The following is a 115,530-nucleotide window of genomic DNA, read 5'->3' on the forward strand; positions in this document are numbered from 1 at the left end:
CCCTGGGGTCCTGCTGTGAAGCTGCCAGTCCTCTTGGGGGGATCAGCACCGCCTGGAGCCCAGCACCAAATGACACACGCACCCAGGGCCAACCTGAAGTGGGGGTCCTTGGGGGACATGTGGGCCCTACGGGGTAGATGTCAGCCCTGCCTGGCTGTGTCTGCTGGATCTCAGCCTCATGCTGCTGCCTGCAGGCTGGGCCTGGCCGTGTCTGGCAGAACGTGCCTGAGCTCCCCGTGATAGATGGCGGGGGGAACTGACTGCCCGAACGGGGAATAAATCTGACGGGCTGGGTGATATAACACAGCACTTGACCTTTGCCCTGGTGGTTTATTTTGTAATCAGTGCCCGGCCATTGATTTATGGGATAATCAATCTCTCCCTTTCTCCCTTCCTCTGGCCTCAGCTCTCCCTACGCTGCGGTCCCTACTTCTGAGTGATTGCTCCGGGTTACAAATGGCACCAGGGATGCCTGCCTGCTCTGCCCCTTCCCTCCATCACAACCAGGAGGGGCCATTGCCTCCTCTGCCCGACAGACCTCTGTCAAGGAGCTCTCCTCCCTCTCGTGCAGGCAGGCAGCTCTCCTCCTCGCCAATCCTGCCTGCCTCTTGGCTCCCAGCACTTCGGGTTATAAGTCCTGCAGCAAATTGCCCTGGATGAAAGGCTTTCATGCCTCGTGATGGATTTCCCTCCCATAAATTGAGGCTGTGAGCATGTCGCTCCCAGGGCTGCTCCGCAGTGGGAAGCTGCAGCTGTGCTGGGGCACAGCTCATGCACAGGAACACAGACGTGGTCGGTTCCGGGGGTCCTTCCCAGGGAGAGTGCTTCAGATCCCTTTCTTCCTTGTGAGAAGTCTTTCCTTCTATCTATTCCAAACTTGCCCTTCTCTTAAGGCCGTTCCTTCTTGTAATACATCATCCTCGGTCAGCCTTAAAGGTTGGCGAACCCTCAGGGAAGGAAGGAAAGAGTTATAATGTCTGAGGGACTAAAGGTTTGATTTGGATGCAACCACATTTATTCAGCAGCAAATTACATCTTCAATCAAACTAATGCAAATCAGGCTCCCACTCCAGTCTATTTGTTTGGACTTAGTGAGTGCTGGGGGATTCATTATTTCTTGCTCTTCCTTCCACCCTGCACAGTTTCTGTACACATGTATGGAGTTGCACACCATCTGTAACAACCCTTTCCCCAAGGTGTTGTGCTATAGGGAATTGGTATGGGATGGTGTCTGGGTGTGGGCAGCCCCTTCCCTCAAGAAAGCAATAGGAAAGCAGCAATGGCTGCTTTCCCATGCGAGGGAAAGAAGAGATACCTGCAAGTTGCAATTAGGGCTTGGTGTAATTGAGTTTTTCAATGGGGTGCATGAAGTAGAACAGCTAAAAAATATCTCTGGGAGTCTGACAGTGATCCCTTTCCCCTCACACACACCCTGAGGAAGAAACAAACCGTGAAAATCTATTTCATTTGGTTGGGGTCAATTCATTTTGCTTCTTGTTTGTGCATGCCTGCTCACTTCCTGAGTGAAAAGAAGGGGGAAAAAAAACACAGGTCAGAAATACTCATTTTCACTTTTTTTTTTTTTTTCTCCTCCCTGAAATTAATCTGACTTTGACCTGCGTGTCTCTGAGTTGATATGAAACCTGCACTGGGAGGGGAGGGGGGTTGGAAGTCTCTTGTATGAGCAATTTCTCTCACCTTAGTCCTGCTCTGCCCTGGACATCTGGCTGCCTGTCTGTGCTGGAGCTGCTGGGAAGCCCTGGGGGCCCTTCTGCACATCCCAGCCCTGTAGCATGCGGGTAGCATGCAGCCCAAACACACAGCAACAGCCTGATGTTCAGGGACAGAAGCTTCTTCCTTTGTCCTCATCCTCTGATTCAGGTATAGCCATCATGGTACCTGTGAGGAGATCCTGCCTGTGGGGTTTTGCATCATGCTGGTTCTGTTCCAATGGGGCAAAGCTCTGGGGAGGTGAGTGAGTTCACACTGGGTCCTCGTGCTGCCCTTTGCACAGAGCCCTCCTCCTGCATGGCTCACATGTGGGCTCAATTTCACATGCTGCCAAGTTCAATAGGGCTCCACCAGTAAAGCTCACGAGACCTTCGCAAGGTCTGGACTTCAGGCTGTGAGCTCTTTGAGGCTGGAGGGGCCATGTGTGTTGTGTGCAGTTTGTTCCTGCTTGCAATCTTCTGCTCCCCATGCTTACCACATTCAATCTGGATTCACTGCTCTGGGCTGAAAGCAGCTCAAAGCACCTCCTGAAAATGGCAGATGACATTTCAGTGCTGAGATCGATGGGCAGTGAGAGAAGTGAGGGGAAGGTGTGAGAAGTCCTCTCTCGTAGAAACTTGCTCTGAGCCTGAAAAAAAAAACTGCAAAAGCCTTGGAGATTTGGTGCCCAGGTCTGGGTTTGTTGGTTCCTTTTACTCCCGAATTAGGTCAAAAAGCTGTCTTTTGTATGGATTCAGTACTGTGCACCGTCTTATTTGGTAGGAGCACATGGCACATGGTGTCAGCTGCTTACCCCGCTCCCTGGACCCATCCCTCTTTGAATCATAGCATCTTGAAGGTTGAAAAAGCCCTCTAAGATCATCTAGTGCAACCCGTCCCACCGTGCCCACTGCCCTCGTCCCTCAGTGCCACATCTCCACGGTTCTTCAGCACCTCCAGGGATGGTGATTCCAGCACCTCTGTGGGCAGACGTGCCACTGCATCACCTCTCTGTCTGAAAAGTTTCCTAATTTCCCACCTGAAACTCCCCATCACAGCTTGAGGCCACTGCCTCTCACCCTAGGCGTTGCTCACCTCAGGCTCAAATTTATCCCTGCCTCAAACAGCTGTTTCCCTTCACTTACAAATCTGCTGCCCCATAAACATTTGGGCTCCATCACATGCGAATGCTGCCGTCCCTGTGTGCCAGGTTGCTAAGGGACTGCTCAGACTCCTCTGGAGTGTCATCGTCTCACGGCTCAGTTCCTGTAACATCCTTTTCTTTGGCTTTGACAAATGCAATCTTCTCCCACTTCTGCTTGTTCCGAGCTCTGCTGCGAGGCTCATTTTCCTTGCCTGTCATTTCTCCCGTGTCCCCCGTGCTTTCCTTGCTGCTGCTGGTTCCTGCTGGCAAACAGCAGTTACCTGTCTCACTCTAAGGCCCTTCACAGCTTCCCCTCCTGTTAACCTCGCCATCCCTCCACGCGCGGTTCCTCGCTGTCAGTCACCCACTGGAGCATGCAGCTCTGCTTCTGCCCCAGGGCCTCACGCTAGGGGAGGAGCTCCTAGAAACGCCCTGTGAGAAGTTCTGTCCTCCTTCACACCTTGCTAGCAGTGTCTGTCCTGTTCACACCCTGCCCTCCTCCTTCGCTGCTGACACCTGTCCGGTTGGTGATGATGGCTCAAACGCAGCGGTGTGAACCGCCTGTCTGCCAGGCATCCCTGCTTCCTCCTCCTGCTCCTTCCCAGCTTCTGCTAAGCCTGGAGTTCTTCATAGAATCATAGAATGGCCTGGATTGAAAATGACCATGATGCTCATCTATTTTCAACCCCCTGCTGTGTGCAGGTCGCCAACCAGCAGACCAGGCTGCCCAGAGCCACATCCAGCCTGGCCTTGAATGCCTGCAGGGATGGGGCATCCACAGCCTCCTTGGGTTGTGTCTGGTTGTGGCAGGGCTTTCTAGCAGCAGTTGCCTAATGCTGGTGATGCCTGCCAGCTCTAGGCATGTGTGGCCATCCCACAGTCCTGTTTCATGGGAGCAGGTGTGAATTGGAGCTGAATTTGGCACTCCGTGTGTGGATGTGTCTGGGTACCAGAAAGCATCCTTCTCACACAGCTGTGCACAGGCTTTGTACAACATGGTGCCAGTGAGCACCTCTGCCCTTGCACGTGCGCTCCAGCATACCTGGAGCTGAGGGTGAAGGCAGCCTTTCCACCTGGGCCTGTTCTGCTCGGGCAGCCCTGAGCCTTGCTGGGGTCTGAGGGACACAGCAGGACATCTCTTGCCATTGCAGACCTGCTGTGCCACCTGGGCTAAGCTGGAGAATGGCCAGGGCCCTGCGGCCCTGGGGAAGCACGTGGACCCTGGACCCTACTGCAGGTGCAGGAGGGAGATAAAAACGCATCAGTGCCTTCATCTGCCCTTATGGATTTTTCCACCATATTTTATCAGCATTCATTTTTATTTATGTGAGGTTAAAGTCAGTCCAATTTGGAAATCAGCTTGTCTGAGGAGCTCCCCTCAGATCTTATTAGCCTCATGCAGTATTTCTATTCATTTTTGCTAATTCACCAGGCTGGCTGCGGTGGCGGCTCCAGGAGATGGTAACCCTCTCTCTGCCAGCCCGTGGTGGTTGTGAGCTTGCTGGGAGCTGCAGGACCTGCTGGGCAGCATGGAGCTGGAGCTTTCCCACTGCTGCCAGCAGCACGGGGCACTCACTGGCTGCCCTGTGTTCCCAGCTCTGCCTGCAGGCACTGAGGGCATTGGTACTGCTGTGCTGGAAGTCAGGGCATAGAACAGTTAAGAGGCAATGGGGCTATCCTTGTAATTGGAGAAAATCCTGGAAGAAGAAAAAAGAAAAATCCATAGAGGGCTTTTAAACGATAGATAGGATGCCTGAATCAGGAAGTCCTTCAGTCACAGAGTGCAGAGCTCTCAGCACACGCTTGCCCTGCCCTGCCATGGGGCTCAGGCTCTTGCTGCTGGCCTTGCCACTAAGGATGCTGCAGGGTGGGCCTTGGTGGGAGCCAGCTCCCCTTCTGCAGGCATCTTGTGGCCCATGATGACCAAAGGAGCTGATTGCAGAGGGAAACAAGTGTATGTGCAGGCTGGGTGTCAACCTGGTGCCTCTGTGCATCAATGTGACCTGCAGCAGCACGGCCGGCCGTCTGCCCTCATCATCGGGTGTTATGGAAGTGTTTGGTGCCGGGTGACTGTAATTAAAAGAAGGAAAACACAGACAATGAAATGATTTCTAAAATGGCAATGCGCTGGATGCAGTGAAGCAAGGAATGTATGAAATATTTATTGCCACTGGTCTGCTGGGGGGAAAAAAATTGGAATTATTTAGAAGGGGAAAAACATTTTAATTATTTAATTTGAGAGAAAACCTCCCCCACAGCTCTCCTTAGAGCTGAGCCCCAGACACATGGCAGCACAAGGCAAGGTTGGATAACATCTTCATGGGACTACAGCCTGGAGATGGGAACGGGGGCTGGGAGCTCTGCTGTGCCCAGCCACTGCACGGTTGTTCTAGCAGGCCCACGTGGGGTCTGCTGTGCATGGCTAGGTCTGAACACCAGCATCTTGCAGCACACACGCCCTGCAGGCATCAGCCTTCCCCTGAGAGCCTCTGTGCTCTGCAGAAGAGGTGCTGGGGCAGACATCCTGCTGGCACGTCCACTCGAGATGGAGCTGAGGACCTCCAGGACGCACATCAGAGATTAAGACGGACGAAGCGTGAGGTCTGGCAGCAGCTGATTTTTTGCCACGAGAGGAGATGCTGCGATTTTTCCCCTTGTGTCTCCAGATTGACAGTCTCTCATTATTAGCCCCCTGGAAACAGACGCTTTGACTGAAAGAGCCATCCCAGCCTTCGCTGTAACAATCAAAGCGGCTCAAGAATAAACATGGCTTGGCAAAAATAAACACAAATTGCAATGCTTGCTGTGAACAGCAATATCCAAGGGAGCCAACATCAAATGAAGGATTATCCCTGTTTGCAAGGAAGCTCTTCTAGCAAGAGATTGAATAAGGACCATCTGCAGCCCAGAGCAAAGGGGCTGCGAGAAGAACCTGCTCATGCCATCAGGAGCTCTCCTCTTTGAAGCCCACATGTAGGCACTGTCTGGTTTGCTTTATGTGCTCTGATGCCTGCTCCAGCCCCTCAGCTCTTTATGGCTCCCTGCAGCTTGCAGGCAGAAAACCTAAGGAGGGGCACGAGGAGGGCTTGGTGTGGAGAGAGCCTTCCCTGAGGCTGGGGTGGCTGGAGGAAGGCAGCATCAGCCCAGTGCTGCAGGAAGGCTGAGGGCACAGCCCTAAGGCAGCTCTTAGCCAGCAGCTGTCCCTGCACCCGTGGGAGTGAGCAGGAGCAAGCCCTCCTCCCGAACCCTCACAGGGAGCCCGCGCAGCATAAATCAGTTTTGGAGGCACAGAGGTTCCATAAACAAGCTTATTTTCTGAAGCCAGCTCCCATTATGTTATCTGTCACTTTATTGGGGTTTCTGAGCCATTTATTTTTATGTATATACATCGGAGCTGGTGAGCCGGCGTTGGCCTGAGCGTATAAAGCTGACAAGACACGGTAGCGGCGTGCGAAACCTGTCAGCGGAGCAGCCGCCTGTGAAATGAACACAAGAGCCCGCTGCGAGGCTTTTATTTATGGGATCTGGTGCTGGGGGTGCTGGCAGCCCTGCGACCCAGAACAGGCATGGGCACAGGCTGCTGGAAGCACCCGTCCTTCCTAAGGAGCACCTGAAGGTCCGGAGATCACTTTTGGCCAAGAGAATCCTTCTGGAAGGGCTCATCTTCCTGCGGTGGGTGCAGCACTTTGCTTCCCAGTGTGGACCTTCTTGGTAGATGCTCCCTTCCTTCTTTAGTTCTGTTTGTGTTTACGGTATAAGAATTTGTTCTGACATGGGAAAATCAGCGTTTCCCTTTCTGAAAACTGCAGGGCTTTCAAATGGTTTGGAAACATTTTTTTTTTCCCCCAGTTATTTTACCCCTGAAACAACATTTTGCCAAACTCGATAGTCTTTACAAAAGCCTAAATGAATAATAGTTTCTGTCATACTCCAGGAGAAAAGTGTTTTGATCAGCATTTTTTCCTCCTAGTTGCAGCAGACATTTAGGATGCTAGATAGTTTGATGGGTCATTGAAAACCCTAATGAACATTGTTACCAGAGTGATGGAACAAGCACAGACCCTATTTTTACCCTGTTTTGCTCTCTGTTTTCACACCCTGTGGATGTTGTGGTCCTGGTCTGGTCCTTCAGCAGGAGCAGTGTACCTCTGGTGCTTTGGAAAGGCAGCAGGTGGCCACGCTATATGCAGAGGTTGGTGCTCCCTGAATGCTGATGGCAAATTCTGGTCTAATTTTTGGTTGGTCTCGATGGCCCTTATGAGTCCCTTCTAACTCAGGGTATTCCATGCCTCTATGAAGTGTTGAGCCCATACGAATGCATCTGGGTGCTCTGTATGCATCCTCTCCCTTTCATTCACACCCTGGCCAAACTTGGCCCATGGCACTTTCATGGTAGACAGCAGCGTGGCTGTGTGCCACCCAGCTCAGGCTGTGTTTCAACAACCAGAGATGAATGTTATGCCTTGTACTTGGCAGTGGAAGGGGTCAGCAGAAAGCACCGTGCTGCGTGCCAGCTCTTCTGCTGCGAGGAAAGCGGGGCCACACAGGGCTGCTCCTGCACAGGGATGTCTCTGATGCACAAACCTCTGCATGGAGTGGCACCAGAGCTGCTTTCCCTTAGCACCACAACGGTGTCACAGCACCCTTTCTGCTGAGGCTGCTGCCAAAGGGCTGTTCTGCCCACGTCCAAAGTCACGCAGCCTTGTGCCTTTTGGTTAGACTTGGGAAGAGCACAGGAGATGGAGAGCAAGCTGGAAGCAGCTATTCTGGGCTGTGTGTGTGTAGGGGGATGTTGTGTTTGACAGGAATAATAACACACAGTTGAATCTAGACTCCCACCCTGCCTTCGTGCTTCCTGAGCGGCAGCAATGTGTCATCTTCCCAGAGCCATTCAGGAAAATACACCTGGAGCAGCTGTGTGTCTTGGCAAGCTGGAGGCTGTGGATGAGATGGTGGCATTTGTCCTCACAGCAGCAAGCCCTGACCGTCTACAGGAAGTATTCCAATGCTGCTTGAAAGTGAGTGACATTGTTTTAATCCTCATCTTTCTTTCTGCTGGATGAGGAGCACATTTCCTTCCCAGACTGTCTCTCTCCTCAGCACGCCCCATGTACACCCGCTGCAGGAAGGGCCTCATCTCCTCCTCTCCCTGGAGAGTGAGCTGGCAGCTCTGCCTGGTTATCTGCTGTCCTCAGCCTGGATCATCCCTCTGCAGCTCTGTCTCTCACCTGCCTGGGCACTGCTAAATCTTCCCTGAAAGGAACAGCAATTTGTCAAGGAAAACAGGAAGGTCTGAGCCTCACGCGCCCCAAGGCCACTTAGCAGGGCTCTGGCTGCCTCTGGACACCTGCTTTGTGCGGCGGAGTGACAAGCAAGGCTGCAAAGCTTTTCTGGAAAGAGCTTCCTTCATCCTGCTCAGTGTTGGTGCCACTGCTGTGAGCCCTTCTGGGGGAGCACTGAATGTGTTTTGCCCCCCCAGTCCTGGAGAGGTGTCATGTGCCCCACGTGGAGTGATGTCTGCTCCGTGTGCTGTCACCGCCTTCCTTTGTACTTCTCTGCACCAAGCCACTTATTGACTGGGAGTGTAATTGTGCTGCATCATGGCTAATTGGTTTGCTCTGTCGCTCTCCATTTGCTTTCTTGCTGCACTCTCCCCCCTCCCCGTTCCCCTGCTCGAATGCACTGAGCTGTGAGCGTGACTGGGGCACAAGGCCACCATCCTGATTGCTGGAGAAAAAAAGGCACCCACCTTCCTTCTTTCTTCTCCTAAATTCAAATGACAGGAAACAGAGGAAAACAATTTTGCGAACCCTTGGCGAAGGGGCAGCTCTGATAAAGAGCCGTAATTAATCTCCCCAGCTTTATTAGAATATCATTACAATTAACTCAGCAATCTTCTGTTGATCAAAGCCATTGTTCCCCTCCAGAGCAGAGGAAGGCAGCGTGCGTTTGTGAGCCTGGATCATGCAGGAGCTGAAGGCACCCAGAGCCGAAGCTCTCCTGCAGGCTGAGCAGCCAGCCTTTGGGTCCAGCCTATTCAGCAATGGGTTTTTTCCTTTGTGTGTGCTGATGCAGCTCTTTGCCTGCCCGCTTCCCACTCTGGGCTGGAGATACAGCGACTGCTGCAGTAATACAGCCAACAGAAGCACAGTGGGTAAAGGAACCGGGGAAACATTGGTGGAAGCCACATTGTGAAGAAAGGAGAGTTGTCAAAATGAAGCTTACTGAGCTCTACGGTTAAATAGCCCGAGATGTGTGCTATAGAAAAGCAAGGAAAATGAGCATGGTTAAACTACCCCTTTCCTCCTTCTCAGACTGTTCTCTTAATATCGGGTATTTATCTGTAATTTAAGCCTGTGATTAGTTTTATCAAAAAGATAGTTCTGAAGCAGAGATCTTCAAAATGATTAGGTGTGTGTTTGAAGAAAAGAAAGCCGTGCTTGTGCTGCAGGATAAAGCTGTATCTGCTTGCTTCCTGGAGCATCCATCTGTGAGGGCCTCGTGCCAGGAGGAATCTCCTGGTTGTGCACAGATCTACACCCCCTCTGTTCTTTCAGAACAGCCATCTGTCCCCTTCGAAGGCACCAGTGCCAGATCCTCCTAGGTGCAGGTCACCAGGCAGGGCAGTTTGTTCATCTGAGATGACCTCACGTGTCTCTTCTTCCTCACCACACTCCTGCTCCTTAGGAGATGCTTTGGTGGCTATTGCCCAGGTTCTGACAGCGTGGGCTCTCTGACAGCTCTGGGTGCATGGACCTGGAGACACGCTGCTCTCCAGCTCTCCCTGCAGCACCAAGAAGGAGAACGGCCCCATTGCTGGACAGGGTGTGGGGCTGAGCTGCTCGCAAAGCCCTCCATGGGGCTCTGGTGCAGCCACGCAGGGGTGAATCTGAGAAACGGGGCTGGGTGGCTGATATAAAGCAAACACTGTGCAGACGTTGAGGGTGGCACGCACTGCTACTGCTGCTGCTGCAGGCCAGGGGCGTAAGTAGATTAAAAAATGCAATCAAATGACTTCAAGGAAGAAAGGTTTGTTAAGGACTAATCAGAAAATGCTGCAGAGACAGCGTGGCTCAGAAACTCTCTCACCTCCGTTTGCCTGAGGCTGGTAGGATGGTGCAGGAGGGCTATTAGAGTTATGCAGTACTTGCCTCAGCCTTCCCTCTGCTGGGGCCATGCCCGGGTGACTCAGTGTGGCCCTTCCAGGATGCAGACCTACCCCAGCCTGAAACCCAGATGCAAGGAAGGGTGGAGTTCTTCGTCTTCCCCAAGCTTATGTCCTTGGATAAAGTAAGGGAACCTCCTGTGGGTGCTGGGCACACGATCTCTCACCACTTTGGGCTAGCGAGAAGAAGCTGAGCCTGGATGTGGAGTTGTTAGTGCCAGACTAGGAAAAACCCCGTGAGGGCAGGGGTTACAGTGTCATGGTCAGTGTCCCTGAGGGCCTTTGCTGTCTGTGCCCGTGCTGAGAACATGTTCTTCCACACTTTGTCTGACAGTGCTCTCAGCAAAGCAATGACAGGAGGAGTGGGCTGAGGGGAGGAGGGTGCTCTGCTTCCATGTTGGGCTCAGCAAAATACCAGTGCTGAGTCCAAGAGATGTGCTGCATGCCAGGCCAGGCTCGGAGGGAGCAGGAGCCAGGGAGGCTTTTCTGCAGGGCTCCTCCACAAATGGCTGGGGACATGAGGCACTGTCACAGGGCTGAGTGAAATGCAGGGCTGAGTGTCAGGTTGTTATTAAATACCATTAATAAGTGACAAAACTTCAGGCGCAGACAACGGCTGGAGGAGGATTGTTGCTGCAGCAGGGAGATGGGGCACAGGGAATGTCAGAGGCTCTGCTCTGTGCTCCCTCTCCTGCAGGAAAAAAATGGGATGGGATGGGGTGAGTGGGGTGGGGTGTGATGGGATGGGATGGGAGGTGGTGGGATGGGATGGGATGGGATGGGATGGGATGGGATGGGATGGGATGGGATGGGATGGGATGGGATGGGATGGGGTGAGTGGGGTGGGGTGTGATGGGATGGGATGGGATGCTATAGGATGCTATAGGATGCTATAGGGTGGGGTGGGATAGGGTGGGATGGGATGAGATGGGATGGGAGGGGATGAGATGGGATGGGATGGGATGCTATGGGATATTATGGGATGCTATCGGATGCTATAGGGTGGGGTGGGATAGGGTGGGATGGGATGGGATGGGATGGGATGGGATGGGATGGGATGGGATGGGATGGGATGGGATGGAATGGGAGGTGGTGGGGTGGGATGTGATGGGATGCTATGGGATGCTATAGGATGCTATAGGGTGGGGTGGGATAGGGTGGGATGGGATGAGATGGGATGGGTGCAGTAGTGCTGCATAGGGAAACAACTTCTGTAATATCCTGGAGGCAAGTGGATAAGAAATGTTGCACACAACTGTTTTTCTTCCAAAATATTTACTGTGCTCAGTGCTTGCTTCCCTGCTGCCCCCCCAGGGAAAACCTGAGCTGGAGGACCACTGAATGGCAGCGCTCAAACCAGCAGTGCCCATGTCTGCATGGGGCTGCCTGCCTGCTTCAGTGCCTGGGAGCAGCAGAGCACATGCACCTGTGGGAGGGATGAGCTGGAGACCGAGACACCTTCAGTGATTATGGCTGGGCTGGGAGCTGAGGGACAGCAAGCGGGCTGATCAGCTGCTTGAGGCAATTGCAGGGTATCGTCAGCGCAGAGAGAGACTTCCTGGCAGTTATTTAAGGCGAGATGCCCTAGTTTTGTGCTTTCGTTGGAGTCCCTAATTATTTCCCAGCCTTTGTAGTGAGCTAATTGGTTTTGCAGCTCTCAGGGCTGGGGAGCACTGATAGGCTCAGGAAGCACGAGCTGGAGGGACAAGGAGGGGAGGGGGAACTGCTGGGGGACATCGGCATGGCTGGGTGTGGGGAGTGGTGGTAAAGCAGCGTAGGGTTATTGGGGGGATGGTGAGGTGGGAGGGCAGGGAGAAGGGAGGTGTCTTGTCTGATCTGAGCTGCTGCTTTTGAACGTCATTGGAACGTGTGGCCACCACACGCAGTGTGTGACAGCTCCAAAGTGCCCAGGTGGCATTGGATTTATTAGGGCATTATCCTGCTAGTGCTGCAAATGGTGTCATCTGTCTTCTAAACTTTGCACTTTATTTCAGGGAGAGAATTTAGAATATCCAGGTGATATGCTGAAGCTTTAGCATATGAAAAAGCCCTGCTGGGAAGTGTAGTTTTATTGATTTTGTTATTAAAGTGCCACTGGAATAAATTAGCTCATTTGACCGAAATGTCTCATTACCTGGATTGTAACAGGCACATGATGAAGTCTGCCGAGCTGCTTGCTGATGGGACCCACTGCCACCATCCTGCACCCTGCTCTGGGCACACAGGGACCCCCAGCACTGCCTGAGTCCACCAGGAAACAGCCCGGAAACCTCAGGTGCAGTGGGGGGGAACGCTGTACTTTGTTGAGGTTCACACTGCTCCTCTGATCCTTGGCTCAGCTGAGTGCATTGTTTTAAAGGGAAAGAGGAAAAATCCCCTTCACGGGGCAATATTTCTTTAGTAGCTCAGTAATGAAGGTGGATTGGGAAATGAACCGTTCCCCATTACAGTGGGACCTAACTGCACAGCCCATGCTTTCCAGTTAAAATTTGATTGCCTTGAATCCTGAAGATTATGGAAAATAAGAAAAAGGCCCAGTAAAATTTATGGCTTTTAATCATAAAGCAGTAGAATTGCAGTAAATCTATCATAAGCAAGCAGATAGGGACCCAGAAAAAAGAGAGGGAAGCTATAGGCCTGGTGCTGGGGTCTGGAGGAGCAGGGCTTCAGGGTGGAGCAGCGCTGCAGCCCCCACCTCCTCCAAGGTGCTCACCCACATGTGCAGGGCCCTTCTGTGCCATCCTGCAGAGTCGGGTGCCACAGGCTACAGAGCATGGTCTGGCAGATAGCTGGGCAGGGCTAGGGGGCATGTAGATAGTGAGGAGTGGTGAGGTGGGAGCAGGGGATGGGGCAGGATAGGGGAGACCTTCATTCCCATTGTTAAGAAAGGGAGACCTGAATAACTACAGACTGGGAGGATCATGGAGAAGATCCTCCTGAAAGAGATGTTAAGGCACATGAAGGATGAGGAGGTGATCTGAGGCATCTAGTGTGGCTTAACCAAGGGCAGATTGTGCCCGACCCATCTTTCTATGATGGAATGATGGCATTGGTGTACAAAAACTGAACATGATCCAGCAGTGTGCTGGGTCTGGAAGGCCCAGGGCATCCTGGGCTGCATCAACAGAGCAGTGGCAGTGGGCAGGGAGGGGATTGTCCCCCTCTATTCTGTCCTTGTGAGGCTCCATCTGGAGTACTGCATCCAGGCCTGGGGCCCCCAGTACAAGAGGGACATGGAGCATCCTCTCCATGCACAGGGTGCAGGATGGGACCCACTGAGGGGAGCAGAGGGGGAGGTGTGTGATGAGAGGAGACCATGGAGAGCAAGGAGAGCATGGATAGAAGAATGGCAGCAGGGAGAGAGGTGCACAGAATGATAAGGAGGAAAAGGGGAAAAAGTCAACGATTGACTGAAGGAGAGAGAAGAGAGGAAGGCAGTTAGTGGGAACAGAGCGAAAAAATGGGGTAGTGATAAAGCCTGATAGAAATGGGAAGGCCGTGAGGAGCTGGGCAGCTCCTCCATGCCCTAAGCACACCTCTTCCTGTTTTTTTTACGCTGTTTTATAAAGCTTTCTATTTATCCTTATAAAAAAAAAATAAAGTGAAAAGCATCTATCTGTGCTGCACAGCCCATGCTTACCTGATGAGCAGTGCTGGCAGACAGCCCCTGCTCTCAACTGGTTAAACTGCAATAGAAACACACTGTAAATTTCAGCAAAGCAGAGAGAGAAAGAGTTTATTCTATTTTTTTTTTCCTCCCCATCTTTATGGCCATGAAAATTGCTGATCTGAGATGCTGGCCCTTCTAAAATGCTTTTCTCCTGCTCCATCCATCTGCTTTAATCACCCGGTGACTGAGAAAAAGAAATGATCCAGCTCACAGAGCATCAAAGATAAAAAAGTGCATGGTGCACTGATAGGGGGGCAGCTAATGAGGACGGGGGTGGCTCTCCTGGGGACACCCCCAGCTGTGTGCTCAGGGTGTTTGGGTGCCTGGGAAGGGGCAGAGGGCTGCAGGACCTTGTACAGAGCAGAAGTCATATTCTCTCTTCTTTCCTAAAGCTCCCTTTTAAGACCTGATTCCTTCCCTTTGATTGCTAGGATACTGCTGTGCGCTGCAAATACCTTGCTGGACTTGCTTGTTAGCATTATTATTATTATTATTATTATTTTTTAAATCTCTGTGTGTTGAATTAGCTCTTTTAATTATGGCATTAAAAAGGGATAACGAGTCAATTAAAAAGCTCTTTCAAACTGGCAGTGTTAATAGCTGCCCAGGAACATGGAAACCCCTCCATTCTTCTGGTGTTTGTTGAACTGCCAATTGAGTTGTCACCATCATCCTGGCACAGCTTGGGCAGAGGAATGTGCACACCCTGTGTGGGGCAGAGCACTGTCCACATTGGTGCTGGGCACAGCTCCTCATCTCCAGGGAGCACCGCTGGGTCCATCCATTGGCCACTGCAGCACATGGAGCTGCAGGCACTTCTGGTTTGTTACCTTGGGTTCACTCCTGGATCAATGCAAATGGTGGCAAGCGCTGGTGGGAGGGAGAGCCTGCAAAAAGCCATTGTGTTTTGACTCTCTCAAAAAGCAAAACACAAAGCAAACGGCTTTAAAAATAGTTGGGTTTCAGAACTGAAAAGGGAGGATGGGTTAGAGATGATGAGAAGCTAAAACATGAAGCTCCTGAAGCCTGCTGTGGAGAAAGAAATGCAAAATGTTTTGTTTCAAGGTGAATGGAAAGCTGAAACCAGCAAAAAAAATCCCTCTTCCCATGAGCACAGATGTTTCAGGTTGTTTTTCCTAGATTAGCACATCGCTGGAAGAAAAGAAAATCCATTCTTTTCTCTGTCGGCACTCCAGGTTCCTTTTGCTTATTTTTTATCATGTTGTAGTGACTTTGATCCCCGAAGACTCCTTAAGTGCTTTACAAGCCAAGCATGCAAATCTGGGCTCATCCCCTGAGGTGCCACTGACACTATAGAAGAATCATAGAATCATTACGGTTGGAAAAGACCTCTAAGATCCCCCCGTCCCACTCCAACCCACCCCACCATGCCCAATGACCACATCCCTCAGTGCCACATCTCCACGGTTCTGGAGCACCTCCAGGGTGACCCCACCACCTCAGCCTGTTTCAGTACATCACCAACTCTTTCTGAGAAGAAATTCTGCCTGACACACCGTGGTGATAGGCGACCCACAGCAGCATCAGGGCAGTCTGCCCCACCTCCATGCTGTTCCCCCCTGGCTCAGGCAGCGTGTCCGTGTCCGTGTTTATTTATATATGTGTGTAATTTCATATTTCCAGACGAGCCTGGAAGCCAAATTCCCTCGGACGTGCCTGAGGGTGCTTGCAAGTCTGACTGCCAGCTGTCATGCGCCCAAATCCTCTGTGAGAGTCACTGCAGGAAGGAAACCTCAGTGGACCCATCACTGCTTGTGCTGCTGGGTGCTGCAAGACTGGGTTCCAGCAGGGCACTGCCTGCCCTGTGCTATAGCACTGCAGCATCCCTCCCTATGGGGTACGATGTCCATTGGAGAGGAGAGACAACTGTGCTGCTGGCAACGGCGGGCAGACAATCCTCTCCCACGGACCCCCAGGCATCCCCATCTGCACTGGGGCTTTCAGTCTTTGCACGCAGAGGGCAGGCAGACAGCCCTGCTGTGTGCTCCTTACGCACATCAGAGACTCGGCCCTGCTCCCCTGGGCTTTGAGGGCTGCGCTCACCACTCTGATGGGCATTTGGGAATTGGCTGTAAAAATACAACCGGTCCTTGGCAAAGAAGCTGAATTCCTCCGGGTGCGCTGCGCAGGGCCCAGGGCACCAGGAAAGTGTCTTTTGTGGGCAGCATGAGCCCTCGATGTCAGCAGGAGAGTCACTGCCTGGGGCTGTTCTGTGCAAGATGGCTGGAAAGTGCCTCCGAGACCACAGCTCCAGAGGGGAGAAACCGAGCAGTCGCCAGAGATACAGAAGTCAAGATTTTGCATTCCAACTATCTATAGGAAATAGGGTTTTTTATTATTTCAAGTTTTCATAAAAATTCATAATTATTGAAATCAAAGTTACAGAAGAAAGTTTGTAACTTTTTATTGATTTTATTTCTTTTTTTTTTCTTTTTTTTTTCTTTTTTTTTTTTTTTAGTTTATTTCCCCCCCCCCTTGTTGTTTTTCCCTCTCAGAATTATATCTGACACCAGAGTCCATCAGACAAAGTCCTTACAAACACAGGAGTCCTGAAGACATCGGCTGAATGTTTTCCTGGTATAAAGAAGAAGAGGAGGAGAAAGAGGTGGTGACGGTGCGGGTGCAGAGAGTTTGGACTGGGACGGAGGGCGTGGTGGAAGGAGAGAGGTCGGTATGTTTGTACCAATGTTTTTAAATTATTTTTTTATTTGTTCATATGTTCTCTTTTTTTTTTAAAAAAAAAAAAAAAAGGAAACAAAACAAAAAACAACAACCAAAAAAAAAAAACCCAACCAAAACTATTTGCAAATTGTTGCCTGGTTAAATCATTTTCATATTGAATTTGCGCGGTGCGTCGGCAGAGCTGATGCCTGCGTCAGACTTGCGTGGCACATACTCGATTTCAATGTTGTGCTTGGTGTTGCCTTTCCCCCGGCTCCACAGGAAGAGGAGCACCAGACAGAAGAGCACGACGCCCAGGAAAGAAATGAAGCCCATGGTGGTGGCGATGATGAGAGTCTTGATGTCAAAGGGAAAAGGCACGGTGGCACGTGTGCTGTTGGCATCGCTCTCGTTGGGCTGGTTGGAGATGAACGCGAAGGTCTTGTTGGGCTGGTGGGGCCAGTCTGGGGAGTAGCTGCGCACGTGCAGGTGGGCCAGCATGGTGTCGTTGCCACCCGCGTTGCTGGCAATGCATAGGTAGGTGCCGTTGTCCTGGATCTGAGCGTAGCGCACCTCCAGCGTGCCGTCAGGGAAGACAGTGAGCCGCCCGTTGGTTTTGGTTGAGATGAGGTGCTTCCGGGGAGAAAGCCACATGATGGCGGGTGGCGGATCCCCGTCTGCCCGACAGACAAAATGCACCGTGTGGCCTTCGTCCACAAAGATCTGCTGAGGTTTGCGGTCCCGTATCCGAGCCCGGCGGCAGGTGAAGTAGTTGGGCAGGAGGACGTCAGGGAAGTCTTTGAACTCCTTGCCCTGGACGAACTCGGGGGTAGAGCAGGTGGGCTGCTGCTTATTGAAGTTCAACCTCCATCGCCGTCGGAAAACCCACAGCAGCCGACAGTCGCAGGCTAAGGGGTTGTTGTCGAGGATGAGCGTCTCCAGGTTGCCCACCGAGTGGAAGGCCGACTCTTCCAGAGTGGTCAGCAAGTTTCCTGACACGTTCAGGATGCGCAGGTAATTGAGGCCACGGAAGGCAAAGGGCTCGACCGTGGTGAGCTGCCCTCCCACCAGCTGGATCTCCTGCAGCCTGAGCAGGTCATGGAGCATGGAGCCCTCGATGGTGACAATGGGGTTGTAGGACAGGTTCAGGAAGCGGAGGTAAACCAAGTGCCTCACCGACACGTACGGGATGGACGTCAGGTTGCAGTGGGTGATGGACAAGGAGGTCAGGTTCAACCCGTACAGGCAGTTGGATGTCATGGTATCCAAGTAGGGCCAGTGTGAGATCTCGAGGACCTTAAGCCTGTACAGCCTCTTGAATGAGTAATCCCGGATGGCGTTGATGTTCAGGTGGCGCAGCCGCAGCACAATCAGGCCGTGCAGGTGAGACAGGGCCTCCGTGGGGATGGAGGTCAGGTTGCATTTCTCCAGGGTCAGCTGCTCCAGGCTGTTGAGGCCGCTGAAGGCCCGGTGGGAAATGTAGACAAGGTCGTTGTCCCCTACCTCCAAAGACTTCAGGTTGTACAAGTCCTGGAACATGTAGTCTAGGAGGATCACAATTTTGTTCTCACTAATGTCTAGCTTGGTAAGATTGCTGAGTCCAGTAAACACCCCCAAGGGGATCAGCTTGAGTCTGTTACTCCTGAGCCCCAGCGTCCTGAGGTTGAAGAGGTTGTTGAAAGCCCCAGGTTCAATGGCACTGATAATGTTCTCGTTTAGCTCCAGCTCTTCAAGGTGAGGGTAGTTGGCAAATTCATCCTGGTTGAGCGTCTTGATGCGGTTCTTACCCAAGTCTAGCTGCCTGGTCTCCGTCGGGATCCCCTCCGGGACGACCATGAATCGCTTCCGATGGCACAGCACAGCACGCTCCTGGGCAGAGCACTCGCAGCGCGGAGGGCAGCCCGTGGCAGAGCCGGACAGGATGGATCCCAGCATCAGGAGGAGAATTGGCTGCCAGCAGGCCAGGATTGGGCTGCGCATACTCGCCTCCCCAGCTAACATCCTATCTCTCACCTGCAAAACACAGGGCAGAGAAAGAGAAAAGGTGGAGGTGAGCAAACACTGCGCAGAAACGAGGAAGGTGGTTTACCGTCCCGGGAGAGGTGACATTATCTGCCACCTAACAAGGTGAGAACTCTGTTGGCACTTTGATTTCAGAATCCTCAAAAAGTACCAGATGAGACACTGGTCAGTGGCCGGTGTGAGGCTGGAACACAGCAGGGAGAGGGATCACCACACACTAAGACAACGGGAAGGCTTCTCACACACGGGCAAGAGATGGCACACCATGTCAGGGAGCTGTTGTGAGTGCACAGCTAACACACTGGGTGTGCTCTGCATGCTCCTATATAGAGGTGCATGCCCCTACACATTGTTTGTGCACCTCTAAGACATCAGGAGCACTGAGCTGTTACACACGTGCCTCTGACACTGAGTGTGCTTTGTGTGCCTCTATATAGGGACTGCTCTGTGTGTGTCTCTAAGATACTGGGCACACTCACTGCCGCTGTTAGAGACCATAGAGCTCTTGCCTCTAACACACTGGGTATCCTTTGCACCCCCCTGGATAGGGACTCCTCTGAGGCACTTTGTGCAGCCTGATAGAGGGGCTCCTACACCCCCCCCCTAAGACACTGGGTGTGTTTTGTGTGCCCCTATATAGGGGCTATCGAGCTCTTGTCTCTAAGACACTGAGTGCACTTTGCACGCAGCTACATAGGGGCCATCATATCTATCTCTAAGACAGAAGGTGTGCTTTGAGTGTCCCTACATGGGGCCATTGTGCAAGTGCATCTAAGACACTGGGGGTCTTGTAAGAGGCCAGCTCCCCTTATGCACTGGGACTCTGCAGATTGTGGCTGCATAGGAAATTTGGGCTTCATCGGGTACAGCATCCCTCAGTGATGATCTCAAAACACAGCTTGTGGTCAGCCAACTTCAGGGCTGCATTCCTTCCACGCTCACCATTTCCTGGTTCCAGGCCTTCTGTGAGGCCCTCTGCTGCCTGTCCTGGGAGCACTGGTGGCCTTCCCTGGGCACTGTATGGGCAGCTCCTCCTGTCCAGGATTGGGACAGAAAGGAGTTCTCCCTCACTGCCTCCATGGCATTCCTTCCCTTATTGTGTAAGCTGCTATGAGGAATCAAATCATATTAATGTTACAAATGAGATGAGCAGCTACTCTGGACTTTGTTTATATCTATTGTTATGTGTAGGCTCTGCATCGCTTCTACCAACGCTATTTATGTCTATCGCTGCATTGCTTTATATCCCTCATTACATGCACTGTCCATTACTTTCCCTACTGCAGCACTATTTATGGGCCTGGTATACATTCTGTGCGTTACTTTAATTGTGTCTGTTTATATGCATCATTTCATAGAGCTAGATGGCATAAGTATAACTTTTGATGCAGAAAAATAAATTCAGCATTTCTTTGCAAGGTTAAGGTTTCGGGATGAGCGATCCTGGACGGGCATAAAACCATCCACCAGCACCATCTTGGAGCCCAGCAGGCTTTGGCATGGCAGGCTGAGCTCCGGCTGGGCTGTGTGCTGTGGAATCCTCCATGGCTCCATTGGGCCATGCAGTAGGTGAAGCCCTTCCAGGCATGCCACAAGGCAGACCCTGAACCCTGCCTGACCCTGCAGCACCTGAACCCCCACCCCAAGTGCTCAGCTGGGATCGGGGCTGATGGCTACGATGCACGAGCTGGTACCAGCTGGGGAGCACTGCAGCCCTCTGGCACCAACATAGACAGTGAATCGATAAGAAGGGAGCAGCTGCCGGAATCACTAGCATCACACAAATATCAAATCAGTGCAAACCAAAGGAAAAAATAGTGCCCAGAGACATGGCATCCAGCACCCACCCTCGCCACCCGCTGCCTGGGGACGGGGAGCTCGGAGGCACAGCCCCATCTGGGGGAGAGCTGCCGAGGGGCACAGATGGCCCATGGGCACGGTGCTAAATGCGGCAGTACCCGCTGAGCTGGGAGGAAAGATGCTATTCTGGGGCCAGGCTGCTGACGTGAGCGGAGCGTGCTGCTGTGACGGACACAGGAGGAACATCCCCAGAGAAACCAACCCTGGGATGTCACCGAGGAGCCCCACCGTGCGCCTGGGCTCAACCCCAGGGTGCTGCTCCCTCCCCGCCCCAGCCGTGCTGTGCTTGCTGCCCGCAGGGTGCCCAGCATTGGGACTGGAGCTGCACCATGCAATCTGCTGCGCCGACAGCAAACGAGCAGCAAAACCCCCGCGTCAGCGCTAAGCCCACCTGGCATTCATAAATTACAGCGCGTGAGACGTTCACCCTTGAACCAGATGCTTTCGAGAGCATCAAGCGACGCAGGCAATCAAGGACGGAGCGAGCCAAATCCCTGGGGCCCCACGGTGCGCGGGGCCAAAGCAGGGCTGGGGGGCACGGCTGAGGGCACGGCTGAGGGTGGGGCTGTGGCTATAGGTGTGGGCAGGGGGTCAGCCCCCAGCTCAACCCCTCCTCTGTACCACCGCCTTTGCACAGAGCTTCTGGGATGCAGCTCCCAGAGTCGGCGCTGTCCTCGAAGCTGCTCCGGCTAAATCAAGTTTTATTGAACTTGACTACATTTTAGAGATAAAGACTCCAGGTTTACAAATAAATATTTAACAACCTTTCCCGCTGCTAGAAGAGTTGCTTAGCCAGACCCTGGGCTCTGAGCTAAGTGTTCCTGTAGCTATCTGCAAAGCAGCAAAACAAAGGGAGAAGCTTTAATTTGCCAAACACGTTCGTGCCCATTTCCGCCTCTCTCCATCACTCCCTCTGCGCCCAGTGCACATTCACGGCCTCTTTCCTCCATCTCCCCGCTCCCACCCCAGGTGGGGTGGCACCATCTCCCCGCTTGGGAATGCGCAGCACTCCGGGAGGTTGCACAGAAGGATCTCTGAGCTGCAGGATCTGCTTTCAGCTGCTCCGAGATGGAGCCTGGAATAGGTGCGCCGCAACCTGATCTGCCGTGGCAGTTGCTCCGGGGCTGTAAAAGAGCACGAAGAAGTATCAAGATGTAAATCCCCTTCCGGCACCGACATGGCCTGGCTGGCACCAGGTGCCCACAGCTCCCGACCCATGGGACTGCTGCGCAAAGGGCTTCCCCATGGCTATGGCTCTTCCTCCCAAAGTGCAGCAGTCCCATTGCCCCGGGGAGGTAAGTCAGCAGGGTGCTGGCAAGGAGATCCCATCAGCTCCATGGTTCTGCTGAAGCCCTCTCGCTCAGATCACAGCTGTGCAGAGCTGCTCACCCTCCTTACACCTTTGCTCCCTCGTTTTTCAAGGTTTTTTTCTCTCTTTGGCTGCACATGCTTCAGTGACCCATCAGCAAAGAAAACATCCTGACAAGTGATCAATAAGTAATTGCAAAGGCAGCTGTGGATGCCTCGGGTGCAGAGCCCTGAGCTAGCAGGAGATAAATGAGCATGGGAAGGTGCAGCATACCGTGGAGCTCAGGCTGAGAGCCAGCCTTGCTCCATGCACACCAAACTGCTGCAGCCAAGGGCTGCCCGCAGCTGAGCAGTGCCTGTAGGGCTGTGTCTGCTGGGGGATGTCCCCTGAGGGTCTGCCCTGGGAGCAAGTGCCCTGGAGATGTTTCAAGCTTGGGTCATCAGGAGAGCAGGAGGTGGACTGTGAAGGATCACAGAATTAGGATCACAGGATTAGGGTTGGCAAAGGCCTTCAAGATCATCTTGTCCAACCCCAACTCATCCCACCATGCACACTGCCCACATCCCTCAGTGCCACATCTCCATGAACCTGGGACACCTCCAGGAACTGTGACTGCACCACCTCCATGGACAGCCTGCGCCACTGTTTCACAACTCTTTCAGAGAAGTTCCTCCTGATAATCCAACCTGTCCGTCCCCTGGCACAGCTCGAGGCCATCACCTCTCATCCTATCGCCGTTACCTGGAGCAGAGGCCGACCCCCACCTCACCACAACCTCCTGTCAGGGAGTTGGAGAGGGCAGTCAGGTTTGCCCTGAGCCTCCTCTTCTCCACACTGACCCATCCCAGCTCCCTCAGCAGCTCCCCATAACAATTGTGCTCCAGACCCCCCACAGCTCTGCTGCCCATCTCTGGACACGCTGCAGGGCCCCAATGTCTTTCTGGCAGTGAGGGGCCCAACACAGCACTCAACGTGCAGCGTCACCAGAGCCCACTACAGAGGGACGATCACTTCCCCAGTCCAAGGACATGCACCAGCTGTCCAAATGGGGCTTCTCATTTTATTTATGGCAGCAAGCCTCCCCTCTGAGAGACCCACCTCTGGGGACATGGGCTGCTGGAGGCGCTCAGCACGAGGCACCCAGCTCAGTGAGCACCAAGAACTGAAGGGCTGTGCAGAGCTTTGTGCTTCCCTTCATGTAGCTGTGGAAAGGGGATGGAAAAAGCCTCCTCGACTACGGAAACATTTGCACCGGAACGACAAAGGAGCATCTCCTGGGAGAGGCGCCAGGGTCACGCTGACATTGGGAAGGCAGTGCTCACCTCGCCGTGCCCTTATGGGACAGAGGCAGCTGCTGCAGCCCATCCACAATCCCCTCTGTGCTGTGGGCTCAGGGCAGCATGCCCTCCCATGCAGCCTGGGGTGTGACTTGCTGTGCAGAGTCTGGGTCCCCCACCCCTGCATCCCAGCCCTGCTCTGAGGTGAAGCCCTGGATGGAGGCACCGATGCTGCGCAGCCGCAGCAGGTGGGGACCAGGCTCATCCCAGCCTCACGGAGCGATGCTGCTGCTGGAGACTGTGGGCACATCCATTACGTTACATTTAAGGTCAGCCCGTACTCACAGCACCGCTTCTGTTCCCACGCTTTATCCTAAAATACACCCACAACCAGCGCAATGCCCTAAAAAAAGGCTGATCCGGAGCACTGCGTCGTTCCCCGGAAACCTTTAGGATAACAGCAAGAGGACTTCAGAGGACACAGCTCCAGGGAAGCTGCCGATTTACCTCTGGCTGGGATCGGCCCTGGTATAATCACACTGCTGCCCCAAATGAGTGGCCTCACAGCCCTTTGGAAGGGGCTGACCACAGAGCAGGGGAGCATCGCTGTGCCCTCTGTCCGCCTCCTGCCCAGAGCCTTCCTGTGAGCCACATCTCCACCTGTCCCAATTATTGCTTCCTTCACACAATAATGAATACAGCGCTGCAGGAATGTCCAGAAAGAGAGAAACGGAGAAAAAAAGGCAGCGAAGGAAAGCACGAGTGATGGTGAACACAGAGAAGATTTCTCTTCCCAGCCCAGCTTTCTTTGTGATGATTTCACACGTAGTATTCCTTTTTCTTTCCCCTTTCTTGCTTGTTTGATTTCTGCATTATTTATGGCTTGTCTTCAGGGCCTCTATTTGTTGTTATTGTTTCATCCAACAATAAAACACATTAGATACAAACAAAGAGCACAGAGCCACAGCGGAGCCCTGTCCTACACTGCTGGATGGGGCTGGTCTGTGCACCCCCAGCCTGACCTAACGGCTGCAGGGTGCCATGGGATGGGATGGCAGGAGCAGGGCTGTCCCCACGGCACAGAGCTCCCTTCGGCACGGTGCTGCACGGTGCTTTGGTTTTGTTCCGCCTGAGCTGAAAGCGATGCTTTCCACCCTTTCCTCCTCCTCCCCAGCGGTGGTGATAATAACACAGAGGCTGCACTCCGGGCTGTATGTGAGAACAAAAGTAATCACGTGGAAACGCAGCGCATGGAAATTAAATCGGAAATGCAAGGCCTGGGTTTCCATTTCGGTTCGGCTTCTGTATCGTTTCCCATTGAAAAGGATAAACAGAGCGAGAGCCAATCAGCCTAATGGCAGCACCTAATGGCAGCACAATTCCATGTTTCCCGAAGCAAATTGCAGCTCCGGCCCAGGGCCCAGCGCCAGCTCTGTGGGACGGCCATGGCACGGCACGGCCCATAGGCAGGGAGGGGTTCCTGCAGCACCCAGCGTGCCCATGTGGGAGGACCCAGCACCCAGCAGCTGTGCACGTGCCCAGGCTCTGCCCCTCACCCCCCGGGTGCCTCTGGCTCCACATGGGTTGTTATCCATTTCACACTCGACATCTCCAATCTCAACAATGAGCTGGAAGAATGGATTGCGCCAAAATATTTCTGCTTCTCTCTCCGGCGAGAATTCCCCATCGGAGACCAATCCAATTAAGGTGCTGGTTATGAAATTAACCGTAATTACAAGAGCGATATTTAACGTTTTGCATTCTGATGAAGAAACGGAACGGAAATGATAAAAAAAAAGAAGAAAACAAGAAACCAATCCATTATAATTGTGGGTCCTAGCAAGATAAGTCAGAGCAGCGTGGGGCAGTGGGAGGGCTGGGGCTGGGCTGTAGTGTGGGGGGGGACAGTGCCTGCCTGTCCCCAAAGCATGGCACCGACCCCACTGGACAGCATAACCCGGACCCCATCAGGCTGCTGGAAACGTGGGCAGAGAAAGCAGGGCGGCCCCAAGGCAGGATGAGGGTGCAGCCCCAGCAGCATGCAGAGCAGGGGCACGTGGCAGTGGCACGCAATGCTCTGCGTGCGGCCGTTCCCCTCCACAGCTCCAATTTCTGCTCCCCCAGGTGGGGAGAGAGAGAGGGCGCGGGGAAAAATGGGCTTGGAAGGAAATTGAGGGCACGGCCTTTGGTTGGCTTCTCCCTTTATTTTTCTTGGGTTGTTTGATTTGAGTTAAGCGTCCCCAGCTCGCTGCTCTCCGCCCACTGGAGCCACGACAGCCCTCTGCCCACCCAAAGCCATTCCTGCTCTGCCAGGACAGACCCCACCAGCACCACTGCGGTGCAGGGCACCACGCCTGCATCCTGTGCCACCAGGAGGGGTGCCATACAAACCAGCAGCACACCCTGCCCAACGCCAGTGTCTGGGGGCAGCACCCCATGCATCCATCAGTCCTCGCTGGGCAACGATGGGCTCCGTTTGCTTGGGAATCCAGCGACTGTAATTACGCTGCAATTACAGTGTGATTGTGGCGATATTATAAAGTGATTTATCAAGCCCTGAAATGAAAGCTCACGTCAGTGGGTTTTACACTTGTTACGTGCAGCGAGTGGCACAAACTTTGGCATCCTTATGGCAACTGTCTTAAGCGGGAAAGCAGAGGCACAGTAAGTCATTCCATCGTGCCGTTCACCTTCCGGTGACATGAAGCAGTGGTAATTAGCGGTATCACGGAGTAATTGCGTTACAGGTGTGCAATAGCAGCTATGTTAAGGAGGTGTAACCACCTGCTTTGTAATGAATCCCCCCAGCCAAGTGCCCGGGCAGCGCAGCCCTTCCCACAACTCCTGCTGCACTGCCCTCCGCCCGCCCGAGCCCCGTGCGAGCCCCCGAGCGGTGCCACAGCCCCGGGCACCTCACCGGGACGGGAACCCCACGGTGCTCTGCACGGGGCCTCTGCGGCTGCCGGGGGAGCTGCAGGGAGGGCCGTGTGCTGGGGAAGGGATGCGTGGACACCGCTGGGTTGGGGGCACGCGGGGGGTGCCGCTGAGCCCGCAGCGAGGAAAGCCGCTCGCACGGAGCCCGCAGGCGTTTGCCGCACGTCCCTCCCTCCCGGCAGAAACCCTTCAGCGGCATCAGCGCTCCCACCTCAGTCCGGAGGTGGCACCTCCGCCGCACGGCTGCCTCGCACTCCGGGCTATCCGCGCTCGGCGAGGCGCAAGGTGAAAAATCCGATCATCCGCGGACAGCAGCGGAGCAACAAGCGGCGGCCGGGGGGGGTCGGGGCAGCCCTCGTGCCCTCCTGCCCCGAGAGCCCCTTCACCATTAACCCCTTCTCCTCCTGCCGGGCGCAAACCGAGGGCGAAGCGCTGTCAGAATTCCCCTCCCGCCGCCGCCTCTCCCTCTCCAATTAGGAGCCCGGGCACGGGGACCCTTCAGCGCCCCGGATTCCCCTGAAGCCCTCAGACCTCCCACCCGCCGGCACCTCCCCGCGGCCCCACTGGCCGTCCCTGAGCCCAATGGTGACGAAGGGCTCAGCGATACCCCCTGGCCCCCGCCCGCGGGCCGCTCCCCGGGGCCGGGCGGCGCGTCCCTGCCTGTCTCCGCCCGGGGCCGGGCGCAGCCGTGGGGCGATTTTCCTCGGCCCCGGCCCCGGATGGCAACGCTGGGGCCGCCGCCGCTCTCCGGCTCCGTAGCCCTCCCTGGCTGGGAGCGCTGTCCCGGCCGTACCCCACCTGCATGTGTAATCCGCTGCCCGGCGGCTCGGCTCCTCCATCCGGGGAGCGGGAGGGCTGCCCCTCGAGATGCGGCTGCGGGCAGGGCGGGGCGGGGGCCGGGGGAGCAGCGAGGAGGGCTGCCGGCAGGAGAGGGGCGGCGGGGGCGGCCACCGGCGGGTCCCGGGGTTCGCGTCCACCCCCCTCCATCCTCCCCCCTCCCGGCCCGACAGCCCCGCTCCCCGCTCGTCCCGCGCCCGCTCCCTCCCGGCATCGCCTCCGCGCTTACCTGCATCTCATCCTCGCCGGCGATCTCCTTCGGTCAGAAATGGCATCTCCCCCGGCCCCCACCCCCTCCGCCAAAATCTCCACCTGCAGTAACGCAGCTCCCCCTCTCCGCAGCGGCCGCACGGGAAGGCGGCGGCTCTCCCGGCTCGCGGGTCCGCCCGGCTTCGGCCGCCCCCGGCTCCGCTCCGGCACGGGGAGCTGCGGGGCCGCCCTAGGGACGTACCGCGGCCGGCGGCCTCTCCTCCGCGCCCGGCGCCGTGCTGCGGGGCGGCGGCATGGCCCCGCCGGAGGCTGCCACGGCCCGGGCTCCGGCTCTGCTTCGGCGCGGCCGGGCTGGGGCTGGGGCTGCAGCCGGAGCCGGAGCAGCCGCCGCCGCCGCGCCGGCCCCCGCCTCCCCTCCGGGAGGAGCCGCCGGCGGGCGCGGGGCGGTGCGCGGAGCCGAGCGGGTCGGTGCGGAGCCGCCGCCAGTCCCCTCCTCCCGCCGCCTCCCCCGCGCCGAGGGGCGGTGGGTTCGGGGCTGCGGGAGCGCCGTGCGGGGAGCGGCGCCCCCAGGGGCCGGGGCCGCGCGTCGCCTCTGCCCGGCGCCCCGCTCCTCTCTCCTCGCCGCAGCCCGGCGCCGGAGCGGGAGGACGGGGCAATGGGCCGGGGGAGCTGCGCGGGCGCGGGGCTGAGCGCTGCCGATCCCCACGGGCCGGCGCCGAGTTCAAGCTGAGCCCTCAGCGCTGCGGGCAGCGGGCAGCACCCGGCGCTCTGCGCTGTGCCCGCCGCGTTAACTCTGCCCCGGTGGGTGCCGATTTATCGAGCGGCATCGGCCCCTCTTCTATCGAAGATATCCCTGGTGATAGTGAGCACCGACTTTGCTCCCGATGTGCTCCTTCCCCTCCCGCCTCCTGTCAGCTGGGCTGCCTGCTAGGTCCCGCATGGCCAAGCTGGGTGAGAGGTGGCTGTTCCAGGAGCCCAGAGCCGGTCCTTCGGCGTGGGTCTGGGCATCCCGCACTGAGCCCGGGGAGCCTTCCCTCGGGCGGCCCTAAAGCCCGTGGGAGCTTTTGAGGAAGAGGAAGTCTTGGCCTTCCTCCACGAGCCATTAACTGAGCGCAGGGGTGGGGATTCCCATGCGCCCTCCGTGGGCCGCGTGCCCGGCAGCCATCCATCCCTTGGGGACGGCGTTGGGGCAAACCCCGTGCTGCTGCTCCCCCTGGGCCTGCAGAGCAGCAGCGATCCTCCCGCTCCGAGCAGCACGGGAACAAACAAGGGGTGGGCACCGCCAGCTCGCCCGCTGCAGCTGAATCAGCCGGCAGTGCCGCTGCCCACCCGCCGGCTGCCGGCTCCTGGCACACGAGGAGCGCAGCGCAGCGCAGCCCCTCAGTGCAGCTCAGGCCTTCCCTCGCGCAGATCGAAGCCTCCTATTATGACGGCTATTTCAGCGATGCCATCGATGTTAATAGCACTTCACCAACACAGACAAAGCCGGCGAGCTGAATGCATCCAGGAAGAAAAAACAGAGGACAAAAGACGGGCTAAGAGCGCCGAATGCTGTTTTCAGTTCTTTTCCCCCTCCTCCCCACACACACATCGTTAAAGCCCCACTAAAGTGCAGGGCGCTGCGCGTTCGCTAACAGCACTCCAGAATAATTCCTGGCATTGCCTGGTGCGTGAGAGGGGGACTTTGCCTTGGCCGTGCCGCACAGCCGCGGTGCTATGCGCTGCCGGGAAGCAGGGGGCCTCCCAACACCGCCTTTCCAACAGCCGTCCCCACCCCGTGGCACGCAAGGGACGAGGATGGAGCTTGGCGTGAGGGCATGGACAGCCCAGGGCCCTGGAGCCCGGTGTGTCCCCCCAGCACGGCACCGGGGCCGAGCAGGCAGGAGGGGGACGGGTTGTCATCCCTCCCGTTATTATTATAGTTCCTTCTCTTTTCAGATTTTCACACTTTCTGCCGTAACGAGCTGAGCTGAGAAAATCCATGCAAATGCCAGGCGGAGATAAGATGCACCGCGCCTTGAAGCACTGCCAGCGTCGGCTCTGGGAGCACCACATCCACTGCCTGCCTCTCTGCACCGCTCCCACGGGGTGGGGGCTGCAATCCCCTGCTCCACGCCGTGCCCAGCACTATGCACACCATGGGGCTGCTTGGGCAGAAGCGTGCCCTGCCCACAGGTGCTCCCTTCCTTGGAGGTGGTGGCATTTTGGGATGTGTGTGGGGAGCGGGATGAGGAGCAAGGCGGGGATATTCCTCTCCCCCATCCCCGCGGCCATCTGGCCGTGTGCTGGTGCCTCCTCGCAGCAGGCTGAATCAGTCCAGTGGCTTCTCATTACCAGCTGGAGGGTGTCCAAATTCTGCACGGTACGCCTGCACCCGAGCGAAACTGAGGGTGGTTATCAAATGTTATCATAATGGTTTCTCTCCGTGTGCCTCTCCATGGCCTGCTGATGGACATGGAGCCAGAAGCTGCCCCAATCCCTTGCACCCCAAATCCTCCAACCTTCAGTCAGAGCTGGAGCCTGACTCAAGGCCCAGCAGCTCTGCTGTGCGACAGGCTGTGGAAGGGCTCCATTCAGCTCTGGAGCTCATTGACACATATGCAGAAGGTATTAATAATATCGAGCATCTCCGCGCCTATTGTAGCCCTCATCCAGGAGATGAAAGATAATTTCTGGGACAAGGAAGTTATGACAGTGACAGCTTTTTAACAGCTTGGCACAAGAATAGGAGCAGCACAATGGGACAAAGCAATGATTAAAGCTCTCAGCACAAAGTAGAGAGGGCCAGGAGAGCACAGTGAGCACGGGGGACGGGGGGGGGGAGAGGAGGAGACAGAGGAGTCGTGTCAAGAGCCAGCAGTGAAGGAAAGCTGAGGGGGGAGCGGTGCAAGGGAAGGGACAAAGCCGGGGTCAGGGAGGTGGGGGAAGGAGCCCCTCAGCCCACGCTGGGATGGCGCTGGGCCCTGTGGCTGTGCCAGGCACACGGTGGCATTTCTGACAACCCTGCGGAGTCACCATTACCGATATTCGGTGTTCCTTTGCACATGCACGCTCTCCCCTCCTGTACACCGCGCATGTAAACAGCCGCCTAGTGACATTTGCACGCCCAATTACACCTGTGTATCATTGATTTACATGCACAGTTGGAGAGCAATTAAAACACCGGAGCCTGCTTTGCACTTTCCCACGGCCACCACAGGGGTGAGTTTTGGCCCCATCCCTTGGGCTCACACCTCTGCTGCTCCCCCCGGGCGAGCACAGAGCTCAGCACTGCTGTGTGCCCACGGTGTGCTGGGCAGTGCAGAGCTGTGCCCATGCCAGCACACCAGGCCTGGCCATCACCCTCGCAGCACATGGATGCTCAGCCCCGGGCAGCATTGCCTGGCGCCTTCCCAAAAGGGATTAAAGGCAGGGAGTGAGAAACATAAACGCTCGTGTAATTATGTGCAAAAAGGCCCTTAATAATTTATAGAGGGAGAGGGTAAATATCTCCATGTGTTATCCGAGTGTGGCTCCTTGTCCCGTTGGCTAATACCCAGCGTGCACGCATGGCAGCCTTTATCCGGGAGGCTGCTCTGCCCTTAATACCTGCCATAAATTATTGAATTTATAAAGAGGAAAGCAGGTGTCATGTCATTCCTACACACCGCTCATTCGTTACAGCTAACGAAGGTGGGGAGCAACGCTTTCCACTCGCCTCGTCTCTCCCTTGTGGCTGCTGGCAGAGATGTGGCACAGTATGGGTATGGCAGCACCCCTGCCCTGGACAGATGGATGGACGGATGGACAGATGGACGGATGGACAGATGGATGGATGGATGGATGGATGGATGGATGGATGGATGGATGGATGGGTGGATGGATGGACAGATGGCACTGCAAACACAGGGGGTGTGGACATGGAGCACCTTCCCGCGGGCGCACAGCTGAGTCAGGCAGCACATGGTTGGGTGCAGGAAGGCAGTGAGCATCCAGCATCCCCCACACAGCCCCCGTGCAGCTCTGCCCCAGCCCCATGCCGTGGGCCAGGAGCCGTGCTGCAAGCAGCTGGCTCGGGGGCTCCGGGGGACGAGGCGCTTCGGAGCTGGGCCCCCACGTACACCTCTCCAAATATAGCACGTGTGCATTGGAAAACAGACACGGCACTGGGGGGATGCGGGGAGCTACCACAGCACCAGGCTGCTGGCTGCAGGGAGCTGTGTGATGGATGGGGGATCCCAAAGAACGGCTGCGGGGCCTCACAGGCACGGGAAGAGGGAGCTGAAACTATTGATAATCAATTAACTCCTTCAATTACAGGAGCCTAATGAGGTAGCACAAAGTCAGCTCTCATGAACATCAGTTTAATAGAGGCGGTTCCTCGGGGCGCTCCGTTTTGACTCAATCTTTACAGGGTAGGAAACACGGTGAAAGTAGCAAGCAATTAGTGCCACATAACGAGCACCCGCTGCCGGCTCTGGGAGCAGTGTGGGCCATCTCCATTAGGGACAACAGTGCAGGGGGACGCAGTGCAGGGACTGGGGGCTGACAGCAGCTGCTGTGGTGGCAGAGCGGAGCTCTGAGCTCACGGTGCCGGGATGCTGCTGGATGCATCGCTTGCTGTTAGATGAAGTGAATGTCACAGGGCCCAGCTCTCCCCTACAGGCAGCTGTTTTTTCCTTTTTCGGTGATGGCAGCACAAGTGACAAAACGAATGTTACTGCCTGCCGGCCCTGGTGCCTCATCGGAAACCTGCTGGGGCACCGGGAAAGGGGAGGTGCTGGCGGAATGCTGCTCCTCGTGCTTAGCGCCAGCCCTGTGCCCAGCATGGAGACAAAACCACGGCGGGTGAGAGCGTGGGGACCCATTCTGTGCCCTGAGCTACTCCTCCAGCAGCCTGGCCAGAGGTGTGTGCTGGGGAAGGGCGGTGAAGGAGCACGGCGCTCTCCCTGCTGCTCTCCCTGCTGGGTAGCACGCTGCTGAGCACCCTGAGCCGGGATGTCGGCGGTGCCGGCCCTCTGCAGACACAGCTCTGCACTGGCCGTGCTCAGGAGGGATTTGCATACTAAGGAGCCTCCAGCAGAGCGGAGGCAACCTAACATCTATTTCGGGTCTCAAAGCCAAAGACTGTATTTCAAATCCACTAATCAGGTGAGAACACGGCAAACTCACGCAGCGAGGAGCTGGGGCTCATGGCAGCACCCCCTGCTCCACAGCCACATCCCCACAGGGACTCAGCCCAGCAGCAGTCAGCATCCACCAGGATTCAGCTGCCAGGGGACTCCACACACTTGTGGGGGCCAAACCCCACATTCCCACCCTGGGTCCATCTGCAGAGGCTCTCCCAGCAGTCATCCTCTGTGCTGCTCCCCAAAGGGGATGGGCAGAGGCAGAGGCTTCCTTCCTGAGCCCAGGTGCACCCTGCAGGCTGCCATGCCGCCAGCTGCTGAGGCCTCAGCCTTCCTGCTCTGAGGGTGGGTAGGGGTGTGGGCTGGGAGCAGGCAGAGGGGTGGGAGAGCCCCAGTGCCTGCAGATGGGTAAGTGAGAGGTACAATGTACATGTACCCCCAGGGCAGATGGCCCCTATGGCTTGGTGACAGCATGGAGTCATACAGTCAGAGTCATAGAATCATATGCCAAACTGGGGACACAGGTGACCAAGGGCTTGGATTGGAAGGGACCCCAAGGATCATCAAGTTCCAATCTCCCCACCACAGGCAGAGCCACCAGCCTCCAGATCTGGTACTACACCAGGCTGCTCAGGGCTCCATCCAACCTGGCCTTGAACACCTCTGGGGATAGGGCACCCACAGCCTCTCTGGGCAGCTGTTCCAACACCTCACCACTCTCTCTGTGAAGAACTTCCCCAATATCCAATCTAAACCTTCCTTCCTTGAGCTTAAAACCTTTCCCCCTTTTCCTATCGTTATCCACCCAGCAAAAAATTGATTGCCCTCTTGTTCATACAAGCCATCAGGAATGTGCAAGGCATTGGGTGAGAGCAAGGAGATATGGGTAGCTATAGAGTGGGACTCCACTGTGAGATGCCCAGGGAGGTGGGTGCAGGCTGTGCTGCATGGGGATGTTCAAAGGACTGCTGCCATTAGCAGCCACACAGCTCTGGGCACTGAGATGATTCTGCCCCTTTCCTTGTTCAGTGAGCTTATTATAAGACCATTAGTGGATTAACCAAAATTCTTATGGTCCTGGAGCAGCACCTTTGTGGAGGCTCTGGGGCTGCAGAGGGGTTGTTCCATGTTCCCAGAGCATGCCTGCAGCTGGGCAGGCTGTGGGGGGCACACGGGAGGTGCAGAGCCCTGGCAGCAGCCGCTCCCATCTGCCAAACTGGGGACACAGGTGACCAAACCTGGCACTGTGGCTGTCCCTTCCCAGCTGGGAGTGCTGCTCCAGCAAGCCCTGCCTTCCCCACAGCCCCCAGTCCCACAGCAGCCCACACTGCAGGGCTGCACCGGTGCATTCAGCAGATCCTTCCCTCCTCACCCTGCAGCCTGACAGAACCCTGGTAGGTTCCCCCGAGAGCATGCGGTGAGACCCAGCGTGAAACAACGGCAGATAATTAAGGGATTTGAGCGGGGTATGGAGAAGAGCAGGGAGATTGCAACAGCCATAAATAGCTCGCCTTGCCGAACTGCTTAACTCCTTGCTTGTTCTTGCCAAAGAGCGGACCCCAAAGGGATGGTGCCTGTGCGTGAGCAGGGGTGGAAAGTTCACCAGCGTATTTTTAAACCATTCAAGCTTTACTCAGGCTGGGTGATACGTTATTGTGTGCGTGTCACTTGAAGTCTCCAATGAATGAAGAAAAAAAAAGAAAGCACCATTTTGTCTCTCTAAACTCCCACCCCTCTGCTCCTACCCAAATAGCATCAGGCTGGATCTGACAGGCGAACGGAACGCACCACACTCCTTCAAAGCCATGTGCAATGCTCTCAGCTGCAGGAGGAGCCCAAGGGCAGCAGTGTGTCAGCTCTGAAAAGCACTGGGAGCCCAGGCAGGGCAGCACAGATGTGTGCCCCGTGGAGATGGTGGCCTTCACATCATGGAATTATGGAATCCTTTGAGTTGGAAGAGATCATTAAAGGCTATCTGGTCCACTTCCCACGGACACCCTCAGCACATCAGCTGCTCAGAGCCCTCCAGCCTGACCTTGGTGGCTGCAGCCACGGGGCACCATCACCTCTCTCGGTGTCCTGTGCCAGTGCTCAGGTGCCTCATGAAGTGTTGGACCTCACAAGGTTCTCCCACTGCTCATCCTGTCTGGATCCCTCTGGATGGCATCCCATCCCTTGGGCATGTCACCACACCACACAGCTTGGTGTCATCTGCAAACTGCTGAGGGTGCCCTCCATGCCACTGCCAGTGTCACTGATGAAGAAATTAAAGAGCACCGGTGCCAGAGGGACACCACTCATCACTGCTCTCCACCCGGACACCGAGCCATTGACCACCACCCTCTGGGTACAATCTCACAGCCAGTTCTTCATCCACCCATCCATCCATCCATCCATCCATCCATCCATCCATCCATCCATCCATCCATCCATCCATCCATCCATCCATCCATCCATCCACCCATCCATCCATCCATCCATCCATCCATCCATCCATCCATCCATCCATCCATCCATTCATCCACCCATCCATCCATCCACCCATCCATCCATCCATCCATCCATCCATCCATCCATCCATCCATCCATCCATCCATCCATCCATCCACCCGTCCGTCCGTCCGTCCGTCCGTCCGTCCGTCCATCCATCCATCCATCCATCCATCCATCCATCCACCCATCAAGTCCATCTTTCCAATTCAGACACGGATGCTGTGGGGAACTGTGTCAAAGGCCTTACTGAAGTCTGGGTAGATGAAACCAGCTCTTCCCTTGCCCACTGATGCAGTTACACTATTGTAGAAGGCCACATCACAGCGACACATCTTCCCCAGACCACAGGAATGCTGAAAATGGGTTTTGTGGCCCCAGATAAGATTTCTGGCTCCTGCAGCCTCACACAGCAGGCCTAGATGCCTGCACGACACAGAGCCTGCAAGTCCCTGAGGCCATCACTGTGCACACATGGGCCAGCCAGTAGCCAGGCAAGGTCTTAGGGGACCCCCTCACCACGAAACCTGGGCACGGGGAGGAGGTGTGTTTCACAATTGAACTCCCTGCTTTGACACCCCCAGCAGATCTGGGTGATGCTCGTGTTGGTACAGTTGGGTTCCTTTGCTCGCAGACCATTCGGCCACTCCTGCCATGAACGCTCACCATGAAGGATTAGAGAGGCCCGAGCGAGAACGAAGGGCTTTGTGCTAGAAATTGAAAGTTGATGGAGTGTATCATAGGAAAATGACAACAACCTACTGTACCTCGAAAGACAATTATTTTTCCCTCATTGAAAGTGATTGAATTTCTCCACACTACTGATGTCAACGCCAACAGCTCTCTTAAGGAAAGGCTCTTCCCCAGCTGCACACCTGGGTGATCCTGACACCTGCCCTCCCTCTCTGCTCTGTTCCTTGCTCTTTGCAGGACACAGCCACCAGGAGAACTGCATAAACACGTGCTCTTCCCTGCCCCATAGCTCCTGCAAGCTCAAGTCTGTCCCACTTGCTCCTGCAGACCATTCCTGAATATGCCTCAAGTGGAAATGACAGATTTGAATCATCCATCAGGGTTCCTGCGGTCCCTGCAGACCCCACCAGCCCTGTGGTGCCATGCCCATGCCCATGCCTGTGCCCATGCCCATGTGATGCTGCAGGCAGGTGCATCCCAGCACTGCCCCAGTGGGGAAATGCGCCTGCGCCGGCTGTTTTCTGCCGCATATGTTGTGGGGGCTGAGAGCACATATGTCAGCTACACACACATCGACGCGTGTGTGCGTATATATATACACAGACATACATGAGGGAGACAATTATAGATACAGATTTACATATATAATCAACACCAGAAATTACTGCAGGGCTTGAAGGCAGCAGAACCAGCACAGGCAGCAGGAGATGGCTGCCTTCGTCCCTGCCCTTCCAGCTTGGTCCCATGGCTATGCCTGCTTTCCCAGCCCAGCTGGGAGGTGTTAGCTGCCCATTTCTGCACCCAGGGACCAAGGAGCCATCTGCCTGCACGCAGCCTGCGTGCCGCACAGCAATGGAAGCAAGGGCTGCTCCGGGCAGCATTAATCTCTTCTGAAGGTGGCTGCCTAAAAAAGGTCAGATGAGTTTTGCCTGGTCGTGCCATTTCCCTCCTGCTGACTGCAAATGTCATCCAGCCAGCAGGCATGGGGCAGGCACCCACAGCAGGGACACGTGCAGAAGCATGGGGAGGTGGGGGCTGGGAGGCACCTCTGGGGGTCATCCAGCCCTGCAACCTCTAAAGCAGGTTCAGATGGAGCTTCCTATCAAGTTACAGGTTCACAGGATGGCTTGAGTTGGAAGGGAACTTCAGAGCTCATCTGGTTTCAGCCCCCTGCCATGAGCTGGCTGCCACCCACCAGACAAGGCTGCCTAGGGCCCCCTCTTGGGCACCTCCAGGGATGGGGCACCCACAGCTTCTCAGGGAGATGATCCAGGTCCCCAGTCAGCTTTACGGCCCTCCGTTGGACCCTCTCCAGCAGTTCCCTGTCTTCCTTCAGCTGGGGAGCCCAGAACTGGTCACAGTGCTCCAGATGAGACCTCACAGGGACAGAGTAAAGGGGAGGATCACCTCCCTTGACCTGCTGGCTATGCTCTTTTTAATGCACCCCAGGATTACCACTGGCCTTCTTGGCCACGAGGACACACTGCTGGCTCACAGCCGATCTGTTGGCCAACCAGGACACTCAGGTCCTACTCTGAAGATCTCCTTTCCAGCAAGTCAGCCCCTAACCTGTACTGATGTATGCACGTATTTCTCCCCTGGTGCAGAACCCTACACTTGCCCTCGTTGAACCTCATTGCATTCTTCTCTGCCCGATTCTACAGCCTGCCCAGGTCTCACTGAACAGCAGCACGGCCTTCTATGTCTCAGCTCTGTACCAGGTGTGTGAGCCCACTGCTGCCTGCTGGCTCACCCTGGTGCCAGGCACACCCACAGCAGGCAGCAGCGTGGGGCTGCAGGCACACACACACTGGCTCAGGGCTCGAAAGCATGGGGTGTTGGTTCCAGCCACATGCAGGAACAAAATTTCCTCTCTTAGGCTGAATTTTGGGCTGGATAAAAACAGAAAGTGCTTATCCAACAGTGTGCAGCATTAGCTAATTGGCAACGAGTTGGCGGGTCTGTGCCAGAGTGGGATTGAACCTGAGCCTTCACAGCACAGGACAGAGCTCTGTGTCTGCAGACCAGGGCCAGGGGCACCCTGCTGGTGTCAGGCTGCACCGTGTCCATCAGTGCCCTGCACAGCCTTCAGCAGCTCTGGGCTTCCCACAGAGCCACAGCCAAGTGTGGTGTGAGGGCACACGGCTCGGGTGCTGGGAGTCAGCAACGCTCTGGCTGGGTAAAGGAAACTTTCATTCATTATATCAGATAGCCCCGAGCAGCAGCAGCGAGCTGTAAAGCACTTCAGAGTTGACTCAATGTCACATTTAAGTGCTGGCTGCATCAGAATTCAGGATGCTTCAGAAAGGTTATGTAAACCATTACATCAAATCCTGGGAGAGTTATTAAGGTGAGCGGCAGAGCATGGGAGAATGGGTGATTATCTCACAGCAGCAATGTGGAGCCATGCGAGCAGTGTCCAGCTTAAGGATGTAACTCATTCTCCTTACAAGACTAATTTTGTTTCTCCTTAGTGCTTCGTAACAAAAAAAATAACAAAAATTATCTATTCTGGGAAAAAAGAAATGGTTACGGGGAGCCTCCAATTAATCAGGTGAAGTTCTGGGGAGATAAGGTTGAGAAAGAGAAGGATTCTCACTTTTGGAAGTTTTCAGCCCTCCCCCTTTTTGGAAGGTCATATTTAAAACTCTGTGCGCTCTGTTAACTCCCAGTTAGTTTTATCCATCTGAACTCGTGCCTTAGGGAAGGGTTTGTTTTGGAGTTATTTGCTGTGAACTCTCGAGACTCTCCAAAAGGCACGGCATCCCCGCAGAGCCCCAAGGACACGGGGCACCCGCAGGGCCAGCTGTGTTTCAGAGCCTGGAAGCGCCCCAGCTGGGTGGGCTGATGGACGAAGCCGGCAGCAGCGGAACATAAGCGCTGGGCTCGGCCCTCCAGCAGTGCTGCTGTCACCCCCTCTGGTGGGTTACGGATGCAGTACACACTGCTGGCATTTCAGCACCGATTGTCACAGCGCTGCTCATACTGCGGTCTGCAGTCACACCGGTGTCGAACACGGGGGCACTGACTCGTGCGGGTTCCAGCAGCGCCCGGTCACCATCTGCATGACAGCCCTGGGGAGATGAGGCTTTCCCACGCCACAGTGCTGCTCCATCAATCCAACCAGCCAGTGGCCATGCCCTGTGAGCTCACTGAGGGGCAGAGGGGTCCCAGCCTTACGGCACTGGTGCTGGGACACCCCTGTGCTCCCGAGGCTGCAGGGGATCTGTGTGTGAGATGGGCACACAGGTCTTCTGTCCCCTTTCACTGACGGTAACGTTCCTTAAAGAAAAACTACAAAACAACCCCAACATGGGCTAATTAGCTAATGACATTATTTTGGCCTGATGTGCCATATAATTAAACAACTAATAAATGGCAAGAGCCCTGTGCTGCTGAGGCTCCTGAGTCAATACCGTGCTATTACCGCGGTGTAATTGAGTTTACAGAGAACCTCAGCGCAGGCGTCCCAGAGCCCATGCGAGGAGCAGCATTGAAATAGCCACCAGAGACCCACCTGCTGGATCAAGGAGAAAGACAGATCTTTTAATCTACAGAACCGCCTGAAGTCACACGCAGGGAAGAGAAGTTTGTGCTCTGCGCTGCGGTAAACGCGTTTGCTGGAGGAGGGTTCACACGGCCCTGGGGAGGCTGCGCGTGCCAGAGCTTCTCCTCTGGCAGAAATGGGGTTAGGGAGGAGGGGACAGGATGGGACGTGGCCGCCCTCGCTGCTGCAGCAGTGCTTCCAGAAGGCAGTGCCGTGGTATGGTGTGCATTCCTCCACCCAAACGGAGCATTTGGGCCCTAAAGGGTTCAGACTTTGAAGACGCTGCACTGAAGCTGGATGCATCCCAGCGCTGACCCCAGCCCCATGCAGTGCGAGCGGGGGGCAACCGGCAAGCAGCAGGGCTGCGTTGAAACGGCAGCAAATCCACATGGAGAGGGCAGAGCACGGTGCAGGAGGACACGTGAGCGGAGCGGCACAGAGGTCGGGGAGGAGGAGGAGGAGGCTGTGCAAAGGCTGCGCGGCGGCGGAGCTGCGCTGACAGTGAGAGGCAGCGGCTGTCGTGAGTGTGAGCCAGGCTCTGCCAACCCAAATAGCGAGCTGGCTGAAAACAAGATGTGCGGCCATGCGTCTTTGCTGTCAATCAGCAGCGTAGAGGGAGCGTGCCGTCACAGCTCCATCTCCATCTGAGACCTGCCGTGGTGCGCCTTGCTGGCACAGGGAGGGGGCACGTGGTGGCCTGACCATGGACGGGAGGACAGGAACGTGCTCCATCCTTACAGCCAACCGGGGAAGTTCTCCCCCTGCCTCACCTCAGCTCACCCGCAGTCCCCTGTGCTGGGGCCGAGGAGCACCATCTGACATCCGCTGCCGCTGTGTGAGCTGTGGAGAGGTGCTTGTGTGGAGAGCAATTGCTGCACTCGAGAGTTACTCACCGCACTCTCCAGAGCCCTGCTGAGAGCACGGGGCGCACAGTGGGAGCCTGAGTCTCCTGGCTCAGCCCTAGCATGCCACCACTCACGGGAGGTGCAGCCATGGAAGGGCAGTGCCAAGGGGTACCCACACCCCGTAACGCAGTATCGGCACCCCACAGCACCAGCACCCATCCCAAGAACCCAGCCCCATGTGAGCCATGAGTTCTGTCCTCCTGGCCGAGCTTTGCCACGCGTGCAGGGTTTAAGCAGCCCCATGTCTCCCCTTTTATTTCTCATTTCTATGCTGACATTTTAAAGGAAATTTGCTCTCCTCCTTGAAGTAGGGAAATCTGCGTTCAGAGAGTGCTCAGGCCCCAAACGCCAGGAAGATAAACATATTTGGACGTGTGATTTCACAGTTGCTATGCTGATAGCTTTCAGAGGCCGGGTCCTGTCCATCAATTACCCACAATGTGCATTCAGACGTGAGATGGGAGAACAACACCCGGCTCATTAGAAAGGAGGAGGTGAGCGCAGCAGGGCTGCTTCAGCACGGCAGCTCGTGCTCTAGGGGCAGCTGGAAGTTGTTCCCCCCACCGCATCCCAGCCTACAGCACACAGATGTGCCCCAAATGTAGTGCTTGGCTGTGCTGGCAGCGACTGATGCTTGGGCACAGAGGCAGCCCACAGAGCAGGCTTTGCTCTGGAGACATTTAGAAGGGGATTTTTAGAGATACTCGGGCCCCTCTCTCCCCTCTGGCCTGCAGGTACTTGGGAGTGCTTTGCACACAAATAAGTATTTGTCTAATAGATCATGTTGGAATGTGAGATGACATATCCAGGGCAGACTTTTGTATAAAGCAGAGTTTTAAAAGCAGAATTTTAACAGTCCTGGGGGGACCGGAGCATGCAGAAGATGCAGCAGAACAGTGATGGTTTGTGTTCAGCCTGGGCAAGTGTTTTTGCCTCAATTCCCTGTTCCTAAGAAAGGCAATCACCATTTTCTGGGCTCCCTCTGGCACTGCTCAGCCTGACTAAGCAGTGCTCCAGACCCCTCACAGCTCTGCTGCCCATCTCTGGACACAGCACTCCAGGTGCAGCCTCACCAGAGCTGAGCACAGAGGGATGATCGCTTCCCTGCTCCTGCTGGCTGCACCACTGCTGACACAAGCCAGGATGCCACTGGCCTTCTTGGCCACCTGGGCACACTGCTGGCTCATGTTCAGCTGAGCATTAACCAATATGCCCAGGTCCATTTCCTCTATACAGTCTTCCAGCCACTTTGCCCCAAGCCTGTAGCTCTGCCTGGGGTTGCTGTGGCCAAAATGCAGGACCTGGCCCTTGGTCCTGTTCAACTTCATCCCACTGGCCTCATCCCAGCAATCAGCCTGTCCAGATCCTTCTGCAGGGCCTTCCTACCCCCAGGCAGATCGACACTCCCTCCCAGCTTGGAGTCAAACTTACCAAGGGTGCACTCAATCCCCTCACCCAATAACGATAACAAACATGACAAGCCCCAGTACTGATCCCTGGGGATCACCACTTATGACTGGTTGCCAGCTGGTTGTAACTCCATTCACGACCACTCTCTGGGTCTGGCCATCCAGCCAGTCCCTTACCCAGCAAAGAGCACACCTATCCAAGCCATGGGCTGCCAGCTCAGTGGTGGCAGAGCCTACAGACGAGCGTCTACACAGCTCTGCAGGTGATGGCTTAAGGTATTGAGCCACTCAGGTAGAGGATCACATTACTCTGGAAATGGAGGATCAAAATATTCCATTATTCCCCAGGGAGGGGATTAAATTACCCTGGAAATAGAGGATTAAATTACTCACCAAGGGAGAGGATTGAATTACTTTGTGAGATGTGGGATTAAAACGCTTTGCAGGTGGCGGACTCAAAATAGACCTTCACACAGAAGGCAGGATTAAATTATTCTATGGCTGACCAGAAGAAAAAAAAACAAACAACCCAAACCACCGTACTCTGGAGGAAGCCATATTAAATTATTTCTGGAGATTAAATTGCTCCACAGGCTTGCTGGATCCCGGTGCTCAGAGCAGACCATCTGCTCAGTGCAAGGTGTGCGGACACCCATGTGCTGGTACCCAACCCGGCACCTGGAGCTGGGCTCTGCTCCTCTGCAAAGGGAATTCCTGTAGGGAAGACCAGGCCACCCGTGGACCCCAGGGCAGCCCCACGTCACTGAGCTGGGTTGTCATTCACTCTCTCTAGGGAGGTTTTGCCTTATTTTCATGCTTGCATCTATGCCTACAGCACTGCTGGGGCTCCATTGGGCGGTGGCACTGCTGCCCTCCCGCTGTCCTCGCTTCCCACCACGGGGACAAATTGCTATTTGCAACGTGCATCGGTATTTTTTTACGCTGATTTCTTTTGGAGGTGCCACTGCTGAGATTTTGAGAGAGGGAAAGAGAAGGAGAGTTTTTAGGATAATCTTAAAAGCAGAAAAAATTATTACATGTCAAACACCGAAGGGGGAGTTTAAAAGGCTCCCAGGTGGGCTGCAGAATTAAATGTTTGGAGGCTTTTTTTCCCCTGGAGAGGTAGGGAATGGCAACATCACCATAGCAACGGTGGGGCAGATGCAGGGATGGCGTGGGGCATGATGCTGCAGGCAGAGATCCCATGTCAGCGTGGGGCTGGAATGGGGACTTCCTCAGGGCGATGGGGGGGGGGTAAATGCTGGGGATGCTACCTGGCACCCAGCCCTGCTGAATCCCACTGCTGCCATCTGCCCAGGAAGCTGGGAATCAGCACAGGCATCCAGGGTTTAATGGGGCTTTAGATGTGAGAGGGGATCCTGCCCCTCTGCTCTGCACTCTGAGGCATTAGCTGGAGCACTGTGTCCAGATGTGAGGTCCTCAGCACAGGAGAGACGTGGAGCTGCTGGAGCGTTTCCAGAGGAGGGCCACAAAAATGCTCCAAGGATGGAACGCTTCTTTATGAGGACAGGCTGAGAATGGAGGCTGTGCAGCCCCAAGAGGAGAAGGCTGTGGAGAGAGCTGAGAGTGGCCTTCAGTACCTAAAGGGGCTGGAAGGCAGGAAGGCAGGAAGACAGGAAGGCAGGAAGGCAGGAAGGCAGGAAGGAAGGAAGGCAGGAAGGAAGGAAGGAAGGAAGGAAGGGAGGAAGGAAGGAAAGGAAGGAAGGATGCTGCTGTTGCGAGGCAGCAGGAAGGCTCCCCTTGGCCCAGGATTTTCAGCAAAGCTGCAGAGAAATTGCCAGCAGCCACCAACCTTGAACACGGTGGTGCAGAGGGCTGTGGAGCAGCACCAGCCAGGTGCCACAAAGTGCTGGCAGGATCTCACTGTCCTGTTTGGCAGCACTGTGTAAGCAGAAGATTGGAGGGGCCGGCAGGGACACCCTCCCACCACCCCCAGCATGCCAAGAGGAGGGGGACTTGCTGCCCTGATGCCCACTCAGCCACTTGCCCACGTCATGGCCTCAGTTCAGAGGGCTTTTTTTTATCGTGGGCAAACAAAGTGGAAAATGAATTCCTTTAGATAGCAAATGAGTTTAATAGAAATGGTGATGGAGTGGCTCTGTGCTGGGAATGTTAATCCAGCACCGATGCAGCCGGACTCTCAAGCAGGGCAGAGCAGGAGGGGAGAGGCTGCACATGTGAGCCGGGACATCGGGTCGGTGCCAGGCAGGGCACACCTTAGCAGGGGGCACCGAGAGGGATGGGGCCCTCCTGCATGGCCATGGGCACCGAGCAGGGGCTCGAGGGGCTGAGAGGAGCAAAGCACGGTGGGCAGGGACTGGGCTGAAGCAGGCTGTGGCTGGATGCTGGCGTGCAGTAGGGCAGCACACAACACAAGCTGCTGCTGTTCCCATTGCTTTCCTCTCCACTCAGAGTCACCAGGAGAAGCCCACGCTTCTGCTGCCAGAGCATATTTGATTCTTCTGCTAACCTGACCTTATTTAGTTCATTATAAGCCCCCAGGACATTGCAACTGTAACTTAAAAGGAGAAAGGGAAAAAAAAAATCCTAACAGAAACACAAACCTTTTCTCTGATCAATAGTGCAGGGAACTGGAAAAGGTATAATTCAATTTGTCAGCACGGAGTTATTAGTTACCGTGATGGAGCCCTTCCTCTCAGCCCTGCTGCCCTCACCCTCCTGGTGCCGTGTCCCTGCAGTGGGGCAGCAGCTGTGGTGGGAGACAGCCACCAAATGCAAGCCAACAGGGTGGCTGTGGGAGAGGGCAGAATGAGGAGACAGGCAGGGAAGGGCGTTTGACGAAGGTTCTTGCAGTGGAGCCATGGTGACATTTTCTATTCCTCCCACTGGCCTTGCAAGCACCATTCCTGGCACAAGCATGGCATTCAGGGGTTGATGCACTGTGCCCTCTCCTTGAAGTGCCAATGCCATCGCTCTGCCCAAGCATGCCAGTCCTGTGCCACTCACTGCTGGTAAAGCCATGTCCATCCTCATCAAGGACTCTCTGGGCACTGTCCTCGGGCCTGCAGACAGAGCTGCCCTCCGCCCATCCACAGGGGACAGCCCAGGGCTCTGCATGGAGCAGCTTGTGGCCGGGGGGGATGGCAATGCGCTGGGCCACGCACAGCCTCCAGCCTTGTTGAAAATCAATTACCATGCCAAACAAGTGGCTGGGAGGCTTTGGGGAGCCTTATCACATGCCTTTGATTGTAACCTAGCCTGAAATTACCTCCCAGTGCTCCTAAGGCTCAGGGAAAGCAGTGGGGGGGAGAGGTGTGACGATGTGCAGCCATGAATATCAAATGGCTCCTGCACGCACCCATCCCTGGGCAAGGTGTCCCCTGGAGTGCCTGCTGTCCAGCCCCAGAGCCCACCAGGAGGGCACAGAACCCCCATTGCATTGCAACGTGCTGAGCCATGCCGTGCTGCCTGGAACCACGCAAAGGGAGGCACTCCCTGCTCCTTCCCTACTCTCCTCCCCCAACTTCCTCACGGGGGAAGCCTCCAGATCGGCACCCAGAGACGTCTCTTTCCATTTGTTGATGTCGACAGGCGTATCACGCACAACACACACACACATTCATTATTTAATCTACCTTTGAATCAAGCTAAATAGTTCTAACGATAATTACAGAGCGTTCGTATTTATAGCAAACCGTCGTGCACAATCTGCATCCACACGGGTAATGCCGCCGCGATCTATAAATACGGCCAGGGATGGTGTGGGAAGGCAGGCAACGCTCTGCTGGCATGCACTGCTATGCAAGGATGTCACTGGCAGCATGGAGGCCTCCGTCCCAAGCAGCATGGGGTGCTGGTGAGGCTGGGTGGGCACAGGGAGGGAGTGCAGAACGCATCCCCACCGTGTGCTGGGGAGCGCAGGGCTGCGTGTGGTGCTGCTCTGGGCACTGCCTGTCCCACACATGCACACACGCAAATTAAGAGTGTTTCTATTGCATTACTGCCTGGAAATCTCATTGCAGTCATATCCCATTCAGCAAGATGCTGCACAGATACAGGACAAGAAGCTTTTTTTTTTTTTTTTCCTAGAGAGAAAAGCAGTGTTTCTCTGCATATTGGTTTAATGCAAACACAGCCAGCGGCGGAGCACGCTTGAGTAATGGCCCGTGACTGTGCCACTGAGTAGGGAGAGCTGGCAGCACCGTGCCCGTGCTCATTGCTTTTGAGGTCTCCTTGTGCCGCTGCAGTAATGGGTTTGCCCATCCCTGCTCTGCAGAGACCGACTGCAGGAGGAAGAGTCCAATCCCAGCCCTGCGTTACTACCAGTTAGGGTTGCATGTCTCACGTTTCCCATTGCTAATTTACAAGCAAATATTTGGCCATCTGGCAGCTCCATCCATAGGGCGAGGTGCTGGTTGTGCTGCTGGGAGGGCGAGGGCAGTGCTCGCTCCCATCCCCGCGCACCGGGCAGCCCTTCTCAGCAGCACGGCATCCCCCTCCCGGCACAATGCTCCCCACCATCTCCAAGGAGAGCTCTGTGAAGGGCACAGGGCTGCTAAATATAGCAGGGCAGCTCACAGACACGTAGCTGGGCTGGGAAGGCTTCTCCCAAAGCTACAGCTTTTGGGGCCACCTCCATGCGTGTGACGTCTCCTACATCCTCCACCACACCTGCGTTTTTCAGCCCCATTTCCTCCCCCTTTCCCTCTGTTCCCCATTCCCTCCTCACCACCACTCTTCATCTCCCCTTTTGTATGCAGCAGAGAAGAGCTCTGGCTGGTGCCAAGGCTCACCCCATAGCCCACGGGTGCACAAGGGGACATCACACCAGCTGAGGTTGGGCTGGCCAGCACAGACTCCCCTTTGTGTGCTGCCCTACCAGCCTTTGGCTGAACCACTCTTCTGCCAGGTTGATCCCAACATACCTCTGCTTCCTGTGGGAGAAAGAGCCATCCAGTTGTATCTTACCACAGCAAACAAACTAAGCAACGGGGAAGGAAAACAAGCACCCAGACACCTGGCCATGGACAGGCTTGGCACAGAGACAGCCCTGCTGCTGCCCGGGCGTGAATTGTTAATAGAGCTGCTCCTGCAGCCTCCTCGTTGGGAGAACACAGAAAGGGAAAACGCAACAACACAAAACACCTTTAACAATGAACTCTGGTGTTCAGCCAGACGTGAAAGACAGGAGAAGGGGGGAGAAATAGAGAGAGGAAACGAAGAGGGACAATAGGAGACAGAGTACTATTTCCTCTTCAAATATTTATTTTCAGGTCTGCCTTAGAGCACTGCTTATTGAGATATAGAGCCTTGCTGCATGGCAGCTCAGAAGCTGCTCTGCCCATGGGCATAGCCCTGCCTTGTCTTGGGGGGGTCAGAATGGCTGGGAGCTGTGAGCAGCCCAGGACCAGGCCTGTGGGGCAGCCCCACTCCTCTGTATCACCTCCATCCATGCCCAGCACTGGGCATCTGAGGTACCCATCTCCTCCAGGTGCTGTGTGGGAGCCCAGGGAACATGGCCCATCTCCATCCCTTTGGACAAGGAACAACGTCCAGTTGGAGCAGGATCCTGGAGCTCAGCATCCCAAACACCCTTGGGACTGCGATGATCCCCCTGGGCAGCAGCAACAGCCCTGGCGGTGAGAGCTGCCCTGGGCAGCAGGGCTGAATGCAGCATGCAAGCAAGGCAGTGGAGAGCCCCCGGCTGCTGGAAGTGACACGGCTTGGAGGAGAGCCAGGGCTGCCATCCTGATCGCAGACAGCAATTAAGAAATTAAGCTATCAGAGAGGCTTTTTGGGAGGAGTGAGTGTCCGTGGCTTGGGCGGATGCCAGAGTGGGTCAATAACATTTGTCCTTCCCCTCTCCGCTGCAGATGGAGATCTTTGTTCGTGCTCCCAGGGCGGGCGTGCTGCTGCTCCCTCCTCCCAGCGCCACGGAGGGCACGGAGAGGGGAGTGCCAGGACTGCAGGGCCGTGATGGAGGGGCAGAAATCCCCTGGAGAGGTCAGACCCAGCTAAACAGCTTCACCTCCCCTGGGCCGGGTGTCACTACCCAGCCTTGTTCCGAGTCCGGAACCACACACTCTGCTCAGTGGGCATGCACCCAAATCTCTCCTCCAGCAGCTCCTAGCACCATATGTGTGTGCATGCTCCTACCTTGAAGCCTGCACATCTGCACCTGCACCATGCCTGTGGCCGTGTGCATGGCTCCCTCCCTGTGCTGGGCCTGAGAAATATTGATTTCCTTCCCCCCTGCAATATTTCGCTTGGTTGAGCAGATTTAGAATTGAAGAGTCAGGCTCTGCCTAGAGACCGGAACCATATTTAATTCCACGCTTTAAGAAGCCCTGGAGCAGGTTATTCTTATTTTAAACCACCAGTGCACTTAAAAGCCAGTGACATTCGGGGAGACGGGTCGGGAGCGGCTGCTGGGTCCTACCGTGGCTGGAGCCGTTCTGCAGCCCCGTTGCATCCCCTCAGGCCCGGCAGCTGCGGTTTGCAGCCCAGAGCTGGGCAGGAGCCGTGAATCACAGCGGGGCACTGCGGGCGCAGGGCTGGGGGAAGCAGCCCCAGCGGCTGCGGTGAGGCTGAGGACAGCTGCGGTACGGGGAGATGGAGCGCCTGCCGCAGCAGCCCGTGCATTAGCCGGTGTGGTTGGGCTGACACACGGCACCGCTGGCTGCGGAGCAGTATTTTGACTGAAGCAGACAGGCAGGAGAATTAAAATGGATCCCTTTATCTCAGCCCGCTCACATGCCATAACCGCTCTTGACATCTCTCCCCAGCTCCGCTCTTCGGTGCCCAGCGTGAGCTTGGATGGCAGTGGGAAGGGATGGGTGGGCTGGAGGCTGGCTCTGCCCAAAGCCACGCTCAACCACCTGGCTAACCCTCACCTGGCAGCACCAGCAGTGCTCAGCCAGCCATGCCACAGCAAGACCCCCTGTTCCCAACATGAGGCTAAGTGCGGAGCAGGGAGTGGAGCTGCAGAGCAGAGGGAGTGCAATTAGTGGTGGTGAAAGCCAGGGCCGGGAAAACGCATCCCTGTTAGTGTAATTGTTATGATTGGCATTATTTTTTTTCCTTATTTTTGATAATTTGGTATGAGTTAGAATCATAGAATCACAGAATGGCCTGGGTTGAAAAGGACCACGATGCTCATCTGGTTCCAACCCCCTGCTATGTGCAGGGTCACCAACCAGCAGCCCAGGCTGCCCAGAGCCACATCCAGCCTGGCCTTGAATGCCTCCAGGGATGGGGCATCCACAGCCTCCTTGGGCAACCTGAAGGTTGTGGATGCCCTAGCCATCTTTATAGCAGGGGAGTTGAAACTAGATGATCATTGTGGTCCTTTAATTAGCTTAACTAAAATGTCTTCTGCTACATGCCACTGAATCAGAGGCAGAGGACGCACCCATTTCTCCAAGGTAACAGTCAAGGAACTTTCCAACCAAAATTGCTCTTTCTTAAGGAAAACAGCAGTTACATCCTCAGGAAAACAGCTGTGTGATGCTATCGGACACATTCCAGCTTTCCATTTTTGGCCCCAAACAAACAGTTCGTCTGCCACCAACAAGACACCGCATCCTGTCCCCCTGAGACCACTGGGCATCCCCTGTCAGCCCCATGGGGACCCCGGGCTGAGGACACTGTGCACATTGCAAGGTCACGATGGGAGACGGCTCCCGGTGGGGATGGCAGCACGCACAGACACACATACATGCGTGTCTCTTGTGCTCTGTATATACATAGCCCAGGAGCTTAACCAGCGCGCTACCAACAACGCATCAAATGAAGCAATTTGTCTCAGACAATTGTCGGAGCTGCCTCTGATGTCGCTGTCTCGCCACCGACGATAAGAGGCTCTTAAGTGTCCTGAAATTGTACTGCGAGTTCCCATCGCGCTCACCCCCGCCTCTGCCGCCTCTCCCTCGAGCTCCTGCCCGTGTTTCTCCAGCAAAACACCCTCTTACGCAAATAAACATGCGGGGAAGCACAAAAGGCATTTTGTCTGGGCTTTCAATAGAGCCGTGCATTTCTCATTCAAATATGCGGCTATACCCTTCAGAGATCAAAGCCGTCAGCAGCCCGAGCCCCCATCGCTCCCACCGCCTTTGGGTTGGAGCGGGGGAACTCTCCCCCCCCATCACAGCAGCCTTGGACCCGGGGTGCCCACATCTCTGTTGTGCAAGGTGCCCGGTTGAAGCCACGGGTTTGCTGTGTTTTCCATGTGATGTATGAACCCGTGCAGGTTTTATAAGCTCCTCCTGGCTCCAATCGTATTGTAATTCTAACCAGCCCTAAACTCATTTAAATCCTAATAAAAACACTGCCCGGCATTTGCATTCGCCACTCGCCGGGCCCTGCGGCTGCTGTGGCAGTGGTTGCGCAGAATGGAAAACGCTCGGGATGCTGCACACAGGAGAGCATCGCTCAGGGCAGGAATGCTGCAGGAAACAGCCCTGCAGGGAGCACAGCGCAGGGCCAGGGCTGCCACGGCGCTGTGGGAGATCCTGACCTCGGAGTCTCACCAGCCTGCATTTGTCCCACAGCAGAGAGGGCTCCAAAAGCACGAGGTACTAACAGCCTGAGAGGGCTGGGAAAGGAGGGCGGGCGGGACTGCTAAGGCAGTGGAAGGGCTGTGTCTGCACGGAACCCATCGTGGGGGTGGGCCAGGACAGACGCACATTCACACCCTGGTTCCCACCAAGCCTGGCATCCGCTGACAGAGGGCTGCTGTCACCACTTGGAGCTGCGTCACGCACCAGGAAGATGCTGCGATGGCATCCCCTGTCCCCAGGCTGTGCCCTGCAGCCCCTCCTGCCCAACCCTGCCCAGCACTTCATGCCTGGCTGCTCTCGGGGATGCCATGAACATGCTCCCCTGAAACAGGGAGATGATGAGCCATACTCTCACAGCAATAGAATTACTAATTATTCCGGAGATAAATGGGAATATCAATGATGAATATCAATATTATTGCCTCCTTTGTTCCCATTAGTTTTATCTGCAGATGAGGAGCCGTTCGGCCCAGGATGAGGCTGGAGCTGTAGCTGCAGCTCCTGGCGGAGCCACGCTAAGGACTCACGCTGCACACCCGCCTGCGAAAGGTTCTCCAAATCAGCTGCTCTCAGAGCTTGCATTGTCTTTGATTAATTCACAAAACCGGAGCTGCCTCCGCTCCCCCAGCGAGGAGGGGCTCAGGGAGGGGAAGGTGCGGTGTGGGTGGAGGCAATGAGTGGCGCAGCACGGCTCGTTTGGCTGAGCGCGATGCTCGCACCCTCCCCAGCCACACCATCCCCACTAGGGCATGAAGCCACGGGAGCTGTAACCCCACACTGGAGCTGCTATCAGGGAGACCCAGCCAGGCGAGCCCCACGGCAGCAGGGCTGCCTCACTCAGCACGTCTGCTCCCCTGCGTTCTCTGAGTCAGAGCTGCTGATCTCAGTGGCAGGAGACTCTTTTTAAAGCGCGAGCTCGCACAGCAAGGAGCGGTGAATGGGCTGCTAATTCTGGAGCTCGCTGGGAGCACCTCCCGCAGCAGGAGGAGCGGTGACATCGGGCAGTGCAACCCGGAGCACACGCAGAGCACGAGGGATGTGCTTCTTGCTCCTGATAATGCCACTAAAACCAATGCCACCTCTGCTTCCCTTCCAAGCTCCCATTCATTCCATCATGGCAAACTCCCACGGAACAAGCCAAACACAGAGCCCAACCCCTTCATCCCTAAACACCTGAACGTGACCATAACCTCCCCGTGATTGCAGCAGCCAGCCCAGCCCCAATCCGTGCTGCTGCCTCCCTTCACGTGCAATGACACTGACCTACCCTGGGCTCGCAGCCAGGCTCCATCCCTGGCTTATTTACACAAATATTAGTGGTGCAAGATGCTAACATGTTACTAAAAGAAAATAAACAGCAAAAATGTGAATGGCTTTGTCAGCCTTCAGAGCAGGATGCTTGGAGAGAGATCTGGCTGAATTTGAGAGCTGGGTAGGGAGGTCTGGAAAAGAAATTCAGGTGTGGGTTTTCTCATCCTTGCTGGGTGAAGGGGCAGAGACGACTGGTGGAGGTTGGAGGCAGGAGGTGTTCACACCTATAGGCTTTTCCCATAACCTCGATGCTGGAAATTTGCTTTAAAAATGCAAATCTGTGACACAGTGGCTTAATGGAAAACCTGAGCTATTGCGAGTTTGTTCCTGTATCACCAGAGCAGGAGGAGAGGGAGGGTTTTTTGAAGCAATTACAGCACACATTCAGAGAGGAAGAGAAACATCCCTCTGAAACCACACAGGTTCAAAGATTTGTTCCATTTAAACACTAAAAATTCATGCATTAAAAATCCACTCAGGCTCAGCCTTGCCTCAGAGCCAAATAAAACCTGTGACTGCACCATCCGGCCCCATGGCATCAACCAACCCCATGGCATCAACCAACCTCATGACATCAACCGGTCCCATGGCATCAACCAACCCCATGGCATCAACCAACCTCATGACATCAACCGGTCCCATGGCATCAACCAACCCCATGACATCAGCCAACCCCACGGCATCAACCAGTCCCATGGCATCAACCAGTCCCATGGCATCAACCAACCCCATGGCATCAACCAACCCCATGGCATCAACCAGTCCTATGGCATGATCCAGCATCATGGCATCATTCAGCCCCATGGAATCAACCAACCCCATGGCATCATCCAGCCCCATGACATCAACCAGTCCCATAACATCATCCAGCCCCCATGGCATCATCCAGCCCCAATGACACCATCTAGCCCCCATGGCATAATCCAGCCCCCATGACACCATCCAGCCCCCATGGCATCATCCAGCCCCCATGACACCATCCAGCCCCCATGGCATCATCCAGCCCCCATGACACCATCCAGCCTCATGGCATCATCCAGCCCCCATGACACCATCCAGCCTCATGGCATCAACTAACCTAATGGCATCAGCTCACCCCATGGCATCAGTCGACCCCATGGCATCAACCAGTCCCAGGGCATCATCTGGCCCCATGGCACCATCCAGCCCTGCAGATGATGGGTGCAGAAGATGCTCAGTGGGGAGCCCCAGCACCAGGAGCCCTGTGCTGGCTGTGGGATGGGGCTGGGTGGGGGGATGTGCCCACCCAACTTTTGGCAACAAGAATCTGGAATGACCGCTCTGCAGAGCCAGGAAGAGCCATCTGCAGGCCCCTCTTGCATGGGAACGAGGCAAGGTGAGGACATGGAACCCTTTTTGCATGCACCAGGTTGATCCTATGCAGCCCGCTCTCTGCTTTGAGCAAAGAACATGAAGTAGAGGGGAAATTACACACCAGTGGGCATGTGTTTGAGTAGGGCAGCGGGCTCTGCCTTGCTTCTTTGATCCCTTTCTCTCCAAACCTGATGTGGGTGCAGCCCCAGGTGACCCTACGCTGTGTCCCAGGCAGGCACAGCCCTACTGGTGGTCCCTATGGGACAGAGAGCAGAGCACACTCCACCATCACGTTGTTTGGACAAAACCCGATGCGAACACCACCCCCTCCCCAGCTCCGCTATATAAAAGCTGCTTGAATCATCCTAATTTTCTCTTGTTTGTTTCATTAGGAAGCCGAGTTCTGCTCTTCACTGCTCTCTCTTTGTTCTCTCCCGAGGACTGACATCCTGGGAAATTGCCCGCGCCCAGCCAGCTCTGATGTTTGCCGTCTCACGCGGCGCTCGCATCAAGCTGACAGCTCACAGACTTCAGCTGAGGATGGGGATGTACTGTACGAGCCGAAACCTGCTCCCGTCCCTCCTGACCATCCCAGTGAGAAAGCTGGGAGGAGGCCTTGTGGTCCCGATGGAGACACACCGGGGCTGTACTTCAGAGCACCCATGGGCCACCTACCCGGGTCAGATGAAGGCAGGGCGTTGCGGGACGGCTGCCAGGGCCACTCCTCAGCTTTGCACTCATGCACTGTGGGGAAACGGTGCTGCAATTAGGGCTGTAAGCTGGCATTTAGAGGAGGCAAGCGGGAGGGAAATTAAAAAGCTGCGAACGTTTCGCCCCTCTCCCTCCCGAAACGGAGCTTAATCTTCATCTGAGATGATATTTAAAAAGCTATAAATCAGGATGTAAGGGAGAGGAAAACAGGGCTGCCCAAATTTAGGGACCTGCTGCTGGAAGAGCCAGGATGAACCGCTCGAGAGAAGCCATTTTCCCGTGGAAATGAAGCAGACCTGTGCTTAGCAGCGCATCGATCTGCTGACAGCTACCAGGACAGATTTGGGCCAGAGCACTGGGGAATCATTTGCAGCCATCTCTCAAGAAACACATGCATGCAAAAGCTCTCTTATTAGCCCTGCTGTCATGCTACCTCAGGTTGCACTGCACCCCGCAGCCTCACTGGGTGCCCTGGGAACTCACTGCCTGCCCACACTGCTCCCAGCCCTTGGTTGGTGCTCTCCATGGCACCGTCCCCATGAGGGCAGTGGGTGAGCTGGGAGCCCTACATGCCCCATAGCAGTGGAGTCTATCCTGCATCTGTCTGTTGAGGAACCAATGGTTCACTGCTTGCTGTCCTTATGCTCTACATCTCCTTATGAGCTCTCACAGTGAAGATCTTACACCAAAAGCTGCTTCAGTGTAAGAAAAGCAGGAGTGAACCAGTGGGAATGTCACCTGTCCATCTGCGCCCTGAGGAACAAGAGCTTCCCATGTCCCTGAAGAGCTGCAGGAAGAGCTGAGATCTGGGAAACAACCAATATTCCACGTTTCCCCCCCACACCTCTGCTATCACACACGACTTGCTTAAAAAAAAAAAAAAAAAGTAAAAACATGCTTATGAATTTAATGTATTTAAATAGCTCAAAATCTGTTTCTCTAGGAAGGAAAACAGCTCTCCCACCCCAAGCTTCCCGTGGGCTGGGACACGCTCCTCAAGCTCACACCCACGGGCAGCACTCGGCCCCTCTGCAGCTGAAAGGGGAAGGAAGGGGGACATGAGAGGGGGGAGAGGGGCTACTGGGCCCCCCAGCACATCCCTGAGCAACTTGGGGGTCAGCTGGGGGAGAGAGATGCACCTGTGTGTGGGGAAAGCATTGGGGGTGGGCTGGGAAGGGAGGATGGGGGGAAGTGGGAAAAGCCTTCCTCCTCCTCCTCCTCCTCCTCCTCCCTGTCCATGGGCAGCTTTCCACGAGGAGGATCAATGCAGCCCCACTGTAACCGTGCTTCTGTTCCATTTTTAATTAATGAAAGAAAAAAAAAAACTAATCATTGAATTAAACTTCTCATTACTCCAGCTGAATACTCGCTAAGTAAATTTAATTACTGTACGAATTGGGTTTCTTCCTGCCTGTTTCATTAGCTACTGATAAAGATGAAGGGGTGGGGGGCTGGGGGGGAGAAGAAGGAGAAAGGAAAAAGAATGGGAGATGGGAACAACAAACACCAAAGCAGAGGGGCTGAGCAGGGAAGGCAGAGGAGCATCAGCACGCAGCTCTTGCTCAGAAAACCCAAAGCACTGCATGGTACCCCAGTGCAGGAACCCCACTGCAAACCTCCTCCATCAACCTCCCCCAGGGACAACAGAGCATTTATTTTGTTTTTTTTTTCCTCCTCCAATCCATTTCAGTGGCCAAAGCTGAGGAAAGGAATAATTCCAGGTGACGGAAAGCATTTCTTTTTCCTTTGGACAAACCCCAGCAATGATCCAGTGCTGTAGGGAATGCGTTGTTTGGTCTGAAACGAAGCTCTCTCGTTTTGTTTTGTAGGTGGCTCCCCCCCACGCTGGGGAAAAAAAAAAAAAGGGGAAAAAAAAAGAAAAAAACCCAGAAAAAATTTCAAAATGAAATGTCATCTCCAAACAGATGGCTGAAAGGTTTCATTTTGAAAATGTCAAAATGAAACTTTTCAGCGTTTCACTTTTTTTTTTTTTTTCTTTCTTTTTTTTTTTTCCCCCAGCCAAAACCGCTTGCTAAATACAACCTGGATTCGTGAGCAGTTGCTGTTGACTGCAACCTGAATTATGGGGAGTGCAAACTCTGTGCTCTTGGTGGGATCTCCCACGAGCCACAGCGCTGTGCATGCTGCAGTGGGGATGCATGTGGAGCAAACTGGAGAGGGAACCCTATGGCACAGGGCAGTATAGGGCAACATAGGGCAGTACAGGGCTGTAAGAATCATAGAATCATAGATTCCTAGAGTCACTGAGGTTGGAAAAGAGCTCCAGTATCATCCAATCCAACCATTCCTCTATCACCAATATTTCCCCACTGTAGGGCAGTATAGGGCAGTACAGGTCAGCACAGTGCAGTACAGAATCACAGAATCATAGATTTATAGAGTCATCAAGGTTGGAAAGGAGCTCCAAGATCATCCAGTCCAACCATCCACCTACCATCAAGATCTCTATAGGGCAGTATAGGGCTGTATAGGGCTGTACAGGGCAGTGTAGGACAGGCAGTCTGGGCACCTGCTGTGGTAGCAGAGTGCAGCAGCTTCATGTTGGGCACTGGAGGGGGGTTCTGTGCATCTCAGCAAGAGTGGGGAGCCACAGCCCTGGCTGCAAAGGGCAATGCAAGCCTTCCTGGCTCATGGGACCAGCCCTGGAACAGAGCTCTGTGGGACTGGAGGAGAGGGAGGTTGGCAGAAAGGCATAGCAGGGAGGTGTTGTGTAGAGCAAGGTGAGCACGGTGTTTTTCCTCCTCTCACAGTTCACCCACGCTGATACAAGACCCCACACTCCCCTGAGCTGCACAGAGACCCTTAACAATCCTTGGAGAGCCATGGGACTCCCAAGTGCATCAGCAAGAAGCAAGGAGATAAGACTCAGAAAACACAGAGCTTTCGATCCAACCTGGCTGATGTTCCGCAAGAGGCCAAGAGAGGAAATGGCGTGCCGTAAAACGTTGCAGAAACAAGAACTGGCACCTCAGCTGCCAGCCAGCAGCCACATGAAGGGCTCATTCCCTCCACCCTGCCCCAGGCTCAGCACCCAGCTGCACAAGGCAGCGTCACCCTCCAGCATGCACATCACAGGGCTGTGCCACCGAGCTGCTCCGGTGGGATCGCTGCCCCAAGCGCCGGAGGAAAGAGGATTAGCTGGAGCTTAGCCTAAGCGTCTCAGCAGCATCAGCCTGCGATGCTCAGCCATTGCTCAGCCTAGGTGACACAGAGACAGGTTTATCCGAGCGGCAGCCAGGCTTCAGAGCCCCCCGGCATGAAGAGGGCTGTGTGGGGTCCTGGTGTGAAGCTCTGGGCTGGGCAGGAGCCTGAGACTGTCACGTGGAGTAGGAGCAGACGTGCTCCAAGCTCGAGCCTCCCGCAAAGCGCAGGGGCGGCAGGCGGAAATTAAACCCATCTGTTCCCGAAGCAGTGCATGGAGAGGTGAGCAGGCTGGGAATGAAGAGCTGGAGAGCAGGAGTGCTGCCCACAGGGAGGGATGTGGCAAACTTGAGCTGCCTAGTGAAATCTCCCTAGCCCAGGAGCTACGGCATGCTTGTAACCCACCCAGCAGCGATGGGACAAGGCAGGAGGTCCCATGTGGGGGGGTGCAGGCCAGAAGGAGATACTGAGTTGAGGGCACAAAGGGGCTGGGAGCAGACTGGGGGGCTGACCAAACCATGAAGCGATGCCCATCCTGCCAAACGCTCCCCATTGCACAGAACGGCGCTCCAGGAAAGAATATCATGTCATTCATCAGCAGCATTAAAACCGGCTGGCTTTGACATGTTTAAAAGAAACCGTCTCCCTCTTTCCCTCCCCCTGAGCCCACCTTTCAATCCGAGAATCTCTTTTTTTAACCCCAGCTCCACACGCTGCCATCAAGCCTTAGAACTCGCTTTGCATTTCTGATGCACTCATTCCAATGAATCACTCCGATCCCAAAGTGAGCCTTTGCGTTGCCCTCCTCCCTCACAGTGCTGAGTTCCCAGCTGACCTGGAAGAGCACCCTGCTCATCTCCTGCCCAAAGCAGGCAGCAGGCGCTGGGCTGAGCGTGGGAGGCAGCAGCCAGGTGGGATGGGACGTGCTGCCCACAGAGCAGCTCCGGTGCCAAGGACATGGACAAAAGAGATTTGTGCACAGCTTTTCATCCCCAGGAGGAGGAAATGGTGAGGGAGCAGAGCTGGGCCAGGCAGGGAGGCATGGTGAGTGGGCATGGGGCCACAGCCCTGTGCTGTCCTGCCTGCCGGAACGGAGTTGTACTTAGCACGGTGTATTTATGAGTATGGAAAGAAATGCCGTGCCACAGGGAATAGAGCAGCTTTCTTGTGGCTGGCAGCTGAATGAAATAAATCCATCCACTGGGCATAAATTGTTTAAGCAGAAATCCCTCTCAACTTGAATATTTTGTGAGGAAAATAGCAACAAAAAGAGGGAAAGAGAACTCAGAGCACTCATTGTTTCTCTCCTCAAGGTCAGGGCTGTTATTCTCTCCTGCGTAGCAAAAAACCCACACCTTTTGCTACAGCATTTGTCCAGAAGAAATGTTTGGGAAGCAAGCATGTTACTGCTGGCCTTGGTTTGCCCACCTGGATTCAGTTAGCATCACTGCTGGACCAGGACTTGCTTCTCAAAAGCAAACCCTGGGCAGCTCAGCACTGGGACGGTGTGGCAGCGGCACCAGCCCCTCCTGTCACTTTCTGTCACCTGGCTATGGCATCCACTGGGACGGAGCAAGGGCTTCACACACCGAGGCTGCAACAGTCATGTGGAGCTGCCACGTGCCACTAAAGGATCCCCAGCCTCTGTGGTTGTTATGCAGAGGCTGTGCTAAGGTTGCTGCTTTAGTGCAGGCACTAAATTAAGGGGACGTTTACAGCCCAGAATGCAGAGAAGCAGCTGCTAGGGGTAGCCACGGTCAGTGCATTCCCCGCTGGATGCAAGGTTCCGTGAACCCCATCTGGGAGGGATGGGTGTGAGATCAACTCTGCCTTCCTCCTGCTGCCCTACAGGCAGTGCAGCGCAGGGGGGTCCTGTCCTGGGATCAGCCACGCAGGGGGACAAGGGACAGTGCTGGCACAGCAGCCGTCACCTCCTGGAGGTGGTGGAGGGGAAGAGGAGCAGGAGGGAGCAGGGATGGGCGGGTGCATGAGTGAGAGCAGTCAGAAGGGATTAGCTCAGCTCTAGGCAGCACAAGGCAGAGGTGCACCCAGAAGGAAGCCCAAAGTTGCAGCTGACCAGAGCACACATAGGCTTTCATCAATAATTCAGCACGGCCAGGCATGTGGTCTAACCCATCTGCTTTGGGAACGGAGGGGCTGGGTGCCAAGAAGGGGTGGCAGCCACCAACCCTACAGCCTGCTGTGCCATGGGTTGAAAAGGCTGTCCCCAAAACACCCAGCAGAGCAGAGATCCCTGCTGCAAAGGGAGGCCAAGGCTAAGGGTTGTGCTGGCTGACAGGGTGGTGGCTGCAACTCCTTGGCTGCAGAAAAGCCACAAACTGCACAGTCGTGAGCCCAGAGACACCTGTAAGCTTGCAGCACAGGCCGGCAGCATGTCCTCAAGTGCAGCCTCAGGGACAGCCTCCTCCACGGGTGCTGAAAATGAGAGCTTGGGCCACCATGCTCCTCCCCTGCATAACACTACTACAGCTGGGCAGCTGAGAACGTGCCCGTGCCCAGCGAAGGGTCCCAGACAGGGTACCAACCACATCTAATTCCTATTACCCAAACATCTCCCCATCTGTCCGCCTCCCACACACTGCGGTGTGCCAGGGCTGCCTGATATCAATGGCACTTTAATTTCATCATTCCCAACTTATTTAGAGCAATTAGGAGGCAATGAGCGCACGCCGGGGGCCACGATGCACTTGAACAGCATCCAAGGGCTACTGCAGCGTCGCGGGAGACCTTCTGATGGAATTATCGGCCTGCAGAACCAACCCAAACAAGGAGCAAGGCAGCCCCCGAAGGGAGGATGAGGTTCTTTCTGATCCTACAGGTCCCTTTTTAATTTGAATCAGCTGACAAATTTAAAGAGATGATATTACTCATGGAATTAGCAAAAAGGTGGCATCTCCAGCTGGAAGACACCAACAGATCACTGCCTGCAGTGAGGGTTTACCGCCGGGTGTAGAGGTAAAATTGAGCAGCTTTGGAAATCCTACTAGCAAAGGGCAAGCAAAAAGGAGAGCCACACATCCAGCTTGCAGCTCTAGCAACCCCATTGCTGCTGAGGAGTGCAGGAGGGGACGTCCTCACTGCCCACCCTGCTGTGTGCCCACACTCCTCGCGCAGCCTCACTCAGCGCTGCCTGCGTGAGAAAAGCAGTGGCCTATTTTTCCCCAGCACATCCTCCAGCCCAGAGCACAGTGCACGCAGGTCTGATGTAGGATGCTTCCGACACATCCGGAGGGACTGCAGGAACCAGCTGGGGAAGAGCAGACTGAGTGGGCAACCTGAGTCACTTCACTGCTTACGGAAGTGTGCATAAGCATCTTCCATTTGAGCACAGCTCAGCACCGCTCCCGATGACTCTGGGGACCTGGGGAAAGTGCATCTTCTCCAGCACACTCCACTGATGCAGAACAGCTGTGCAGCACCGTTCCTGGCTGGGCTGACTGCCTTTTCCACCAGATAAGAGCCACAAAGCGTGGTCCCAAGCAGTCGACACGGTCTCACAGATGCCATCAGCACCACGTGCACAGCTGCTCCCGGATAGCAGGGAGTGGGTAACAGCAATGTGTGGAAAGCGCCAAAATATGAACTGCTAACAAGATGCATTTTCAAACACCATCCAGCTATGATCTATTGATCCCGCACCAGAGGCTTGACTTTTCCTCTGCAATACTAATCTATGTCACTCACACGTTCCGGGAACTGCAGATTGAATGAGTGCCATTACGCTAAAATTAGATATTGCAATTAAGTGCAACGGGCCTGACCCTGCAAGGTGCTCAAAAGCCAGTGCAGGGAAACAGCGACTTACAGCACAGGAAGCACACGAGCTCAGGCACTGGGCACTCCTGCCCAGGATGAACTCACCTGGGTCCGTCTGGGAACATGAGTGAAGTCCTGCCCACAACCAGGAAATCCCAAAGAGGACGATGTTCCCAACTCCACCCAACGCAGCATGAAGGCAGCAGCCTGCTCACCCCACCAGCTGCTGGGAGCTTCTCCTGACGTTCCCCCAGCTCCTGCAGTGCCCCAGTGAGGTGCTCCTCCTGCAGAACCACAATTCCTCCTGCCCCACAGCAGCTAGGCAGGAACACAGGCATGGCAGGGAACTGCTGGCCCCTCCTGCACTGTGTGCCCACACTGAGGTTAGCACAAACCTCAGAGCATGGCTCTGGTAGGGGCTCTGTGTACAGGGTAGCCAAGCTGTCTAGTAGAAGGCTTTCCAATAGCTGAAAATGCTCCAACAGGGTTTTGGCCAAATATTTTTGATCCCTTTTGAAAACAAGGCCAATCCATAGTTGCTTCTAACGATCCAATTGACTGTTCCGCACTGAGTGCTAATAGAGACAAGTTGTCTCCTTTAGACCACTATATCACAGCTGAGAGCATCAGGAGGGGAAGATGATGGGCGCGGAGAGGAAGAGCATCCTTCCTCTGCTCCTCTCCAGCTGCTAATAGGAGTGCCAGAGCTCCCCAAATGCCATTACATCAGCGCTGCACAACGGCAATAAAGCCCTGAAACAACACATTATGCACTCGCTGAACTACACGCCACACAAAACACCATCCCCAGGACACACATGAGCACTCAGAACAGCAAAGCTGAGGGCTGGACAAAGCCCCAGTTTGGGCTGGCATGCACAGTACCCTCAGTTGGGCTGGGTGCATGAGAGCTGGCACACAGGGAGCTGGCAAGTGACCTGGGGATGGCATCCTCATCCTCTCTGCCAGCACACAGGCAAGCCCCAGCCACAGCAAGGCCAGCACAGCAGTCAGCATCATGGGGAACACCGAGACCAAAGAGAGCCACCCTTAGCCATGTGCTCCCCTATGCCGCAGTGTTCACTTCCAGAACTTACACCTTTGTACTCTACATGCCCTATGGCTTGCCATTTCCATATGCCTCCTGCCCACAGGAAGGGGAATTGCACAAAGTGCTGCTTGATACTTTCAATACCTGTCCCTACAGCATGGGCCCACAGCACGTTCCCATAGCCAGGCAGGCAGCGAGGACACCGGGCTCTGCCACACCGAGGGCACCGGGTGCATCCTGGTGAGAAGGGCCCCACTGCCCAATGATGCCAGGCAGAGGGCGAGCAGACACCTCTTGGGCAGCCACACCAAGCAGTGGGATGCACAGTGGCACTGGGATGCAGCACAGCACTGGGATGCACTGCAGCCCCATGCCTGGCCAGCACCCAGGGACCGGCGGCGAGCGGAAGCGCAGCGCCTCACAGTTTTGGTTCCTTATTGTGTCACACTGAACAGCTCTGACCTTTTCAACGTTCTGTATGTTCATTGGCTGCCACTTCCCCTCGGTCCCCACAGGCTCATTAGGCAGCACTTGCAGCCAAGAGTGGCTCTGGCAGCCAACGTCACTACACTGCACCGAAAGGTTGGGCATGGGACTGAGCGATGCTGCTCTGCAGCTGAGCAGGATGGGGAGCTGCAGCCCAGGGGTGCCCAGCTCCACAAGTGGCATGGCACGGAGCCACAGTGCTCCCATGGTACTGGCAGCAGGGAGAGAGCCAAGGACATCCCCTAGAGCTGCTGGGGCACAGCACCAGCTGCTGGCTGCTCCCTGTGCCCAGCAGTTGCAAGGATGGCAGGAGAGCACCAAGCACAGCGACAGCGACGTTCTGAGATTGGGAAAATATCACAGATCTGGAAACAAGTACTCAGATTTTTCTAAAAGAATGCTGGATTTTAGAGTTATTTAAATAGAAAAAATGGATCTGGGCAAAGAAGTGCATTGACATTAGTGACAGATGGGATGGAAAAATTTTGTTTGGAAAAAATATCGTCTTTTGAGTCACATGCATGCAGCAAGGAAAACAACTTAACCCCTCTGTGACGAGCTGTGGCACAGCAGCAGAGCAAAGTCCTGGTGGTGTATAACCAGGCCCACACCTGTTGGATCAGCAGTGGCCAAGGTGAAACGAGCAGAGGGAAGTGGAAATGCCTACAAAGAACTGCTTCTTCCATCCCTGGGGCTGGACAGGAGCATGCTGGCTTTCAGCTCGTCAGATCCCAACGGCCAATGGGTTTTACCCCAAACCAATGGGTTTTACCATCCTACGGTGATGGGGCTGTGCCACGCCAAGCCCTGGGAATGATAACATCCTTCCTTCCAACCTCACACACCACTTGGCCAAGCCCATCCGCAGAGCAAGGACCGATCCATCACCTGCACTTTGGAGCAGGGATGGGCTCTGTGAGAGCTTAGCGGAGATGAAGAGCGTTCAGGACAGCAGACCTGCAAGCAGCAGGCTTTCTCCTGGGAAGCAGAGGCCAAGCAAGGAGCTGTATTTGCCCACAGAAGGCGGGCAGAGGGGAGGGAGCTACAAAGCGTTTGCCCTTGCGGTGCCACCGACTGGAGACGAACTCCCACCGCTGCTGTTCTGACAGCCCAAACGCGCTCGCTCGCACAATATCTCTGTCTTGTTAAAGGTAATTACAGTTCTTCCTGTGTAATGAGATGGTTTTTAAAGGCCATTCAAAAGAAATTTTCTATAATGAGGTTAAGGGTTTTATGGTGTTATACATCAAGGGAGCTGGTAATTGGTGGGATCCAGGCAGCATCCTGAAGCAGGGAGATAGGAGGTTTTGTGAATAATAGGCTAGCACACAGTGCAGAGTCTCCAAAAATGTTTTGGTTCTGTAGGAGAGCGAGCATAAAAGTGGAGGGAGAGGAAGAAAGGAGCAGGCAGAGAGCTGGAAGCTGATAGCTTCTGCAGGACCGAGGTGGCACCTTGCATGCTACCTTGAATGATGGGCTCATTATCCCTGGGCACTCCATGGCAGCTCCATGCACTGTTGCAGGCCTGCAGCCTGTCTCCATATTTAGGCAGAGCTGGTGGTGGTTCAGACACTGCTGCAGGCGAGCGCCGGGGAGCTGAGCGCAGGCAGCAGCTGTTTCCTTGCCACCAGCAGCTCCCTCGCACAGCGCGTTCTCTCGGGATCTCCAGCCCACTTGTTTGTGCTGAAGAGGCAGGTGTAGCATGGAGAGACAAGTATCTGAACTCTGGGAGCCTCAAGTGCTCGTCTGATTGAGAAATCAGCCTGGAGGTGCAGGAAGGCTCACCCAGCACTTGTGCAGCAGAGCAGACAAGTGCGCAGGGGGTGGCAGCACGGATGCTCGTTGCCTTACTCCCACCTGCATTGTGAGGATTGCTGGCGAGTGCTGGGGGAGCGGCTGCCCTGCTGAAAAACCTAGATTTTCCCTCAACACATCAGCTGAACCTTCTGTAAACTTCAGAAGGTATTTTAATTGAGGTTTTTCCTTGGTTTGCTTCAGTCTTTCCTGTGTTATCTCCCCACCCATAGCATCAACCAGCCCCAAGCACTGGCTTACAGCATCACAGAATCACAGAACCCTGAATATTGGAAAATACCTCTAAGATCATCTAGTCCAACCCGACTCCACCATGCCCACTGACCACATCCCTCAGAGCCACATCTCTGCAGTTCCTGAACACCTCCAGGGACGGTGACTCCACCACCTCCCTGGGCAACCTGTGCCAGTGCATCACTGCTCTTTCGGAGAAGAAATTTTTCCTAATATCCAACCTGATTGCCCCCTGGTACAACTTACAGCCATCATCTCTCATCCTATCGCTGTTACCCGGAGCAGAGGCCCCACCTTGCCACAACCTCCCTTCAGGGAGTCGTAAAGGGCAACAAGGTCTCCCCTGATGCTCATGTCTCACTGGGGCGATGAAGCTAGCTGCCTGAGGGATGGATGTGAGCAAAGACATGCAGTGCAGCACCTCTCCATCACCACGAAATGGGGCATGGCATGGGCTGGAAGGAAGCGGACTGCTCAGGGTGTTCCCAGCTTCCTGCTCCCACCAGCATACAAAGGATAAGGAAATACATCCCCAGCCCTTAATTCCAAACCACACTGAGTGCATCACGCAAGACGCTGCCGGTTGCTGCGTACCACACTCATCTCACTCTGCCTGAGGAGTTGCATTTAATAGCCTGCCTATTTATGTTTTTTAAAGACCAATTAAATATTAAAGGCATTTATCAAGGTTTAACGCTGCCAATGGCCGCCCACGATGGTGGTGCACGTGGTCGTGGTGGAGCTGCAAGGGAAGAGGGGCATCCAGGGGTACCCAGCGCTCCCACCGGGGCACCGCAGCCCTGAAATCACAGCCACGGCCTGCACAGAACCTGCTGGGGAATTTGCTGCCTGAATATGTTCTCATCAGTAAATATCAGTTTGTAGCAATTCAAAGCCTTCCAAATAAAAGGGATCAATTGTGACAAATTACCCATTTCGTAAAAAAAAATTCTGGAGAAAGGCTCGGAGGGGTCAGAATGTCCCATTTTTGACACATTCAAAATGAAAGAAAATCAATTTTTTTTTAGGTTAATAAATCCAAGGTAATATATAGTTTTGCAGAAAGAACTAGGAATGAAAAGCAACTATCAAAACGTTTTGAAATTATTTAAAGAACCCTATTCAGTGCAATCAAAAGGGTTTTCTTTTTCAAGACAACTTTTTTTTTTGCATTCGAATTTTACATCTCTGTTGCTGTCACTGGTGGAAATTCCTCCCTGTTACATCTCCAGAACCGTAGAGCTGGGCAGAACCTTCCTCAGTGGGCTCTGGCTGTGCTTGCACAACCTCACATTGATTATCGTGGCTGCAGACATCACAACAGGAGCCAGAGGGTTCCTCTAGGCTCTGCTTTCTGGGGGAGTCCAGGGAGCATCACCCTTCTCCCTTTGGCCCCAGTGCTTTGGGCATGGGGACAAGACATGGCGGCTGGCACACAGGTGAGCAGCGCTTGGCAAGGGGCACCTGTGTGAAGATACAGGCAGTAGAAGGGGGAAAATACGTCGATGGAAATAAACGAGGCTGAGATAATGAAGCAACATCCAGCACAGAGGAGCAGGCAGGCAGATCAAACAGCAGCCGGGCATGGCAGCAGCCATGGGAGAGCTGCTCCCCTCCTTTCCCACATTTCTCCCCCTCCTCTCGTGCCCTGCTCCCCCTGCATGAATCTTTCATCCCGACTAACGTCTCTCTTCATAAGGAGTGAAAGAATTAAATATTTCACGAGACTGCAGTCAATCTTGCAGGGCCTTTCTGTTGACATTTCCAACATATCTTTGACATTGCTTTCTCATTCCCTCCTGGTGGAGCAGGGAGCTCTGCACAAAGCCCATTACACTCTGCACAGAGGGGACGCCAGAGCCAATTCCAGCTGCCCTAATGGGAAGCGAGATGGAGGCAGCAGCCCTTCACCTCCCTCCATTCCCATCCTTTTCTCCCCCTCCCCAGCTCCCACATGCAGACAATGCTGTCCCTTCACTCTGTCTTTCCTTTCAGCACAAGAAACACTGATGGACCTTTCTTCCCCAGCGCCAAGTTATCCGAGGGCCTCTCAAACACTTTAAGCCATCTTCAATGGTTTCTCCAAGGTGCAGCCAAAGCCACAGCATCTCTCTTGCATCCCAGTAGGCCATAATCCACCGTGCACAGAACATCTGCAGCAGGGCTGGGTTGCGTGGGGTGTGCATCCACCACCACGGTGTGCCCTGGCTGCAGGGGGTGACCTCTCTTCCTACGATGCATGGCTTATAGATCATAGGATCATGGGTTCATAGGTTCACTGAACCATAGAATCATGGAACGGTTGGGTTGGAAAGGAACTCAAAGCCCTCCCCAGCCCCATACCCAGCTGTGGGCTGGTTGCCCCCACCAGATCAGGCTTCCCAGGATACCTCCAATCCTAGTCCCAAGAGAGCAGCATGCTATGGGGTGGCAGGAAGACCCCATCCCATCCTTGCAGCCCCCCAGGCCTGCAAGCAGTGCGGGCTGGAGCAAGAAGTGGGCTCAGAGCTCTTTGCCAAGGCTGAAGAGCTTCACAGAACCATCTCCTTTTTAATGAGGCTCTACAAATTGTTCTCCAGTTCCTCTGGTGTGTTGGTTGAACAAATCCCATCCTTCTTTTTAAGTTCTGTATTTAAAGATACATTTAATCCCCCTGTTAAAACATTTCCCAATTCCTAATAAAATTACGGAACTAAGATTTCTGCTTAGTTCTACCTATCTGACTCATATTCTTACAGCTACCTTTGGGTCTCCTTTAGATAGGCACAGATTGATGCCTGTAGATCAAAAGGAAAGATTCATGATCACTGGTGTTTCCCCTGCAAACACCCACGACCCACGCGAGCTCAGGTGGCTCCAAGTAAAGCCAAGAAAAAGCGCACGTTGGAAAGGAGCTGCCACTGTGCACGAGCAAAAGGAAGGGAGAAGCAGCCCAACCACGTGTTGCTCTGCCTGGTGGCATCACACAACCCAGAGCAGGGCTTCCCAAGGCAGAGCTGTGCCCCAGAGATGCCCATTGCACAGCATTGGGAGCCCCTGCCCACTCACCCATCCCCTAACCCCAGTGGGGACAGCACAGGGACTGTCCCCACGCCCTGGATGGGAGCTGCAGGGTAGGGAGCTTGCTGGAAGGTTGGGTGAGATGATCCCATTGATTTCCTCGGGTGTTAAATCTCCAGGAATAGAAAAACGGCTTGCCTTGCAAGGAAGTATTTTGCAGTTTATGTGGCAGTTCTCTTCCCTGCTAATTTCTGCTTTGTCAAAGATACTGGAAAGTATTTCTTCTGACTGACAAAGCAGTGGGATTTATGAATAGGGAAATTAAGAATAAAGAGGGAAGAAATAAGTCTGTTGATAAAAAAGCTGAATAATTCAGCTGAGGATCAGTTCCTTTAGTCGATTTCCCCGGAATTTGAATGAAATCATTTTTACTTAAAGTAAGTTTGTCTTTTGGGTTGGAAACCTGCGAGCCGGAAAGCAACATATTTGCATTTTGCTTTCCAATACATAAACCGAGACTTCATTTTGTAGGCTTTCTTGTTGAATAATCTGCTCTAATTTAATTGGAATCTGAATCCTATAAAAAGCATTTTCTACTTAGGTTTCTACTGATCTTCAGCACTGAGATTTTGTGATCTGAAAAAGCAATATGTCTGTGTTTGCTTATTATCATACTCAGAGGAGCCTCATTGTTTTCGCTTTTTCTGCTGAATAATCTGTTGAATCTAAAATGCGGTTTTCACTTCGCTCCTTATTGATATTTTTATTTTAAAATGTTATGATACGAAGAGCAATTTGTTTGTATTTTCTGCTGGGAAGTGCGTTCTGTCGAGTAACAGGGGGCTGGTTCTGTCAATGTTTACAGGAGAATCTAAGTCAACAGCATTACTCATGCAATTAATCTTACCTGGCCCTAATCACTGCCTACAAGTCCCTGACAGGAGGTTGTGGTGAGGTGGGGGTCAGCCTCTGCTCCAGGTAACGGCGATAGGATGAGAGGTGATGGCCTCAAGCTGTGCCACGGGACAGATGGATTGGGCAAGACTTCTCAGAAGGAGCAGAAATGCATTGGAACGGGCTGCCCAGGGAGGCGGTGGAATCACCATCTCTGGAGGCGTTGAAGCAACGCATGGATGTGGTACTGAGGAGCATGGTTCATTGGGCAGTGTTGGTTGGTGGATGCACTAGGTGATCTTAGACGTCTTGCCCAACATTAACCATTGTACGATTCTGTGTCCCTTTGCAATGGGAAATGCAGGTGAGCATCCACTGGGCAAAACCATTGTGACTCTGGCCCTGAGCTTGCATGGATGTATAGAAAATAGATTCCTGCTGGCCTGCAGTCCCACGTGGATAAACCAGCCCTGTCTCATTTACCAGCCTCATTACACCAGGCCTGTGTGCAGACTGCTGGCTTGTAGCGGCGGATTGCTGCCAGGGCAAGCACAGCCTGGCACGTAATGTAATCACAGCTGCAATCACAAGGAATTAAAGTGAATTTATACATGCAACAGTCACCCGGCTCTGGGATATCAATAATACAGCAGCAGAGGAGCGAGTCGGTGGCCTGATCCTGTTCTGTGTGCTCAGACCATAACTCAGCAGCAGGCAGCACACAGCCCATGGGCGGTGGCAGCTTGCTGCTCACAAGCAAAATGGACTGCAGGAGTGCTAGGGGGAACAGAGCATTTTATTCGGTGCATCAACAGAAAGGGATTAATAGAAGACAGTGATCCTTCCAGCAATGTCTGGGTAAAATATCACCAAGGGGATGGGAAAGCTACATTGACTGTGAAATAATTCCAAAGGGCAGCACCATAATTTTGGTATCATTTCTGTCCCATGGGTGCTATTTCTCTACTGCTGCACTCCAAACAAAGGCACGCAGCACTGCTGATGAGGCTCCTTTTGCTGCAGCTTGCCTCTTGGTCTGAGCACAGCCTGGCCATGCCACGGCAAAGGGTGCCTTACAACACATTGCTTGTTAGCTTCTCCATCACCCTGCTTGGAAAACTAAGCATGGGGGTGAGGAGAGAGAGCTGTGGGGCCTTCCTGCCAGCAATCAAAACTCATGTGAATGCTGAATGTGCTCACAGGGCACAAGTGAAGGTGCAGCGAGCCATGCCATGGGCTGGGCTCAGGCCGTGTCCCTGCACACACGCATGCACACATATCCATGCAATGTGCTGGAGCACAAAGCCCCTGCTCCAGACTTGAGGCAACAAGCAGATGGCTCCCCAGCACTCACATTTTACAGCATTACAGCTCCTGCTCTGCTTGTGCAGTAAACATTTTCTGGTTTATTGCATGAGAAAAGGTGGATAACGCAGCTTTGCACAATTACAAATTTCCTATGTTGTCTGTTTGTTGAATACTTTCTTGGGGGAGGGGAGGGCATTTCTGTTTTTGATTGCCATCCTGCAGGACTCCCATTTTCCCCTGCATCCCAGTAGGCTTGTGCCTCTGCTTGCCTCTCTCCAGATTGCTATAGCTCTGTCACTCTTTGTGGGTAAGCGGGAGATGGAACGCTGTTATGCAGACATCAAGGGCTGCGTTTGCATGCTGGTAAACATGAGAGCAAGAGGGATTTCTGATGGTATTAGAAACCACAAGATCTCTGCAGACATGAGGATGTAAGCATTCCTGGAGGCACGGGTCTGGCTGTCAACAAGGCAATTAGACCTGGTGCTACTGCCAGTGCTGGAGGCACCTCAGAGGAGATCCCTGTGTAACCCTAAACCTAAACCTAAGCTTAACCCTAACCATAACCCAAAAGCGAGACAATGGAATGGAATGGGATGGCATGGCATGGAATGCAATGCAATGCAATGCCATGCAGTGTACTCAATGTCTAACCCAAACTCTAACCCTAACCTTGGGCCACATCCAGCAGTGGCATTCCCACACCTTGGGCATTCTCATAGGGACAGGTCTGGTTTGTCCCACCTGTCACCAGGGCACTTCTCATCCCAATGGGGCCTCAGCAACTTGGCAACAGGGGAAGGAGATGATCTGAAGGAGATAGCACCGTGCCTTGCTTTACATGTACTGCAATTACCGCCCTGGCATTTTCCCTGTGTTGAGAAGAAAAATGTCAATAAGGAACAAGCTATTAAGCCAGCAAGAGAGTGGAAATGGCAAGGGTTCCCTGAGGCTTGAGGTTGAGCGTTATGGCAAACGCTCCTGGGGTCCCTGGGCTCTGCTCCTCCTGCTCCCATCCCTCTCCCCAGCACTGTGGGGTGCAGAAACAGCCCAGTGTGGGCACTGTGGTGCTTTGTCAGCCTGCTGAGGGGCTGCTGAGGACCAGAGCAAGCGGCGTGTGCCACCTCGGGTTGCCAGCCTCCAAGCGAGGCCCTCCCCGCTCCTCGCCATCCTGAGCGATTGCATTTTTCTCTTTTAATGAGGCTTTTCTGTCTCGAGTGAAAAACCTTGCCTTTTCCTTTCCAAGGCTCTCATTGCTGCCCCGCTGAGCTTTCTGCCTCCACCAGCAGAGCCAGGAAAACCCCAGGGAACAACGTTTTGAAAGAAACCGAGCGGTTCCCTACCATCACTCAGCTTGGCGGCTTCTGCATTGAGCAGGGCTCTCTGCAGGGCACGCTTAGGGACCCCAGTGCCAGCACAGACCCCGCAGTGCCAGGCAGTGTGAGCAGGGTGCCCACAGCACCATCCTGCTGCGGTGAGGCAGCCCCTAAAAGCACCCCTGCTCTCCTGCCCCCCCCTTGAGTGCCTCCCCTCCCCCTGTTTTTAATTATCAATGCAAAAAAAAAAAAAAAAAAAAATCATCACCCTCCAGGAATTAATTAGTGATTCATGTTGGAGCCTTGGCAAATCTCCCTGTGCAGAAGTTCAGAGTAGGAACAATAAGTATTTGGCAAGGAGAAGGCGAGCGGCTCGTGCTTGAGGCGTATGGCGTGTGTGGTACGGAGCGGTGGCATGGGCACAGGGGGTCCCTGCCCTCAATGTGGGCATCCCACAGCCAGCAATGCCATGCACACCCATCCTCCCCAAAAGCTGAGCCTGGGTAAAGAATGAGAGCAAAGTGAGGCTTGAAATGCCATTAATAGATGTCATGGGACATGCTCTTGCAAGCCCAGCACAAATGGGGCTTGGATAATTGGCACTGAGACGCATCTATCAGGGAGACGGTGCGTCCTCTCCAAGCAGAGGTCAGGGGAGCTCACCATGCACCTTCCCAGCCAGCCCTGGTGCAGCACAGTGTTGGGTGGTACAGCCCAGCAAGCAGCACGCACACTGCCAGTTCTTGCTGAAAAACCCTGAGCAGTGCCTTTCTGCCTATGCACATGCACAAATGCATGCCTCCGTGCTCAGGTGCCCCTCTGCAGAATGCATGGAATGGAAAATCCACTCATTTGTCAGAAACTGCTCTGTGCGAGGCTCCTAAATTAAAAGTTTTGTTTGGCACCAAGCGAAATGAATCAAAATCATCTGCAGAACAGGGCCCGGGAAAAACCAGAGCACCGCCTCTGCTGGGAAACATCGCAGTAAGGGGAAAAGTCTTGCATTGCTCAAACAGCAGACCATAAAAAAAAAAAAAAGTTAACTATAACCTGGATATTAAATTAAAACATAAAAGTCAAAACACGTCGCATCACAGAGATGCATTTGAATTTCCTGGACACTGTCAACAGACGGAAGTCAAAATGATTTGCTTCAAGGCTCTCCCATCTGAATGCTGCGCACCGGTTTTGATAATGCAAGCAGATAAAAAATGTATTTTCCAACAGAAAATTGTATCCCGGTACCTCTGCCTCCATTTCCAGCCTGTACAATGCTCTCCCTGCCCAGGGCTGGAGCACAGAGCCCTCTGGTTGCAGGGGATCCAGGTCCCCCATAGCACAGGGGCAGCACTCAACGTGCAGGAAAGCATTGCTGCGGGTTGTTAAGCATCTGCATATGGCTTTGGAAACTGCAGCCATGTCAGACCGTTATAATTGTGGATAAACACAGTGGAGCACAGTAGATTGCACAGAGCATGGCGGGGCTCTGATGCCTGCTTCCCAGCACTCAGCTGGGAGCAATGACAGCGGGATGGGCAGCCAGGGATGTTGGCTTGGCAAAAAGCACATCCAGGCCAGGATCCACGCTGAGCAGGGCAACCACGAGGAAGGCAGAAGGTTTGCCCTGCTGCCTTCTGTTGGGCTTGCAGTGCCTGGCCGGAGGTTCATCTTGGGCTGGATGCCATCCCAGAGGGTTCCTCCAGCGCTGCCAGGCTCAGGAGCACCTGTGCAAGCAGTGGGAGAGGAGTTTCCACGGATGTTGTTCCTCGGGGGCGCAGTGGAAGTGCTGGATTGTGACAGCTCAGCACTAAGGAGCCAGCCCAGATGGTGGCAGGGCAGCCACGGTGCATGGCATGGCCTGAAGGATGGGAGAGGGGAGGCATCGGGAGGGCTGAGCAGCACCAGGAGGGTTAACTGGAGCCACGGGAGCAGAAAATGAGGTTCCAGTTATTAGCTGATTTATTGGTCTGTCCTCAATTGGCACTCAGGACTCAGAAGAAAATGTTCCACTCGAAAGCATTAAGCATCTTCAAAGAGCAGAAGCATTAAAAATTGAAATCATAAAATAGACATGTAAATATAGCAGAGGTAAACGGGGCAGAGAAGAGAGACACAGAGCCCAGCCTGGGGGCAGGGGGCAACCGTGGGGTGCAGACACACAGGGAGAGGGAGCCGGGGGGCACAGGTGGGCACCCCAAATGCTACAAGGCTGACACCCAGCTGCTCCTTCTTGCCAGGTGTTTCCATGAGCCTTGTTCCCATAGGACTTGAGAGCTGGTGCAGAGACCCAACTGCCCTGCACCATGTCAGGGGTCACAGCTGGCTGCGTGTGGCTCCAGCACCCGGCCCAAGGACCACAGGGAACCGCTGTGCCCTCCGGAGCCCTTGTGTCCCCAAGGCACATCCCACCAGAGCAGCCAGCAGGAGGGCCAGCACCCTGCCCCGAACCCTGGCAACAGCCCAGCCCTCTTGGCACAGCTACCTGTTTTTCCCCTCCAGGCAATTTTTCTTAATTGGGAGCTTGTTAATTACCCCACTACTTTGCAGAGGAAATAAACAGCAATTAGAGACACGAGCGGCGTTTCTACTGGCTGGAGCCTCGCCGTGCTGCCAATGCTCCCCTGTGTGGCTCTGGGCAGGCATGCAGTCCTTGCCCAGTGCTGCACACCACCCTGCTCTGCACTGCCCCAAAGCCATCCATCACTGGGAAAAGCCCACTTTTCTGCACAATAGAAGCCTTGTGACTTTAAAGAGAGCATCGGACCTGTTTTTATTAATCAGAACTGCTATAAAGAAAGCATTTTTAATTAACATAATTAGCCTGTTTGAAAGAAGCAGCCTGCACCTCGCAGATACTTTTCAAACTAAAGATGCAGGCTGTCGCAGTCAGTCATCATTAAGCAAAACGAGATGCTTTGCCTTGCTGATCCACACCTGCCTCCCCTTTCCTATTGCAAACCCTTGTGAGCTGAGCAGAGACAGCTTTGGGCTGTGTGGTCCCCTCTGTCCCAGTGTCCTTGTCCTCATATCCCTGTCCCCCTGTCCCTGTTCCTCTGTCCCCTGCACACTCCTGTAGCTCAAGGTACACCCTGAGCTGCAAACAGGTAGCCCAGGAGGCAGAGGTGGCTATGAAAAGCTGCAGGATTTGTAAGGCTTTGTTTCCAGCACTGTTGCACAGTCAAAAGATAAAAGACTGGTTCTCATTGAAAAAGACCAAAAGGAAAAGCATTTAACGCCTGGTGCTGGGCTGCCAGCCAGCAGGGAGGGAAGGGAAGGGAAGGGAAGGGAAGGGAAGGGAAGGGAAGGGAAGGGAAGGGAAGGGAAGGGAAGGGAAGGGAAGGGAAGGGAAGGGAAGGGAAGGGAAGGGAAGGGAAGGGAAGGGAAGGGAAGGGAAGGGAAGGGAAGGGAAGGGAAGGGAAGGGAAGGGAAGGGAAGGGAAGGGAAGGGAAGGGAAGGGAAGGGAAGGGAAGGGAAGGGAAGGGAAGGGGGAGAGAGAGGGAGAGGGAGAGGGAGAGGGGAAGGGGAGGGAAAGGGGAAAAGGGAAAGGGGAAAAGGGAAAGGGGAAAGGGGAAAGGGGAAAGGAGGAGAGTGGCTATAGGAGCAGGCATCACCTGTGCGAGCAACCCAGCCCCATCCATGCCACCCTGCTCCGCCTGCCTGAGCTGCCACTGAACCGCTGATGGTTGAACTGAATGATCCTAATGGTCTTTTCCAATCTTAATGATTATATGAACCCAGTTCATTGTTTTTAAAAGTATTTTAATAGCGGCTACGCTGTTTTGCTAACATTTCTCCTTAGTGTGCAGTATAATAGACTGATCACAAGGAGGGCTTGTAATATAAACCTCCATGGCTGATAGAGGGCAGCTCCAATTGGGTGGGCATGCCCTGGAAATGTGCAGTGCTGATGGAGATGCTCATACCACGTTTTTCCTGCCTGACACCTGCCACACGGTATGGGCAGAAGCCACCTGCAGCTAGAGCAAAGCAAAGCCTCCAGAATGAAGATTTTTAGTGGTTTTCTCCCTTTTTGGCCATGGTTTCCCTAAGAAAGAGAGGTTTCTGCAATCACGTGCTCAGCATGTTGCCTGTCTCCCCTAATCACTCTCCAACTCAGCAGTCAAACTCGATAGAAGGTGAGTGACGGCTGGAAATCTCAAAGATATTGAATTCCTGGAGGTTTGGCAGAAATGGGCAGGCAGGCAGAGATGAGAGGCCTGCTTGTTCAGCCCAGCCAGGCAGGCTCTGCAGAGTCCACCAAAGGGAAGGAAAACCATGAAAGCTCCAACCCAGGGAATGGGATGAATGAAAGCACGCATCATTCTGGATACTGAAATCAGTCAATCTGACGTATCAGCCCTGGAAAAGCAGCCTTCTATAATGCAGACAGGCGCCTAACAGCCTGTTTCCAAATAGGAAATGCAATTTCCATGGGAAATTCTTTTTTTATTCTCTCTCTCTCTCTTGGTGAAAGAATTAAAATATTCAGAAGAAAAAAAAATAAATAAATCTTTCTGCTGTGGCTCAGTGCAGACTGAAACATTTCAGCACAGAAAGCACAGGAGCACTTCCTGTGAGCAGCTTCCATCTGGAAATGTCCAGGTCCCCTGGTTGCTGGGGAAGGTGTGAAGGGGAAGGAGAGCAATGGCAGAAGGTGGAGCGAACCCCGGGTTGGGTTCGCAGGGCACACGGGCAAACTTTATTTGCACACAGGCTGCGAAGCACCCACTTAGAGATGCCTCGAGACCTACTTGCAAGACTAAGTAAAAATACCTCCCTGGGTCCTGGAGCTGGGAAGGAGGTTTCCAAAACGGGCTCGTCTCCCCGCCTGCGCGGAGGCTGGGGTTGTGACTCCCCGGGAAGCTGTTTGTAGGTCTCTGTTGGTGGGCTGCAGGCACCCGCCTTCCCCAGCTGTAAGTAGGGCTCCCTCCTTCCTAGAGCGTTACACAACGCGGCTCCCTGGCTGCATCCCTGTCCTTGCTGCCCCGACTCGGCCGTGGGTTCGGGAAGCCTCTCCCCAGCCGCCAGCTGTGCGCACGTCTTATCAAAAGCCAAAGCTGCGGCCAGATGAACGGCGATGCTCATAAACGCCTTAGAAGGCAAATGTTAACGAGCGCTGAGCGGAGGGCAAGAAAAGCCCTTAATCGCATTAGCTCCGCTGCCAGAGCTGATGAACATCCCCAGGCCCAGCTCCCGGCCCAGCCAGGCGGCACAGCGGCAGGCTGAGCTCCCAGCCAAGCTTGACCCCAAAGAAATGCCTCCTCTGAGTGGGTGGTGCTGGCACCATGTGGATCTGCAGCCATGAGTCCCAATGGGCTTCCAGTGGCTTGACTGAGCAGGAGTGGGAAGCACTGCCCAGCTCCTTGCTGAGGCACATTGATAAATCAGAGCCAGGGACATGGGGCAGAACGGACCCCCCTTGGCAAGCATAAGGAGACCCTTCCACATGGTGCTGGAAAAAGGAGCCTGCCTGAAGGAAGGCTTCTCCACACCATCATTACACTGCGAGCCTGGAGGAGAGGGAGGTGCATTTATGCACTGCAGCTCAGCTTGCATAAATAAGCCATGTGCCAGGTTTTCATACTGGAAGCTCTGCTCCCAGCTCGTGTAACTGCCTGGGCTTTTTTATGCGGCCAGGAAATTATGATATAAAAATATACGTATAAAAAATAACGGCTCTCCTCAGATCAGCGGCCACGTGAGCACAGCCTGCTGTGCTGCCCTGCCTGTGGTCCTGCTCACCCTGCACACGCGCTCACGTGCCGCTCCACAACACACGGCGATGGGTTTTTTACGACGCCAGTCTGCAGTTCCCCCTTGGGAGAAAACGTGGTTTAATTTTTATTATAACCTTAAAAAGGAGACTAGTGAGGCATCTCTTCCATAAATTTGGTAAGTGACATTTACTTTCGCACGCGTTAAAGCTGCTGATGGATCAACCCGAGGAGAAGTGTCCCCTGGGCAGGGCACCTGCAGCTCAACTCTGCCCCAGGGCTCCCTCAAAATGCACCCCATCCCCAAAGTGTGCCTCACTGGAATGCTCCAGGGATGCCTTCTGGCCAAGGAACCCCATTTGTAGGGCCAAGGGACTCTACACCATCAGTGCCTTCCACCCTACAAGCGTTTCTGGCTGGCATGGATTGTCACCCATCCTGGCCAGGCTAGAATGGAGTTTACTGTGCAAACGCAACAGATCTCCTTGGCCACCAAATCCGGCTCCCTGCTAGTCAGGAGCCTGCCAAGTTTCAATCTGAATACACATAAAAGACCTCAACAGCTGGGTGTTTAATTACAGGGCTAGGAATCAGGCTCTGCAGAGCCCTATCGGGTTATTGCAGCTCCCTCGAGCTGGCTGCATGGTGTGCCAGGAGCGGCCCCGGGCAGCCCAGCAGCTCCAGCTCTGGCTGAGGGTGCAAAAGCTCAAGGAAGCAGAAAACGCAGTGAGCAGAAGGCAGAGCACAGAGCTCAGCCCCTTGCTTGGGCAGAGGCATCACAGTGGCTCTGTGGGCAAGCTGCTCTGCCTCCTGTGGGTCCGTCCCTGGCAACGTCTGTCTGTCCTGCACAGTAGGGCTCCCTCTGGGCAGCAAAGAGCACGACTGAGGACTCAACCATCACTGCACCACACACCTGTGCAACTCTTTGCTCTGTTCTCGGTATCCAGCAGCCCAAAGCTGGCACCCACTCCCTCCTCCAAGTGCTCCGTGCATTGTGAGCAAACAGAGCAGCGATGAGCCGGCAGCAAAACGTGCAACTTCCCCAGCACGGGGGGTTCACTGGAAGGTGTCCAATTAGTTAGCGAGCACTCCAGAGCAAAGCACTGTCAGCAGTCAGTAATTAATTGCCACAAGACAAGCGGCAGTGAATACATCTGAGCAACCCACGTCTGTCCTAAGGATGGACGTAAGAAAAGAAGACACCGGGACGAGCACGACCCTGGAGCCACAGCGCCCAGCCTCTCCCAGCAGGGAGGAGGAGCCCAGGCAGCAGGCAGAGAGCACAGGCTCAGCCCCAGACCCGTGCTGACACGGAGAGGAGCAGCAGGCAGTGACACCGCAGGGGTTATGAATGGATGGTCCGGATCCCCAAAGATGCGCATCCATCCCTCCGTGCAGCACCAGCAGCTGCCATCCCTGATGCCCTATAACCAGTGCTGGCACACAGGGATACGGAGCACAGCCGAGCAGCCCTGCCCTGCTCCCACGCGCTCGCAGCAGCACGTCACAGGCACGCACGCTGCTGCGGCGCACAGCCCGTGCGGGCTTTGCTTCTGACGAGCAGAGCTGCAGTCATTAAGGGAGAGGGAGACGTCAGCCCAACCAGGCACCTCCCACTTCCACCAGCCACAAGCGCCATGGAAGCCCCGGGATCGTTTCTTCACGTGCTCACGCTACAAGTGTTGCTTGTGCTGGAGACGGCGGGCACAGCGGGCAGCTCCGCTGTGCTGCTTTGGCAAAGCGTCATCTCCTGCAGGGAGGGCAGGTGTGTCACTGCGCCTCAGCCCTTCTCCTTTCCGCAGCCGCCTCCCAGCAGGCTCCTCTTGTTGCAAAGCAAAGGCAGAGCCACGAGCGCGGATCTCCCCCGGCGTGCCCGCAGCGACACCGGCGCTGTGCCCGGCCGGAGCTGCGGAGCGGTTGTGCACGCGGCCGCCGTGATAAATCAGCCCGAGAGCCGGGCTTTTCGTGCAGCTGCCTCATCCCCTGCCAGCATGACAATGTGATTAATTTTCAGTGCAGATGAAGCTCATTTCTCACCGGCACGTGACGGCCGCGCAGCCGGCGGGGGTGAGCAGCGAGTGCAGGGGGGTGAAGGCGAAGGCGAAGGCAGCACGGAGCCGCGCTCGGGGCAGCGCCGGGAGGAGAGCTCACCGCATTCGGCTGCAATTAAGCACGGTGCTGGAGAGGAGCCCTGCGTGGGCAGCGAGCTTCTATCGCCGCTCGCACACACGGCCAAAGCTGGGGAGCACCGTGCTGCAGGAGGAGAGTAAGAAGATTTGGGGAGAAGCAGCCTTGAGATGCTTACTGCGTTTGGGAGAGGCCATGCCAGCCAGCTGCCTTGCACACCTATTCTCCCTTTGGGGCTGTTTTCCACCCCACAGCCACCCTATGAAAGGCACGTGCTTGCGTGCCCTCCATCACTGCCCTGTGAACAGCCAGGCGGAGACTGGCAGCTCCCAATCCATCACGGGCTGCAGCTCTAGGAGGAACTGCCTGGGATGGCAGCGCTGCCTGCTGCTTCCTGACGTCACTCAGGCCTGCCCTGGGAAAGCTCAGCCTGCTCACCACCCATTGACAGAGTTTCTGTGCTGGAGCAGTGCCCGAAGCGGCGATGCTGTTGACACAGCGCTGCTCAGCACGGCTCTCCTGACACCAGTGCACTGATGCGGGGCACTGAGCTCTCTAGGGCTCCTGCTTGGCCTTTTCCTTAGAGAACAGAGGCACTGAGTGTGACTGGGTGGATGCCCACCCTCCCATGGACACCCCTGGGTTTGCAGGCACTTGCACAGCAGAAGCAGAAGAGGAAGGCAGGAGTGCACGGCAGGCACAGCAGCTTGGGTTGCACTGCTCTCACCTGGATGGCAATCTGGGGATCCACAATACGACACCACTGGGAGATGGGGTGCATGAATCAGAAGGAGATGGAAATGCCAGGAAGAACTGCAGATGATCATCCGTGAGGAAAGTAAAGGGTGCTGCAGGCACTGTGCACCAGTGGTCTGCCACATGCCCTGACTCTGGCACAACTGATGCCAGGCCGTGGTGTCCCTGCTAGTGCTCCATATCCCTCAGCCAGTCATCCCAGCAGCAGGTGCCCCTTGTTGGCACCCCATCTAGCACCCTAAGGGGCCATCTCTGCACCTCTGCAAAGCACAACCAGCCCAGGTGGCAGCAATTCACTGCGGTTTGCTCCAGCAAACCCACCCAGTAGTGCCCACTACTGGACAATACATCACAACCTGTTGCATGGGAAGCCTGCTATGATTTCCTCCCTTCAGGAAATCAAAGCCATGCCTCCCCAGTCTGACCATCTTTTCTCAGCCTACAGCGCAGGAGGAGCCCGGAGCCAGGAAGGAGCCTGGCATGGATGGAACTGTTTGCAATCTGTGCAAGCGATGCAGCAGGAGTTCAGCCAGGCCACGTGGGCCAGGGACAGCAGCAACGAAGCAGTGCCAATGCGTGCAGTGGGACTCAATTATCGGCCCTACGGGTAGTGCCAAACAGAGGAGATGCACTTTTTGATATGTGTGCTTTCTAAAGAAAACGTGTCAAAGAGACCGGATAGGAAGGCAACACAACATGCGATGGCCCCGCTGCTTTGGAGGCAGCCCTGCTAATTTCTCTCTGCACTGAAGCAGGACACTTTCTGCTGGTTTAAATTACACTCAGAAATCCCAGGGTGACTTTGGGAGTGCAAAAAACATCAAACAAAGAGAAGGCTGAAGGACTGGCTCAAAGAAGCAAGGATGGCCTCACTGCACCCAGCAAAGCTGTCACGGGAACGTGCACAGCACCACTGCCCTGTGGTGTGACCCAAGCCCCAGCCAGGACCGTGCAAGGCCATGCGTCCCCAGAGCCTGGCCCCGGGTACATCTGTGCACTCAAAGCCTGGCACCAGCTTTCTCAGGGTGCTTCATCTTGAAATACAAAAACCAAAGGGGTTTTTGTCTTTGTTTACTGAGTGCCTTCGCTGGAGCAGGGAACCTGCCAGGCCTGATCTGTGCTTCACAAGAAGAAAGGAAGCAGGGTGGCTGCAAGGAGCACGCTGCTGGAAAGGTCGCATGGCCAGCACTGCCACCCCTGACCTTCATGGTTCTTCCAGATCCTGGGTGCTCTGAGCCACATCTGAACTCACTGCCCTGCCACATCCCCAGGGTGGCTCTGCTCCGCTCCAACCCAGTGCTTTGCCCTCTGATCTTTGCAGAGCTCCTCCAAATCCCCCCTGTGCTTCACCATGGAATTACTCAGTGGAATTTCTACGTTCTCATCCAGCATAGTCTACCTAGTGAGGACTGAAGATGCCCCCCTTTGCAGACTGCAGAAAGGCAGCAACAAATGCACAGTTTGCACACGGGGGAGAGATAACTGCGCCAGCACACGTGCTGCCTTTGCATTGTGCTGAAGGGCTCTGGGATGGACCCTGTGCAGAGCCTGGCAATGGAAAATGCAACCCGGCCCTCACGGCTGAACCTTGCCCCCCAGCACAACATGGAGGAAACACACTGTACTTACCGGAGCTGGAGTCCTGCAGGGACCCGCTGCTAGGTGTGAGACCTGGAAGGGAGCAGAGAGAGATGTGTCAGTGGGCTGGCCACTGCCAGCAGTGGGCATTGCAAAAGGGAATGCAGGCAGGCTGGCAAGACTGTGCCAACAGCTGAGGTTCTACTTCTGTCCCCCCGGCAGCATGCAGGGCTGGCAGGGCACTGCTGGCCAGAGGACAGACATGGGGCATGCTGAGACACAGGCTTAGCTCTTGACTACCCTGCTGGGTCATGTGCTGGTGAATTCCTGAGCCAAGGAGGGAGAAATTGGGAGCGACTTCACACGTGCGGAGGTGCTGGCACCCACCCTGGTGTGCGCACACCTGGTGCTCAGTGCCTCCCCAGCTCCCACAGCACGCTATGCAAACCCGTGCAAAGGAGTCACAACAACCATAAATTCCTGTGAAAAAATCTCTCCGTAAATACGAGGGAAGGGGAATTTACAGCGTTTTCTTTGGAGATTTCTCCAGGTGTTCCCTATTAAGCCATTGTGTTAGTTTGCATAAGTATTCCTCAGACAATAAAGCACGCTCCGCAATCAGTTACCGGCAGCGGCGGGTGTGCGGCACGCCGGCAGCCAGCCGTAAAGATGACAGACGGGTTCCTGACGTCACCCATCTTCAGGGGGGCTTTAAATCAGCACCTCAGCAACAGGTTGTGCTCAGCCTGCCCCAAGGTGGGAGGATGTGGGAAGAGGTGGGATGCAGGGGGCTGTGTTGCCAAAGGACACCTCATGGCTCCGTCCCTGCTTGGGGACGCTGCCTGGTGGCGCAAAGAGCCTTCAGGAGGGTGAAGAGGAGAGAACCCCTCTTCCAATCCCTGCAGCTCTGCCAGGCTGACAGGTTAACATCGGGAGCCTGTGCTGTACTTTGGATGTGACATTTCTTGGCGTGTTTAACACGTCCTTATCACAGCTCCACTGCAATTCAGTGGAGATGGGGGGCAGAGAGGCAATGGATAGAGCGTTTCCTCCCGGCATGAAATGCGGAGCATGTCCTCCGCTGAGTGCAATTACTGTGTCTCTGACTCCTGTAATCTGGCTAATACAGTTAAGTATACTGGAGATTAAGGGATTTTGGACTGCAAAGTCCATTTCATCCACCCAGGCCTGTGCAAGGTGATGCTGGCAGAGAAATCTCCCGCAGAGGTGTTGGATGGAGCTGGGGCAGGCCAGTGGATGATGGTCACACCGCATCCCTGAATTGCTGGGGGGAGCACAGAACAAGCCCAGGGCTGCAGCAGGAGATGGTGAGGGGGAAACCTGCCCTGGTTCTGGGGCACGGCTACAAACCAAGGCCTTGTGCCAAAGAGCCTCTCCCAAATAACCCTCCTTCTGCTCACCCACACCCCTATAAGCACATGTATACAGTGGTATGGAGCTGGGCAGCCCCCACAGGGTCACCCCACACATCCATGGGGCCTGGCCCCAGCCAGCTCGCTCCGACAATTCAAAGCCTGATTCTAAATGTTAGCTCTACAGCTCAGCACAGAGCAATATATACAGAGCAAACCCACGTTGTCAGGAGATACCCCACAGCCATCAACACATCTGGATGCAAATGATCGCTTAAACGCCCCACATGGTTCCGCGCATACGCCATGGATTTACTGCCACGTCTTGTAGAATTAGGAAGGATGAAATAAGGCAGCTGAACAGCGCCGGGCATGTGGGAGCAGCCACCAGCTGGCTGCAGGGCTTTGGCTAGGGAGGGAGATGTGGGTAAGCTCAGAGGGATGCAGTGCTGCTCACAGCCCGGGGGCAGCACGCTGGGGCTGTGCCCCACAGCAGCACGGCTGCATTCCAGATCTGCAGTCTGAAAGTCAGCCAGGACAGAATGCGCTGCGGTCCAGGGCAGGAGGGGCACTGCGACCATGTGAAGCTGCCTCAGAATCATAGAATCACTATGAGTGGAAAAGACTTACAAGATTATCTAGTCCAACTGTCGATCCATCCCACTGCGTCCCTCAGTGCCACATCTCCTCAACTCTTGAACACCTCCAGGGATGGTGACTCCACCACCTCCCTGGGCAGCCTGTGCCACTGCCTGACCACTCTTCTGGAGAAGAAACTTTTCCTGATGTCCAACTTGTCCGTCCCCTGGCACAGCTTGAGGCCATCACCTCTCATCCTATCGCTGTTACCTGGAGCAGAGGCCGACACCCACCTCACCACAACCTCCTGTCAGGGAGTTGGAGAGGGCAGTCAGGTTTGCCCTGAGCCTCCTCTTCTCCACACTGACCCATCCCAGCTCCCTCAGCAGCTCCCCATAACACTTGTGCTCCAGACCCCTCACAGCTCTGCTGCCCATCTCTGGACACGCTGCAGGGCCCCAGTGTCTTTCTGGCAGTGAGGGGCCCAGCTCTGAACACAGCCCTCCAGGTGCAGCCTCACCAGAGCTGAGCACAGAGGGATGATCGCTTCCCTCTCCTGCTGGCTGCACCATTGCTGGCACAAGCCAGGATGCCACTGGCCTTCTTGGCCACCCGGGCACACTGCTGGCTCGTGTTCAGCTGAGCATTAACCAATATTCCCAGGTCCATTTCCTCTATACAGTCTTCCAGCCACTCTGCCCCAAGCCTGTAGCTCTGCCTGGGGTTGCTGTGGCCAAAGTGCAGGACCTGGCCCTTGGCACCACAAATAAGGCACCATTTTTAAGCAGCCACGAGCGCTACCAAGCTCAGAAAGGGAGGAAATCTGTCTTCAAGGGAAAGATGGGGTTAAAAAAAAAAAACAAAAAAACAAAAAACAAGTGAACAAACGATCCCGGGGAGTGACTATAACACCTTGAAACCGTCCTGCTTTGAAAAGCAGGGCTGGTGCCGGGAAAGAAAGCCTCATTACCATCAGAAACCCTCGCTCCTGCCCTCACCTCCCCGCTCATTTCCATATCACAGGGCACACAATGCCTTTCTTCGCCCGGAACGATCGGCACAGCCCCGCACCCGCGGGAGGAGCGGGCGGAACAAAGCCGGGCCGGGTGGCACCGCGCTGCCTTGGGACCCTCATTGCCGCTCACGGACCGCTCCCATCGCGGATCTGACTATTGGACGACTTCATCTATTTTTTTTTTTCCTCAGCTTCAGGATTCTTTAGTCAGTCAAATAAGGCTCAGGCATAGCAGAAGCGGCAGAAAATCGAGCATTGTAAAGGCTGCGGCGAGTTATTTTCATCTTAATGAACGTGTAGGAAAGGTTGACAAGTCTTTATTCTGCTCTTAGGGGATCGTCGGGAGGTTCCCAGCTGATATGGGAGAAAAAATTAAAAGCATCAGAAGAAATTACAGCAGGAAGTCAAACCCAGGTCTCTGCATAACGCCAAGCAACGTGCGCTCCACAGAGCTGGGTGCAAACAGGGTTTCCAGCCAGCACCAAAAATGGCTGTTTTTCCCCAAAAAGCACCATGGACGTGGGCTAAACTCACTGGATTCATTCTTCTCCTCCCGAAAAAAGCAAGGCAAATCCGGTTGTGCATGGTCAAGTCTCTGCAAAGACCTTGGGTTGGAGCACAAGGGCACCTAAGTGCAATGAAGCCCCCAGGAGGCACTGCCTGAGGCAGAGCCATGAGGTTCCCCATCCCGGGGGTACCCTGGGGCTGAGGTCCTCCTAAAGGGAGCCACGCTGTGCCATGCTGTGCCGTGCTGTGCCATGCTGTGCTGTGCTGTGCCGTGCTGTGCTGCTGTGGCTGCTCAGCCCAATGCTGCGCTGCACGAGGCAATGCTGTCAGCACTGATTGATGGCATGGTTCAGAAGGAAATAAATTCCCAGGCTTATTGCAGGAGGTGAATCGGGGGGTGTATCCATCTTAAAGATACTTAATGAATGTGCCTCAGCACGCCGAGTGGCAGCAGATACATCTCCGCAGCCAGCACTCCCTGTGCTGCTCCTTGCAGGGCTCAGGCACAATTTAGCAGCTTCTTATTGATTTTATTTATGCTTCCCAGGCCCTGGCAGAATCTAGATTGCCCCGGCCCAACGAGAGCCCTGTGGTCTTGGTGGGGATGTGCCCACCTTGAGCGGGGCGCTGCCAAACCACCTAGTATGGTAATTCTGGGGATGAAGCCTGTGCTCCAAGTGGTGTTTTGGCCCCTGGACCAAGAGTTGAAGATCACATAGACCTCAGCTCAGCTCTCAGGCCAAGGCAGAGAATGATACTGCACTGCTGGGCAGAACTGTCCTGCACCAGAGCAGAGGTAGGACCAAAAGGGGTGGTCCAAAAGGAAGAAGCTGTGTTATTGGGAGGTAGGAGAGAGAATCCCAACAAAAGAAAAGAAATAAGGACCTTACGGGAGACAACTTTGCAAGGAAGACTTTGGAAAACCTTAGCTTTTATTCAGCATAGCAGACTTTCACTTTTAAGGCAAGAAAAATGGCAATCAGCAGTTCTGGTGCGTGGCTTTGCTTTGTTTTTCCCTCTTTCCCTTGAGGGGGAAAAAAAAGAAAGGAAAGCAGCAAAGAAAAGCAGAGCCCTGGCTGACCTTTCTGGCTAAGCGACCTTGTCTGAATCACTGGATGGTAACAATGAATGAAATGCCAGTGCCCCAGTTCATAAATATCAGCCTCCTCTGGGGGTGAAATGCCAGCTTTCTAACGTGTAAATGCCGCAAAGCAAATGTCACCCTCCCCGAGGTGTGAAATGCCAGGTGGCAGGATCTGCCAGGACGGGGCACGGTGGGGCAGCTGGGGCCGCTGGGTGCTGCCCAAGGCTGTGCCTGGCTCCTCCTGAGCTCTGCTCTTATAGAAGTAGAGAATGGTTGGCTTGGAAGGGACTCTAAAGATCATTGAGGTTCCAACCTCTGCCATGGGCCAAGTGCTCCCCCAGCTCAGGCTGTCCAAGGCTCACCCGTATCCTAGTCACCTCCAGGGATGGGGCACCCACAGCTCTGGGCAGCAGTGCCAGCTCCTCATCCACTCTTGTCCTGTCACTTTCAGACCACGTAAGACATTGGCCTCCATCTTATTTATAAGCTCCCGTGAAGGACTGAAAGGCTGTTCTCCAGCTCCTCCTTGAGCTCTGCTCTTCTCCAGCTCCTGCTCAGTTTCTGCTCATCCCCAGCACTCCCCCAGCGCAATGCCTTGAGGCATGCAGGCAGGAGGTGTGGGACAGGCATGGCACCCACACTGACAGAACCCCATCTTAGGAAAGCTGCCTTTGGCCTCATTTTTCCCCCTTTCCAAGCGTTGCTCCCCCAGCAAACCAAGCATGAGATTCCTCAGAATGGGCCAGCCAACCAAGTAATCAAATCTAAAGATTGCTTCGCATCAAGCCAAAATAGGTACTTCCAGTTTCCTAAATGGAAAAACAAGTGAGTGTAAGGAGATATTGCCACATAAAGAGTTTATCGTACCTGAAACTCCTAATTTTCAGTGAGTGCTACCGCTGCTGGTCTTAATCCTATTTATTAAGCAGGAGGAACCATCAAACACGCTGTCATTGTGGCACCGAGCAGAAGAAACAAGCGGGTGAAGCCAGCAATATACACAATGCTCCTCCAACCCGACGTGTGGCCAAGTGCTTTGCTTGGACCAAGGATCCATTTCCCAGCAGATCCCATTCCCTTCTCCCCTCAGCACCAGTGCAGGCTCAGGATACCCTTTTGGGGCTGATCTGCTCCCCCAGCTCCCAGCAAGGCACCCCATAAAGCCGTAGGGCTGTGCACACACCAACATCCCTACCTGCTGCCAGAACGGCACGGCAGCAAGGGAATGAATGAAGCTTTGCTTTGTGTCCTGTGGGATCCGGAGCTCTTCTCTCTCCCCACACCCACACCTTTTTTTTTCTCCCCCCCCCCCCCCCCCCCCCCCCATAAATGTGTGAAATAATTTCACCACTCTTTTTTTTTCATTCTTTCAGCTACTCCTCCTCTCCCCGGATCTCACCCTTCCCAGCATTTGAAAATAGCTCATGAAAAGGAGGAGGAAGGCGGGGGGGGGGGGGGGGGGGAATGGGAGGGGGGGAGAATTAAAGGAAATGTGTGGGGATGGAAAATGGAAGGGGAGAAAAGAGAAAAATGCAAGAGTAAAAAATATGCATCTTTAAAAGCAAGTCAGGTCTGGCTGGTGGCTTCCACCGGAGCACCCCGGGCTGCCCAAAATTCCCTCCTTGGGGGGGGAGGGCTGAAGTTTTTAACCTTTTCCTGCTGATTTGGAGGGCTGGGGAAGGCTCACTGTATCCTGTCACTGGTTACACAAGGCACAGAAGTGGGGCAGTGCAATCACACCCCTCCACGTCCGGTGCAATCCCTTGGCAGAGAGCAGCCCCCCATGCCCACCAGCACCGCCTGTGATCAGAGCTGGCTGGGAACCTTCTCTCTGAAAGGCTTTCCTTCTGTGCTGACTGCTGGAAACGAAATGTTTGGGAAAATCCTGACGGAGCTGATCATTCTCCTGCAGAACCAAGCAAAGGGAAGGGGCTGCACAGAGGCCTCACCAGGCACAGGTAGCAGAGCCCCCTAGCCCAACTCCCAGGCTGTGCGTAAGGCCTTTGACCACAAGAGCAAAGTGGAGGGCATGGCCTGGCTGTGTTTGAGCGAGGGCATTAAGCTCAGAAAGGGGAGAAGGAAAGGAATGAGTAAAAGCAGGAGCAAGGCAGACATCCCCTCGTTGCTGCTGTTTGCTTGCTTAGGGCTCCTGGTTCCATTTTTGCATGCACACCAGTGCTCACCCCATCGCTGGGGACACGTGTGCAGCAGAGTGCTGACAGCACCCAGCAGGGGTGGGGACACCCAACGCAGGGCAGGACGGAGCCGAGTGACGCGCTGAGATTATGGCGGAGTCTGAACGAGAGCAAACGCTAGAGGGACACATCCCAGCTCCTTCCTTGTACAACAAATGAATGCTCAGCCCTAATTCAGCTCAAAGCAACTGCTTGACGCAGGGGGGGCCCGGGGATTTCTGCTCGCAGCAGCACAGAGGGGAATCCGCGGCGCAGCGGGAGGGCTGGCAGCGGTGGGGGCCGTCCCCTGAGGAGCACAGCTCTGCATCTGAGCATCTGAGCCCAGAGGATGCTTCCCACCCTGCTTGGGAGCACAGTGGGCTCCTCGCTCCCACATAGAAGAACCTGGGAAGCCAAAAAAGCCAGAAGCAGTGGGGAATCAGGCTGGGGTTGAGACCCACCTCTAACAGAGGGCTGTGCTCACATTGCAGAGGTCCAGCACTGAGGAGCGCATGGGGGGCTGTACCAAATGGAGCCAGCTCTATCTGCATGCTTTACTGCCTCGGCCAAGCCCCTCAGCACAGAGTGACCACTGAAGCCAAATCCTGGAGCTGGGGGTGATGCTGAGCGTGCCTCCGACATCCTTCAGGAGCTGCCGCTGCGCTGCTCCCTCTTCCCACCCTCCCACAGGGACGCTCACTTCTCCCAGCTGGGATGAGGAGCAAACAAGTCCTCACCCACTCCAAGTAGGTGGCTTGGCAACGGCCGAGCAGGAGATGCTTTCTGCTGGCGCCAACCTGCAGAGCTAGCTCAGCAAAGCCAGATGATAGTCAGCGAAGCCGCCCTTTCCAAGAATAGCACCGCTCGGCACGCAGATCGCTCCTCCTCAAGAGAGCTCTAAGGGCTTAGAGCACTTCACGGCACCCCAATTTCCAGCACACAGGAACAGTGCTTGCAGAGCTCATCATTTTCTAGTGCATCTTCATTAGCCTTTAAGCACTCTGCTGCTGGCCTCCTGCGTCTCCACGGCTGCTGGAGAGCCCGGGCCACATTCTGCTCTTGTGCACATTGGTGTAAGTGCAGGCAAGGCAGAGCAGTATGGGAGCTAATGGGAAGTGGCTCTGTTCCCACAGGCCCTGTCATGCCAAGGACTTCTTCCCTGTGCCCCCCACCTTGCCTTCCCCAACTTGGTGTTACCAGCCGAAGCCAGGTGCCCTGGCTGAGAGCTTCTCCCCCAGCTCATCACTGCACCATCACTGCTTTACTCATCTCTGCTGGAGCTGCATACCTGAGGCAGCTTATCTGGGTCACGGCGTTCCCCTTCCAGCCCTCTGCAGCAGGAGGAAGACATTGTGCTCTGAAGCAGCCCTGCCACGTGTCCCATGCGCTGCGCAGGGGACCAGAGGCTGTGACAGCCTTTCTGAGACTGAACCCCCTGGAAGGGGAGCCCCACCACTGCCTCTTGCTGTCTTTTCACAGCTTCTGCTCACACCCCATGCACACACTCTCCAGCCCAGGTGCTCAGACCAGAGGCAGCAGGCTCTGGCAGCAATGTGCATGGACCTGAGCTCCCTCTGCACAGCTCTGCCCTCACCTCCCCATCCCCTTCTGCCCCGTTGACAGGATGGGATTTGCCACAGCTGGCTTTTCTGAGAATTGCTCATAAATCCCAGCATGAGAAGCGCCGGAGAAGAGCTAACTCTGACCCAGCCTTTACCTTTGCCTCTGGGCATGGCTGCGATAAGACCATTCAAAATCCAGGCTGAGGATATCCTGCCCAGCCTGCCCCAAATCTGGCAGAGAAAATCCTCCAGTGCTGCAAGGCTAAAACCAATGAGTGGCACCAAGCCACGGCCATCCCTGAGCCAAGCAACGTCCCAACACCAGCCCCAGCTACCCACAACCCAAACTTTGGGGGTTCACCAGACAGAGGGAGAGGACTGGGGGTCCATCCCAGAACACCTCTTACTGAATGCCCTGTTGATATGGTGCTGCCTGCCACTCCCTGCTGCCCAGCCTCACAAGAGGCAAATTGGAAATAAATTAGCCAGCATTTAAAAAACACAAACAAGCAAGAGAAGAGAGCGCTCCCAACTCTACAAGCCCAATGGCTGGTGGTAAATGGAACTCATTTTCCTGTAATGAGGGACGACTACACTTCGTTAGCTCAAACTTTCTCATTAATCACCTTTGCATCGCCGCTGTCTGCCTCGTCGCTGTCAGGCCATAATAACATATGAAGAGCATCCATTTATTCCCCAACTTCCCACTCAGTGGAGATATACGGCGCTGCAGGAATGGATTTATCCCAGTGCATGGCTCCCTGCATGAGAATGCCAATCTAACCATGAGGCTGAGTCAGACCCTCCTTTCTCCTTCCCCTGCCCTTTATTTCGTGTTGCAGCCAGCAACTGGAGGTGGCTGCGGGCAGCACGGGGCTGCTGCTCCTCTATAAGCAGTACTTCAAGGAGTGCTTTCTGTAACGTGACAGCTGTCACAATTGGAAATGGCCATTGCTCTGGTTTCTGTAGCGGCAATCTCGGGTTGGATGCATGCTTGAACAAAACCCACACGTGCACAGCAGCCACAGAGAGCGCCGGGGATCCACGCCAGTGCAGGAGGTGGGGAAGGAGCTCCCAGAGGCCTCGCCAGCACAAGGACAACGAGTGGCACGTGTCCCTGGGGGGCTGTGGGGCCGGACACAGGGATGGGGCTGTGAGTGACCCCTGAGTTGACGCCCATCCTCAGCAGCCGGCTCCATCCCCGGCAGGGCGGCGGGATTAAGTACAAGTTATAATTAAGACTGGATGTTTGAAGAGAAACATAATCTCCGTTCTGTGGGATTCGCCGGCACAACAGTAATTAACGTCTCATTAACATTCGCCTAATTAAGCAGTTTATGAAAGTGGGTAGATTTGCATACTGCTCTACTTCAGCTTGGCTGTGCTCCGTTCAGGCGCCGGCGTTAACCCTTCCTACACCACTCCTCCTGCAGCACCCCTATGGGCCTCAGAGCAGCAATGCCCCTATGCTCACCCAGTGGCCTCGGGGGGAGGTAAGGAGGAGCACTGAGGCTCCCCCAGCCCCTCTGGGGACAGCAGGGCCACAGCACCGTGCCACCACACAGCCATCCCTGGGAGTGCCGGACGCGGTGCTTCCCTCCGCTCGTACCCACTTCTGCTCTGCTGTTGGATTAGCAAAGCCACTGCATCCATCATGTGCTTAAAAGGAGTGTGTGCAAACCCACTCTTCTTTTTTTTTCCTTTTTTTTTTCCTTTCTTTCCCCCCTTCCCTCCTCCTAAAGGGGAAGAAATGAGCTCTCTAGTTAGCGGTTAATGCTTGCAGTCAAGATGCACCTTTGCAGCAAATACAGCAGGAGAGAAAAATTCATGACACAGCCTTTCATTGAAAATCAATACAGCCCAGACCTGCCCGTGATACACGCACTCAATTTATCCCCCGCCTGGCTTGCAGCATCCTCACCGCCAGTCCCCCAGCCGCAACAAGGGGAGGGCTGCCCCAGCTCTGGGGGGGCACTGGGATCACCCTGGTGTTCTACACACGTCCCCAGGTGCTGAAACAGGGCAGGCATTTTGAGGATGCAGGGGGCTGGCACGCAGATGGCCCCGTGTTCCTGCAGCGCACCGCCCCCTGGCACCATTGGGGCAGACCTTGCCCTACCCAGTGCTGCAAAGGCAATTTCTGAGTTTGCTTCCACCTCACAACAGGTGCCTGCAGCTACAGCAAAGTGCTTTGCTCTGGCTCTGCTGGCCAAGTGCTCCTGATTTGCACTTAAAACACCTCTACCATGAAAGCACCTCTTCATTTTCCCCTCTCCACGTAGCTCGGGAGCCTTCTGGAGGTGATGATGGGCTGACCCGAGCCTAGCCTGAGCCCAAGCTGTGCAACCAGGCTACTCATCTCAACCTTCCTCTCCTTCCCCACCCAGGAGCCCCAAGGCTCCAAAAACTGCTGACATCAAGCGTATGGAGCCTTGCATCAGTACAAGGGGATGCTGTCCTGCTGTCCCCGAGCCCAGCGGCACCGGTGCTTCCCATCTGCTCCCAGGGAGGGTGGCCACACTCAGGGTCCTGCTTGGCACTGCACAGCAGCCTGACCTACTTTCCGCAGCACAGCCCGGGATGGGCACAGCAGCACAGCTTTCTTCTCCCCTCTGGCATGTACGGAGCTGTGCCATAGAGCAGCAGCAAGCTGAGCTGTCCAGCTGCCCTCCCTCAGCCCTTTCCTGCACTCAGGCCAGGGACTGGTGCCTTCCGTGCCCTTCCCCGAAATATTCTCAGCACATTGCAGCTGAGAGGAGGATTTATTGATCGCCTTATCTGCGCCTGATCCCAGCTGGAGCAGCGTGATGAACGCAGCCGGCTGAACACAATGCCTTCTTGCAAGGTCTCAGCAGCAGGAGCAGCTGGCAATTTGTGGGTGCCAACCAAGGGCAGACCCCCCCCCTCCCCCAGACCCCCAGCATGCAGGAAAGCACACCAGGGCCTGCATTTTGGGAGAGTTAAAGAGGGTGCTGACAGTACCCTATGGGCAGGGGGTTGGGGGGGTGGACAAAACAACCCCAAACTACTTTGCCTAATCGATGGTAAGCAGTTTAACCACTGTTCCTCTGCTGTCCAGGGAGCCCTAATTCCAGGCATGACCTGAATCTCTAAAGAGAAAGAGAAGGGAGGTGGGGCTGGCAGGCGAGAAGACGAAAAGCCAGGAGTGTGACGGGTGCCAATTTGTCCCTGTTCCCACTCTGCAGACCGGCTGCTGGGAGACAAAGCACCTGCTGGCAAGGAGGGATCACCGCGGAGCAGAGAGCTGCTGGTGGTGCACAGTGAAACCCCTCCATCACCCAGCCAGCCCAGAGCAGATGGAGTGATGGACGCAGATGGAATAACAGATGCCGTTGTCATTGCAGAAGAATCCTCTTGGTGCATGAAGCGAGACCCCCAGAATGTGACCCAGGCACTGAACGCACAGGGGCAGTTAGGGGACATGAGCCAGCCTGGCCTCAGTGCAGCCATATTTAAGGAGCACATTGTAAAAAGCAATGGTGAAATGCTCAGAGCATCCCACGGCCACAAGGAGGAGAACGGGGATGCTGGCACAGAGAGCATCCCTACCCTCAGAGCATGGTGCTGCGGGCTGAGGGGCTGCAACACCCAGGCATGCAGCTACATCAGCAGGGCTCACAAAGCAACGCTCCATAAGGCCACACCAAGAGCTTTCCAAAGGGACACGAGCTGCATAGGGGGCTCTGAACTCCTGGCCCACCTGAAGGACCAGGGCACAGGGAGAGGGGGCACAGGGCTCCAGCACAGCCCTGGAACACTGCACCCCGAACACTGGGGAATGAAAACCAAAACTAAGGTGGAAAAACCTTCCATTCCTCGAGGTAAAATCAAGTTTGTCACTTGGGTAACAAATTGGCCTGCCTGACTGGCAGAAATAGCTTTGTTAAAACGTCTATATGTATTTTTTTTTTTTAGTTGCCTTTCCTAAATGAGTTGAAGAATGGGGAGGGTTCTCAAGTCCCTGTGGACAGCCAGTCTCTCTCTTCCCTTACTCGCACGGAGCAAGGTAATTATCTGCCAGGAGCCCGGCTTCTGGATGGCTGGTTACACTGCTAATTAGCAGGAACGAGCCAGGCCCCCGGGGCACGCGGGGCCGCCCCATCCCGCTCTGCCTTCCTCACTGTCTCCTCCTCCTGAGCAGCAGCAGCGCAGGATGCCCCTTCCCTCCCAAGGGAACGTATCCATGGCCAAGAAGGATGAGGATGTCCTGGAGAGCACTGCTGCTGCTGGTGCCAAAGGACTGGCAAAGTTCTTCACCCTGGGGCAGATTTTCCAAGCAGTCTCCCTTTCCCCCTAAAAATACCAAACCGACTGCTGAATGGGATAAAGGAGAGCCCCAGGGCATGGCAGGCATGGTGCCCATTGCAAGGAGCACCAAGGGGAGCACCCCCAGCAACCTGTCGTTGTCCATGAAGGCTGGCAGAGCTGGGGCACCCAGCATGCCAGCACTCAGCTCCCCATCCTCCTCACAGGCAGCAGGACAGCAGAGCACACTGATGCTTCAAGCACAGCTCAGCTCTCTGCATTCACAGCCAGAACGGACAGCAGGCACACAGCAGCATCAAGCTGCTCCCCCAGGATCTGAAGAGGCCCTGGATGCTTCCATCTGTGACCATACAGCCCCCAGCAAGGACTGACCACCAGGACACGGTCCAACTCTCCATCACATCACTACACCTCACAACCCACTGCACCCTGCAGGGAATAACGCAGCCCCACAACACCCTGCTCCAAGCTGCACTGCCCCAGAGGAACATCAGGAAGAGTCACTCACCCAGACAGGTCCTGGGCAGCTCAGGCTCCTCTTCCCATTTCCCCACACCACGAGAGGATGGGCCTGCAGCAAGCCGATGGCCAGCACCGTGCTGCTCCCCTGAGCTCTGCCCCTCTGCAGAGAGCCCCGGAGCTGCTCAGCCTTTGAAACCAACGCCCCTGCGCACACAGACACTGGTTTGTGGGTGCTGTGCCGCCTTCAGGATTTTTTTTTTCCCTTTCCCTTTTTTTATTTTTATTTTTTTCCCAGAGCATTTTGTACGTGCAGATGCCCCGGCTTCTTACAATTCAGCCTGGGGGCGTGGGAAGTGTTTTGGAACATGCCCAAGCTGTCTGCTCCGTGCGTGCGTGCTGCTCGATGCCATCCATCTCCAGCCCCCGGCCCCAACCCAGCAAAACTCCAATGCTGGGAGCGTTGGGCAAGCTTGGTGCAACCCATTGCAGCAGACAGCGAGCTGGGGAAATCTGGAGCCAGCCGTGGGGGCACAGTGCTGCAGGGGCCATGCTCATTCCCTCACCCTTCTGCTATCAAAAAAAATAATATTTTGGGGGTGTGCTGTGAACACGTGTTCATCACGCCCATTGGGAGCCCTGCCCCAAAGCAGAGCATCCGTGCAGCAGCGCAGCCCAATGTAACGCGTCTCCTCCCAAGCAAATTCCCAAGTGCTGTATGAACAAATAAACGAGCTGCAGGGATTTAAGAACTTAACCTATGAGACAGCAGTGGTCAGACTCAGCCCAGCTAGCGGTGCGGAGCAGTGGGGTGGCACAGCAGGCTCAGGTGTGCACCAAGGAAAGGAATGGCCGCACCAGTTTGCACCAGCTCAGCATCCAAACTGGCAAAGTAGGAGAAGGAGAGGGGCGTAAGGAGAGTTTGAACTGGCGAGATGCTAAAAGGAAGGGAATGCAAAGCACCAAGGCCCTGGGGGAGCCGCATTGCGAGCTGTACGGCGAGGGGACCAGGACAGCAGGGCCACTGCCAGCAGGGACTCACGCTGCAGGCTCACAACAAGCTGCTAGGAACCAGCAGCAAGGCTGTCTTTGTGTTTGCTTTTAAATCCCTTCAGCAATCCGCTATTAAAGCGCTCGTCAGTTCGCTCAGGGCAGGCTCCCCCCTCCTCCAGCGTCACTTCTCTGCAGATTTGAGTGAAACTCATATTTTCCTATCAGAAACGTGAGATTTCAAACACACAGAACATTGGATTTGAAAGCTGACTTTTGTTGGGAAGGTGCCTGTCTCTTTGTTCACAAAAGGGCTCATTTTTCCTGGAAAAGGGCCCAGATTTTGAGTGAAAGATCAATAACATGCAGAAAGCAGGTCCTTGTATTTAATTTTCCATGATACCAAAAGAAAAGAAAAAAAAGGAAAGAACACAATCCAATGCTGAGAGTGAATGAATTCACAATATTTTGCATTTGTTTATCCCCTAGTGCTGTGCTGGAATATCCAATTCAACCCCAGGGGAAGACACAGCCCTTGGGGCTCCTTATGATCATAGAATCATTAAGGTTGGAAAAGACCTCTAAGTTCATCTAGTCCAACCTACCACAGATATCACCCACTGGCCACGTCCCTTAATACCACATTGACATGTTTATTGCATGCCTCCAGGGATGGTGACTCCACCACCACCCTGGGCAGCAAATTCCAATGCCCAGCCACTCTTTCTGAGAGTAAATTCCTCCTACTATCCAACCTTGTGACCACCCTCCTACTTCTGGCTGCCCATTGGGACCTCCCAGCTCAACCCAGCCACCGTGGGGGGCTCCGAGGAGTGAGGACACCACCCCTCTGCTGTGTTAATTACAATGAGCATGTGGGCAGTGGGGAGACAAAATTACTGCAGTTACAGCCCAAGGGGGGGGGGGGAAACACAAAGACACGGCAGTCAAGATGCTGTGCAACAGTCATGACATGCTGTATGTATCCTCCTAGATCCATATGGGGGAAAACTAACACTCTGGCAAATTTATGAAGATGTGTGAAAGTGATTATATTCCTGAAAATATCTCAAGTGGAATGGCCTACCTGGCATATTTTGTTAGTCATGAAACACGATCCGCACACCGACTGTATTTTGTGTGGCTCCCCATCTGCTTAAATACTTTAAATACTGATTTTTTTCTTTTTTTTCCTTTAAAAAAGGGAAAGAGCACGATGACAGCAGCAGCACAGTGCTGACTCAGGCTGGCTGGGGGCACAGAGGGGGCTGCGTTCGCCACCAGCAGCGTGATGCAGCGCATGCCTTGTCCAGATGGTGCAGCCACCTCCTTGGCCAACGACCAACCTTGGCTTGATGGGGACCAGCCCTCCTCAGCCACTGGGATGGATGTCACCATCCAGTGAGCAGAGCAGGTCAGCAGACACATGGCCCCAGCCCCAGCAAGGTGACTGAAGGATAGGTGGCACTGCAGGGAGACACTGAGTCACCTTTTGCTGGTTTCTCCAAACTCCCCGAAAGGCCATTCAGTGTTTTCTCACCCGTATCTGCCAGCACCCAGTAGCTAAGGCAACCTGGCTCGAAATCAGCTGAGAAACAGGCTTCAGTATAAGCATCCGTATTCAAAGCAGTTCTGAGAGTTGGAGAGGGGACCCAGCCCAGAGAGATGTGGGTGTCCCATCCCTGGAGGTGCCCAAGACCATGGATGGGCCCTGGGCAGCCTGAGTTGGAGGACACTCAGCCCATGGGAAGGGTGGAACTGGATGGTCTTTAAGGTCCTTTCAACCCTGAGCCATTCTATGGTGTGCTCCACAGGGATGGAGCATTCCATATCCATGCCACACAGTACTTTAAAGGGAAAAAGCATTTTCCTCACTTTCCACCTCTACAGTAGCTGAAGAGGAAGCTGCAGTTTTACAGTGTGGTCACCTCACAGAACCACCGTGCAAATGAAATGAGAAGAATCTAGGTGTAAACACAATGATTTTCCATCCCGATTCCAACAGAGCATTTAACCACAAAGGGATAATTTTTACTTATTTAAGCAGTTGTCTTCTAGTTACACAAGGCAATGGCAATTACATAGCGCAAGGCAGCCGTGCATGGCACTTACAGTGTAACTACATTGTAATTACCCCAGCTTGATGATGGGGAATGATCAAATGGGATCAGAACATCCCAGACAAATCCTTCTTCCCAGCACATGTTGGCTGCCAAAGGGAGAACCCATCTACAGAGCTATGGAAAGAGAGAGCAGAGCAGAGGGAGAACCCATCTACAGAGCTATGGAAAGCAGAGAGCAGAGCACAGGGAGAACCCATCTACAGACCTATGGAAAGAGAGAGCAGAGCAGAGGGAGAACCCATCTACAGACCTATGGAAAGCAGAGAGCAGAGCAGAGGGAGAACCCATCTACAGACCTATGGAAAGAGAGAGCAGAGCAGAGGGAGAACCCATCTACAGAGCTATGGAAAGAGAGAGCAGAGCAGAGGGAGAACCCATCTACAGAGCTATGGAAAGAGAGAGCAGAGCAGAGGGAGAACCCATCTACAGAGCTATGGAAAGAGAGAGCAGAGCAGAGGGAGAACCCATCTACAGACCTATGGAAAGCAGAGAGCAGAGCAGAGGGAGAACCCATCTCCAGACCTATGGAAAGCAGAGAGCAGAGCAGAGGCAGAACCCATCTCCAGACCAGCAGAGTGTGATGAACGTTCTCCCTAATGGTAGCGCTGAGTATCAGGCAATTGATGGCAGGTTCCCACAAAGTGAAAATCCCTCGTGCCATCTTGGTGGGTGCATTACACACCTGGAAGAGTCTCCTCTTCCAAATGGGCTCAGTCAGCAGGAGGACTAATCTCACTGGAAATAATCCAGAGAGGTTTTACAGCATCTTTTGAAAGGCTCTTTCTTGCTGACAATTGACGAGTTCATATCCACCGATATCCATTACGGGGTTTATTTTTTTTTATTTCTTGTTAAAAAATGAAAGGGCAGAGCCTGAGAAGAGTAAAACCAGCAACAGAAGCTGAAGACTGACAGCAGCTGCCTGGCAGACAGTGAGTGAAAATGCTCTGACAAGATGAAATGTTTTTTCTTTCATTGAAATCACTCCCTTTCGGAATGACTAATACGCAGCTATCGCACCGTGGATATTTCCAGAGTGATGAGATGTTTTTAAAATATCTCGCCGTGCCTCAAAATATCTCACTCCGGCTCAATAGATCATCCAAAACACCACCCACGGAAATCATAAATAAATAGATACTCTATTGCCACAAAAGAGCAGACCGGCCAGGGCCAGGTCGGCATCCCTCATCGCCGCTGAACTCCTCACCTCTGTGCTCAGCTCCGAGGCTGATGGACACCAGGTACCAACCCCAGGGAGCAGCTCAGTGCTTCCTCCTCTCCCCCATCACCTTCACAAGCCTTCGTCCTGCACACGATGCACCCTGATGGATGCAGCCAGGGCGCCCTGAAGCGCTTTCTTTTTGCTCATGGAAGGAAAAGAGAGCGAATGTTGTGTAGGAGCTGAAATCAGGCTCCTTTGCTTTGCTCAGCAAGAGAAAATTGTTCAGCTCATTGAGACCACACCACTCTCAAATTGTTTCCCCTTTAGAGAAGTTTACCCATGTGTGGTTTCAAACTTTTGGAGATAAGTTGCCTTTCCAGAATAGCAGAGTCAAAATACATCGCTTGGAAACCGCAGCAAGCCTTGTGCTTCTTTTCCCCTGCTTTCCAAAGGGCTGGACCTACTCCTCCAGCACAGCAGGCGCTGGAGCTTTCAATGGGTTGGAGAAAGATGAATGCCTCGCCCATAAAAGCTCAACCCAGCTGCAGAAATCAGGACCACAAAGTGAGGAGCTATCCAAAAAGTAGAGCTCTGCCATCCGAGCCACCCCAGCCCCTTCCCCCTCCTTTTGCTCCCCAGGAACAGGACTGGGAGCTGCCAAGGAAAGACAGAGGTGCTGCAGAGGGTGGAGAGAGAGAGCCCCACACCCCCAACGAAAATAGCTCCAACATCTGTCCTCAGACAGAAATGTATTCACCCGCACAGACACACTCATCAGATGAGGCTCTAAAATATTTACTGCCCAAATATCAATCCTCATAAAGCGAGGCAGCCATTCAGGCCTGGGGAGGGGGAAGGAGACTGGGTGGGTTGTCAATAATGTCATAAACACGGGCAATTTTATGTATCTCTGGAAATGGCCAAGGAACACGCAGTTTGACAGATGTGCGAACGGGTAATGCAGGCTCCCTAGTTATGAGCATGAGGATGTCAAGAGGAATAGATGAGCAGTAATTCAAAGTATATTGGGCTTAGAGAAGTACAGGGACCTTGCAATGAATACGTGATGGGCACTGCGGTGGGGAGGGTTGGGGAGGGAGGCGGTGTGCTGGTCCAGGAACACATCCAGCCAAGGGCAGCCTTGCTGGTGTCAAGGAGCAGCCACTGGGATGGGGAATGGGCAGAGCTGTGATGCCTCCAGGTGTTACTGCAGCAGGGTGCGTGGCAGCCTGCTGGATGCTGCCTGGAGCTGGAATGACCTCCGGGCTGACTTCTCAACTCTGCCACTCATATGTCTCTTTAGATCAGAGGATCACACAGAGATCAGAGGGCACCCAGCTTCTGAAGGCTCCTGGTGACTCTGCACCATCAGCGTTGGCCATTTAGAAAGGCCATCGGGTCATTAAGGCTGGGAAAGGCCTCTAAAATCACCAAATTCAACCCCAACCCATCACCAGCATGCCTCTCAGTGCCACATCTACACGTTTCTTGAAAACCTCCAGTGACAGTGAATCCACCACCTCAATATCAAGAGGTCTACCTCATACCACTCCTCACACAGGGCACCAGACCTGAGATCCAACAGCAAAGTGCCTGGGGGGCTCCCATCAGCCCAGCCCCTTGGCTGATGGCGCTGTTGGGTGGTTCTCCCAGGCCTTCATCCTACACGGTGGGCCAGGCTGTGCATTCAGCTGTTTGCCCCAGCAGGAACCTGCACTATGTGCCTGCTCTCCTAGAAAGACATTTCTGAGCAACAGAGCTGAATTCTGTGAGGGTATCCAAAGCAGACTGGATGCAAACAGCCAGGCCTGCCTGCCCACTACATCCAGAGTGCCATTTCTTGCAGGTGTAAAAGTCTCCTACACCTAAGGAAGCATCTGAAATGGGATCCCAGGTGCCACAGGGTAGCTTTTGGAGGCCTTTCCTTGGGACTCAGTCTATGCAGCAGAAGCAGTGTCCTACACACTGCTTTCTTGGGGAAGCTGGAGAGTAGGGACCTTTGGCTGCTCTGACTCAAAGTTCTTCATGAGAAGGGATATCTGATGTCTAACTGCCCCTCAAGCCCACTCCAGGTCCAAATTACAAGCCAAAAAGGGGACTTTGCTGCTCCACCTGCACGCACCCCCACCATCATGCCACCTTTCCTTTCCCATCCATGGAATCTTGGAGTCCGGGTCAAATTAGCATCTCTACACTATTCCAGTGTAGAGCACACTCAACAAACAAATAAATAAATAAAGCCTCAGCAAGAAATCAAAATAAGTTCCATCTCCAAATTAACGAGCCACCTCCAGCTCCAGGATGGCCTCACTCAGAGACCTCAGCTCTGCTTTGTGCGGATTCACCTCCTCTGGGCATTGCTCCCACTCCATGGGACTCTCCAGCAGGATGTGGTCACATTACCAGCGCTGCAGCCAAGCACACCCTTCCTCCCCATGCGCCACATGGTGCCTGGGGAGGAGTTCATCATTTTCACACACCCTGGTGCTTTCTGTGGGGGGAATTACTCATGAAACCAAGCAGGCGCCCGCGCACCAGCCAGCCCCGCAAAGGTGATTTTCCTTGCGGAAAAATCCATGAATCACTGTGAAAGTAAGCCTGCCTCAAACCAAGGCACGCTGCTCACCATTTGTTTATTAAAAAGCTGCAATCTTTCCCGGCTGATTTTATGACAGATGACTTATCCTAACCACTCACTCATCGCTTATTGCGACACTCAGCTGCAAGCTTCCCCTGCTCACGCTCTGTGAGCTTTTCACAGCTCTCATGGAGAAACATAGAATGACTTTGGATGGAGGGAATGTTAAAGCCCACCCAGTTCCAACTCCACTGCCCTGGGCTGGGTGCCCCCACCAGCTCAGGCTGCCCAGGGCCCATCCATGGCCTTCGGCACCTCCAGGGATGGGGCACCCACAGCTCTGGACAGCAGTGCCAGAGTCTCAACCTCAGGGCTTTGATAGGTTGAATAAGAAGGAATAAACGTCAAGCCAATACTTCCTACAGTCTCAGACCTCATCTTTCCACTCCAGTGAGACACTGCCACCACTACGTGTTCCCAGAGATGTGTCATTGAGAAATGCTGGGCTTGGGAGAGCAGAGTGCCAACGGCTGGCATGAAGCTCAGGCAGTGAGCAGGGGACAGGCAGAGTCTGCCCAGGCATAGCCATCCTGACACGATGAGATGACCGAGTGGGATCAAGCTGATAATGAGTGCTTCTTTCCCAAAAACAGGCTTGCTTTAATTTGACTTTCTCCTGGAAGCACTCTCCTGTGCACAAGAGCTCTGCAACGAAATGGTATAATAGCAACAAACTTCAATGCCCACAGCCAGAATAGCAGCAGAAGGAGATAATTGCACTTGTTACAGCAGCAGTAACTTATCTCAGGGACGCTTTCCTCACTAATGAGGCTGTTCAAGTCAAAGTCAGTGCAAGCAGAGAGGGCCAGTCCTGGTGCCAGCCTGATGACCAATACCAGTCCCGACCTCATTGCTTCATAGCTTACACCAGCAAGCTGCCTCACATTTATTTCTCCTTAGTAAAGCCTCCCCGTGCAAGCTATTGTTTACTCTGCCTCCGTTTGCCTTTGGCTACACGCTGGTTTTGAGGCTTCTCCCAGCAGTGCCGCACGTGCCATCCAGCCCCTGGATTCCTGCAGAGAATTTCATGCATTGTTGCCCAGATGCTTGTGGGTCCCTTGGAGCACATGGCAGGCACTGCCTGTGGGGACAGGGTGCAGCCTCTCTGCCAGATGCACGGCGTGTGCCGGGCACTGCAGCAACTGGAGGCAGAGGGAGCGATTTGCGTGCTCACCTGGAAAGGCAGAGATCCTCCTGCCCCTGCTCCCACCCAGGAGTTAAACACCATCATATTTAAGCCTTCAGCAAAGAGCTGCTCTCCCTGAATTCAATCAGTTTGCCCGAGCGGTGGCAGTGGGAAGGCCTGGAAAAGTAGAGCATGAGAAGAGGAAAGGGAGGGGGGGGAGCCTGCAAACCATTGCTGGGCACAGCAGAGCAGTGCAGCAAAGGCAGGCGGCATCGCTTCGGTCACTGATGTGACCTTGAGAGCTGGGACAAGCTGCAAGGATGAGAGGGAAATCACCCTGTGCACCATGCAGAGAGGCTGGAGCCCACGCAGTGGGTCAGGCTTCAGCCCCTTCCTCAAAATCACAGCTCAGGTGAAACGCATTCCCTCCCCTTTGCACTGGGACCTGGGGCTGATACAGACAGAAGCACAACAAAGGAGACACAGGTCTCAGCAAATCACAGGCACATCAGAAGCAATAGCTTTCAAGTGCCCGCTCTGCCACGAGATAAATCCCCTCTTGTCCTGCGCCTGGCATGCATGCAGGGAGGATACCTGGGAGGGGGAGCCAGGGCACCACCCAGACCCCTTTCCATCCCTGTCCATGGGAGGTGTGTTGCCTCCTCGCCCTGTCTTGTGAGCATCAGTGTTTGGGACCTGCATCAGCGTTTGGGACAGCAGGCACATCCAACAAGGATGCTCCCAAATCAGCATCCTGGCCCTGCACAGCCACGGCAGGGGGGAACAAACCTTGGCTCAGTTTTCCTGCTGCCTGAAATGAGTGAGGGCTGCAGAGGACGGGAGGTCACAGCCCCATAGGATGCCCAGCACTGGGACGTGGCTCGGAGGCGGTGGCCAGAGCAGCTGCAGAGCACAGGCTGTTCTGTATGGCTAGGCTGTCCTCAGGATGCTTTTATTTCCAGAGAGAGCTCATTAGCTCGGCTTGTGCAGGAGTTCGTTTTTTTCCCCCTGTTACCGAGAGCTGGAAAACTCCACTGAATAACATCTCCAAGCACAGCTGGAACAAAGACAGGGCACGGGGGGAGAGCGGGAACAAAACCAGAGATAATCAAAGCTGCTGCTGCAGCCTCACATCACTGATGGGAGGCCTGAATTCCCAGGCGAAGCTCGCCCGGCCCCCAGCAGCCTGCCCTGTGCTGGGGCTGCGCTCAGCCCTGCTCACCCCCCAGCTGGGGGCTGCACTGGAGCCGGCTCCTGTCCCAGCAGCTGCAGGGCAGGTTTGGGTGGGACAAAGCAGGCTGGAGCAGGTGGGATACCAGGAGCCAGGCTGGGGGAAAGCTAGAGGAAAGCCAGGAGCTAAATGGGCTCATGCATGCACCAGGTAAGGAGGCAGGCACTGCTGCAGGAACACGGGCACATGCTATCACCAAGGGTGTTCCAGCAGAGATGCCCTGCATGGAGCAGCCCACAGCCAGCTCCTCCTCACCAAGCTCTGGTTCTCCTCTCCCATCCCTTCACAGCCCAGCACGCCACAGCCAAAAATCACGTAGGAGCAGCAGGAGATAAGCCGGCTCCCCAGATATGATCTAAAGCTCTGTTATCACCTTAACCTTTCTGCGATTCATTTATCCCTCCCAGATCTGTTCCTCCCTATCAGGATCCTCCTGCTCTTCCCCTCTGCTCACCCTGCAGAGGCTCTCAGAGCAGGGGAAGCTGTGGCAGCCTGATTCAAATGGGCTGCTGCTCGCTGCACCTAATGGGATGGACTCCGATTGACTGGCCCAAGCGATTTAAAGTTAATAAAATGTTAAAAGCAGCCCTATAAATCACCCGCACAGGAAGTGACCTGGACAGGAGGCCTAACGAGCTAGCAGAGGGTTTTATTTAAAAGCCATTTGTCTAAGAAGCACAACACAAAGAGTCAAATAACTCTTAGGAAAGCAGGAACGCTGGAGCTACGTGGAGGATTAGAGAGGGCAAAATATTTATGGCTGAGGACATCAGTGCTAACCAGCTCCTGCTTCCCAACCAGATTGGTTTGGGAGGCTGAGATGGGACAGGTCAGGCCAGAGAGCTCCTGCAGCAGGGATCTGTGCCCTCCCTGCACAGTGCTCAGGGCACCCACATCTTCCTACCCATCCCACCTGCTCCACACAAGGCACTCAGCAGATGGAAAACTTGCAATGCTCACGCGTTAACACACACACCCAACGCTGCTTGCGACAGGAAGCTTTCTAGCAAAGAAGCTTAAAAATCTCCAAGCTCAAAGCACCAAGATTTTGATTTCTAAACCCAATCTCTCCCCCTCAGCCATGACCACCAATTCCGCAGCAGCACGGCTGCAGTCCTTACCTCTGGAGGGCCACGTGGGCTGCAGCAGAGGGGCTATCAGCACCGGGGGGGTGGGCACAGGGGGCTGCTCCGGCGGCTCTGCGGCTGCTGGGGGTGGCTCATGGCTCCCGGGTGCAGGGTGCTGTGGAGGAGAAGGCACAGGGGGTGTCAGGATGGGAAAGCACAGCCTCGAGTCCCCACCTCAGCCTGTGTGGGTTTGACTGTCATAGGGGGCAGCATCACTGTCCCTCAGGCCACCCTGTGCTACGTGTGCCATGTGCTACACGTGCTCAACCACTCGTGTACCTGAAGAAAAAATGTGGCATCTGAATTTCCAGGCACCTGGCTGCTTAGAATTATGGCATTGATGGTCTGCATGCATAGGCTGAGGAGGGTTTGAACTTGGTCGCCCTCGGCGGCCAGATGTCCTACTCCCACTCTTGCTCATGGGGACGTATGCATTTTCTAATTGCTGAATTTGTAGCTTGTCTGCCTTCCTTTCCTTTCTCAGATGTGCTACGAAGACACTGAGCAGCTAATATTTCCTCTATACTTCTTCCTTTCCAGCCCATCACTATGTTATGAATATTTCCAGAAATTTAAAACCCAAGCCTTAAACAAAGACTGAAACAAGTGTAAGCTTTGCTTGCTTACAAACATTTCTCTTAATCTACTCAAGTACTCGTCTGAATTTTCATCCTTGAATAGTTTGCATGCATAAACTTGAGTCCAATCTGTTTTTCTAGGACATACTTGGGAAACAGCATTCAAAATAGAACCCCTGGGCAATTTAATATCAGCGTTTGGCATGGGCTATGTCGCATAGTTTCCTGTGGAACTGCAGACTTAAAAAGCTGGCCCATGGTTAAGTTACCATTGTTTATTATTATCCTAAGCCCCTCGTTCAATTTCCAGTCTGGGAACAACAAAACCCTTGCTGTTGAAATGAGAGGGCTCAGACTCAGGGCTAGTTGTAGAATCAGCTTGGGTACATGAAAGACCAATGCGTGGATGAGAAAAACAACGTGGGTTTCCCACGATACAAATAAAGATACAAATGCTGAGGTGGTTTGGTTCATTGATCAGTTAATTTCATTTATTTTTATTTTCTTTTTTTTGTTGTTGTTTTTATTTAACTTTTCCTGGTAGTCTTTTTTGCAACTCAGTGCCCTGTTTAGATGCACTACTGCACCAACTAAAAGGCATCCCACTGAGTCACTGTGACCGTTGCGGTTAGAATCAAAACCACATTAAGGGAAATTGTTCAAGAGGATCATCCTGGGTACAGCAATTGCATTTTTCTAAAATCCTGCAAGTTTTATAGGAGGAATACATAAATTGGGCATGGCTCCTTTGGAGAGAGCATCACCCTGACGCCAGGTTCTGATGGCCATCTGTATTCAGTTTCACTGACACACACAACACAGGGGTAAGTTACAGGGAATGCCAGCCTGCAGATGAATCTCCTCAAGATGACTTCTGCCAGCCCTTGATGCTAAAGATCTCTTCAGACTCCTTCATACCAAGGAAGCGATTTGCTATTCAAACATTTGGCTGCGTTTCAGGCCCACCACGATCACAGAATCGTTAGGGTTGGAGAAGACCTCTAAAGTCACCAAGTCCAACCCCAACCCATCCACTGTGCCCATTATCCATGTCTTTGGGTTCTTGAACACCTCCAGGGGTGGTGGAGCCACTGGGCAGCCCATTTCAGTTCCTGACCACTCTTTCTGAGAAGAAATTTCTCCTAACATCCAAACTGACTTTCCCCTGGCACAGCTTGTGGCCATCTCCTCTCATTATCAGTTTTGCATTTCAGTCACATCAAGATGGCAGCCCAGCTGAGACGCGAGGCCTCCCTGCCGTCACACCAAGATGGCTCACACCACAGTGGTACGAGGCAGGGAAGAAGGAAGGGGTCCATTAAAGCCAGACATCTCTGTCTGATCCAGATGTTGGGGGTCAAGGGCAGGTTTCTTCAGTGATGGGGCTCAAGCAGCTCCTCCAGGGACCAGATGGAGGAGGGTTGCAGAGGACCCTCCTGTTGAGTCATGAACCTCCTCCTGGAGCCTGGCATGGACCCAGCCTCAGTGACGAGTTACCATCTCATGCCTGAGAGCTCTCACATGCACGCACAAGCAGCTGACTGGACAGACAAAACGAAATATACTCCCCCCAGAAATTAAGAGCTTATGTTTACCCATATAAATTAGATTTTCCACCTGAATCGATCAATTAAAATGAAGTTTACTTTAGCCATCTTCGTGGCCCCGGGTTGACGTTTATTTTAAAAGTCCAAACGGTCGCTTCTGAGCGCGGCAAAGAGACTACAGACAATCCTCACCAGTGGGGAATGGTTTAATTTCTTTTTTTTTTAAAGAAGGTCTTTACCTTTTTAGTTGGGCACCTGGGGTCGGGAGGAGACAGCCTGCAGTTCCCCCAAGCTGTGGCACAAAACGCACTGTCTGAGTCACAGCACTGTAATTGCTGGAGGATATCAGGAGAGCATAACAACACGAGCACAGTTTGGGACAGATCTGGCAGAAGCTTCATTAACCATGATCATAGCAATAGAATTGCTCAGGAAGTATTTCCCTCTCTGCACAGTTTGCAGAAAGCCAACTCACATAACTGTTTCAGGGAAATGAAAGGGGCAAGGAAAACCATCCCAAGTTAGAGGCAGGCATGCATTGCTGGAAAGGATGGGTTCCAGAAAGTTATTTATATGCCAGTGAAGCCAAGTGCCCGTTCATGGGAGGGAATGGACAAAGCTCAGTGGACCTGTATGGCCAGGGAGCTCTCCTCAAGCACCTTATAAGTGATGAGGTGTCCTTGGAACAACGCCTCCTGTTTGCCTGAACAAGCAGCAAGACCCTCGCCTGATGGAGAAGAAAGCACCTTCACTCCTCTCTGACCAGCTTCACCTTTGCATGCAGTGCTATTATCTCCAGCCTGGCTATGATTTAATACATTTATTTCACTGTGAGATCTCCGTGGCAGAGCTCACATCCTTTTTTTTTCCTTTTCGCATCTCAGTGTTGATCAGTCGGTGCTTAGCAAATTAATAATAAAGAGAAGGCGCCCTGAAAAATAGTTTCCTGTCCTCGGGAAAGTGGCCGTGCCTCCCAATCACTCCAAAGGGCACCGCTTCAGACCTCGCTGAGCAAATGGCATTTAGCTGCAGCCACCTTTTAATGGGAATGATGTGCTCCTACAAGGGATGCAGTCAAGTGTGTCACATCTGAAGTTAGCCACGTGCTGCACAGCAAAAGGGCGGGAGGAACAAAGGGATGGAAGGAAACCCTGTCAGCCTCAGCGTCCAGTAGCAGCCGCTCCTGGCCCCATCCCAAGGCCTGACATCCTACCCCGAGCTGCCAGTCACATTCAGCATCCAGGTCGGGAGAAGCATCCGCGAGGATCGCCGCGAAGGCGGGCAAATATTTGCCAAGGATTCTTCCAAATCTCCAGGCCCGCCACGCGCTTGCTGCAAATGTATTTGCTGATCGTGGTCCTTGCACAAATTTGCAAATGAAGAGCAAAGAAGAGCACAACTCCGCTGACTGAATTAGGGTGCAGTAATTAACACCTTGGGAACGACTGGTGCACTACCTGAGCTGCACACAGATGAGGAGTCTTCTCCTCTCATCTTGATGCCTTACCCTCAAGCTCTAGCCTGGCCAAGAACCCCGCTAATTAGCTACACTAATTAATCACAGTTTCTATTGTTTATCTTCTTGTTCAGCCACAAGCAGCCGGGTGCATGGCCGCAGTGGTAAACCCAGATCACCTTCAAAGAGCACCAGCACGGCTCCACAGCAATGCTGGGAGGTGCACAAGCTCTGCCACCACTGCTGGCACAGCACACAGCAGCCACCCTCCTAAACCTGCTAATCCCCCAGCATGCCAAAATCCATGGCCAGGCCGTGCTGAGGACAGAGCTGACAAGCCATTACCTCTCTGCTTGCTCCCTTTTGTCAATGCTTGTTTTAAACATGTATTTTTGCAAAAAGACACCAAAAAGAGAGAAAAGAAATGTTGGTCCGAGTGAGGCTGTGTTGTTAAATACTGAGAAATCCAACCTGGAATCCAACAGAGGCCAAGGCTTCTGGGCTTTGACACAGCCGACAAGCTGCAGCACAATGAGGAAATGCACGCACAGAAATAGCCAGCCAGGATAAAGGATTTACTGCCTCTTTCACAGAAAAGAAAAGAATGAGCTTAAACTCTCCATTTAGGAGCTGTTAAAAAAAAAAAAAAAAAGCCAACAGATCTGCAGGAGGAATATTTCAGCAGCAGGATTAGCAGGAAGTGAAGAAAAACCAAATCCTTCTGTCCTGAGCACACAAGAGGATGCCGACCTTCTGCTCCGGGTCACCTCCATCCCAACACATCCGTGGGCAGCCAGGTCCCAGCGCAGCTCCTTGGCACAGCGGGCATCACAGGAGCCCCCAGCCAAGGGGCTGTGCTGGTTGAAGAGCTGCTGCTTCATCACAGCCCCATCCTCCCTCAGCCACAGCCTCCAGCTGTAAGGCAAAGTTTCAGCTTCCCTGAAAGTTTCCTCCATCTCAAGATGAAAGGAACTCTGGAAGAAGAGACAGGAACCCGGTTTCCCTGAGGAGAGCAGTTCAGCTGGATTCTTTCTGACTAACACCAGTCAGAACGGAGCACTGCAGCCAGCCACACGAAAGATCTTACCCTTCTCATGGAACCAGATCAAGTCTCCCAGCTGGAGGCCAGAAGAGTGGCAGAAGAACCCACCCATGATCCTGCTGGGAAGTGAGTTGAAAACCACAGCCTTCATTTCTGAGCTTAAACAGAGCACGATTTGCAAACCCAGCCCAAGGCAGCTCCTGGCAGAGCCATCATATCACCTTTCTGTCACCCCACAGAGAGACAGGAGCCGCTGGGGGCTCTTCTCACCTCCCTGCCCTCGAGGCAGGACTTTCACTTTTCAATGGACACGGCCAAGCATGGCCTTACCACCTCCAGCAATGGCTATCATTAAGGTTGGAGAAGATCCACCTACCACCAGTACTGCCCACTAACCATGCCCCTCACTGCCACGTGTCTGCATTTCTTGAGCACCTCCAGGGACAGCAACACCACCACCACCCTTTGCAGCCCATTCCAGTGCCCAACCACTTTTTCACTGAAAGTTTTTCCCTACACCCAACCTGAACCTGGTGCAACTTAAGGCCATCACCTCTTGTCTAGTGATCTAGCAGCCTCCCTTGGCAGCTCGTGCGCTGCTTAATTACCCCCGTAGTTATGCATTGAAGTTTTTTATTGTAAGCAGCAGCTGATTTCTCAGCAGCAACAAATACTTGCGAAAGCTTCCTCCCTGGCACACGCTCTCTATTGTTCATCTCTTTCACATAAAGCGTTCCTAATGAAGAGGGAAAGGAGGATCTTGGCTTCTTTCAAAACAATCTGAAATATTATATTAAAAACATGCGCTGAGTGTTGACACATTTACTGCGTTGCTTTATAAAGCAAATTGCCCGAGCTCATTGTGAGCTTGACACTATTAAGACAGCACGTAGCTACACAGCTGGAAGGATACAGCTGCAGGAAGACCCACTCACACAAGGTACAGTGCACCAGACTTTAGGGGCAGCTGAAACCACCAGCACCAAACAGCACCTCTGGGTCTGAGGCCCCGAGGGGAGTAGTGGAGGGGAGGTTTAGATTGGATGCAAGGAAGAAGTTTTGTACACTAAGGGCAGTGAGGCAGTGGCACGGGTTGCCCAGAGAGGCAGTGGTGCCCCATCCCTGCAGACATCAAGGTCAGGCTGGAGGGCTCTGACGTTCTGTGGGTGTCCCTGTGCATTGCAGGGGTTGCACTGATGGACTTTAAGGGCCTCTTCCAACTCAAATGGTTCTATGGTTCTGCTTGTAGTATGTACCGAGCCTGCTAGCAATGGGCAACTGTGGAAGCATACTCCAGTGTCTGCCCCTCCGCACCAGTCCCTTGGAAATGAACAGATCATCCTTGGGAAGTGCCCATCTTCTCCTCCAAGCAGACCAGCACCCAAGGGTTCTCAGCACAGGACAGGGAGGCTGCAGCATGCACAGAGCTGGTTTAGGTGCATTTACACATGACTTATCCTGGTTATACAACCATATCCCAGATCTGGTCCTTGGCACGAGGTCCTGCTCCTCCAAGTCCAGCTGAGGCCAAGCACAACCATTGCACAGCCAAAGGCTGTCCTCTGTCAGGAGGTGACAAAAGCCATCCAGGGAGAACAAGAGGCAACACAACATCCCCACTTTCAGCACAGAGGAAGGCAAAGCAAGGGAAGGACTACAGAGGCCCCGAGCACCATACAGCTGCAGACAGAAGGCAGGGCTGGGAGAGCAACTGCAGAGGGATGGGATGTGCCGGAGCCTTCCCTAATGTAGAGAAAATTGCTTTTGCCAACTATCTGCAGTTTGGAAGCAATTACGTTTGGGGGAAAGCCGAGAGAGCACGTCTGGATGCTGCGAGCATGGCGTGTGTGCTTTAGAATGCAAGATATGAGCTGGGGGAAAAAAAAAAAGAAAAAGAGAGAGAAAATTCCACTAAACAAAATGCTGTGCTGTGTTCAGTGCTGGGAGGTTGAAGTGCTGGTGCTAAAAGGGAGGACAGGAGCCAGGTGCCAGCCCCGTGCAGCCGTGCAGGCACCCAACTGCTGTGCTGGCTGCAGAGAGCTCCTCCAAGCTGCAGTGCACCTCTGCAACAGTCTATAGCAAAGCTTCCAGGGAACTCCTTCTCATGGCTTCACCCTGCAACCTTTCACTCCTCACCCCTCTCAGTCGTTGGAATTAGAGAGGATTTCAGATCGTTAGTGCTCTGCCTCTAACGAGGGGGGCGGCAGGTGCTGCGAGGACTGCTGCCATCACTGCTCCCACACCAATCCCAAGCTGTGTGCCCACGTGTGCTCCGTCCTTATCTGCTCCAGGACAGGTGTGGGAGCTGATGGCAGCCCTAACAGTGCCCCTTTTCAAAGTGCCACCACTCTGCCATCGCTACGGGCTCGGAATTGAGACATGAAGGAGATTTGTGCCTGAGATAATGGCATTTATTAGACAAGCTATTGAGGACAAAACAAAAGCCAACAGCGGAGAGCCACTGCAAGCAAGGCTTTCAAAAAAATCCATCAAGAACACAAAGAGAAGCAGTGCTAATAGGTGGTGCTTCCCATCGCTGATTAGAAAGCTTGTGCAGTCCCTTAATGGCTTTGGATGAGAGCAGGCTGGTGTCACTGAGCATGAGGTGACAAGCACACGAGCGGAGGTGACAGCGCCAGCCTGCTGTGTCTCACGGGGTCTGTGAGGACAGGGCAAGCAGAGAGGGCACGTCCTTGTCCCTTATCCCTTGTCCCTTGATCCTAGCACGGTGGGGTCAGCACAGCCCTCTCCTGCTATCCCCCACCTGCACCACAATCATTGCACAAAGGCCCAACCCTGCAAACACACAGCAGGGACCACAGCCACTGAACATCTCTCCATCCATTCCCTGGTGGAATATTTTACATTTCCAACTTGGGCAAACAACACAAGAAGCCACCAAGGCTCTGGTGGCTAAAGCAGCCCCCCAGGAAGCCTCTTCCACACCCGACCTTGCCAGCCCCTTCTTGCTGCAGGGCTGGGGTGCAAACCGAGGCAGAGCCGGCAGCGGGGAGATGGGAACACGAGGGCGTCCCCGCCGCCCAGCAGCTCAGCCTGAATTTATTGCTTGTGACACGCTGTCAAAGTGAGACGCGCCTCGTTAATCAGAGCCGAGGCAAACAAGAGGGCTCCTTAGTGAATTAAGGGAAATTAGGCAGGCTCCGCTGGGTGCACCGCTGCCTCCCTTCCTGCTGGGGGTGGACAGGAGAAGCAGGGCACGATGCACAGCACTGCCCACCAAGGATGCTCTGCTTCCCCTCCCCACCCCCCCCACCCCCAAAAAAAAGGGGCGCACAAGACTCAAAGCACAGCTCCAGCACCAGCAGTGCAGCAGCTGCCAGTGGGCTGCCCAGCGCTCTGCTCAGGAGAGCTTGGATGCTCATGGAAAGCAGCTCAGCCCACGTGCTGGGCCAGCCCCAGCACAGCCAGCATCCCTAAAAGCCGAGTTTCCCCGTGGATACAGGCAGGAGAGGCAAACACCAGCAAACACCAGGCTGTGTGCACCACTGGCACGGATGCACACAGAGCCCCAGCTGGCACTGGGAGCTCTACACCAAGAGATTCCTTTGCAGAGCTCCCCAGGCGCTTTGTTTCCCAACTCTTAAAACAGAACCCATTGACTCTTCCTGAGTGTAGTTCTCTGCTAAGGATGAGATCTATTTTTAAAAGCTTTTCTTTTACAAATGACGTGGTTTTCCTTTGTGGGCTAGGCTGAGCTGGCACATGCTGTGCTTTGTTTTCCAAGCAGTATCAGCCCTCACTGCACAAGGCTCTCCTCTGGCACCTCAGCGGTGCCCTGGGCTGTTTGGATAGCGTGCAACCAGCCCTGTCCTCTCTGAGCCCCTCTGTGCCATCAGGGATGCTGAACCACACCCTGACAGCAGCAGTTCAACAAGCCCAATCCTTGCACAGGGAGCTCAGGGCAGAAAAGAGCTTCCAGCTCCCACTGGTGGAACCAGCTCTGCTCCAACCTCGGAAGCACCCAGCAGACAAAGGAGAAGCTGCAGCCCTAGAAGGTGTCCTGGTTGTCACCGTCCCAGGGCTGGAGACAGATCTCCTATGAGCAGAACGGAGTCCCTGCACTGCAGGAGGATGCACCCAAGCAGCCCTTCCCCGGGCCCTCATACACCTGCAGGCACTGGCACAGGCATGCCTCATCTCCTGGACAGCCCCAGGGATGCTGCCTGTGGGATGTAGGCACTGTCAGTCTGGTCCCTCAGTGTCAGGCAGGCTGAGCCCAGCCATCAGCAGCATTTTCCCTAAATTAAACAATAAACAAGCAGCCGTTTCAGCTTTTCCTTACGCTGTGGCTCCTTATTAATCCCCACAGTAAACACAAAGGGAAGAAAAACAATTAACCTAAGAGGAATGCTTTCCGTTTAAGGATACGGATTGCTGCTACAAGCAGGCAACGGAGCCGAGCGAAGCACAGCGAGCACCACAACACCTGGCAGGGCCGGGCAGTGTGGCAGGCCCTGGTCCCCGTGGGAAGGGGCAGGGTTCCCAGCCCACCCCACAGCTCTATGGAACCCAGGATGACTCGCCTGGAGATGTGCCAGGTGCTGGCAGCGGCACCTCACTCCTGCCTGGCTTTGTTAGCAAAGGAACCCGGAGCTCTGCATCTCCTGGTAGGTCCACTGCTCATCCCGCCGGAGCTGCTGCCCGCACGGTGCACCCAGCTAATTAATTACACAGTGCAATCCAATCAGCCCAGCCATCCCATTTCACCTAAAGGCATTTAAGAGATAACGCCACCGATCCCCAGATGGACTGGCCTGACCCCAGGCTCCGGCAGCGCGGGTGCTCCAGGAGCTGGCACTGCCCCGAGCCACAAGCAGGTGATGGGAAGCCACCTGCCCAGGCTGGGCACACTCTCAGTGTAGCAGAAGGACGGATCTGAAGGACAGATGCCAGCCCATCCCCTCCCTGCTGCCGACGTGTGCCCTGCATATGCTCAGCTACGGTGGAGGCTGCCTTGTTCTGATAAACCACACTGCATGGCAGGCCGTCTGGCTCGTGTGCTGCAGCTAGCCTCAATGCCTGCCCAAGCTCCCACTCCGCTGACTCCCCCCAAAAAGCCCTATAAGTGGCAGCCTGGCCCTACCTGCAGGTGCTGGAGCAGGTTGCAGTGCTGGATCCTCGCAGCCCTGCAAGGTCTCAGTGCTCCGTGCCAGCTGAGCTCACAGCCTTCTTATGTTCAATGATGAAAGTGGCTGATCTCTGATTTACTGATCCTACACTTGGTTAATTTTGCCTACCCGGGGTGAGGATAAGCTCTTGGATTTGCAGACATTTTGAGGATTGTGGTTTTAATTTTTTTTTTTTCCTCCATTATTTTGTGTGCATGCGTCAAAAGCTCTTACGCCTTGATCCAAAGCCCAAAGCCAGAGCAGGGGATATACATCAAGTCTAAATATGCTCCCGTCACAGGTGGCATCAAAAGCTTGTTGCTGTTGCAGTGAGTGTGGCTTTGGCTCGTGCTCGGTCCAGCCTGCCCCACGGCTGCTTGGCTCCATCACTCCACTGCACAACCACTTGCACCTCCCAGCCCCTAAAGCAATGAGCATCACTACAACAACCAAACACCACGGTTTCACCCAGTTTCACCAGCTCCTTCACGCCTCCGAGCAAGTGGGGGCTCGGGGGCATTGCAGCACACACAACATCTGCCCCATGCACCTCTGGGAAAGCTCAGGAATGAGGATAGAGGATAGCTCAGCACATCTGGATGGAGGATAAGATCAAATACGATGCCCTTCCACCTCCTGCTGGTGCGTCCCAGCCCAGCACTGCACCGCTTCAGGGCTCAGAGAGGCGTCCTCGCGGTGGTGACACGGCTGTGCTGGGGTGCCACAGCTGGGGGTTCTGCAGACCTCCTGCCTCCCACCTGGGCCCTGGGGCACGAGGAGCAGGGAGCAGCGGGACGGGGAGGAGGAGCTGATCCATACATCCCCATACTGCAGCCGTGGTGGGGTGAGGGGAGAGGCTTTCCCCATGGCTGCGGGACTGCAGCCCTTCAGATGCTGATGTCAAGAGCTGGTTCAGCACCTCAGGGATTTGGGCGGGAGGAGGACAGAAGATGCTCGATGGACCCTGAGCTCATCCAACCTTCCATCTCGCAGAGTGCTGTGCAGAGCCCAGGTTCCGGAGGTGCTTTGCTCACTGTCAGCTCCCCTGTGCCCCATGCAGCGCACTGTCTCCTGACAAGCAGGACGAGGGCTCCCCGGGGAGCTGCCTGCTTCAGAAGCAGAGCAGTGCTGGAAGAACACCAGCCCTCAGAGGACAGCACCGATGTGATGTTGTGCCACCAGCCCAGAGCACCTGCTCTGCATCCAGCCCCAAAGCACCGAAGGAACGCGCTGAGAGAACCCCCAGCCTACAGCAACCATCCTTCCTTTGCCAGCTGTGCCAATAGGATTGCCACTGGAGCCCGCACCACCTTCCATACCCTGCTATGAAGCTGCCAATTAAACCACCGAGCTGCTCTCGGCTCAGCCTCCCGTGCACGAAACCCTCCTGTTATCTCGCACCTGCCAAGAGCTGTGTCCCGGCAGATTTCTCTCGAGCTGACACGGGAGGGTAATTAAACCCTTCTCTCTCCTCCGCCAGAAGCGCAGCGGATGAAAGCCGATCCCTGGGGCCCTCGGGTCGCCGTTGCGGTGGTGGGCTGCCGTGCCAGGCGGGCAGCACGAGGGGAGGGGGCAGCTTCAGATTCGCCCTCATTGGGAAAGGGACGCGTGCCGAGCAGGGCGGTCACCTGCTGCTGCAACACCGAATGGCAGCGGATCAAGAGCCATTGGGGGCACCGTCCCCGAGCCGCCGGTCCCGGAGCTCCGGGCGCGATCCTCCGGGAACCCTACCCGCCTCCAAGGGATCCAAGGGAGAGGGTCCCCAAAGCAAGGACCGCTGCCGGCAGCGCGGAGCCCGCCCCCCCGCCCGCGGATACCCGGCAGCTCCCCGGGGACACGGCGCTTCCCTCCGCTCCCGGACCCCCATCTCCCACCTCCGTTTTACCTCCGTTGGGCGGTCGGGCGAGCGGCGCCGCGCTGCAGCTGGGCTGGGCTCGGCGGGGCCCGGCGCATCCTCCGCCGCTCCGGCTCCGCCCGGCTCCGCGCTCCCCGGGCACCGCGGCAGCGGCGGGGGCGAGCTCCCGCCCCGGGGCTGCGGCTCCGGCTGCGGCCGGCCCCGCACAGAGCGGCTCAGGCTCCGCTCAGCCGCCGCGCCGGGCACCTCCCGCAGCCGCCGCCGCCGCCGCCGCCGCGCCCCCCGCCCGCCCCCAACCCCCCCAACCCCCCCGCGCCTCCCGCGCCCGGCCCCGGTGACAAATGGCGGGGCGGCCGGGCTGGCTTTAAAGGGAGAGAGCCGGCCGTGTGGAGCCCC

General features: G+C 54.5%; 1 protein-coding gene across 5 annotated transcripts; it reads right to left on the minus strand.

Annotated features, from left to right (window-relative positions):
* Positions 1 to 16,180: 16,180 nt before the first annotated feature.
* On the minus strand, positions 16,181 to 115,260 carry LINGO1 (leucine rich repeat and Ig domain containing 1). Of its 5 annotated transcripts, XM_048956551.1 has the most exons (4): positions 115,165 to 115,260; positions 103,522 to 103,642; positions 80,139 to 80,180; positions 16,181 to 18,384 (listed from the first exon to the last, which is right to left on the minus strand). In XM_048956551.1, exon 4 carries the CDS (start codon positions 18,370 to 18,372, stop codon positions 16,531 to 16,533), a length of 1,842 nt encoding a protein of 613 aa, XP_048812508.1. In that variant the 5' UTR covers positions 18,373 to 18,384; positions 80,139 to 80,180; positions 103,522 to 103,642; positions 115,165 to 115,260; the 3' UTR covers positions 16,181 to 16,530. The 5 variants fall into 5 exon arrangements, with proteins under 5 accessions (XP_048812508.1, XP_048812510.1, XP_048812509.1 ...); XM_048956553.1 differs by lacking the exon at positions 103,522 to 103,642 and having other exon boundaries at positions 115,165 to 115,180; XM_048956552.1 differs by lacking the exons at positions 103,522 to 103,642; positions 115,165 to 115,260 and adding an exon at positions 93,177 to 93,302.
* Positions 115,261 to 115,530: the final 270 nt, after the last annotated feature.

This window comes from Lagopus muta, chromosome 10 (genome assembly GCF_023343835.1).
Source record: "Lagopus muta isolate bLagMut1 chromosome 10, bLagMut1 primary, whole genome shotgun sequence".
Lineage (NCBI taxonomy): Eukaryota > Metazoa > Chordata > Aves > Galliformes > Phasianidae > Lagopus > Lagopus muta.